Source organism: Pipistrellus hanaki, assembly GCF_964339955.1.
Source record: "Pipistrellus hanaki genome assembly, chromosome: 6".
Lineage (NCBI taxonomy): Eukaryota > Metazoa > Chordata > Mammalia > Chiroptera > Vespertilionidae > Pipistrellus > Pipistrellus hanaki.
The window spans coordinates 71,684,077-71,803,229 of record NC_140508.1 but is presented as its reverse complement, the minus strand read 5'-3'; the positions used below and the strand labels follow the sequence as shown (position 1 = coordinate 71,803,229).

At 41.2% G+C, this 119,153-nt stretch overlaps 3 protein-coding genes across 5 annotated transcripts; 2 read left to right on the top strand and 1 right to left on the bottom strand.

The window, feature by feature from the left end:
* The first annotated feature begins 6,395 nt into the window (after positions 1–6,395).
* On the top strand, positions 6,396–101,921 carry ELAC1 (elaC ribonuclease Z 1). 2 transcript variants are annotated; one of them, XR_014795424.1, is made up of 5 exons: positions 6,396–6,488; positions 12,801–12,965; positions 18,309–18,776; positions 20,410–21,386; positions 101,643–101,921. XR_014795424.1 is itself a non-coding variant. In XM_084888945.1 (4 exons), the coding sequence occupies exons 2-4, from the start codon at positions 12,809–12,811 to the stop codon at positions 20,874–20,876; spliced, it is 1,092 nt and encodes a 363-aa protein (XP_084745071.1). In that variant the 5' UTR covers positions 6,396–6,488; positions 12,801–12,808; the 3' UTR covers positions 20,877–29,493. The 2 variants fall into 2 exon arrangements, 1 of the variants encoding a protein (XP_084745071.1); XM_084888945.1 differs by lacking the exon at positions 101,643–101,921 and having other exon boundaries at positions 20,410–29,493.
* On the bottom strand, positions 42,511–43,855 carry LOC311625050 (ubiquitin-fold modifier 1). The gene is made up of 2 exons (XM_084888946.1): positions 43,698–43,855; positions 42,511–43,134 (listed from the first exon to the last, which is right to left on the bottom strand). Exon 2 carries the CDS (start codon positions 42,985–42,987, stop codon positions 42,730–42,732), a length of 258 nt encoding a protein of 85 aa, XP_084745072.1. The 5' UTR covers positions 42,988–43,134; positions 43,698–43,855; the 3' UTR covers positions 42,511–42,729.
* On the top strand, positions 43,988–86,804 carry SMAD4 (SMAD family member 4). Of its 2 annotated transcripts, XR_014795423.1 has the most exons (13): positions 43,988–44,371; positions 60,079–60,458; positions 61,317–61,491; positions 61,901–61,930; positions 63,855–64,067; positions 67,757–67,876; positions 67,971–68,087; positions 69,485–69,535; positions 76,083–76,266; positions 79,168–79,336; positions 83,646–83,784; positions 84,320–84,432; positions 85,273–86,804. XR_014795423.1 is itself a non-coding variant. In XM_084888936.1 (12 exons), the coding sequence occupies exons 2-12, from the start codon at positions 60,210–60,212 to the stop codon at positions 85,482–85,484; spliced, it is 1,659 nt and encodes a 552-aa protein (XP_084745062.1). In that variant the 5' UTR covers positions 43,990–44,371; positions 60,079–60,209; the 3' UTR covers positions 85,485–86,804. The 2 variants fall into 2 exon arrangements, 1 of the variants encoding a protein (XP_084745062.1); XM_084888936.1 differs by lacking the exon at positions 84,320–84,432 and having other exon boundaries at positions 43,990–44,371.
* Positions 101,922–119,153: the final 17,232 nt, after the last annotated feature.

The window sequence follows — 119,153 nt, the reverse complement described above, 5'->3', positions numbered from 1 at the left end:
TTTAGTTTAACATTATAAATATTATTACAAACCTGACTTGTGCTTGCCGAAGGTAAGAACATATGCTGAATTTTACTTAGTAATTTGACTAAGTTGTTCACTTATAATGCCTAGTACAGGCCTCATGGGAATTATCAGTATTTCAAGGAAGAAAAACAAGTCCAAATAGTATGTTGCTTTTTTAAATAAGAGAAATCTTACATGTATAAATTTTTAAAGCTACTTAATTCTCATTATGTATTATTTACCAACCAGTATTTTTTAGTAAGTATCAGCTATAAAGTAATGAAACCATTTTTAATATTAAAGCTAAGAAAATAGAGGCAAGAATTATGGTGGGAGGGGGTGGCATAATGGCATCAAATTAGAAAATAAGGCTGAAACATTTGATTTTTGCGGAAACATTTACTTAGGAAGGGAGTCATTGTTTTTGAAAAACAGAACCAGAGAGTCATTTAAATGCTTTTGAGTAAAGAAGAAATTCTGTAGATTAGTCTGTCAGAAATGATTAAATAGGAAAAAGTGGTGATGCATTTTCTAATCTGTGGTGTGAAACAAATTGGGTAAATAGTGCAGGTAAGGTTTGACTATAATGGGGAAAGTATTAAAGATCTTGGTAAAACCTTTCTAAAGTATGGATTCTTACCCAGAAAGTTGCCCCAGAATCTCTGGGAAGCTTCTTAAAGAAGCTTCTTTAAAATGCAGAAGCCTCTGTCCCCTCCTCCAGGTCTCTGTCCCCTACTCCAGACCCCTGGACTCCCTGGGCAGAGTCGTGGCAGATGTATTCTCAACACACACTTCCCCTGTCCTCCCTGTCACTGCCTTAAAGCAGGTGTCTGAGTCTCCTGGAGAGCTGACCCCTTCCTCCTGGGGATGCCCTGGGCCTAGGGTGGGGCCCAAGATTCTGCACTTCTGACAAGCTCCCTGGTGATGACCGTGCTGCTGGTACAGAGAAAGCCTGAATGGCATTGCTCCAGAGTCCTGGGTGGTGTGCATTTTGAGTTCAGTGCTCATAGAGTATTACTGCACATGAAAAAGATAACAAATTGCATTCTTACAAATAATTGGTTCCATCCATTTCTGTTATGTATAGTTTTTACAGGATGTTTATAAGATCAAAAATTAATATAGAACTTTTAAACAGATTTTTCTAAAAATGCGTAATTGAATACTGTTTAATTTCAAATTATTGATTTTAAATGTACTTATTAAAACCTAGCAACCAGTTTTCATTTATAAAAGATTAGCTATTAAATGAATCTTTGTTTCTCCTCTATTTTTGGTTGTCTCATGCTATGACTTAACCCTATCCTTTTCTTTCTCTGTCAGCATCTGGAGAAATAAGATTCTGTATTCTCCTTTGCAAAGGAATTACTAGCAAATTAATACCAATGCGTAATCATTATTAAGGGGTGAATAATAATAATCATTATTATTTACTGCTCAGAAAACTAAGAAAGTCCAAAGGGAGTATGAAAAGCCTTGCTTTTGGGGGGAAAAATCCTTCATCCAAATGCTTTTCTAGCTTTTTTCCTAAACCCATTCAGTATCCCTCAAAGATAAGTTCTTCATACAGTTAAACAGCTCTAGTGCTCTGTTGAATTCACGAAAATGGAATCATCTTTGTGGAGCATACTTAATATAATACTTGAGAACATAAATATAAATCTCAAGGCTCTCTACGAGGGTTCCATTTAAAGGGATTCTCCTTTTACTTTCATATGGTTATTTAATCTTGCTTTTTTCAAATAAATACTTGCCACTTAGCTGTTTGGGAAGTTATCCCCATATTCAGCATACTTTTTAAAGTTTTAAGACTAAGGAAAAATCTATTCCCCAGTTTTCAGTATGTTGTAGAAAATTGTTTTTCCTTTCCTAATTTTTAGTGTTTATTCTAGCAAATCATTGACTCCTATGTAACCATTGAAATATCACCAACATGTTAGGTATGCAGTTAGTGGGTAATGATAAAATACATTTTATGAATAACACCTACTCTGTGCCAGCCATTGTTCTAAGTATCCTACATGCATCATTCTATTTAATCTTCACAGTCACCTTCTGTCACCCCACCTGTTCTAGAGAGAAGGCCTCCAGGCCGGGCTCTGAGGGGGGGAGTGGCAGAGCACAGGCTCTTAGCCTTAGCCCCTCTCAGGGAAGAAGGGCCCCTGTGCTAGAGGACATTATCTGAATCTAAATTCCTTTTTTTCAAGACTTATTTCAGATAACAATCCTCACCGATTTTATTGTTAATCCTCACCCAAGGATATTTTTCCCACTGATTTTCAAAGAGGGTGAAAGGGAGGGGGAGAGACAGAGAGAGAAACATTGATGTGTCTAGTTGCCTCCCACACACATCCTGCCCACAATCCTTCAATCTGAGGGCCAACACTAACGACTGAACAGCCAGGCTATTATTATAACATTAGTCTTAGGTCCTTTTAATGCGCTTTGCCAGTTCATTTGATTTTTACTTTGTTCCCATTTATAACTCAAATACAATATAAACATTAGTCCTCAGCACTTTAGGTATTGGATGGTAACATAAAAGATGTGGCTTTGAATATAATAAATTGCAACAGATTCTCAGTAGCCAGTTCATCACATATTTTGATTTGGTCATCTTCATAGAACCACTAACTGCTATCATTTTGGGGCAAATTGGTTTCAAGAATCTGCCAATGTCAATGTGAATTTGAATTGTAAGGTTTATTTTAAAATATATATATATATATATATATATATATATATATATATATATATATACCTTTATTAAAAGGCGAGAACAATTAGAAAGTAGTAGTATGTATGTGTGGAATTGAGTTTCTGAAGAGACTAATTTTAGCTGTATATTTGACCAAGTAAAATTTTTGCCTAAGGATTTATTATCTAATGACCTTTAAAATTAACAGAAATTAAAACCACATTTTTGCACTTGATATTGTGTTACTTTTGATAACATACCCAGCATTAATTATTGACTTCAAGGAAACCACAAGTTGCAAAAGTCACTGCTTAGCCTTTCTCACCTTTATGTTTAAGATAAAGAGCCCAGCCGGGGTTGCTCAGTGGTTGAGTGGTTCGATTCCTGATCAGGGCACATGCCTGGGTTTCAGCTCAATCCCCAGTTGGGGTTGTGCAGGAGGCAGCTAATCAATGATTCTCTCTCATCATTGATGTTTCTATCTCTCTCTCCATCACTCTTTCTCTCTGAAATCAATAAAAATATATCTTTTTTTAAAAAGATAAAGAGATGGGATAGTCTTGCTGTAATTGCCTATGGGAATGCTAGTTAAGGGAAATGCCTTGTGTAGAGTATATTATACCAGATCAACTGGTTACCTGTGGTTCCAGGAATCAGTCTTTACACTTCATAATCATGTGAATTGTTTTTTCCCTTTCCTGACATATTGTAATGAGATGTGTGTATTTTCTTAATAAAATTTTCCTATACATAAAAAAATACATTATGTCTTCTTTTTATTGTTTTCAACTGTTTAAAATGACTGGATGTTGTTTTTTTGCTTGTTTGTTTTTGCTTTTTATTGAATTTATTGGGGTGACTGGTTAATAAAATGATATAGATTTCAGGTGTACAATTCTATAATACATCATCTGTATGTTGTATTATGTATTCACCACCCCATGACCTTGTTTCTGAAGGCTCCTTGTTTTGAAGGCACTTTTAAAACTTTGTATTATTAAACCTTAAAACACACACACACACACACACACACACACACACACACACACATATACACACCTCCCAGACTATTTGACCCTATGGGAATATATTGTTAGACTTCAATTCTTAAGTGGAGCACTAGTCGAATTCCTCATCTTTTTATTTCCTTTTGTTCAGCTTCCTTCTCTATTTCTCTCCTTATTTAATCATAGATAGCCGTAAGGAAATTATTTCTCACTTCTCCCCGTGCCCAGCATATATATATTCCGAGACCCTAATTATTAGGAGACTAAATCAGAAAGTACTCAGCATCACCTATGAAGCCGACCTGCCAAAAAAGAGACCCTGAATCAGAACAGGCCTCTAGATCTAAGTCCCATGTGGTAGAAACACAGAGGACAGAGAAACGTGTTAAATGATATTGTGGAGTGCCATCAGCCAGTTTGGGAAATTCTACAGAACAAATGAATGACCCAGTTTCTTCCGCAAATAAATGGCAAGAAAAAAGAGGAAGAAAAAAGCTGTTAAGCTTAAAAAGAGACTTGAGACTTCAGCCAAATGCAATGTATAATCCTTTGAATGCTGATTCAAACAAACCAACTACATATGAAATATTTGGGGATAATTAGGAAAATTTGAACATGGTATTAATAAGGATGTCATAATAAATTAGATAGCAAAGAATTATTGTTAACTTTCAGGTGAGATAACTGAAATTAAGTTTTTTAAAAGGGCTTTTTCATTTTTTAAATTTTATACCGTATTTTAGTTTTCTGACTTGAATAAATAGGATTCAAAAGTTATGAGTTGAGAGCCCTGGCCGGTGTGGGTCAGTAGAAAGCAACCGATAGACATTTCTCTTTCTCTCCCTCTCCCTTTGTCTCTCTCTAAAACCAATAAAGTTATGATGAGTTGATCAGGTAAATTTGAACAGTGACTGGATTTGATGCTATTAAATTATTGTATTTTTATGATAATATTATAGTGGTATTTTTTAAGTCTTATCTTTTCTACTTATGTACTGGACTGCCTACCATCATTGTGTAGTGAAAGGATCCTTAAATAGCTACAGAATTATTTATGGATAAAATGATATTGTATCTGGAATTTTCTTTAAAATAATCCAGGTTTTGTTGCTTTTGGAGGTGCATGGGTTATAGGTAAGAGAAGACGGACCAGATGTTACTGTTAAAGGTGAGTGATGGTTAAACCTAACGGTTCACGCAACATTTTCTCAACTTTTGTGTATGTATAAAATTTCCCATAATGGAAAATTTTAAAAGTGAACAAAATGTTCTACCCACTATTCTCTAAAAATGCAATAACCTCTGAGGAGGAGTAGGAAGCTTTGTTGGGTGGACAGGAACAAGCCATGACCCTCTGGAATGGACAGGTTTATGGAAGGCACTGCTGTGGGGACCCCAACTGAGCTGCGATCAAAGAGCTAGCTGGAGAGTGATCTAGTCCTTTTGAGCATTTCTTAGCTAAGCAAAGATCAGGATAACTACAGTTCAAGTTTTTTGCTATGTCTCATGTTTAACACTATGCTAAATCAGCCTCAGTGTGACCAATCCATCTTATTTTTCCATTATTACATTAAGTCTCAACCATTCTACAAGCGTATTTTTAAAATACTCTATCAAAATAATACTATCCACAAAGTCGGAGCTCAATTAATACTCGAAGAAACAAAGGCTTTGTAGAGGCCAAAAGTGGATTACTTAACGGTTTACTGAGCAAAGCAGTAGGGCAGGGTGAGGTGATGTGAGAGAGAGGGGGCCAGTGGGTTTTTTTTTGTTTGTTTGTTTGTTTTTATTGTTGTTTGTTTTTCCAGAGATGGAGGGAGAGGGAGATAGAAACATCAATGAAGAGAGAGAATCATTGATTGGCTGCCTCCCACACGCCCCCCACTGGGGCTCAAGCCCGCATCCAGGCACGTGCCCCTGACCAATCAAACTGGGGACCCTTCAGTCCGCAGGCCAATGCTCTATCCCCTGAGCCAAATCAGCCAGGCAGGCGGGAGGGTCAGTGTTCTTGATGCCGCTCCCAGATAGTTTCAAAACACCCCACACACATAGCTCCTCTATTGCTTCTTTTTGGCTACCGCATACTTTGACCACCTCGCCTATTGTGGAGCAAAAACCAGCGCACCTGGCACTGCATGGGAGCTTGAAATGCTTTTTCTCCCCAAATACTGGAATTTAAGCAGAATGAGGTTTGACCCCTAGTGGTTTGCACCCCCCTGGGCTTTCGCAGGCTGCACGCCTGCAAGGCCGGGGCGAGGGCGGCACGCGCGCTGCGGGCTGGAGCAGGCACGCCCAGGGGCTTGGGGTGGGCAAGCGGAGAGAACCCGGACTCAAAGCACTTTGCTTTTTCCTCCTCAGGCGCCTCCCGCTGAAGCTTCTAGGTTTGGTGGCTGAAAGATCCGTCCCAACGAAAGAAGAGAAATTACACAAACCAGTGCAAGAGCAAAGAAAGCATTGGGGACGCTCTTGTTTGAAAAGATGGCACAGAAAAAAGAAAAAAGAAAAGAAAGAACAGAAAAGAAAAGAAAAAACAGGAGACGTTTTCACCCGTGGCGCCCTGATCCTCACGGGTTCCTGCCACCATCCTGCCCAGCGCCCTGGTGCAGGACCCCCGGGGGCAGGGGAGGCGTCTCGAGCCACCGAGCGCGGACCTCCGGCGCGTCCTAGAGCGGCCGCGCGGACCAGCCGCGGCGCACTTCCGGCCGCGCCGCCGCCGCCCGCGGACCGCCGGCCTCGCAGCCCGCCTGCGCCTCCCGCGGCTCCCGGGCCGGGCGTGGGTGAGTGCGGCCGGCCGCGCCGGAGGGGGGCGGGCAGGGTCTGCGCCGCCGCGGCCTCCCGCGCGTTTCCTTCCGCCTCGTGGCCCGGGCCTCGCGCCCTGGCCCAGGCCCGGGGGCAAGCGAGCCGGGGACGGGAGCCGCCTCGGCCCGCGCTCCTGCCGCCGCCCACCCGCCCTTGGGGTCCCTGACACCGACACCCACTCGGAAGGGGCCCTGGCCCGCGCTCGGGGAGACTTGGCCTCCGGCCCGGCTCCGCCTTGGCCACGCCCTTGCCTCCCGGCCCGGCTCCTGCTCCTTCTCCCCGAAAGCGGAGGCTGGCGCGTCTGTTCCGCCTGCGCCGCGGGGTCGCCGGGGGGCGCCGCCGGCCCGGGACCGGCTCTCACTCCGCAGCCCGCGGCGTCGCCCCGGAAGCTCCCGCCGCTCAGGCTCCGGACGCGCCGGGGGCGGTGCGGGCGGCCGGGCCGGAGCGGGGCGCTGTCCTGGGTGCGCTTCGGCGGACGGACGTGCACTCGGTCCCGGGAGGGTCCTGTCTGGAGAAAGCAGGCGGCTGGGTTTTGTTTTGTTTTGTTTTTTGTTTTGTTTTGTTTTGTTTTTTGTCCCATGAAGATGGAGACCAAATCTGGTTTGGTTCCTTTTCATTCCTAGTGTCTAGAAGGAATGGTACATGACACAGAACCATGCACTATTTAGTCAATAAAAATCGGATGACTTCCCGACCTCGTAGAGGGGTTTTGATGAGTTGGTTTTGTTAGTTGGTTTGTGACTTTTTGTGATGGAAACTTTCAAACATACGAAAATAAGATAGTGTACTGAATGCCCAATTCATAATCAGCCTGATTTTATTTATTACCCTCACCCCAGTGGGTTATTTAAAGCAAATCGAAATGTGCCATTACATCCGTTAAATACTTATGTTTGTAAAACACAACTCCTTTTTTATTTTTTTTAATATGTTTTATTGATGTCAGAGAGGAAGGGAGAGAGAAAAACATCAATGATGAGAGAGTATCATTGATCCGCTGCCTCCTGCATGCCCCTACACTGGGAATGGAGCCCCGGCATGTGCCCTGACCTGAATCGAACTGTGGAGGCTCAACCACTGAGCCACGCTGGCTGGGTTCAACTCCTTTTTTAAAAAAAACAACCAAAAAACCAAACAAAACATAAAGCCATTATTAACGCAACAAGCATTTCATAGTATCATCCAGTTAGTATTCACATTTTCCCAATTCTTTTCTCCACCCATTATCCGTTTCTCCAAATCAAGATCCAAACATCTCTTCTTTTAATTTCTTTATCCCCTCCATTCTTATTACCCCCTCTATCCTTATTACCCCCTCCCCCTGGAATTTACTTGTTGAAGAAATCAAAATCATTTGTCCTGTAAAGTTTCCTACATTCTGGATTTGGCTTTTACCCTCCCTGTGGGGTCCTTTAGTAAACTGGTTATTTCTATTACAGACTCTGAAGATCCAGGTTCTGCTTTTTGGCAAGAAAACCTGGTAGGGTTTCTGTATGCTTCACATGGCATCACGTAGGGAGGTAGATAAGGTCTGTCTGTCTTTCCGTGTTAAGATCAATGGGCTCTTCTGTACAGATTGCACGATAGGGTGCCCTGGCTGGGTGGCTCGGTTGGAGCGTCCCATACCCCAAAAGGTTGTGGATTCGATCCTCTCTAAATCAATAAGCATATCTTTGGTGAGGATTTAAGAGAATAACAAACTGTACCACGGAGTAACTAAATAATTGACCAGGGAATTACAGAAGGATGCCAGCTAATAACTGCCAAAGGAATGAGAGAATACCACCTTTTGGCAACCCCTAATGAAATAATGGATTCTGGCAGTGATCATTAGTGCCTGTTAACATCAGGGAAAGAGGCTCATGGTCCACAGCAATGCCGACAGTGTGTATTTCCTGATGGAAGGGCCCAGTACACTTATCAGATATTCTTGGATGATGGGTAGAGGATACTGATGAAATAAGATTGACCATGAATTAGTTGATAATTATTGAAGTTCGGTGATGGTGTGGCAGTACAGTACACTAATCTCTACTTTTGTGTGTGTGTGACATTTTTTCATAAAAAGGTTTTAAAAAATTGACTAGTGAGTGAGTTCAAGTCAGCTGATCCATCTATTATAGTTCTTCATTATTCTCTCGTTAAGTGGTTCTCAAATCTGACTGCACATTAGAATCACAGGGGAAGCATTTTTTTTTTTTTTTTTAATACTAAAACACATATCTCACTTGCAGAATTTCCTGTTTAATTGTTCTGGGATGGAGCCCAATCATTGATGTTTTAAAAGCTGATTCTAATATGCTCCAGGGTTATATACCACTGGCCTAGATCCATCATTTTTAGGGATTGCAAAGTGATTATATTCTATTATTCCTCCTGTGTTTATTAGCTTTTAATGTTTTTTTTTAAACTTTCTTTTTGTTTATTCTTGTCTGTTTTGCAAACTGCAACCCAATAGGAAACCTCTGCAGATTAAACTATTTAATTATCCGTGGAAGGTTTCTTCTTGGAAGTGAAAGTGTGGAGTAGCATATGGAAGGGACACTAGCAGTAACCTAAAGGCTGTGTGTTCGGTAGAGAGAGGTACCATCTGTGTGTGTAAGGTGTGTGTGTGAAGGGGGTGGGGCAAGTCAAGGGAGCAAACTGTATCCCCAATGGAAAGGAAGATTAGGAGAATTATAGTTTGAAAAGCATGTTCAGCCATATGACACATTTTTTTAAAAAATCACTTTTAAAGAAATCTTATATATATAAAAGCCTAACATGCAGTGTCCCCTGGGGAGTTTTACTAATTGGGATTTCGATCACTTGCTATGATGTGCACTGACCATGAGGGGGCGTCGCAGAATAAAGGAAGGCCCAGTTGACAGCTGGGGAAGGGAGGCCCTGCCAACAGCTGCTAAGGATCCTACCCGTGCTCGAATTTTGTGCACTGGGCCTCTAGTTATATGTAAAATAAATGCTCTTTATTGCAACTAAAAATCAATTCAAAGATTTAAAAGAAAAAATAATCTCTTCCCCTCTCCATTTTAGTCACCCCTGGTAATAACAATATGGTGTGTATCCTCCACACCAGACTTTCTCTGTCTCATATTAATGTGGGAGTTTTGGACATTGTTATGAAAATGAGATCATACCATAGCCATCTGTAAGTTTTCTCACTGTCATCCCTTTAGGACAAGACTTAGCTGCAGAACAAATAGTTCATGGCATGACTGTATAATAAAATATTCAGTTGCTTCCCTATTGATTTTTTTTTTTCAGATTGCTTCCAAATTTTAGCCATTTTAAAAGTACCACAGTAAACATCATTATACATAAATCCTTCTGTAGGGTAGAGTCTCAAAAATAGGAGTGTGGGTTAATGTGTTGTTATTAACAGGATCATTATTATTGGTAATATATATTGCCAGATTACTCTCCCAAAACATAATAGCAGTTCACACCCACCACTCTTAACATATGAATGCCAACCTTGTTCTGGTTAGCACTGGCTAGCATTAATATTTGCCATGGATGTGGGGAAAATGGTGTTTGTTTCTTTAATTTGCATTTCCTCTACCTGAAGATTGAACACTTTTCATGCTTATTGGTTGTTTAGATTTCTTATGTGAATTTCCTGTGTATATCCATTTATCTGTTGTATCAGTTTTTTGGTTTGGGTTTTTTGTCTGTGTATTTTGTCTACTAGATGTTTGGTATTTTGAATTTGTTTCAAGGGGCATTAACTCTTTATCATACAGTGTAATAGTTTTCTCCAGGTGCCTTTTTTGGGGGGGGAGGAGGTCTTTGATTCTGAGTCTTAATATAGGTAAACGTCTATTTTTTTAAAAATTTCTGAATTTGCTGTCTTGCTAAAAAGGGCTTTCCCAATCCCCAAATTATATATATGTTCTTCTAGTATTTAAAAACACATTTTATTGGACCTCTTACATTTAAATTTCTAAACTTCGTGGAATATATTTTTATATGCAATGCAAGTGAATGTCTTGCTTTACCTTTTTTCTGCATTATATCAGTGCTGCTTATTAAATGTCACCCTTTTTACACTTTTGTTACATATTGATTCCCATAAGTTCCTAGATTTATTTTAGACTATTTTTTTCTCTTTCACCTTTATTTTTTTGTGTGTGTCAATATTATTCTTAATTATAGTATACCCACTTACCTAGTATAGTAAGTATAATATCTAGAAAGGTAATTCTCTACTTACTGTTTAATGTAATTTTCTTGTCCATTCTCGGACATTATTTTCTTCCATCTTTTGATTGTTTTTTTTGTTCCAAGATTACTGTCACTTGGAAGTCTAACTGAATTTGCATTAACTATATCTATACTAATTATGAAAAAGTGAACATTTCTGTGATACTGTCTCTTTTTTAAAATATTTTTATTGATTTTCCACAGAGAGGAAGGGATAGGGATAGAGAGCTAGAAACATCGATGAGAGAGAAACATCGACCAGCTGCCTCCTGCACATCCCCTACTGGGGATGTGCCTGCAAACAATGTACATGCCCTTGACCGGAATCGAACCTGGGACCTTTCAGTCCACAGACCGACCCTCTATCCACTGAGTCAAACCGGTTTCGGCGATACTAAGTCTTATTAAAGGACCTAATATGCACCTGGGACTTCTAGAGCCTGTTTATTTCCTGTTAATAGTGATTTTATAAGTTTTTCTCTCTCTTGTGAATGAGATCTTTCCCATTCCTATTTTTTATCTGGTTATTGCTAAGACTGAGAGAAGTTATATTTATCCAGCTCTCTATCAGATGTCCTTACCTTAGTATTTTTTTCTTAAAATTATGTTGTTGTTTTATTGTTTTGTTTTGTTTTTTTGCTCCCAGCCCTCAGTATGGATGACCTATGATTGTTTATGCACAAGTTTGAGTTTATTCTCATTTATTCTATTTGGTGCACATCTCATCACGGAAGTATAGCAGTGATGGCAGATGTGCCCAGAAATAGTGAAAAGAAAAAGAGATGCCAGGAGTTGGCAGGAATCTACACACTCAGCAGGTTATTGCTGATCGCCTATCGCAGCACCCCAGATCCTGGCCAGTGATGGACCCTGTTACTTAGAGGAGGCCTTCACTCGGCGTTACTGTAGTCTGCGGAGCAGCGATGAGCAACCTTTTTCATCTCATGGAGTACAAACTAATTACTGAAATTCTGCGGCACACCAAAAATATGCTTTTTGCTGGTTTAATTTTAAAAATAGGAATAGCCATAACCGGTTTGGCTCAGTGGATAGAGCGTCAGCTATCCACTATTCTGGTCAAGGGCATGTACCTTGGTTGCAGGGACACCCCCAGCAGGGATTGTGAAGGAGGCAGCTGATTGATGTTTCTCTCTCATTGATGTTTCTAACTCTCTATCCCTCTCCCTTCTCTGTAAAAATCAATAAAATATGTTTTATAAAAATAGGTATAATTTTGATTCATTCACACTGGATGGCTATTGTTGTGTTGGCTGTTGTCATTTTTTTTTAATTTGACAATCTAAGGGGAAAGAAGTCAGTACCCCTGATTAAATAGGCATTGCATGTTTTAAAAATTATTGCGGCACACCAGTGTGCCACGGTGCACTGGTTGAAAATGCTGTAGAGCATTGCTGTATTTATGCTCATTCAGAGAAAGGGCTCATCACGATGGGCACCATGCATACCACCTAGTAAATGTAATTAAATCCCATGTCAGCTACAGTGGTGATTGTTGTTTAGTGTTTATTAGAAGGACTTTTTTTTTTTTTCAATTGATTTTACAGAGAGGAAGGGATAGGGATAGAGAGCTAGAAACATCGATGAGAGAGAAACATCGGATCAGCTGCCTCCTGCACACTCCTTACCGGGGATGTGCCCGCAACCAAGGTACATGCCCCTGACCGGAATCGAACCTGGGACCTTTCAGTCCGCAGACCAACGCTCTACCACTGAGTCAAACCAGTTTCGGCATAGAAGGACTTTTAAAAAAAGTAAAGAGTTCCTATATATTCCCTACTCCTCTCCCTGTTGTGAACACCTTGCAGTAATGTGGTAGGTTTGTTACCGTTGATGAGCCAACATAGATACATTATTATTAACTAAAGTTTACATTGGGGTTCATTCACTCCGAGTGTGCATTCTGTGGGTTTTGACCAACGTATAACAATGACGATGACGTCTGTCTTGTCTGCATCACGCAGTAGGATAGTTCCCCTGCCCTAAATAACACCTAGTCTCTCGGAGCCCGTGTTTGGTGGTTTTGAGCAGTGATGTGAAATCACGCCCAGGTGATCTTTCCGTTGCAGGGTGGAAGATGGCTATGGATGTGACGTTTCTGGGGACGGGCGCAGCGTACCCATCTCCGACCCGGGGCGCCTCTGCTCTGGTCCTCCGGTGCGAGGGCGAGTGCTGGCTCTTTGACTGCGGGGAGGGGACCCAGACGCAGCTTATGAAGAGCCAGCTTAAAGCAGGTCAGTGCATTCCGCTGTCTCATTAAGAGCATCTGTCGTTCTGCCTCGTCTTCCTGGCTTCCCTCGGGCCTCTGCCTGGAAAGCCCTCCGGCATCTGGTGCACCCACCGAACTTCCTTCGTTTGTTCATTTACCTGTCACTCTTCCTGTGAGTTTTGAGAGCAAAGATTCATAGAGGCTCGGAGTAGGGGATGCAGTGAGAGACATGAGGCCTATTTAGATGGACACTGCCCAAGCGAAAGAACCGTGTGTGTGCTCACTTCCTCCGCCAGGAGACGTGGGGCTCCTGAGAGGACGCAAAGGGCAGTACGAGGAGGGAGGCGCTCTTCCTGCTCGGTCACCGGGGCAGGCATCTTGAGGGTGGTCGTGAGCTGTGGAAGGAAGAGGAGGGACTCCCTGGGCTGGAGAGGAGAAGGGCATTTCAGCCAGAGGGAGTGGCGTGAGCAAAGGCCCAGCAGCAGGGAAACGCGGGCACACCGATGAAAAGCCCAGACCTGGGTTCCGGTCCCAGCTGTGACTCAGCTTGTGATCTTAGCAGATCAACATCCCGAAAATGGGGATAAAAATTGGTACTTAAGAAGGCATGTTATGAGGATTATCTGTAATAATGTAAGTATAATATGCTTATTAGACCAGATGTCCTTCCGTATGATCTTCCGGATGAAACCAGAGCTGTGAGGGAAGCCCGGGTCCCAGGTGCCTGCCGGCAGCCGGCAGCCAGAGAGAATCCCGGTCCGGGTGCCAGAGGGAAGTCAGTGCTGGCACTGGGGAAGGGAGGCCTATTCTTGCACCATTTTCATGCATCTGGCCCCTCATATTAATACGGTAATTCCTTTTCTGTGTGGTTATCTTCTCACCAGTTAACTGTTAGCTCAAATGCCATTTCCTCAGAGGCTTTTCCTGGATTTCTATAGTTAATTAGCTCTTCTCGCCCCAGGCATTCTACAGGCTTGTCCTATTTTTATTAACTTCTTAACATCATCAGTATCTAAAATGATGTTATTTAAATCGTTGTTTTATGTGCACTATTGCCCTGTACTAAGCTTAGTGGTCACTTGTGTACTTTGTAGACGCCTAGTAAATATTTGTTCAATAAAAGCATGATTAACACATTCAGTACTTCATGCAGTGCCTCTCTCTTATTAGATCTTGACAGATGGTGATTATTGAGGTTACTTTTCCTTGTGACTCAACAGAGTGCATGGTATTGGATGCCTAAAAGCAAGAAAGTTCTAGCATCCAAGGATCATCCATAAAGGAAACTGACATGTAAGCAGTCATAATGGAATGTGATAAGGAGAATAATGGAGGTGTTTTCTAAGTCCTTTTGGTGTACAGAGGAGGGGTACACTAACGATCTGTATGTTTAGAGATCATTCCAGAGATGGTAACCGTTGAGCTAGGATCTAAGAAGTTTCTCTGGGGAGACAAGTAGGGCTAGACATTCAAGGAACAAACAACAAAGTGAGCAACTAGTAAGGACGTTTCCAGACACATTTGGGGAATATTGAGCCGTCCAGAACACTGAGTCCATGGCTAAGATAGAAGAGAGATAAGGATGCTAAAAGTAAGTGCGGGCAGACTGTGAAGTCTTCTGTGGTATGCTGAGGTATTTGGACCTTGCCATTTTCTTGGCAAAAAGGAACAACTAAAGGTTTTTAGGCAGGGGTGACATGGTCTGATTTGTGTTTTAGGACAGAGTTTTCCTATGGCAGAAAGTGAATAGCATCAGAGAGATCAGTTTCAAGGCAATTGCATTCATCTGAGAGAATATGAGGATGTTGAAGCAGGAAGTAGGAATAGGGATGAAGAGACACTTAATCTAGGGGGTACTTGTAGAGCCAACAGGAAGTAATGACTGGTTAAATATCTAGCGTGTGAAGAAGTGAGGAATTATTACAAGTTACAGATGGCTATGTCCTGGACCTGGGTGTCATGTAAAGAGCAGTTGGAGGAATGAGCTAATGAATATAACTTGGGACATGTTCAACCCCAATTATACATTGCCTTGTACTGAAGCCCCGAGGTGATGGCAGGTACTGTGCTTTATGTCCCTGGGGTCTCCCAGGCGTTCTTCTGTGAAAACTCTCAGGGCAGGCACAGACCAGAGTGGAGGCTGTCATGTGTAACCGTTCAGAGAGCAGGGTTTGATGTGGCAAGGTGATTAAAATAGAGAGAAGAAACTGTTAAGTGTGGGTATTAGAGGTTTGGGTATGGGGGGGGGGGGCGGATAAGTCTTTCCTTTTTACTTAATGCTGCATCATTTAATGCTGCAAAACAGATTACATGTTTAGTGTCCTGTTTGCATTTACTATCTTATAGTTTCTGTGGGTTAGAGAGTTAGGGCCTGGTTTATCTGGGTTTTCTGCTTCAGGGTCTCACTAAGCTGCATTCTTATAATTGGCTGAGGCTGAGGTCTCATCAGAGGCTCACGTGGGGAAGAATCCGCTTTAGAACTCCTCAGGCTGTTGGCAGAATCCTTACAGTTGTAGGACAAAGACTTTCCACAGCCCCTAGAGGCCTCCTGGTCACATGGATTTGTACTTCATGTAGCTTAGAGAAGTACCAGCAAAGGAGAAAGAAACTCAAGAGGAAATCTAAAAGCAATATGGAGTCTTAAAACATAATGAAATCACATTATATCTCTGGGTCATATTTTACTGGTTAGAAGCCTATCAAAGGTCCCATCCACACTCAAGGAGAGGGACTTACAGAACTAGGAGGTTATTAGTTTCTCTCAGTAACACAATATGGGCCTATTGTTATTTGATTCATTGAAACACTTTAAACTTATACTACCTCCTGGGATAATAATATTTTATGAGTTTCATAAAGTAGTACTTGGTATTTATCTAAATGTACATCTTTCAAGCTTCCATGGTCCTAATATGCAAGCATCTGATTAACAAGTATAGGCTTGCCATATCCATTTCTGTCATAATATTAAAGACTGAGCTTAGCCTTTTTTTTTCCCCCCCTTAAAAATAATTTTTAAAAGTATATAGGCTCATTGTAAAAATTCAAACAAAGCAGAAAAGTGTACATAAGAAGAGCCTAGCCCTGGCCAGTATGGCTCAGTTGGTTATCTGTCATCCAGTGCAGCAGCAGGAAGTTGCTGGTTTGATTCCCGGTGAAGGGCACATGCCCAGGTTATCAGCTCGATCCCTAGTAGCGGGTATATATTATAGGAGGCAGCCAATTGATGTTGTATCTCTCTGTCCCTTTCCCTTCCTCTCTCTAAAAATCAATAAACTATTCCTTTAAAAATACAAAAAAAAAAGGAAGCAAACAAAAAAGAAAAGCCTAAGACTGCATCTCATAAGTAAAATTTCTGTCCATGTAGATAAGGTAACAGTGTAGGTATAGTATATGTGTATAATTTTGCAAAAATGGAATCACTATACTCCCTGTAATCTACTTTTTTTTTTCAATTGAACAACATATACAAGGACTGTATTGCAGATATTTCCAAGGGCAGTAGGTATAACTGCATCATCACTGATGCTTAGTATTCCACTCCTATATGGATGACATATTCCCTTGTACTTTCTTACTCTTAGGTAAAAGGGAACTCATGCATTTTTCTTTCTTCATTTGATAGCCTCCTCTTACCTTTGATAATGGTGGCTGTCATTCCTTATCCCTTTAAAATCAAGTTTCTTGAAAAATGAAATGTTTGTCTTCCCTGAAACTGATAACGGTGGGAAGCAGTTTTTTTACTTAACTTCTTTGACTCAATTACTTTGGGTTCGCAAGTTGTTTCGGTGCTCAGTTTCTCTGTTTGGTAGTAGACAGAGAGAGGCCAGAGCGTCTAAGGTGGCTTCTGAGGTCAGCGTGGGTCAGGGCTCGGCACCATAGTAGTTCTCTTGTCTGCAGAGGCCTCGGCTCCACTTGTGAGCGCCCTGGCATCCTAGACAGCGGAAAGGGGAAATGCTAGGGTTCTAAAAGACAGCAAAACAGGACTGAGAGAAAAAAGAAAAAGGAGCAATTGGAGGGGTTCTGGAGGCTCAAAATCTACCTCTGCCCAACCTGCTGCTCTTAGCCACAGGCCTGGGCTCGGTGCAGTGACTGGAAGACTCACCCGGGAAACACTTCTGCCTTGGTATCACAGGACAAATCACACGAGAGTAAACTGTCCCTGTTCTTGTATGGCATCAGTAAATGCCTGTTCTTTTATGGCAGCACATGTTTGAAAGAGGTGGGCCATGACTCAGACCAGAGCCTCTGTTACACTGAACATGCGTTATTGTGATTGTTACTTTTAAAATATTTGGTGCATCTAAAAAAAAAGGCTAATGTGGCATCCTGCCACATACCAGCAATAAATTCAGTTTACCTTTAGGTAAATCGAGTTATAACCTAAGCCGGTATGCACTGAAAAAGCTGTTGTGTTAGTTCAGAGTGAAGAGAAGAGATGGGCCCATGCACCTTGGCATAAATAACACCGGCTCTGCCCGCTGGCTGCATTCTAGTGTCTGTTGCCCACCTCCCCTCTCATTCTTTACCCCCTTGCTCTCCCACCTCTCTCATCATCTTCCTTTTCCTCCTTCCCCATCAGCCTCACTCAGACAAGCAGGCTCTGACCTGGTTAGTTAATCTCTGTCTACTGTAGAGAGTCCTTAAAAGGCAGTTTGGGTTCAGGCACTGGTCCAGTTGATCAAGCCCGAGAACTTGTTTTGGGAAAATACACATTTGCTATTCTCAGAGTGAGCAGTAGGGGGCAGTGTAACTATCAGATGCTTTTGGCACTTGAAGGCTATCTAGTTACTTAAGTGAATTATTTTGGTACACTTCCTTATTGCAACTTTTTTTTTTTTAAGGATATATAAGAAAATACTCTGAAAACTGTAGCGCTAGGTAATTTGAAGCTGTTTTATGAAAAAGTCTTACTAAAAACCATCTAATAAAAGGAAGCCTAGCCGAAACCAGTTTGGCTCAGTGGATAGAGCGTCAGCCTGCGGACTGAAAGGTCCTGGGTTCGATTCCGATCAAGGGCATGTACCTTTGTTGCGGGCACATCCCCAGAAGGGGGTGTGCAAGAGGCAGCTGATAGATGAATTATCTCTCATCGATGTTTCTAACTCTCTATCCCTCTCTGTTCTTCTCTGTAAAAAAATCAATAAAATATATTAAAAAAAAAAAAAAAAGAAAAAAAGGAAGCCCATCTTTCTTGCTTCTGGAATCATGTAGAAAAAAACATTTAAAAATAAATTTATAGTGATAAGTAAAACTCTAAATTCATTTTACTGCTTTCTGTGTAAGTTGTTATGTGTCTTTCAAGTCCTTTGTATGGATCTTTACTTCTGAAAAATTCCCAATTTTATTTTTCCCCCTCAATCAAAAGGGAGAATTACCAAGATCTTCATCACACATCTTCATGGAGACCATTTCTTTGGCCTTCCTGGCCTCCTCTGCACCATCAGCCTGCAGAGTGGCTCCACGGTCACCAAACAGCCCATTGAAATCTATGGTCCCACAGGCCTTCGGGACTTCATCTGGCGAACCATGGAACTCTCTCACACCGAGCTGGTCTTCCCGTACGTGGTCCATGAGCTGGTGCCTACAGCAGATCAGTGTCCTGTGGAAGAACTGAAGGAATCTGCACATGTGGGTAGAGCAGACAGCTCTCCCAAAGAGGGACAAGGAAGGACTATCCTGTTAGACTCGGAAGAAAACTCATACCTTCTGGTCGATGACGAACAGTTTGTTGTGAAAGCATTTCGCCTCTTTCACCGAATCCCCTCCTTCGGCTTCTCCGTGGTGGAGAAGAAGCGCCCCGGCAAACTCAATGCACAGAAGCTGAAAGACCTCGGTAAGTGTTTTTCTTCTCTTCCCGTCAGTCAGGCTGGTGTTAACTAAAGCTCTGGGAAGTGTTATCGCAACCTTTCTTTCCTGTCTCCCAGGCCTACAACTGACATTTTCTCCGTTTATTCCCTTTGCCCAAAGTTTGCTTATTAAGGGAGATAGATTCCTGGCACCAAAAGATGCTATACAGAGCAAAAAAACCCAGGTACATATGTTAATCCTTCTCTCTGCTGTTCCCCTGATGCACATTCTTTTCTTCATCTTACACTGTCTTGTTTGGCAGGGCAGTGGTTGTTGTCTTAGGTCCAGGCTTCTGTTTTTTCTCTCTGTTTTCAATGACACCTTTGCCTTGAGAACTTTTGCCATACCTTAATCTTCGACTGCAACCACTTAGTTTCAGGGTTTTCCTTTTCTGCCTTGATTAGGTTAATGTGGTGTTCAGTATCCTTTGCCTCACCATTTTATGTACCTGGGTTCATCACGGTAGAATACACGTGCACAAAGCTAGGCCTGGGGCCATCCGAGGCTTCCTGCCTCCTGCCTGCAAGGCCTTCCTGCCTGGGGGTCTGCAGTGTCTCTGGAAGCAGTGTCCAGGCGTGTCGTACCTCCAGCATCTCCACCTTCCTCGGCATGGCCAGCGCAGAGCCTCTGAAAAGCATGATGGTGTCTTCTGTATGTTTGTTCTTTATTTACTCAACCTCTTCTTTCAGTTCCAACTAAAACAGAATGCAAAATAATGAGGAAAGATAACTTAGGCCAAAGGTATTTTTATTATCTAAAAACTTGAGGGAATCCTATATAATAAAAGGCTAATATGCAAAGCGACCGAATGGTGGAACAACCAGTGACTAACATGCACTGACCACCATGGTGCAGACACTCAATGCAGGGGGCGCCCCCTGGTGGTGAGTGCACTCCCATAGGGGGAGCACCGCTCAGCCAGGGGGAGCGAGCCTAAGCCAGCAATCGGACATCCAGCGAGGGTTCCCAAACTGCCAGAGGGCTCAGGCTGGGCTGAGGGCCTGTCCCCCCACCCCCCAGTGCATGAATTTCATGCACAGGGCCTCTAGTATTCTTATATTGGGAAACTTTAAATATAATCTACATTGGAATTAGTAAGCACTTTCTATTGGTTTGTAGGTGTTATCCAGAGTGCTAATTAGATACTATTCTAGATTAATATGAGACTTCAGCCCTGGTTGGTTAAGGTGGAACCATCGCTACACATGAAGATTATTTTATTAAGCTAATCAATATATAGATAGCGTGTCATTATTTAAATGGGCTCTTAAATTTTGCCTAAAGATGAGCTTATTAAATAAAGCACTCTTCAAAACTGGTACTCCTATGCACAGCAGAGCATCGGGGCTGTTATCCTGACCAATAATGTTGCAGTGGGACTTAGCTTAAAACTTATCGGACACATGTGCTTGGGAAATGTTTTAAGTGCTATGGCATTGCCAACACGGAACTTTTAACAAAGTGTAAATATTCCAGTTTTCCACAAATAGTAAAATATACAAATTATGGGGGAAAAAGATGCCTTTTCCATCTGCTATTTGCTTTGCTGGTAAAACAGACTCTCATAACATGTCATAAATTCCATTCCCCTGATGTGATGTTATCTGCTCCATCACTAGGTGTTCCGCCAGGTCCTGCCTATGGGAAGCTGAAAAACGGAATTTCTGTTGTTCTGGAAAATGGAGTTACAATTTCTCCCCAAGATGTCTTAAAAAAGCCTATTGTTGGGAGAAAAATCTGCATTTTGGGTGACTGTTCCGGGGTTGTGGGTGATGGAGGCGTGAAGCTGTGCTTTGAAGCAGACCTGTTGATCCATGAAGCGACCCTGGATGACGCCCAGATGGACAAAGCGAAGGAGCACGGCCACAGCACGCCACAGATGGCAGCAGCGTTTGCCAAGCTGTGCCAAGCAAGGAGGCTCGTTCTGACTCACTTCAGTCAGAGGTACAAACCAGTTGCTTTGGCCAGAGAAGGAGAAACAGATGGGATTGTAGAACTGAAAAAGCAGGCTGAATCAGTGTTCGATTTCCAAGAAGTGACTCTAGCAGAAGATTTTATGGTGATTGGCATTCCCATCAAGAAGTGAGGCCAGCGTTCCTGAATGCATACTGACATGTCCCGAATATGATACCGAACCAACAAAGTTTGTTGTTGTTGTGTTGGCCTAAAATTATTTGGGTCCCAATAATCCTAAAAATGATGGAGTGTCGTTGCTGAACTGATTCCACAGTGAGAGGGAGCAAGTGTTTTTATAATAAATCACTTTAAAAATAAAACAAAAGTTAGCATCCTTTTTAAAGCGCAACTTGACAAAATGATAGCCCTTTCAGGTGTACTTTGTGTTTTGGGCTGCTGCCTCAGATGCACCCCATGCAGTCCTGGGCTTAGCTTCTGCCCAGCTTTATTGCTGTTATTGGCAAAGTACACAGGGCCTGGCCCTCTTGGCTAAAAATGGCATTTTGGCAGTTTGTGTTGAATCTGTTCATGTTATTATTAACAGGATAGAAGTATAATGAGACATTGGACATGCAGGATTGAAGCCGGCATGTTGAATCTTGAACTCTTGGCTAGAGTACTGACTGCAGGGTCAGGCTAGGTGTTTATCCTTTAATTAATGTGTTATTGAACTTTCCTGTTTGCTCTAAACATGTGGCCCTCAGCTCAGGTGATACCACTTCCCTAGATTTGAAATTGTGGGGATGTTTCTTGTGTTTTTCAGTGGTTAAGATTGTTGGCCTGCAAACAGAAGGTTCTCGGGTTCGATTCTTGGCCCCAGTTAGGGTGCGTGCAGGAGGCAACCTGTCGATGTGTCTGTCTCAATCAATGTTTCTCTCTCTCCCTCCCTTTCTTCCACTCTCTCAATGGAAAAAAATATCCTCAAGTGAGGATTAACAACAACAAAAAAGAAATGACCTGGAGGTGTGGGGAGAGCACTACTGATATTTAGCAAAAGGAGCCAGGGATGCTAGATTCTGTAAAGTTTGGGTCAGCTCTATACGATGAAGAATTATCTCACCCCAAAATACAAATTGCAGGCCTGTTGAGATACATAGCAAATTAAAACTTAGGCTCCCGATGTGAATATACTTTATCAAAATTCATGACATAATGAATTGAACTACTAGGTAAATCATATTCTACAACAAATTCTAAAGAACTAGCTAAGTGAATTGGGATGTTATATCAAATATTATTTAACAGAAATGAGCCATGAGCTGGAACTTATGAATGTGGAGGTAAAGAAATGATACCTATTCAACTGCGTTTAATTTATATATTTCTATTAATAATTCTTTGAGCATGTTTTTTAATAAATGTCCTTTCTAAAATAGCTTTTCCTTCTCACCTGCCTTCTACATCCTTTCTGTCTTAGGGTATCTGACTCATTAGACCCCAATATTTCTCAAAATGTGTTATGTGGAAATCTAGTCTCAAGTACTGGTTCATTCAAAAGGGTTCCCTAATCAAATCAGTTTGGGAAACCCTTTATGCTCTGTGTTCCGGTGGGAATGTCCTAATGTCCTTTGCTATATTAAAAACAATACTGTTCCAGTGGTCATAAGTCAGTTTTTGGTGTCAAAAAGACCTGATTTCAGGGTCCCATTTTGTACCTTACGGTGGAACCTGTGTGATCTGGAGCAGATTACTTACTTTCTCTGAGCTTCTGCTTGCTCATCTCTAAAATAGGATCCTGCACCACAGGATCATTGCAAAGATTAAATGAGACAGTGCATAAAAGGAGCACAGCACCTTGCTTCACAGTGTTGAGACATCTTGCAGTACCAGGCTGTCAACTCTATTGAACCCCCTTCTCAGTCCTATTTCATCACATACTATCTATTTCCATCTCAAGAACCCAGAGAGTTTTATAGTACACTAGGGGCCCAGTACATGAAAATTTATGCACTGGGAGGGTGGGGCAGATCAGTCCCTCAGCCTGGCCTGTGCCCTCTCACAGTCTGGGAGCCTAAGCCGCAGTCTGGCCTCCCTCTGCATGAGGCCACTGGGTGGGCCAATCGGGACAGCACTGGCCAGTGAGCAGCCCTGCCCCTCCCATCGCCCTTCTGCTGCCGGTTGCCACTGCCCCCCCATTGCTGTCCCCTCCCTCTGCCTTCTGGCATGCGCCTTGGGTGGCCTAGTGCCTGCTCATCAGCCCCAACCTCCCTACCACAAACACCACCACCAGTAGTTCTGCGGTTCGGTCAATTTGCATATTATTTTATTATATAGGATATTTTGAAGTATTGTGATGTTGAATACTATTAAATTCCTTTGAGTTCTGGGGCTTCTCTAGTAAAAATTTTTGATTCCTGGATGATTCTGGAGTCCTTAGTGTAGTGATAAGATGGTCTAGCAACTCAGGATCTCAGTCATTCTGAAGCCGTCTTCACAACAGCTTGATTCTGCCCCACTTTAGGCAAAGTACGAGTTTGACCAGGCTTAAAGGGAAACTTGGTTCCTGAACTCTTTTCAATCAAGCATTTATCAGGCACTGTGCAATCAAACCTGTACAACAGGGAATAGCTAATACTAGTACCTCTGCTGCATGGAGCTCTTGAGGGTTAAGACTGTATCTTAGTCACTACATTTTCAGAAACACCCACCCATAGCAAGCACCAGAAATGTTTGTTGAAAGAAATTAGGTCTTGATATCATGAATGTGCAAACTTAAAGTTAAGGTCTGTGCCTAGTTCATTTCATTACTGTACTTGTTCAAAAAATTTTAAATACCTGGTTTGGCGATGCCCTGTTCACTGAGTACCAACTAAATGCCAGGCTTTCCTGAGTCAGGACAGGGACACTCCAGGTGACATGTGGACACAGGATGATGAACATATTCTCCGTATTAAAAAGCTGTTATAGCCAGGATAACAAGTTGAGAAGGGTGCCCAAGTTTACCCAAAGAGAAAAAATATTTTGACTCCTAAATAAAGCTAGCAGAAAAACACTTGCTCAGATGTCAGCGTGCTAATTATATACGCAGCAGACTTGGCAGGTACAAAGATTAAATTCGCCCACAAAAAAGTAAAAGGGGAAAGGCAAGGGATCAAGTTTCCAGCTATATAAATCCCCTGCCACTTCCAGAAACTGTGCAGGCAGCCTCAGGTGGAGCTGAGCCACGTTTAGTCCTTCAGTGTCACCAACATGAGACCAAAGTTATTTTGTCTTGGTGGTTCTCTATATTGTCGTGCCTTCCAGAGGTCATAGGTTTGTCCACATGAGGCCATGTCTCTCTGTCAAACATCCTGGACTGGGGGGTCGACCTGGTCAAAATACCCTCGTCTGGTTAAGCAGCCCGCATGCTGATCCTCACTGGCTCACCCGGAGCCTTGCCATGGGACATGTCTTCATACTGCTAATACATCCTGGAGCATGATGGGTTTCCACCCCATATGCCTCTACTAAGAGGCAGTATGATCTACGGCAGTGGTCTGCAAACTAGGGTATCTGTACCCCTGAGGGTATGCAAAGACTTTTCTGAAGATACATAGGCATTCTTTCCTAAGAAATATTTCCTAACGTCAATCTTCCGGGGAACTCGCATAGACAGTGTCCTCTGGTTCCACTGCACAGTGCTCCAGTCCAGATGACAAACAGCTGGGATACCAAAGAAAGGGATGACTGGAATACTGGTATTGGGGTTGAAACATAAATGATTAGATAAACTCCTTTGCAAGTTGGGTAGTTTCCAGTTTGTTGCTTTGAACAAAAATGAAGGAGGATCTAATCAAATCCAGATCAAGGAGTATATCTCATCTGTCTAAAGATAGATTTTTAAAAACATCTGTATTGAGCTATAATTCACATACTATACAATTCAATGGGTTTCATCTTTTCACAGAACTGGGCAATCATCACAGCTATCAATTTTAGGGCATTTTCATTATCCCCCAAAGGAACCCCATACCCTTTGGCAGTCACTCCCATTTTCCTCCCAAGCTCCCAGCCCTAAGCTATTTTCTACCACTAATCTACTTTCTAACCACTAATTTACTTTCTGTCTCTATAGATTTGCCTATTCTGGATATTTCATATCAATTGAATCATACAATATGTGGTCCTTTGTGACTGGCTTCTTTCATTTAGCATAATGTTTTCAAGATGTATCCAAGTTGTAGCTTATATCGGTACTTCATTCCTTTTTATGGCCAAATATTCCATAGTATGAATATACCACATGTTTTTATCCATTCATCAGTCAATCCAATAATATTAGATTATTTACAATATACTTATATTAGGAATGAAAAAGGAGAGATTGCTACAGATCTTGTAAATATTAAGTTAAAAGAGGATACTATAAGTAACTTGAATTTCAGGTAAAATTACTAAAACAACTTTCTTAAAAACACAATTTTCCAGAAGTGACACAAGAAAAAAATGGTGACTATTCAGATTTTCTATTTATTAAAGAAAGTGAATTTGTGATTAAAACTCTTCTAAAAACAAAAACAAACCACCTCCAGGCCCAGATGGTTTTGCTAGTGACTCACTCTAAACAATTAAGGAAGAAATATACCTTTATTCCACTAGCACTTCCAGAAAATAGAAAAAGAGGAACATTTCCCAACTCATTTTATGAGGTCAGTATAACCTTGATGCCAAAACTTAAGGAAAATTACAGACTAATTTCTCTTATAAAAACCCTAAAGAAAGTAATTAGCTAATTGAATCCAGGAATGTGTAAAGAATAAGATATCTTGGAAAAGGGAATTTATTCCAGGAATGGAAGGTTTGTTTAACATTTGAAAATCAGTATTATATGCCACATTAATACAATTAATGGGGGAAAACTGGTAAAATGATCTTGATAGGTACATTATTGATAAAAACTTATTACTCGTTATAAGAACTTTTGCATATTAAGAACTGGGAATGCCCTTAATCTGATAAATATCTGCAAAAAATACAATAAATGTTATATATATTTAATAATAAAATATTGAAAGCTTTCCTCCTGATATCAGAAACAGACAGGATGCCCACTGAGTATCACTTCTATACAACTTTGTTTTGAAGGTCTTAGTGTAATAAGACAAGAAAAATTAATGAAAGGTATAAGGATTTAAAAACAAGTAAGACCCTGCCCTGTCCAGATAGCTCAGTTGGTTAGAGTGTTGTCCCAAAATATCAAGGTTGTGGGTCCCATTGCCTGGTCCAGGCACATACCAGAATCAACCAATGAATGCATAAATAAGTGGAACAACAAATTGATTTTCCTCTCTTTCTCTCCCTCTCTCTCAAGTCATTCAATCAATAAAAAAGTAAAAGGAAGAAATAAAACTATCATTGTTAGCAGATGATATGATTATGCACATAGAAAATCCAAAAGAATAAAGCAGATAACCTAGTTAGGATTAACTAGTGAATTTGATATTCAATTAGAATAAAAAAAACAATTTTGTTTCTATATTCCAACAACAAACGAATTGAAAAAAATTTAAATGATACCACTTACAGGAGCATTGAAGCCATCAAAAATTTAAGAATAAATCTGAAGAAAAATATATAAGACTTCTCTATTGAAAATTACAAAATATTCAGGTATATTAAAGAAGACTCTAATATACAGGACAAAATAAATTTGGACAATTTAGTACTGGGAAAATGTCATTTTTCCCTAAGTTTATCTGTAGTTTCAATGTCAATCAAAAACTCTGCAAGTTTTTATGTGTATATAGATGAGGAAATTGATAAGCTGTTTCTGAAGTTTATATGGACATGCAAAGGGCCAAGAATAGCCAGGAAAATCTTGAAAGAACAGCATGAAGAGACGTCACTGCCAGATACAATGTGGCATTATTGTAAGGAAGACACAATGGAGTGAAATATCGTCCTGAGAAAAAGCCCACACTTATACAGTATTTTAATTATGACAAATATGAAATTCCTATGCAATAGGGAAAGGATTGTCTTTTCAATAAATGGAGGGTCAATTGGATGTCCATAGTGAAACATAATTGCCTGGATTCCTACTGTAATACACAAAAATCAATTTCAGATGGACTTCATATGTCAAGGTAAAGATAAGATGGAATCACTCCTGTACTTGGGGTAGGAGAAGATTTCTTACAAGCGCTAACAATAGAGAAAACAGATTGTTAAATCGGACATTAAAATTAGGAACTTCTGTTCATAGAAGATGCTATCAAAAGAGTGAATAGGCAAGCCGCAGAGTGGTGGAACATATTTGCAATACCTAGAACTGATAAAGGATTTGGATCTAGAATTCAGCAGTAGTACCACTGCTGTTGCCTCATCACAAACTACCACAAAATATTAAGATTTATTGCCTCACCACTTTGGCAGGTCAGGACTCTGGGCACTGCTTCGCTGGGTGCTGCTGGCGCTAGTTCTCTCATGGGGCTGTAGTCAGGCTGCCGGCTGGAGCTGTGATTACTTCTGAGAGCTCACCTGAGGGGATCCCCTTTCAAGCCTTTTCCTGTGATTGTCGGCAGGCCTTGGTCCCTGGCCACGTGGACCTCTCCATGGGGCTGCCTCTTGGCATGGCAGTAGGTTTCCCACAGGACCAGCAAGAGAAAGGGAGCACTCACCACGGAAGCACAGTCTTTTTATAACTTCACCTTGAACGTGACATTCCATTGTTTCTTCCATATTTTATTCATTACAAGTGAGTCAGTCAGTCCAGCTCTCACTCAAGGGAAAGGGATTATACAACGGCATACATACCCGGAGGCAGGGGGGATGGGGGGCCATCTTGGAGGCTGCCTACCATAGGAATACAGGCAGAGCCAGGAATAGATGGCAAGAAAGGCAGCCCAGCAGCATAGAGCCCTGGCTTCAGTCTCTGGACCTCCTCTGCTTTAACCCACTCGCTCCCCCGGCACCTTCTCACACATCTCTTCCTGCTTTAACAAATGCCAGCTGGGTTCCTGTCACTCACAGTTAAACGTCCTCACAGCCCCTGGCCTGGTCGCTGAGGATGCAAAGATGACTTGGACACGATGCCTAACCTCAAGTTGCTTATAGCCTCCAGAGAGAGACACGAGGGAAAAGAGGTGACTCCCAGTGTAGTGTGGGTATTGGTCAGCTTCCTTAAGTTATATATATATATATATATATATATATATATATATATATATATATATATATATATATATATAATTTATTGGTTTTTTACAGAGAGGAAGGGAGAGGGATAGAGAGTTAGAAATATCGATGAGAGAGGAACATGGATCAGCTGCCTCTTGCACACCTCCAACTGGGGATATGCCCACAACCAAAGCACATGCCCCTAACCGGAATCAAACCTGAGACCTTTCGGTCCGCAGGCCAACACTCTATCCACTGAGCCAAATCGGTTTTGGCCAGCTTCCTTAAGTTCTTATGACCATTATATTCAAAATAATATTGCCCACAATCAAACCAATAAATACCAATTGAGCACCTATTAAACACAAGGCTCAGCATAAGACCTGTGATACAGACCTATGGGATATTCTAAAAGGGGTAGGCAAGTTCTAGAAAAGAACACCTGGTAAAATGGAGTCATAGGGACCACCTGTTCCTGTCTGTATCTTTCTAGGAGAGCACTTCAGCAGGGAGACTAAGAGCATGGGCTTTAGAACCCCGGCTCTGTCACTGGCCACATGATCACTGGCAAAGACACTTAATCTCTGTGAGGCTGTGTCCTCTGTAAACTGGATAGTATAACAGCATGTATTTCACAGGGTGGTTAGGAAGATTAAATGAGTTGATATGAATAAAGCACTTAGAATAGTGCTTGGCACATAGTAAGTTCTCAATAAATGTTAGCAAACAATATTATGTCTAAGCTAGAGGCCCAATGCACAAAATTGCAGGGTCCCTAGGCCTGGCTGGTGATCAGGGCTGATCTGTGGGGCCACCTGCAGGGTGATTAGGGGGCCCCCACTGGCATCTGCCTTGGCCAGCCCAGCGCTGCCTGCTCCAGTGGGGCAATCTGGGACTGGCACCAGTCCCATCCCCCAATTGCCCTGCTATCGGTCACGTCCCTCTTCGGGGTGAACTGCAGGGCGATTTGACTCTCCCCTTTCTCCTCCCTCCCCCCGCTCCCCACTGGCACCCGCCTTGGCTGGCCTGCGGCCTATGGCTTGCGGGCAGCTCCTGCATTGAGCATCTGCTCACTGGTGGCCAGTGCATGGCATAGCAACTGATCGTTCCACCAGTCGTTTGCTGTTTGGTTGATTTGCATTTTAGGCTTTTATTATATAGAATTGTATAGATTATAAACTCTTTAAAAGCAGGAGGCCTCACCTTCTTTGTAGCTCAGCTAACATGTAGAGACCACTCTAGATTTCCCTACTTGCGTGGCTCAGCAGTATTAATTTATTAGCAGATGCAGGCATTGTCTTGCTTGCTGGTTTCTCCATCTGCTCTAAATTTAGTACTAAATAAAGACAGCTGTGGGGGTGGAGGAGGTTTTAGAGATCTCCTGTCCAAATACATTGGGATTTTGTTTTGTTCAAAAGCTATAATCCAAAGAGAGTTTAGCAGCATCTGCTGAAGACCATTTTTAGGCACGATTTGCAGAAATTTGTAGCATCTATTTCCATTGTTATGTGCATCCATACTTTGAATCTTCAGCCATTTCCATCTAGTAATATCCTAACTGATGTTCCAAATTTGATGCTATTCTGTATATAAGCCTGCATAATTCCTGACTGATTATAATGTATGGATACTAAATAAATTTACTTATGAAAAGCAATTCACCTTTTCAATCTTGAATAGTCACAATGCCACAATCCCAGATTTAAATAAAGGTCCTGCTCAAATGTTACTTCCTCAGACAACCCTCCTTATTACCCTATCCTAAATAGTATTTCACCCCATCTTCACACCTAATCCCTCTCTATGGTCCTTTTTAAAATAGCACTTATTACTTTTTTATATATATATTTTATTGATTTTTTTTTTTAGAGAGAGGAATTTATAGAGAGTTAGAAACATCGATGAGAGAGAATCATTGATCAGCTGCCTCTTGCACACTCCCTACTGGGGATGTGCCCACAATCAAAATACATGCCCTTGACCGGAATCGAACCTGGGACCTTTCAGTCCACAGGCCGATGCTCTATCCACTGAGCCAAACCGGTTTCGGCACACTTGTTACTTTTGAATGCTTTATTATTTGTTTGGGTCCATGTTCATTGTCTATATCACCTACTAAGAATGTAAACTCCTCAAGGACAAGGAATTTGACTCCTACACCACTTTACCCCTATCTAGAACAGTGCCTGACAAAGGAGCAGATATTGAGAATTTTGTTGGATAATAGAATTTTCACTTAACTCTCAGGGGAAAAATGTTGAACAAGTGCGATGGTACCACCTTTTATAGATGAACCACCAAAGCTGAGGAAGGCCCCGTCTCTTCTTTCCCAGAAGCACACTTGTCCCTCTGACTCGGAAGCCCGCCCATCTTCTCCCGCTCTACGCCACTTTCCTCTAATGAACTAGGATGCAAACACACAAGACAGTAGGAAAGCAAGGATGGGATCAGCTGGGATGGAGTCATTGGCAGGAGGAGGGTTGGGCCCCATGGGTGGGATGAGAGAGATTTGGAATGGTGGAGGAAGGAAGGAGGGAGGGCCAGCCTCGGACCTGAGCCTGCTTGTGCACTGTGGCCTTGTCCTTGGTGAAGAATCAGTTCCAGTTTGCCCCTGGGAGAGCAGCGGTGATGGAGGGCAGGGCCTTTGGGTCAAGCTCTCCAATGAAGGACACTTTCCAAGGAATCTCTGTGGACTGTCAGGACGCCAGTCAGGACCAGAATTCTACCTACCTGTGTAGCCTCAGTTATCTGTGTGCTGGGGAGGGCAGATGGGCATCCAGGCTGGAGAGAGGCTTCTGAACCAGGGCATCTTTCTTAGCGACAGTCAGTGTCATTGGTAAACCAGGTAGGAGCTGACCCCCAAACCAGCTTCCCTAGAAGGGAGAAGGGAGGGGATCAGCCACCACCACCAGCCGCCTCAGGGGCCTGTGGCCCAGGATTCTCATGTCCTTGCTGATGAAATGTGCTTGCACAGATGCCCAGGTGCCCAAGTGTTGGAGGAGGCTCACTTGGTGCCAGCAAGGGTTGTGGTCCCAGCATGTTTTAGGAGCAGATCCTGCAGGTCTGCCAGGGGCCAGCTCTGCTAGGCATAAGCTGTTGGTACAGGCGAGGGAGCACCCAGGGCAGGAAGCGCTGAAAATGTTGGGGAATTGAAAGGCAGCAGTTGGGTGCAGCTTGTGGGAAATGCTGGGGAAGTGAGAGTCAGCCAGGGGAAGGGAAGGGGAAGAAGCAGAAGCAGAGAGGTGGCTGCCGCCCCTGGGAGAAAGGGACAGGAGAATCTCAGAGCTGCAATGTCCTGGGAGCCCCAGGGAAGCCAGGGCTCCGCTCCCACCTTTTCCTGGAGGAGGGGCCGGAAGAAGCTGAGTCCTGGAACCAGCGAGGCTTTTCCATGGCACAGCCCTGCAGAGACGTGAGTGATGAGCTGCTCAAATGCTCACAGCATCCCTCTCCTTCAAATGCCTCCTTCCTACCTCCAAAGGGTGGCACTTGATTATCCTTGAATCTTTTGTTTAAATATATTTTTATTGACTTCAGAGAGGAAGGGAGAGAGAGAGAAACATTCCTGATGAGAGAGAACCATTAATCAGCTGCCTCCTACACATCCCCTACCGGGGACCGAGCCCACACCCTGGGCACGTGCCCCTGACCTTCAGTCCGTAGACCGACACTCTGTCCTCTGAGCCAAATGGGCTAGGGCTCTTTGAATCTTGCAAACAAACAAACAAAAACTGCTAGTGACTCATTTTGGTTTGAAATAAAGTGAGCTATTTTCCTCAAGGTTTCCCAAGAAAAATGCTTTAAAATTAAGAAAATGTTAAGGGAAGATATTTTCCCACTAAGAATTGAAAACAAAGAACATTTCACACAAATGTTCATTATAAAGCTTTTTTGTCACTAAAATTATGTCATGACACAAATGCCAACCCTGTCTTTTTAAAAATGTTTTGTGTTGTTTGCTTTTGACGAAATCCTCATTTCCAGCAAGCCCAGCCTGCAATGTTCTATCTGTCCCTGTGACACCGAGTGAGACTGTTGGATGCCAAGTTCCCTTGTTGGACTAAAAAGTGTCTAGATTTGGAGTCTCCCGGGGGAAGGGAAAGACTGAGTGAATTATAACTGTTTCAGTTAATGTTCCTTGCCTTTCAGTTCCTCACCTGTCCCTCTGGTAGGGCACTCAGTAGGCTCACTCTGCAGTTTATTCAATGAAAAGGATGTTTGGAAAAGGAAGCGGAACATCTCATTGAAAAGCATTTGAGGTACATAGAATCACAACTGTGGACTGTCTCCTGAGTCACTTAGTGTTCCTTTCCATTATTCCTTTTCCCCCAGATTTTGAATTTTAGGTCCCGGAGTCTGGGCCCTAAAGGCTAGGGCCTTGTCTCTGGAACTCCAGTCAAGGGGCCGGCAGTATCCGCCTCACCTGGGAGCTCATGTGAAATGTGGACCCTCCGGTCCCAACTCAGATCCACAGAATCAGAATCTGCATTTTAACAAGATCCCTTGTAGCTGTTAAATGGAGAAACACCAGTTTGGATCAGTGGATAGAGCGTCGGCCTGTGGACTCAAGGGTCTCAGGTTCGATTCTGGTCAAAGGCATGTACCTTGGTTACAGGCACATCCTCAGTGGCAGGTGTGCAGGAGGCAGCTGATCGATATTTCTCATCGATGTTTCTAACTTGTACCCTCTCCCTTCCCTTCTGTAAAAAAAAAAAAAAAAAAAAAAAAAGGTCAATAAAATATATATATATATTTTAAAATGGAGAAACACTGTTCTAATGTGCCTGGGCCACAGCCTTCCTGAGGCACCTGGGCAGGGCGCCCTCCTCCACCCTGGCCTCAGGGTGTAGCTATAATATTTGGGTGGCTGGGCAGCTCCACACCAAATACGGGGTCGATGGTGTAGACAGCTGGAGACGTCAGAGGGTCCAGATCCAGCTCTGCTGCTGAAGGAACCTCTTCACATTGACAAGGACTTAAAATTTTTATATTCAATGTTACAGAAAACTTGCAAGAATAGTACAAGGAACTTCTATATACCCTTTGTATACCCCAGATTCACCCATTGTTAACATTTTGGCACAAATGCTTTAGCATCCATTCCCTCTTTACCAATATATTCCCATTTCAGTACTATTGGAGGGTTAGTTGCATACATGGGTTTGCTTTTCCTTTAACACTTTGGTGTGGACTTCCAAAGAACAAGGACCACCACTCCAAGGCCAGATCCAGGGGAGGCAAGCAAGGCCTGAGGGTGAAAAACGGCCTTGCTTGACGAACCCTAGTCCTGGCCCTGTACACTACAGTGATCAGACCAGGAAATCAAACATTGTTTCAATACTATTATCAAATCTACTGTCCCTATTTCAATTTTGTCAGTTGTCCCAATAATGCCCTTTCGAGCAAGTTTTTCCATACCCAGTTTGGGATCATGTATACCATTTACTGTCATGGCCTCTGAAGCCGCTTCAATCTCCCTTTATCTTTCAGGACATGGACATTTTTGAAAAATACAGACCAATTTTTTTAAAAATATATTTTATTGATTTTGCACAGAGAGGAAGAGAGAGAGATAGAGAGCTAGAAACATCGATGAGAGAGAGTCATCGATCAGCCGCCTCCTGCACACCCCCCACGGGGGACATGCCCGCAACCAAGGCACATGTCCTTGACCGGAATCGAACCCGGGTCCCTTCAGTCCCCAAGCCAACGCTCCATCCATTGAGCCAAACCGGTCTCGGCCAGACCAATTTTTTATAGAAAATTCCTCAGTATGGGGACAACTTATTCTTAATCTCTTGGTGGCTCCGTTTCATCACTTATAGAATGAGAATAATTCCTGCTTCATGTTGAGTCAAATAAGACATGTAATAGACTTGACATATGGCAGGTGTAGGATAATTAGAAAGTAGCTAACTAATTAGATGCTTGTTGGCACCATGCCAAGTGCTTTCCATGCATTATCTCACCGAGTCCTCCCTACAGCTCTGTGACACAGGCTCTGTTTTACACCCATTTCACAGATGAAGAAACGGAGACTCTGAGTACTTGGTCCAAGGTCTCATAGCTAGTAAGGAGGGAAATAGAGACCTGAAACAAGTTAGTCTGCCTCCAAGAACTATTTGCTTAGTAGCCATGCTAGTGATGCTTATCTGACATGTAAATTTTTAACATAAAATTTACATAACGCGAAACTCACCATTCTAATCATTTTATTTCACCCAGCTTTATTGAGATATAATTGACATATAACATTGTGTAAGTTTAAGGTGTGCAACATGAGGATTCTATACATGCACATAATATAAAATGATCACCATCATAAGGCTAGTTAACACATCCACCACCTCACATCATTACAGTTTCTTTTATTATGATGAGAACATTTAATACGTATTCTCTTAGCAACTTTAAAAAAATGTATTTTATTGTTGAAAGTATTATAGATGCCCTAACTGGTTTGGCTCAGTGGATACAGCGTCGGCCTGTGGACTGAAAGGTCCCAGGTTCGATTCCAATTAAGGGCATGTACCTTGGTTGCGGGCACATCCCCAGTGGGAGGTGTGTAAAAGACAGCGGATTGATGTTTCTCTCCCATCGATGTTTCTAACTCTCTATCCCTCTCCCTCTCTGTAAAAAAATCAATAAAAAAAAAATATTTTTTTTAAAAAAAAGAAAGTATTACAGATGTCCTTTCCCCTCCTCCCACATCGTCTCCCTCCACTCCACACCCAGCCCTCTCAGGCCTTCACCATAGTATTGTTGGTGTGCAAGGGCTATGCATATATACAAATAAGTTCCGTGGTTAATCACTCCCCACCTACCCTACCCCTGCTTTCCCTCTGAGCCTCATGGGTCAGCAACTTTCAAATCACCACGCTATATATTGCTCCCCAGAACTTATTCATTTTATAACTTTTATAACTGGAAATATGTACCCTTTCCAACATCTCCCCATCCTCTGGCAACTATCACTTTGTTTCTATGAGTGATAACCATTTTAAAGTAGACAGTTCAATGGTACACTGACAATGTTGTACAACCGTCAGCACCGTCTAATTCCAGAACATTTGCATTACCCAGAAGAGAAACTCTGTCTCCCAATTCCCCTTTCTCCTACGCCCTGGCAGCCACTAATCTGCTTTCTGTTTCTATGGATTTGCATACACACCCAATGGAATACTACTGACCAGTAATAAAAAAGGAACCAACTACGGATACACACAATAACATTTTGGATTTCAAAAATATCATGCTGAGTGAACGAACCTAGATGCCAAAAAAGCTCCATACTGTAAGATTCCATTGTGGTTTCCCATGAAATTCTAGAAAAAACAAAACCTTAGCAACAGGAAGCATGTCAGTGGTTCCTGGAGCCAGGAGTATGGGGGTGGGGATGGACTGCAAAGGTGCTCAGGGAACATTCAGGAGTGATAGAAATGTTTTAAAATTTGATTGTGGCACCCATTTTGCTGTGGGTGGTTAGACAGACATGAGCAGAGCAAGGACGATGGGCCAGGTATGGAAGGTCAGCAGGTCCAAGCCCCACATGCCTAGCATGTTGTAGGGTGGGACCTCATCCCCCGGGTGACTCCCCACCCTGCCCCTAGCCGTTTGGATCCCCTGACCTTTCCTCCCTAGAGATAACATCTGGGCCTCAGTTGCATGTCAGCTCCAGGTCCAGAGCTGACATCAGGACCAGCTGTAGTGAATAATGTCCCCAAAGGCCAATTCATCAGTGAAGGCCACAACCCTGAAAGGACACACTTGCAAAACTGCTGAATATTCTATTAAGATCTTCTCCTGGGACCTCCTCTAAAATCTCCACCCTTGAAACCCTTAGGATGGAAGACCTTGTGGGCTGTCCCTCCCAGGAGCATGCCCATGCCTTTCCCTCCTCTCTCCCCCCTCCCCCCAAGCATGTTACCATCAGCTTCCTTACTCCCAAGCTCCAAGGGCCCTTCCTTTGCCTCCACAACTTGTTTGCTAAGCCCATTTCTTCTAGGAATGACTTTTTCTACCTCTGTAACTTACCCCCCAAAAATGTTCTCTTACAGTTTGGGTCTTGGTTCTGAATTCTTTCCTAGCCAGAACCCAAATACCGAGGTTGCTGAACCCAGGTTTGGTCTGACCCCATGGGTCACATACCTAGTGCCTTTCCTGCCGCCTATGACAGTTGCATGACATATACATTTACACGAACTACTTTAAAAAGTTTATAAATGTAAATTATTCCTAAATAACACTGTTTAAAAACAAACACATCTGTCCCTCAATGGAGTTCAAGTCATCAGTATGTTTTCCTTCACAGTATGGCCCCAAATCTATCTTCCCCACCTCATCTCCCTCCTCTTGCTTCCATGTGTTCATTCAACAAACATTCTCACACCTGCTGTGTGTGAGGCCCAGTGTCAGGCACCCAGAGAAAGTGAGGAAAGAGAATCTCTGTCCTCAGGGGACTCACTGCCTAGTCTGGGAGCAGCAAGGACACCGACCCCAACAAACAGCAGGGATCCTAGGGGATCACTGAGTCTTGAAAAAGAGGAATATGAGTATATATTCTAGTCAATTTAAATGTCAAGTCTGAGTCAAGTTTCAATTTAATTTTTGAATAGGTAATACATTTACATAATTTGAAAAGAAAAGAAGTTATACATTGAAAAATTTCCTCTCGCCCATCCCATATCTGCCCAGTTCCCACCAATCCCCATATAAAAAAAATACAACATATACATTCTGGACCTTGCATCTTAAATATAGCATAACATACACATTGTTCTGCAGTAAACCTTGGAGATTTGGACATATGGTTACAGCAAAAAGCTTCACTCTATTTTATAATTACACTAGAGGCCTGATGCACTAAGCACCCCGCCCTGTCCCACCCCCAGCTGCTCAGCACCTGTGTATGCAAATTAACCTTCAATCTTTGTTGGGTAAATTTGCATACTCCTGATTGGCTGGTGGGCGTTGCAAAGGTACGGTCAATTAGCATGTTACTCTTTTATTAGGTAAATTATTAGGTAAATAATGTTCCATTGTATGGATGTGCCATCATTTATTTATCCAATCTCCTTTTGGTAAACATGAGTTGTTTCTGATAGTCTGTTATGGTAAACAAGGCTGCCATGTGTAATCTCATATAGGTGGTATTTTATGTTTTATTTTGTTTATGGAAAATTTCATTATTATTTCTTTATAATAATTTGTTATTATTTCTTTATATTTTACATAGCCCACAAATATGCCACCCCCTCTCATATCTTTAGGCTGTTTTCTGTGCCTTAAAAGTCCCCACTGAGTCCTTTTCTACTGGCAAACTCCTGCTCTACCTCAGGATCCAGCTCAATGGCTTCTTTCTTACGAAGCCTCCTGAATTCCCTCAGGCAAGATGGGGCTGCTCCTTCTCTGACCTCTTCCGGTACCCCATCCCCACATCCTCAGAATTGTTGGCTAACCCTTCCCCTTCCCTCCTCAGACTGGGAGCTACTCCAGAGCACGTGCTGCCGTAGGTTTGTTCCAGAGACCCTTCGTGCTTGGCATGTGTCAGTAGGAAGGGAAACGCTCAGTGCGTGGTGAGAGCTGACCAAGGGGTGCTGCACGGCCCCCGCCCCTCACGTTCAGCTGCCTCCCGGCCTTTGCCAACAGAGGCCTGACCTCAGACAAAGGTGGGCTGCGATTTCCCTTCCACCCACCGAATTCCTTCCTGCCCGACGCCACCCCTTTCCCGCCGTGGGATTCTGGCCACAGCTGCCCTTGCGGCCTGTGCTGGATCTGGCACGAATAGCAGCTATTACAGCGTTTTAGAAAATAAATAACGAAATGAAATGAAATGGAATACCTCCACCCACCTTCTCTCTTCCTCATCAAGTCCTTGGCCTCCTCCGAAACGGAGAGAACAAATCCCTGGGCAGTCGAATGCACATCAGTCACCCTCAAACATAACTTCGGACGCTGTGAGCTCAAGGAGGTGACAGTCCACTCTAGTACGTTCGGGAGCGTGGGAAACGCATGTACTATTCAGGCGGATCGATGCTCAGTGATTTTTAGGGGCAACTTGAATTGTTTTTAAACATTGGGTGAATTCTAAAATGTCAGGATGCTTACACATGCCTGGAGCGTTGACATTTTACTGTCAGGATATACTGTAACAGGATAGTACATGACATGAAAACAACCAATAGCCAGGTTGTTTTCATGTCATGTATTATCCTGTTACAGTACTTGGGGGCGGGAGCATGCTGGAGGTGAGTACTTGCCCCACCTCTGGGATGAAGAGGTGAAAGCTCTGTATGCTCCTCACTGGGGGCCGGGGGAGGAGGAGGGGGTTTCTTTTTGCAGGAGGTGGAGCCATCAATAAAAACAAAAGAGAAAGAGGCTTTCAAGGCTCTGCCTGCCCAGATAGAGGCGGATATAGGAGTTGAGATGTTTCTCTTGAAGTCTCAGGAAAGGGGAGCTTAGCTCCGATGGAGTGCTCAGGACCGGCTTTCCTAAATCCTAGCTTGTTTACCTCAAAGAAATGCGAGAAACTATGTTTCTTCATGTACTTTCAAAGGTCAGATCGAAAATGGTCCATCATCGTTTTAAATATTGGCAAAGCTTGTTATTTCTGGCACATTACAAGTATTGGCATTTTAAAATAAGATTCTTACATCATTTTCTAAGTGTATCCAAGGGAATCTAAATATCATAATACTTCTATTATCTATTTTAAAAATACATGAACAAGCTCTTCTTTAAAATAAATTTTACCTCATTCTTTTTTCCCTTTCCTTGCCCCTGGACATTTTAATATAAGACTTTAGGCTGGAAAGTTTTATTGATCAGCCTATCATATTTCCCTACAGAAAAATGAAAAATCTTAACTCATCCTTATTTTATTATTGATACAATTTTGAATATCTAATTGCTTTAAACAACATAAAATATTTCAAATTTTGATCAACTATTAACATTAAAGCACATATATTTTTAAAATCCTCACCAGAGGATATGTTTATTGACTTTTAGAGAGAGAGAGAGAAAAAGAGTGAGAGAGAGAGAGAGAGAGAGAGAGAGAGAGAAAGAAAGAAAGAGAGTAACAGAGAAATATCAATGTGAGAAACATCAATTGCCTCCCAGATGCACCCATATTGGAGATTGAATCCACAACCTAGGTATCTATCCTGACCAGGACTTGAACCCCATATGGCATGATGCTCCCAATAACTGACCCCACCTCCCCGACTCCCTGGCCAGGGAAAATCTATGCTGGAATGGGTTTAAGAGAGGATGGGAGAACCTCTCACTCAAAAGCCTAAAATATGCCACATGTAACCTCGTGTGTTGTTATGAGTTGATTATATGTGTATGTAGTCTTACTGTATTTGGCATGTCTATAAACTTTATATAAATGTATCATATGGCATGTATTCTGCTGCTACAGAATGGGAGAAGCAGAGAAAGGGGGCAGTAGCTGACAGTAGAAGTGAAGATTTAGTAAGATTGGAGAAATAACAGCTACTGTAAGCTTATGGGAGTGACCCCAGCAGAGAGGGGAACATTGATATCATAGAAGATAAGGTATAATTGCCGGAGTGAAGTGATGATCTTGATTAGGTAAGGCAAGATTGGGATATATTGCCTTAGCCAAGGGACTGGCTTTAGCGAGAAGCTTAGAAAACTCACCATGTATTGGAGGGAAAGGTTAAGAAGAGGTTCTAGTTGCTGGTTTGTAACTAGGGTAGATGAGGTGGTGGGAAAACTGTGGAAGTTTTCATCTCATTGCTTCAATTTTCTCCATGAAATAGAAAGCAAGGCCATTAACTGAGAAGGAAGATTGAGAGGAGGAGGTGTAGATTAGAGTACAGAAAAGGTATGAAATCCAGAAGGATGGTGGAGGGGCGTAAGATTCATGGCTCTAAGGACCCACTTGAAGTTCCCACTGATGAACTGAAAGTAAAACTAGTCCGTGTGATTGTGTTTTTCTGTAGCCACATTCGGGTGCATGGGTGCTGGCAAGGAGGAGGTGGAGAGCTGGCCTGAATTCAGGACTGTGGTTTTAAAAGCCCAGCAAGCAGGACAAAGTGGGAGGCGAGTCTGGGGGTTGAAAGTGTGTGCCCTGAAATTATGATAATAATTGGCTCTGGTAAGAATGGGAGAAACAGATATGTGGACTGAAGAACTGTTGGAGTTAGAGTGCTACAGGGAAATGAGGAACTGCGGTGGTGTTGGGAGTGTGATATGTTTGAAATTGTGAGTATGAAGAAATTGCAGAGCTTGATAAGGTTCCTGTGATTATGCCCATGGGAGCAGGTGGCTGAGTTAGAGTAGGACAAGATTCTTGGAGGAGAAGGCAAGGAACTGAGAGGCCGGGGTAATGAGAAAACCATCTTAGTACATATTCTAACCACCTAGGATTAAGACAGAAGTGGCATTGGAGTGACTGACAGGAGCACATGATGAAAAAATGAAGGGGCATGAGAATAAGATGAGGAGTACTGGGTAACATGATTTAAAGCTGCAGGTTAATAGAGAGGAGAGAGGGGGTGATCTGGAAGCAATGTTAGGACACCTACCTCAGCTCCAGGCGCAGGCTCAGGTGCTTATGGTTGAAAATACAGTTGCTACTACTTGAGAGGGAGAAGGGGAAGCAGTGTCCCAGAGGCAAGTCAGGTTTTCTTTAGCGAGAAGGTGAAGGGAACCTGAAGAGACATTCTGAGGTTGAGTTCACAGGGGTTTCCATTTGCATAAATAAAGAGGTGTGATGGAGAGCTGGAAGGTGGCCCCTGTGATCCTCACCTCCTGGTGTTCATGCCTTTGTGTAGTTTTCCTTGAGTGGGGATGGGACTTGGGATTTGCTTCTGGCCAATCAAGTCATGGCAAAGGTGTCAGGATATATGTGATTACGTGTATGTGATTATGTTACATCAGGTTGTAACCAATGTCCTACACCCAGACTGTCGCCCTTGCCAGCTGCCATATTGTAAGCTTCCTATGGAGAGGTTCACATGGCCCAGAACTGGGGGAGCCAGCAGCCAGCTGGAGACGAAGGCCCTTGGGTCCTGCGGCCTGCAGGGAACTGAATGCCGCCAACAGCCCGGTGAACTTGGAAGCGGATCCTTTCCCAGGCGATCATTCGCTGTGATCTTGCAGAGGAAAGCCATGTGCGGACTCCGGAACCACAGAAACTGTGAGCCAAAACATTGGTGTTGTGTTTAAGCTGCTGTGCTATATCCAGCAAGGTTAACTAACACAACAAGGTTAACTAGTACAGATGGGAATGAAGTTTAGTTATAGCAACACTATTCCATTATTTTAACCCCAACTGAGGTGTATTGTCTAAGAATCCCGTGTTGATCTATTATTAATTATGTTGATAACAAAGAAGTGAGACTTAAAAAGCAGATTTATGACCCTTTTATTCGGGTAGCTTCCTATCTCAGCACAGACACCAACTCCTGGATTGCCCTGGGGGTCTTTTCTTGTTGGGTCAATGCACCTTCGTAATGCGTGAGGCTTTTGACTTCTAAGGTGGGAGAAAGACAGTTTTAAAAAGGGCTGCAGTCTTCAGGTGCTTTCTGAAGCGGAGAAATTTCAGAAAATAGTACAGATTGCAGAGGAAGATCTGGACATGGATTCCCTTAAAACTAGTCTTGGAAAGTCTTCACAGACCCAGGGGTAAGGAAACACCAACAAAGAGGACAGTTTTAGAGGCTTTCTGGTAAGAGAGGGCGGAGCTCAGGCTATGATGGAGAACTGCATGGAATTAAGGGGTGGGCACTGTGTGAAAGGCAGGAGGGGAATAGAGTTTCAGGGCCATGTAAGTTAATAGATGACTATTTTTCAGCAATGGATGCTTCCACTTTTTCCAATTACAAGTATTGGATTCTGCAAGAACATAGTTAAAACTATTTGGTGAGGGATATAAATCTTACACATGGAAACTAGATAAGAAAATTCAATCTTTGGCCCTCTGATATTAAAATTTATATGACACATGAAGCTTGAAACTTAAAAAAAATATATCTAACTAGAAAATTAGACAGTTAAGTGTTCATGGATATGTCTATATCTTTTATATAAGCACTATATAATTAAGATTTCAACTACTTTTGAGTCTGCAAGTCAGATCCTGTCAGGTAACCTGCCATGTATGATCCAATCCTTATAAAATTTTAAAGATTTAATAAATTTAATCTTCCAAATGTTCTCAGAAGGAATTCTTAGAAGCACCCTTCAGTAATAAAACACAGTTGGATAATTCATTTATCCAAAATGAACTAGCTGTCTGTGCATACTGTGAGGGTAGCAATGAAAGACTAAGATCTTCTGTAAAAATGGTACCCTCAATGCATAAGCATTCTCTCTTCTCAGGAAGAGTGGGAGTAACAAAGGAAATGGAGTCATCTTTCATTATTTCATCAACTGTTGGCATTTTCATAGCATTTTATTTATTTTATTTATTAGGTAAGGCAAGATTGGAAATTTATTTTGTGCTGGGCTTTTTTTAAAATTAAATCTTTATTGTTAAAAATATTACATATGTCCCCCTCCCTCCTCATTAGCTCCTTCTAACCCCCTCTCCTCTCAGGCCCTCACCACCCTATTGTCTGTGTCCATGGATTATGCATATAAGTTCTTTGGTTGATTAAATGCTTGGTTTCAGTTCTACAACAGCAATATCAATATTTATTTATTGAAATATGCTTTTATTTTAGAGATAGAGGAAGAGAGAAGGAGAGAAACATCGATGAGGGAGGAACATCCATTGGGGATCACCCCGGCAACCGGGGCATGTGCCCTGATTAGGATTCAAACTGGCGACCACTTGGTGCATGGTCCCCATACTCAACCAAGTGAGCCACACCGGCTGGGCCATACCGATATTTATCTTTAGGTAGAGGGCATTAACAGCTTCCAACACGATCTCTAGGAATAATTCGCAGTTCTGCACCGTGCTTTAGGAAAACATTTCCCGCAGTCTGTGCAGGATTTATTCCTATCCCATCATTGGTAATAATGGCACTTGTGGCTGCAGGAACTTTAAACTCTTCTGCTGCAAACTTTAAGACTGCCGTGAACGGTGTGCTTTCAGGAACACTGAGTACTTTGTACGGCAGCCGCGGATCGGACGTCAGGGTGATCTTAAAGGAAACCTTGGACATGGTGGAGCCGGCTTGGGCAGAGACACCGAAGCCCGGAGCCCGAAGCAGTCCCACTTCCGGCGAGGTGAGGCTTCCTGCACACTCAGCAACAGATGGCTTTAGAGCTTTCTAACTGGTCTCGGTGGAACTCCCAACAGAAGTTATTTCCTGGTGGGTGAAAAAGAAAAATTGCATTTTCTGAAACTTTGTAAATGTAAAAGAAATGCGCACTTCTTGTAAACAATTTCAAATAAAACAACTATGAAGTCAAACAAGCAGAGTGCAGGCCTGCCCCTACCCCACGGCCGCCTCCTTAACGGGTGTCGTAGGTCCTCTAAGGTTCCTTCCAGCTCTGCCGTTCCGCCTCAATCCCTCCCAACAAGGACCACGAACTTTTAGAAACCCGGCCAGCTCTCACGGGAGCGATTTCTGGACCGTCTTGTGCGTTTCTTTCGCCCAGTGTATGGCATGCGGCCCCATATGGGAGCGTCCCGCGAAGGTGAGCGCCTCTGAATCTAGTGATCCAGGGCCGGAGGGTGGAGGGGGTGGGGGATGGAGGGGTGGAAGGTGCCGTCCTTATCGATCGGCTTCTTCCCAAAGCAAACTGCTAGCAGCTGAAGTTTAATTTTTGTGCCCCCGGAGGTCCCTCCAGAGAAGGCCCGACTGGTCGCTATTTATGAACACTCACTGGACGCCCCTACACGCCGACCTCTCCCGCGCTTCCCGGGTACCTTTTGGCGAAGAGATGCCAGTTTCTCTCGCGATCATTCCCTCCTCCGCGCAGCCTTTCTCGCCCACCGCACGCGGAGGGGCAGCGCCTGCCTGCGGGGCCGGGTCCCAGGCCGCCACTCGGTCCTCCGCGGGCGCCTGCGCAGAGCGACCTCCCGTCACTGCGGGCGGGAGGCGGGGGCCGCCGGGAGAAAGGAAAGCTGCGGGGGGAGAAGCGGGGGAGGGCCAAACCCTGAAACTACCCGGATGTGGTCTCCGCGCGCGCATGCTCAGTGTCCTCCGACAAGTTGGCAGCGGCACCTCGGCCCTGGTCGTCGTCGCCGCTGCGGTAACGGAGCGGCTCGGGTGGCGGAGCCCGCGCTCGCGCCCGCCCGCTCTGGTGCGGAGGCCCTTCCCGCCCTGGCCTCGGCTCCGCGGCCGCTCAGGGGACGGGAGCGGGTGAGGGGAGCCGGGCGCCCCCGCGAGAGAGGCCCCCGCGGCGGGGCGGCCCGGGAGCTCGAGGCGGCCCGGCTCGCGCGGGCAGCGGCGCGGCGCCGAGGAGGGGCGGCCTGGCCCGGACGCCTCGGGGCGGGGGCCGAGGAGGGCTCCGGGCCGCCGGGGGGAGCGACGGGCCCGGCGCCCTCGCGGACTAGCCCCGGCGGGAGAGCCGACCGTCCTCGCCATCGCCGGAGTCCAGGTAACGCGCCATGTCCCCTCCCCTTTCCCCCGGCCCAGCCCGCGCACCCCTCCCGCGGCCTCCCCGCCCGGGGCGGGCTCCCGGCGGCGGCGGCGGCGGGGAGCGCGCGGGAGGCGGAGGTCCGCGCGGGGAGCGGGCGCGGGCTCTGGGCCGGCCGGGCCAGGGGCCCTTCGGCGGGGCGGGCCGGGCCGGCTTGGCCGCGGGGCCTCGCGTCCCTCGGGCCGGGCGTGGGTCCCCCGGTCCCCGGCTCCCCTCGCAGTCGGGCGCAGAACCGGGTTAAACTCGGGGACCGAGTCCCGGCCGCGGCCAATCCTCTTTGTTGTGTCGCGGAGTTTCCCTGCCCGCCCGGGCCGAGCGCGTCGGGGCGGCCGGAGTGCAGTCAGTGCTGCCTTCGCTGTCTACATGCAAGTTAGACGTGTATTCATTTCTTTTCTCAAGCAGTTTGTTTCCTCTTTGTCCCTTCGTTTCTCCTCCTGGTTGTGCCATTCTAGCTTGTAGGTCCTGGCTCTGATTTATTTACTTTTTTAGTGTTGTGGGTGATGGCTTGCAGGAAACGATCTTAGCACCTCACCCAACCACCCCCACTCCCGCCCAGCCCCTAATTAAGGGGAAAGAAAGAGAGAAAGAGAGAAAGAGAGAAAGAGAGAAAGAGAGAAAGAAAGAAAGAAAGAAAGAAAGAAAGAAAGAAAGAAAGTCGTTTACCCTGTTGCTAGGGCTACACGTACTGGGTGTGAAATTGGTGGAGGGTGGAGGTCAGTGGCTCCATCACTTACCCCAAACTTAGATTTTCAGAGAAATGGGCGTATTTCGTTAACTTAAAAGGTTTCTTGGCGCGTATGGAAAGGTTTTGAAAGGCTCCTTCAAGATTGATGGCTGTTTTCACCCCCCGAGCATCCTAGTGATTTTTAAAAGTGAATATGTTTGTTTCTTACTCACTTATTTTGAATTTAATTTCTTTTAAAGAATATATTTTTATTGATTCCAGAGATGAAGGGAGAGGGAGAGAGAGATAGTAATGTCAGTGATAAGAGAGAATCATCATCCATCGGCTGCCTCTGCAGGACTTCCCTGGGGGACGGAGCCCACAGCCCAGGCATGGCCCTGGCCGGGAATCGAACTGTGTAACCTCCTGGTTCTAGGCTGCTGCTCAGCCTCTGAGCCGTGCTGGCCGGGCTGAATTTAGTTCCGAATGCCTAGTTTTTGCATTATACTTTAAGGTGAAACTGCAGGTTGTTTTAGGAGTAATAAGTATACGGGTAAGGTATTGTGGAATCATTTACATCTTAATTGACTTTCTAAAGGCCTGTAATCTTGACTAATTTTTATTTAGCAATCTTTGACTTTTGACAGAATTAGCATCCTTTTAGGCTCTGTAACAGTTTGATTATTCGGGTACCTTAGTAAAAAATGCACACTTTCAAAAGTATGTATTTCCCTACAGTAATGTGATTTGGAACATGGTATTTGAATAATTTTTATTGTAGATTTTATAAATTGCCTTTGCAATGCTGAACCGAGTCTAAATATATTTCAGTTGAAAATACAGCATATGAATTCTAGTGTGTAACTTTTCTGCTAAGGATTTAATTTTCCCTTTTGGAAAGCTAGTACATGACATTTCAAGTTCTAAATGATTGATATAATTAACATTTAGAAATATGATTCCTTATTAATGTTTCTTTGATAATGTCATGATTTTTGTGTGTGTGTGTTTTGTTTTTTTTTTAATTGGGTTTATTACAGAACAAATGTAATGCAGGCTGGCCAAGCATTTACTACCAAGATTTGGAATATCTTTAGGTCTAACAGTGGTGATGAGTTAAGTAGATTTAAGTTGTTGGAGTTAAAACTAAAAGCTTTCTAGACAAAATTGATATACCATTTTGTGAGTCTATTAATAGAAGTGGCATTTTCTTTGCTTTCCAGGTTTTTGGGAAAGGTTGCATCTTCTTTAATGTTTGAAGTGGGAGTGCCTAAGTAGAAACTTCCCTGTTCAGCCAAATGCCTTCATTTTAAATCTTGAGCTTAGGAAAAAATACTTTAAATCAGTTTCAGGTTTAATGAAAATTTCTGCTGAGAAAGTCACTTTGAAATTTTTCAGAATAAGTTTTATATGGATCATTCCTCTACTGCTTGAAGGAATTCTGCTTATACTGGGAGGCAGCAAATCTTTGCAAAAACCTATACTTCACTTTCTTAAACTATGTTTTAGTTTAGTCATATCTCCATTTGTGTGTGAATTCTTTATTCTGCATTTCCTTTTAGATTCCATGCCCTCTCTCCCCCACCCCCCAATTAAAGAGCAAGTATAAAACTTAATTTATGCTGTGCAGTCACACTCCAGCTTTCCAGTTTGGAAGCTGTTTTTTTCTGAGTAAGCTGGTGTTATAGTAACATCATTAGACACTATGCTAATTGAGCTGTGAATTGCTGAGGCTTCTACTAGGGCAGTTAACCCTATAGAATCTGCTCTGTTCATTATATTTAAAATGTATATTTAAATTTTTTATTTATTTCTTTTAGAGATAGACAGAGAAAGGGATAGGGAGGGAGCGAGAGTGAGAGATAGAAACATCAATGATGAGACTCATCATGGGCTGCCTCCTGCACACACCCCCTGCTGGGGATCCAGCTGGCAACTCCTGACATGAGCCCAGACCGGGAATCAAAAAGTGACCTGGTTCATAGAGCGGTGCTCAACCATTGGGCCACACTGGCTGAACTTATGACGTGATTTTAAAGTGAATGTTTTTTTTAAACATCTTATATAGCCATTTCAGTGCTCATTGTACATGTTGGATTTTCTTTCTTTTTTTTTTTTTCTAGAAGATTGTGTAGTTAGGCAGAGTTACGTTTTCTGGTTTTTTTGTTTTTTGTTTTTGCTTAAATGGTGATTAATGCTGACTCAGATAATGGTTAATCATGTATAAAACTAATTAGTTTCAGTGATTTTATTATTTCCTACACTAAATGAAAGGAGCTAGGTTAGCATTCAATTTTGTTAAATTATTAAATTTGGGGCTTTTTGCTCAACAGTTGATAAGGATTCAATTGTTTTAAAAAGAAATTCAAACAGTTGAAAATTTTGTCTAGATATTCATTTGAGTGACTTTCAGTTTGATACTGTCTACATCATAATATGCCAAAACATATGCTTGACAATGGGTCAGCTTTAGAATTTTTGGATTTATTTCGTGTTCTAAAATGTGTAATTTTTGGTGATGAGAAATGTGGCAGAATTTCTGTTTCTCGGGAACAAGGTATTTTGGGTTTCACTTTGACACTATTACATGGTGTGATTGGCATCCAGGAAAATTTATTTTAACCATGAGAGTGGATAAAAACGAGGGTAGTGCTTACTAGTAGATCACTTATTAGGATAATAAGTGATCAGAATCTTAAAATTTTAAGTCTTTTTTTTTTTTTTTTTTTTAAATGTTTTTATTGATTTTTAGAGAGGGATAGAAAGATTAGAGAGGAACATTATGGTCGGCTGCCTTCTGTTTGCTCCTTACTGGGGATCCAAGCCCGCAACCTGGGCATGCTCCCTGCCCCAAAATTGAACTGCTGACCTCTTGGTTCCTGGCTGGACATTCAGCCGCTGAGCCACACTGGCTGGGCTACTTTAAGTCCTGGCTGGACATTCAGCCGCTGAGCCACACTGGCTGGGCTACTTTAAGTCTTGATTATTTGCTACTGCAAATCACATCATAGATAAGATACAGTAGACCATAGGCTGATTGTAATGAGTATTTATTATTGCATCTTAATTACAATTTAATAATTGTAAATGCCTTTAAACTCAAGAACTATACTTTATTGTTTGTTTTAAATGAGAATTCTTTGCAGTCTGGAAAATTTATAACTGTAGGGTTCATCTTTTCTTTTCTTTTTTTTAAATTCTCACCAGAAGATATTTTTTTCCATTAATTTCTAGAGGTAGTAGAAGGGAGAAGGGGGTGGGAGGAGAGAAACATTGACATGAGAGAGACAAATCGATTGGTTGCCTCCCACATATGCTTCTATAGGGGCTGGGGACCCAGCAACTGAAAATTGAACCCGAGACCTTTCAGTCTGTGGGCCAACATTCTAACCACTGGGCAAACTGGACGAGGCTGGGGTTCATTTTTTTAATGTTTTTCTTCAGCTCCCAGTGTTTAGGACAGTGGTTCTCAATCTTGGCTGCTCTTTGAAATCCCTTTAAAAATCTTGATGGCTAGATTCCACCCCCAGAAATTGTGATTCAGTTGGCTTGGGTTGTAGCCAGGTCAGAGTTCTGAAGTGGTTGAGCTAGTGGGGTTCTCTAACTTTTAAAACATTTTTGTTTATTGATTGCTTAGAGAGAGAGAGAGGAGAGAGAGAGAGAGAGAGAGAGAGAGAGAGAGAGAGAGAGAGAGAGAGAGAGAGAGAGGAGAGACAGCAGTTTGTTGTTCCACTGATGCATTCATTGGTTGCTTCTTGTATATAACACCAACCAGAGAACAAACCCGAAACTTTGGCAGATAGGGGGTGACATTCTAAACAGCTGAGCTACCTGGCCAGGGTAGGATCCTCGATAGCTTCATTTTTTTAACTTTCACTTGTGTCAGCTTTACACTCTAATACCTTGATATACATACGCACAATGTAATCATCTCACATCTAACTTAATGGGTCCCTTGAAAATATTGCCTCATATATTTTGCTTCCAAGTCTGTCCCCTTCATCTCCTTGTCTCCCCTATTTTCTACTTTTCATTGTTCAATTCGTTTGAACTGTCTGGTAGCAAGTTTTAGGATGCTGCATTTCCCGCGATGAGAGGTTGGTATATCATCACTATTCTAACTAGGAGGTTTATCTTTTAAAGCATTCTAAAATGCTTACCTGGCTCCTTTTTGAGACTGTTTAGCATTTAAACTACCAAAGGAACTTGTTTTTTATATAGGGGTAGTCTATTTGGAAACCATAAAATTTTCTAGACACCAAATAATCACTTGAATGGTTCCTGAGATGCATGTTGCATTGATTTAACTTTTGCTGTCAGGGTTTAACTTGAATACTGTGAGAAAGTTGCCCAACAAGCCCAACTAGTTGGTAGTTCTTCAGAGATCATTTGTGCAGGTAGCTTCAGTTCTCCATCTGTATCACCTGAAGCACCTGTCTAAGATCAGTTACATCTCTGTCTCTGGAAGAGCTACTTTAAAAAATTAAAAAGTATATTACTTTCTTCCCTTACCATACCTCATTTCAACACACAGGGAGTCAGAATTGGGAATAGAGTAGAGGGGGCATGGGAATCTGTACCTTCAAAGAAAGTACCTCTTGATTTTAAAGGCTTTGGATATTTTAGTATGCTTATCCTATTGCTTCATTTGTTTCAATACAGTGCAAACTTTACAATCATTAGTGCACTAGAACACTTTACTTAAAATTCATCACCCCCAATTTGCATGTTTAGAATGCAAATCTTATTTATGATTTGAATAAAATGACTGTTACTGAATATTTGTCTTTGTAGTAAGGTATGACTTCTGTATCTTAATGTGGATGAATGTATATGAACTTCAGGTCTTTTCCAAGTCAAAATATATTTCTAAATGGCTCTCTTCTGTCTTGCACTTCTCTGTCTCTCACCCCAATCTTGAAACTAGGCATGGCTCAGGGCTTCTCAACGTTGGCAAAATTGACATTTTGGGCTGGATAAATTTTTGTTGTAGGGGGCTGTCCTTGTTTGGCAGCAGCCCTGGCTTTTACCTGCTAGATGCCAATAATCTTCTGCCTCTCACTTCCCCATTCCAGTTGTGAAAATTAAAATGTCTCTAAATATTGCCAAATGACCCTGAGGGACAAAGTTGCTCTCCTTGAGAACCATTGACATGGCCATATGACTTTGGCCAGTCAAATGTGAGTACAAGGGATGTTCAGCCTTTGAAAGACAGTGCATGATTATCTTATCTCTTCCCCTGCCATTTAAGGACATATGTAGAGAGGGAGTCTTTGTTAGCTTAATCCCTGAGAGATAACAATGAGCAATGCTCTCAGTTTATGCAAAAATATACCTGTGATTTAAGCTACTGATATTTTGGGGTTGGTTGTCATTGCAGCTTAGGGTAGTCTAGCCTGACTGATACATCATGTAGCCTGACTGATACATCATGCTCAGATCTAGTTTACTTGTGGACTTTCCAATTTATAGTTCCAATTTACTTTAACACATACCTCTATTAGCATCTATTACTTAAGAGTAATATATTTGAATCTTCTGTATCTGTGGTTATCAGTGTAGTAAATACTGCTCCTTAAGTGATGTGGATATTAGTGGGAGGAGCTTTGGTGGGTGGGGGCTAGTGATGCCATCTTGCATTGTGAAGGATTTTGAAGAATTGTGTTGCATCCCACAACACTTTCAGATGCCCCAGAAATTCATATAAGAGGAAATATATAATTAACCTAGAATGCAGCTCCATCTTAATATGTACTCAATTTTTCAGAAATGAAGTTTGTATTAATTTGGTTTCTTTCTTTAATAAAAGAAAAAAAAATCCTATCTAATAAAGTTGTAATATGCAAATGGCTGTTACACTGTGAAGCATAACAATTGACCGAGTAAAGATCAGATCACAGATCAGCAGGAGGGTGGGGCAGCGAGCTATAACTAGGCGGTAGAGAGCTACTGGAGCGGGCAGGGCAGTAAGCTATGGGGTGTGGGGGGGTCGTGCTCGGCCTATAGGAAGCTACAGGAGGGCGGCAGTGAGCTACTGGTTACGAGCGGGCGGTGGAGAGCTACAGGAGGGGGCATGGCAGCAAGCTATGGGGGAGGGCAGGAGGGACGGGGAGCTACAGGAGAATGGGGAGCAGGTGGAGAGTTATTGGAGGGCGGCAGCGAGCTACTGGTGCATGGATTCGTGTGCAGGGCTACTAGTGTATGTATGTTTTAGAGAGGAAGGGAGAAAGAGAGAGAGAGGGAAGCATCAATGATAAGAGAGAATCGTTTACTGGCTGCCTCCTGCATACCCCTTGCTGGGGATCAAGCCTGCATCCTGGGCATGTGCCTTGACTAGGAATCGAACCATGACCTCCTGCCTCCTAGGTTGATGCTCAACCAATGAATCACGCTGGCCAAGTTCTTAATTTGGTTTCTTAATTGAAGTTGTTTTGTTTGGGACTTTATCAGGAGTTCACCATTTTGGAAAATACATGTCACCAACTTTATCACTGTGCTATTTAAGTTACCAAAATAAAACACCTGTAGTTGTCATATTTATGATAATTCTACATATAAGTGCAAGCATCTATCATTTTTATTGTATTATCTAAATTTATTGATATGCTGGAACATTTTTGTTAAAATACATACTTTATTATATATTAACTGGCGGCCCAGTGTGCACGAAATCGGGCGCGGTTAGGGTCCCTAGGCCTAGTCTGGCCTCCATTGCATGGCTTCTGTTGCCCTCCGACGCTACGTGAAGCTCTCCGCCCTGGGAAGCTCTGCGATGCTTGCAGTCCCTCGACTGCTCCAAGAGGCTCCCCCTTCCCCCCCACGACTGCCCTTCGAAGCTTGCCCCTGGACAGCTCCGCAAGACTCCCCCACCCCACGACTGCTTCCCAAAAATCGCTGCCACTGCCTGGGTGACTGCTCCGCTAAGCTCATGACCAGCCTGCCACCTCCACTCATCAGTCCCCAGTCCCGCCCCGCCGCCAGCCCCCCCTCATGGTGAGCAGCTTAGTGGCTGGGGGAGAGGGGGGACCGAGGTGCTCAATGAACTTCATGGTGACCGGTCGCCCGTTAAGTCATGATGACGTCCAGCTCTTTATATATATTAGGATCTTTTTCTCCTTTAACAATTATGGCATTGTTAAAATTTTTTAAATATGCCAAATAGGTTAGAATTGTTTCAAGAATGCTAATGGTGATATAAATTATTAGTTACAAAATGAGATGTTGGTCTGATAGAGTTGAGAACTTTTTCATTATGTGATGCTTATTTTGTATCTGAAGTGATTTGCACATAGTAGGTAGATACAGTGTTGGATTGGTCAATTTGTGGTTTCAGATTGTTTTTATGTACATTGTTGCATTTGGTTACCATAACAAGTCTGTAAAGTTAGCAAGGCATGTATTTTTTCCATTTTATAGATGAGAGACTTGAAGGAGGTGTTAACTTGCTTCAGTCATGCTGCTAGAGCTTCAATTAGAACATATAATTTTATTTATACCAACTAGTGCCCTTGTCTACGTCATTACATATCACTCTTTAAAAAATTATAATGTACGATAGAACTATTTAAATTACGAAAACATCTGTACGCCTGTGCTGTTATTTCTTGTACAAGGAAATTACGATGTTTTAGGCACTTGTCATAGGAATACAACAAAGACAAACACATGAAAAAACTGTTTAAGGAAGCAAAGAGATTTTCATTAGTTTTCAAAGATATGTGCAATTAAAACAGCTTTTGAGATACCATTAGGCCCAAAGATAACTTAGGTTTTAGAAATGATAACATCTAATGGTGAGGTTATATTGAAATAGTTATACTTAAACACTTTCAAATTGGTACAGATCTTTTGAAATGTAATATCAGAAAATGAGTTTAACCGCAAAGTATTTGCACTATTCAAAATTATTGCAAGGAAATCGACAGTCAACCCACAAACTTTTACCTGGTATATGTTAGGAACTGCATGGTGCTGGGAATTTTTAAGATGAGAAAGCATTGCTGCTTTCTTGAACTTCTAACAGAGTGTGAGACAAATACATAATCAACTAACTATAATACTGTGCGTTTTAATTGGGTATGTTTCAAATTTACGGTAGGGATCAAGTACTATACAGGGAACATACAGTAAACAGGCCAGGGAAGTGATTCTTCTAGGATTGGCAGGAGAAGAGATAGTGCGTTAGGGTGTGGTCCGGGAAAAACTGAGATATTTAAATGGCACCATAGGCTGACACCTGATTTCTGACCAGAAACTCTGCGGGCCAGAAGGGAAAGGCATGAAGTAATCTAGGTAAAGGATCTGAGACCAAGATTACTATATCCAGCAAGGCTATCATTCAAAATAAACGGTCATATAAAGAGCTTACCAGACCAAAAAAAAAAAAAAAAAAAAGGCTGAAGGAGTTCATCACTACCAAGCCAGCATTACAAGAAATGCTAAAAGGATTATTGAGAAGAAGAAACAGAACGAAACCTAGTCATACAGAATTAAAATGGCTATAAGTACCTCTCAATAATAACCCTAAATGTAAATGGATTAAATGCTCCAATGAAAAGCTGTAGGGTAGATTAATGGCTATAAAAACATGACCCAAGTACTAGTATATGCTGTCCACAAGAGACCCACCCCAAAACAAAAGACACACCCAGGATGAAAGTGAAGAGTTGGAAAAAAATTTCCCAAGCAAATGGGAAAGAAAAAACCCCCCACAAAAAACTGGAGTAGCAATACCCGTATCCGGTAAAATAGACTTTAAAGGCACCATGCTAAGCTAAATAGCCCAGTCAATGAAAGATAAATATCCTAGGACCTCTTTTGTGGAATATAATGAACAACAAACTGATGAACAAAAATAGAGCCAGAGGGGGAAATATACTAGAATATAAAAAAAAGTAATCCTATTATTTGCAGGTTTTTAACATTTCCTACAACTTTTGTGATATCATACTATGTTAGTACCGTTTTGGTAATATTATTATACTTAAAATTTGTTTATTCTTGAAATATTAGTGTATATTGCATGTAATATATATAAGATCATTTTCTTGAATAATTAGTGTTTATTACATGTAATATACTTAAAATCATTTTTATTGAGATATTAATGTTTATTGCATGTAACATAAAATCATTTTGCTTGAAGTGTTAAGGTTTATTTTGTGTAACATATTTAAAGCCTTTTTAAAATAAAAAAAGAAAGGAGATTGATAGAAATGACTAAGGTAAAGAATTATGTAACTTTATGAGAGAACGTAGGGGTAGTGAAAGAGAGAGGGAAGTCAAAGATGATTTACCAAGCTTTTCCAGTGTTGGTAATTGAATGGAATTAATGCTTTAGAAATAAAGGTCATCAAAAAAGGAACAGATTTTGGTATAGATTGTTGAGTTAGTTTATTTATTTGGTGTTGGGGGTGGATTTTTTAAATTATATTTTATTGATTTTTTACAGAGAGGAAGAAAGAGGGATAGAGAGTTAGAAACATCGATCAGCTGCCTCTTGCACACCCTCTACTGGGGATGTGCCCAGAACCAAGGTACATGCTCTTGACTGGAATCGAACCCGGGACTTCTCAGTCAGCAGGCTGATGCTCTATCCACTGAGCCAAACTGTTTTCAGCAGGGGGTGGATTTTTAAAGATTCAAGTAAAGAGTAAAGGAAAATAAAAGTGAAATAAGCATGGAATGCGACTACATCTATACTAGTAAAAGCCTAGGTGGTCCTCCAGTGTGACGTCACAAGATGGCTGTGTGCACAGCAGAGGCAGAGCCTGGTGGCTGCTCCATGCAGTGAGGCCTGGAGTTCCGGTGTGGAGGAGGCTGGTGCTGGCATTTCCACTGCCAAGCACAGAGGAGGCAGGTCCTGGCAGTGAAGGCAGGTTGTGGCAGGGAGGGCAGTTGTGGGCAATCAGGCTGGTAGGGGAGTGGTCAGGGTGTGATCAGGCTGGCAGGCAGAAGCGGTTAGGGGCAATCAGACAGGCAGGCAGACAGGTGAGCAGTTAGGAACCAGTGGTCCCAGATTGTGAGAGGGATGTCCAACCCAACTGCTGATTTAGGCCCGATGCCATGCAATTTGGACCTAAATCGGCAGTCAGACATTACCCAAGGGATACCAGATTGGAGAGGGTGCAGGCCGGGCTGAGCAACACCCCCCCTCCCCCAGTGCACGAATTTCGTGTACCGGGCCTCTAGTCTACCAATAAAGAAAAACAACTCAAAGTGTAGCCTACACTCCAGCTTTATGTAATTTATTCTTAGACCGATGGCCTTTTCATATTCCATATTGGAACTTGAACTCAGATAAATTACTTTAGTTTCATACATATAAGTATAGATTCTTCATTAATATTTATTTATTTATTTAAGCCTTTATTTTGGAATACTTTTAGATTTACAGAAAAATTTCAAAGATTAAACAGTTTCCATATACCCAATTTCCATTTCCCTTAATTTCACTTTCCTTTAATGCTATTATTTGTTGATATTAAGAAACCAACATTGCCACATCATTAACTAAACTTCAGATTTTATTCAGATCTCACTAGTTATTCCATTAAATGTTTTTTTTCTGCTTCAGAATCCAATCTACAATACCACATTGCATTTAATTGTTCTGTCTCCTTATAATCCTCTGATTTGTGCCATTTTTCTCAGTCTTTGACTTTGAAGCAGAATTTGTCAGGTACTTTGTAGAATGTCCTTCAATTTGAATTTATTTGTTGTTTTTCTCATGATTAGATTGGGTTATTGGGTTTTGGTCATTAATATTTATTTTCTACTAGAGGCCTGATGCACAAAAATTGTCCGCAGGTAGGTTCCCTAGGCCTGGCTGCCGATTGGGGCCTTCTGGCTGCTGACTGGGGCCTTCCTTTGTTCCATGCCACCCCCTGGTGGTCAGCACAAGTCATTGTGAGCGATCAAACTCCCAAACTCCCGAGGGGACACTTTGCATATTAGCTGTGTGTGTGTGTGTGTGTGTGTGTGTGTGTGTGTGTGTGTGTGTGCGCGTGCGCACATTTTCGTTTTTTTGTTGTTTTGTTTTTAAATAATCGCCCTGGCCTATGTGGGTAAGTTGGTTGAGCATTGTCCCATGCACATCCCATGATCGTGTTATGGGTTTGATCTCCAGTAGGGGGTGTGCAGGAGGCAGCTGATCATGTTTCTCTCTCATTGATGTTTCTCCCTCTCTCTAAAAACTAATTTAAAAAACAATTGAAAAAGGAGAAAATAATTTACCCTGTTGCTTTCACAGATAAAAACTACTGAGGAATTCAGTGTCATTTAAAAAAAAAAATATTTTTTAATTCTTAGTGTGTGTGTTGATTGACTTCAGGGAGTGGAAGTGAGATGGAGGTAGAAACATCAGTGAGAGAGAAACATTGATCAGCTGCCCCCTGCACACCCCCTGCTAAGGATTGAGCCCACAACTTGGGCATGTACTCTGACTGGGAATTGAACCAGTGACCTCTTGGTGCATGGGATGATGCTTAACCAACTGAGCCACACTAGCTGGGCCAAGAATATGTTTTTATTAATTTTTAGAGAGAGGGGAATGAACAGTGGAAGGAGGGAGGGAGGAGGGGGGGGGGAGAGAGCGAGAGGGAGAAAGAGAAAAAGAAAATCAGTGTGAGAAGGAAAACATTGGTGGGTGCCTCCCTTATGCTTCCCAACCAGGATTGAACTTGTGACCTAGATATGTGCCCTGGCTGGGAATTGAACCCACAACCTTTTGGTTTACTGGCCAGGGCTCAGTGGTCTTTTCTTCTTTTTTAATAACTTTATTGAGATATAATTTACAAACTATAAAATTCACCCTTTTAAAGTATACATGTTAATGGTTTTCACTAGAATGATAGAGTTGTGCATCACCTCTCTCGATCTTAGAACATTATCATTACCCCAGAAAGATACTTCATACCCATTAGCAGTCACTCCTCAGTCCTCTTCCCATAGCCTCTGGCAACCACTGTTCTGCTTTTTGTTTTTATGGATTTGCCTATTCGGGATAGTTCATATAAATTGGGTTATATAATATGTGACCATTTGTGACTGCCTTCTTTCATTTAGCAGGTTTTACAGGTTCATCCATGTTGTAGTATGTACCAACCCTTAATTCCTTTTTATGACTGAACAAGAGGCCTGGTGCACAAAATTCGTGCAAGGGTATGGTCCCTAGGCCTGGCCTGCAATTAGGGCCATCTTCCCTGGCTAACTGCAGCCAGAAACCCCCCCTCCCCCTCCCCCGCCACCTACCTGCCCCGGTTCCCTGTTCATCATTGGGTGATCGGAGCCTGATGGCCAGGGAAAGGGACCAAGAGGTTGGCCGTTCCTGCCCGCTTGCCGGCCCTGCCCCCGCTGCGGGTTGCCCTCTGTGTGTGGGGCGACTGGTAGGGTGGGGGCCTTGGTCTGGTGCCACCCGTGTCCCCCACCAGCCACTTCAAGTTTCCTGTTCACCATTGGGCAACCAGAGCCTGCCAGCCAGAGAAAGGGACTGAGAGGTGGTCAGTGAGCCTCATAGTGACTGGTTGAACAGTTGTTCTGATTCTTCCATTAGGGTCAATTTGCGTATTACCCTTTTTATTATATAGGATAGAGGCCCGGTGCATGGATGGGGCCTGGCTGTCCTGTCCTGATGGTGGTCCCGGGTTGGGGTGGGGTTCCCACTGGGGGGGGGGCGAGGCACCAGGGATGGTTTGCAGGCTGGCCATGCCCCCTATCTGGGTCCTGGGTGGGGGCAGGGCTGGCCGTGGTGAGGGGCTCGGGGTGGTTTGCAGGTCAGCCATACCCCCTATCAGGGTGGGGTTCCTCCTGGGGGCGGGGACGGTCAGGGCAAGGCCATGGTTGTTCTGGTCTCTGGTAGTTGTGGTTGTTCTGCGGTTTGGGTCATTGGGCTTTTATTATATAGGATAATATTACATTGTATGGATGTACTCATTTATACATTTTCAGTTGATGGACATTTGGGTTGTATTTACTTTTTGGACATTATTAATGCTGTTGCTATGAACATTTTTTACAGGTTTTTATGTGGACATAGGTTTTCAGTAATCTTGGGTGGAATTGCTGGGTCATAGGGTAATTCTTTGTTTAACATTTTGTGGAATTGGCAGATAACTTTCCAAAAGTGGTTGCACCATTTAGCAATCTTACTAGCAATGTATGAGAGTTTGATTTTCTCCACACCCTTGCCAGTACTTATTGTATATCCTTTTCGGAAAAAAATCTTTTCTAGCTCGTTATTTTTTTTTTTTAATTGTTCTTTTTAAATCTTTATTTTTGAAAGATTTATGTCCCCCTTTCCTCCCCATTGATCCCTTCTGGCCCACCCTTGTTGCTTGCTCTAGGCCAGGGGTCTTCAAACTACGGCCCGCGGGCCACATGCGGCCCGCAGAGGAGTCTGATCCGGCCCGCCAGGTTTTTTGGGCAGTGAGCGCAGCCGAGGTGTTACAGTAGGAATTAGTAGTTCATATAGTCCGGCCCTCCAGCTCTCTGAGGGACCGTGATCTGGCCCCCACTTTAAAAAGTTTGAGGACCCCTGCAGGCCTTCATTATCCTATTGTTTGTATCTATCATTTAAAAAAATGTCTTGTGAATTTATTGGGTAAGATTGGTTAATAAAATTATAGGATTCAAGTGTTCAGTTTTATAATACAGTATCTGTATATTGTATTATGTGTTCATCACCCAAAGTCAGGTGTCCTTTCATTACTATTTATCCCTCCTTTACCCTCTTTTATGTCCCCTCATTTCACTTTCCCTCTGGTAATCATAGTTGTCTGTGCCTATGAAATTTTTTTAAATCATCACCTTTTTTACTTAGTCCTCTTTCCTCTGATAGCTTGTTGGTCTGTTTTCCATATCTGTTAGTCTGTTTCTATTTTGTTTATTTTGTTCATTAGATTCTTTTTTTTTTTTTTTAATATATTTTATTGATTTTTTACAGAGAGGAAGGGAGAGAGAGAGCGCTAGAAACGTTGATGAGAGAGAAACATTGACCAGCTGCCTCTTGCACACCCCCTACTGGGGATGTGCCCGCAACCAAGGTACATGCCCTTGACCGGAATTGAACCCGGGACCTTTGAGTCCGTAGACCGACGCTCTACCACTGAGTGAAACCGGTTTCGGCTTGTTCATTAGATTCTTAGTAAAAGACAAATCATATGGTATTTGTCTTTCTTTGTATATCCTTTTGATTTATCCAATCTAGTGGGTATGAAGTGGTGTCTCCTTGTGGTTTGATTTGCATTTCCCTTAATGATTAATAATTGAGCATTTTTCATGTGCGTATGGCCATGCTTTGTAGAAATTAATTTTAAAATCCTTTGTAGGATTTTGTAAAAGTTTTTTCTTTTCATTGTTGTCAGTAGTCTCTTTGTTACAAAGATGGGTGTTACACATTAGGTGACAGTGAATTTTTCATGTGTGTTAGTGATAGACTATTAGGTTTAACTAGTTTATCTATCAAGAATATTTTTAAGTGCTGGCCTTCCTAAGTATTTCTTTTTTAAAAGTCCTAAGATTTTACTTTATGGTGACTAGTACATGCTCAATAAGGCTTGATTGAGCATGCCTCTATAATAATGAGATGGATTAATTTTAATATTTTTGGAATGTCAAAAACAGCAACATTTTAATTAAGTCATTTAAAAATCTAAACATCAATTTAAAAAATAATCTTTATTGATTTCAGAGAAGAAGGGAGTGGGAGAGAAAAATAGAAACATCAATGAGGAGAGAGAATCATTGATTGGCTGCCTCCTGCATGCCCCTCCTGGGGATTGAGCCTGTAACCTAGGCATGTGCCCTTGGCCGGAATCGAATCCGGGACCCTTCAGTACACAGGCCGACCCTCTATCCACTGAGCCAAACCAGCTAGGGCTAAGCACCAAATTTTAATTATGTGCATTGAATCTTTGACTTAACTGGAGCAATTCCAACTTTCCCAAGTAATTGAATTTACTTTATAAACTGTGTTCTAATGTCTGTCTTTTTTTTTTTTTTTAAGGTTATCCTGAATACCACATGTTTTAACAATTTTCCTTGTGACATTAGCCCGTGTTTTCCACTGCCTCCAAAATATCAAAATTGCTCTGGAAATTGGGGACATACTTGACTTAAAAGAAATAACTTTAACAAATGGACAATATGTCTATTACAAATACACCAACAAGCAATGATGCCTGTCTGAGCATTGTACATAGTTTGATGTGCCATAGACAAGGTGGAGAGAGTGAAACATTTGCAAAAAGAGCAATTGAAAGTTTGGTAAAGAAGCTGAAGGAGAAAAAAGATGAATTGGATTCGTTAATAACAGCCATTACTACAAATGGAGCTCATCCTAGTAAATGTGTTACCATACAGAGAACATTGGATGGAAGGCTTCAGGTTAGTCTTGTGCTTGAGTTTTCATATATCTTCTGTAGTGGCAGATTAAAAAAGAAATTGTCATTCCCTTTTAGTTTCTTTGGGATATTTTAATTCTTGCCCCATCTCTTTAGATATTATACATCCTGTACCAATACCCACTATGGGAATATATGGAAGAATATGTATTCCATATAATAAAGACATTTTTTAAGTTGTTTAACATTCTGACTAAAAAGTTAAATGTAGAAAATTTGGAACATAAAAATAAAAGGCAGAAGAAAACCCATACCTTTAGCATTTTGGTATTCATTCTTGTTGCATTTTATGTTTTTTTCTTTTTGGTATTATTTGCACATTTTGGAAACCTGAGTTATACTTGTGGTTTTTTTTTTTTTTTTTTTTAATAGAAATCTGATAATGTATGTTTGGTACTTTTATATAAAAAATCAAGAAGAATTCAAGGATATCTTTAAAACTTAAGTTAAAAAGCTTATATTTGACAAATTTTCTTTACCTTTTATTTTAACTGGTCACTTTTTTTTCATGTAGAACTACATAATATTTCTCTTGTCTTTAATATTTTTAAAGGAACATGTCATTAGATTTAACATTTTTATTTCTAGATTTTATGCATAATTTCCACAACAAAGCCATACTTTTTTTTTGCATTTTAAAACCTGAGCACAGGACTTGAAATCATACCTAAGCTACCTGCTTTGTGACCATGGCCAAGTAAGTTATTTTGAGCTTTAGTTTTCTCATTTATGAAATGGAGATTAAAAAACTGACTTTATAGGATTGTAAGGATTAACTGAAGACTTGTATAATGCATGGTGCATAACTGATGTTCAATAAATGGTTGTTTCTTTTTCCTAGGTGGCAGGCCGGAAAGGATTTCCTCATGTGATCTATGCCCGTCTCTGGAGGTGGCCTGATCTTCACAAAAATGAACTAAAACATGTTAAATATTGTCAGTATGCATTTGACTTAAAATGTGATAGTGTCTGTGTGAATCCATATCACTATGAACGAGTTGTATCACCTGGAATAGGTAAGTAAACTTTGCTTTTTTCCTTAGAAGCACAAGGGGAAAACATCTCAATAGTGTTTTAATTTTTTTTAAGTTAAATTATAAATGTAGAGGTGGACTTCAATTAAAGAGACAGACATTCTTAATGAAATATAAATATTGAAATTTCAACTTTGGAACACACTTGTATTTTGGTTGCTAAAACTAAATAATTGGTATTTTGCCCATTTAGAATATTGTTTTGGAAAATAAGATGAAAAGCATGATAGAGTTGAATATTTCATGTATTATGATAGCATTTATTCTTGAAATGGTTCATGAAGTTTTGACTTTGGTTTATTATTTACATTTAATAATTTAAAATATAATGGAAAATATTTGCATGGTAATGATTAATGTTTCATTTTCTTTTCCCCTTTTAAAAATGAAGATCTCTCAGGATTAACATTGCAGAGTAATGGTAAGTAACCTGTTTCTTGTAACTTTCTCTGTGTTTTTTTAAAATTTTTTATTTTTTATTCAGTCTCCTCTATTTTTCATTTACTTAGAAATTGTAGATTCTGATAACATTTACCACAAAACATCTTGCCCCTTTGGAAATGTAGGTTATGGGGGTTGCATGCATCAGCATTTAAAACTGGATTTAAATAAGCTGTTGGTGCTTTTATTTGAACTGCTGTTTATGAACTAAAGTAGTATAAAAATATAATAGGGAATCATAAAACATACAAAGGAAGAATTTTTTTTTTAATAATTTACAATTGATTATAAATTGTTAAAACATGTGGTATTCAGGATAACCTTTTGGAAGAAAATCTAACAGAGCTGGTTTAAATGGGTATAAATGCCTGGTAATGTTTGGTAATTTGGAATCTTATATTAACATGAAAAATTCTAGTATTCTCATTTTTCTTCATTTCAGCCTAACTTATTTTTATGAATGATAGGTAATTTTAGAATGATTTTAAACTATATATATAAATATTTTTTCAGTCTTGTTACATTTTGAGTAAATTAAGCAAAGGCACTTTAAAGTATATGCTGATCACAGATGATCTATTGTAGTCCAGTGGTTGGCAAACTCATTAGTCAACAGAGCGGCAAGCTGCTGTTTGCCAACCACTGATTTAGTCCTACTTTAAAAAGGAAAAGTGTTTTGAGGTGGGGAAATGCAACAGGGATCTGTTAAAACTTTAGCTCTGTTATTTAGAACATGTTAATAAACTCAAAATTCTAAGAACTAATTAATTTGCAGAGAAACTCTGGTGAAGAAGAGCCACTGTCACCTTAAAAAGGTGTGCCATTGTTCTGGGGGAAGTTAGTGGCTCAGTACCTCTTCTGTTGCAGAATCTTTGAGGTGGTTCAGAAATATCTTCTGACCTTAAACAAAACTTAGGAAGACCATGAAAGTCCACTTGTTTTTATTCTCCACTTTTCTTTTGTGCCATTAGTAACAGAAGAATACTCTAGTGCCTTTTGGTACTTATTAATGGTTATTAGGTTTCTTCAAACAATTGATTGGTAATAGAAGCTGTTGTGATGGTCTGGGAAGCGACCCAGAGTGGTTAAAGCCCTGTCGCCATAGATATTGATACTATGTCACTTCCCATCATCACCGTTCTCCATCCATATTTTTTGGAGAATTAAAGCATTTAGCTTAAGGAGTGTTAGGGGTTGGGAAACTGTAGTGATAGCTATATTAGAATCTCCTTTGGAGGTGCTTTTGAGGGGTTCTAGTTCTGTAGACCCTTTATACTCTTTCCCTATCTTAAAATACTGCTGTTACTGAGTACCATTATTTGGGTTAGGTTTCTAGAAGGGAATTTCAGTTTGACTTAGCATTTAGGATTTTTCTGTCTGGTCCTAAACCTTAAGGGATATTCAGTATATTTTAACTTTCAAAGACTATGTTACTTAATAATTCTAGATCCTGGAATTGGATAGCTATCAGATCTGACTCATAATTTTACCATGTGTGAAATTAGCAAAAAGATATAGCTCAGTGCTCAATCTCATTTTGTCTCATCTGGATAAATAGTTTCTCCAGATATTTGATTTTTGTCTGCCTCATGTTATATATTTAAGGTAATTGTTATTTCTAAGTTAAGTAAGGACTATCTCTTCAGAACCATTGCTAGAAGTTGTTGGAATATAGACTATCTTCACATTTCAAGGGGTCAGTCAAAATGATTGATAAAGTATATCTGATGCCACTACCTCTAAATATATAGCTTTTGCTGATAAAGTAGTATGCTTTTTAAATATTATTAAAAAAAACCCTCTGAATTATTTACACTCTATTAATTTTAGGTATTATTATAAGATTTTTTTCCCTAGGAATAGAAGCTTATGAGATTTTAAGATATGCTTAATTTTCTATATAGCTCCACCAAGTATGTTGGTGAAGGATGAATATGTACATGACTTTGAGGGACAGCCATCATTATCCACTGAAGGGCATTCAATTCAAACCATCCAGCATCCCCCAAGTAATCGTGCATCAACGGAGACATACAGCACCCCAGCTCTGCTAGCTCCATCCGAGTCTAATGCTGCCAGCACCACCAACTTTCCCAACATTCCTGTGGCTTCCACAAGTGAGTTGTAGAATCAGATGTAGTCAGCAGTTGAATTTCCTTAACCATTGAATATTTACATTTAGTCACTTGGAGGAAAACTCCAAATAAGTAATAATTAAAAAGTACTATGGTATCTTTTCTAAAAATGTGTTTTTATTAATTTTAGAGAGAGGAAGGAAGAAGGAGAGAGAGAGAAACATCAGTGATGAGAGAGAATGATTGATGGGCTGCTTCCTGCATACCCACTACTAAGGATCAAGCCCACAATGGGCATGTACCTTGACCAGGAATCAAACCATGACTTTCTGGTTTATAGGTCATTGCTCAACCACTGAGCAATACCGGCTGGACTGTACAATGGTATCTTTCATTGGTAAATAGGTATTAAATAGGTTGTTGGATTGATCCTGGGAAATACGGTTTGCAGTTTATTTAAATATTTTTATGTTGATGTATAGTCACTTGGAAGTTAAGTAGTGGCTTTAATTATTAGATTTAAATTAGTGCTCTAATTTGTACTTATCTACTATTACATGCAGAAGTAAGAAGCCTCTTGAGCTTTCAGATACTTTTTGAGAAATAGTTAAGTAGTTAATAAGTTGTTTTAAACCAACATGTTTATAAAAATCTGTGGTAATGGAATTGCGAGCTTTTCTTTAATCAGTGTTCTTCTTTTGATTTATCTGGCAGACTATTGCTTTATAATAGTCATCTCAGTCTCCCAATGTCTAAACTTAGAAGAAGGTATCTTGACAAACTAATATTTCTCAAGATAAATGTTAAGTATTTTAGTTGATTTTAAAATAAAGCTAAATTCTGTGTTTTTCAAGTAAGAAGTCTATTTCAAAAAGGTTTTTCCCATAATAGAGGTGCCAGCTTCTCTGGCACAGGGCTATTAGATTCAATTTTTCTCGGGCCTGATGAAGGAAATCATGACTACTGTTATTTATTTTTACAGTTACAGATGTCTGGACAATTCGCTGCTTGGAATAGCTTTGTAAAATTAATCACAGAGCAGGTTGTTGGCATGTATATGTTATTTGCACCTGGTTGCTAAGGAGATTGTATCTAAGCCCACATCAGCACTAGATGTTAATAGATTTGGACTGATACTTTGTTGGCCCGTATCAAAGGGAGCATTATTCTATTTTCTTTAATATCAGATCAGATCTAATATATAAATTTGACCTTTGGAATACAGAGAACTGATTTATATAATTGAGTTTTTGAGAAAAGCATACCAACTTTCCCCCTCTTTAATTCATTTTATCTCTTCAGAGCAGTATTTTTTGGATTTGCTACATGAGATGAATACTTACAGTGTTTATATGAAAGCATGTGAGGATATAACCACTTGGTGTTTCTGTTCTCTCTCATACATATATCTATCTACCTATCTGTATATATGTATTACATATACATATACATATATAGATATATGTATAAAAGAGGTCTGATCCATGGATTCGTGCACATCCAAAGGAAATTAATTAGAAGGTGGCTAGTGGGGCAGGACTGGGCGAGATGTGCTGGAGCCAACCTCCCGCAGTCTCTCCCCAGCCAGCCACATTTGGGACAGCGCCAGAGCTTGAAGGGCATCTGCAGAGTGAGCCAGGCCCCTCCAGCAGGTGGGGTCCCTCATCCTGACCTGCGGATTGGGCTGAAACCAGCAGTCCGACATCCCCGAGGGGGCCTGGAGTGCAAGAGGGCACTCTGCAAAGTTGTTGCTTAGTAGCTCCTGCGTTTAGTGTCTGCCCCCTAGTGGTCAGTGTGCATCATACCTACTGGCTGGTCAGCCAGTTGGCCGGTCACTTAGCCTTTTATATATAGAAATTTAAAAAAAAATTTTTAAAAATGATTTCAGAGAGAAAGGGAGAGGGAGAGGTAGAAACATCAGTGATGAGAGAACCATTGATTGGCTGCTGCTGCAATCTTTTCCCGCAAGGTTTCAGGAATCTGGAGAAGGGCTATACATAAATTAATAGAGACTAGACAAAAATATAAATTTGGAAAGCATTTGGGGAGCCAGGTGGAGGCCTCACCCTCTAGTGAAGTGGGCTCCCCAAATCTCCAGGCACAGGGCTTTTTATTTACTTGAAAACACATGGGCCCTTTAGGAATGCAAAAGGCATATCAAAGGTAAAGTTTAGTAAACAGGAAAAGATTATCAGGTTAGGGGAAATACCTACAGCTATTTGCAGCAGGTAATAATATGCAGATTTTCAGCCCTGCTGAAAATGTCCATCAGCCTTCTCACATTTATTATGCTAACTCAGGGGTCTTCAAACTACGGCCTGCGGGCCACATGCGGCCCGCAGAGGAGTGTGATCCGGCCCGCCAGGTTTTTTGGGCAGTGAGCGCAGCCGAGGTGTTACAGTATGGATTAGTAGTTCATATAGTCCGGCCCTCCAGCTCTCTGAGGGACCGTGATCTGGCCCCCACTTTAAAAAGTTTGAAGACCCCTGTAAGTGCTCTTAGCCTCCAGCAGGCTGCCTCTTGTACACCCAACACTGGGATCGAGCCTGCTACCTAGGCATATGCCCTGACTGGGAATCGAATCATGACCTCCTGGTTCATAGGTCGATATTCAATCACTGAGCCACACCAGCCAGGTTGCCTACTCTTTATTTACCAGTTTGGGAACATAGTTGACAAAGAGAATGGGTAGTGATGGAGAATTAAAGAATACTTTACAGTATAGATTAGTGCTAGAGCACAGATACTAACCTCTGTTGATAGTATCTAGAGGTTGAAATTGCGTGCCTTTGTTGATGCCTGCTAAAATGACTTCATTTTAAACTGGGGCTGAGTCCTATGAAGATTAGACAATAATTATGACATTTCAGTGCTTTAGAAATGAGACAAACAGTTGACTTAATGCTTGTTTGAAGAAATCAAGTTTTTTTCCCCACTTAAAAAAAAAAAGACCTTAAAAATGTAGGCCAGTAAGGAATGGTTTTTAATTGAATAGAAGCCAAAGGAAGCTTAGTCTTCTTTGTTACATACAGAGAGGGCAATTAGTTTCCTGTAATTTCAGGAGTGTGATAATGTTCTTGGGAAGAGATGATTCTTGGTTTTTAAAAGTACATGACAAAATTTCAAAGAAGACCGATAGTGTGATAGTTTTTTTTTTTTTTTTAAACTAGCAATCATACTATAATAATTAAACAGTGGAGCTTGAAATTTATTTTAATTTTCTCACCTTATCCATCACATTTCATTTAAAATATTTGCCTGATCTGCTTTTCTCTTATCAAACCCTAGCATTCTATTATTACCAGTACCAGAGCTGATAATAATGAACTTTCCAGTCATCAACATTCACTTAAGCCTGAAATTTTGGAGTCCTAATCAGAAAGGTCCAGAACTGAATGGAGTGGCCGGTGAACTGATACGCTTTTGAAGAAGTTAGTGTGATAGGCTAGACATATAGTGGGATTTTTCTGAAATTTGAAGAATATTGTGAAGAAATAGGCCACTAAAATTAGCTAGCCATTACTTAAGATACGGTGATTTTGAACTTCTTCAGGTTAAGGTTTGCCCTTATAGAGGACTTTAGGATTTTTTATTTGCTAGGTCATGAATGAGTTCATTTTTGCTCATTTTTATAGTTGTGACTGTCATGTAATTTGGTCCTTCAGTTACTGTATAAAACCATAGGATTTCATCTATAAATGTGCCATCTTAATGTCTTCTTGTTCCTCTAGGTCAGCCTCCCAGTATACTGGCAGGCAGCCATAGTGAAGGATTGTTGCAGATAGCTTCAGGGCCTCAGCCAGGACAGCAGCAGAATGGATTTACTGGTCAGCCAGCTACTTACCATCATAGTATGTACATGCTTTTTAAAATATTTTAAGTAGTTGAGAAGAACTAGGCAGACTTTTTAAGAGCAAATTAATCCATATGGGCCTTAATTTTTAGACAGCACTACCACCTGGACTGGAAGTAGGACCGCACCATACACACCTAATTTGCCTCACCACCAAAACGGCCATCTTCAGCACCACCCGCCTATGCCGCCCCATCCCGGACATTACTGTAAGCTCTTGTTTTTGTTGTAAGGGCCTTTTCTTTTTGAGGACTTTTTTTTTTTCTTCCCATATAAAAACTTTTTCATCTTTTATTCACTTTACAACTTAGTTTTATTAAATGATTAGAGTTTTTCAGTATTTTTTGTAAACATTTTTTTAACTGTTATCATACCTTTGTTTTAGAGGAGTAATGTTTACCAAATATATTTATTTTCCGTTGCTAATGTTTCATTAACACCACATTGATTTCCATTCATTTGTTTGTTTGCTTTGTGCATGTTCTTAGATCTCATGTGTATTTGTATATTCACCCCCAAGTTGATTGAAACCCTTTTAGTGTCAAGATCTTAAGGTTTCCCTCACTGTAGTATTTAGCATACCATAGACACTCTGATGTGGAACCCATCATTGCTATGCAGGCTTGATTGGGAGGGATACCCTACTGATTAACCATAGCTTGTAGTTTCAGGCAGAAGAGGAACTTTGTTCTTTTGACTTAGTAAAATCAATAGTATAAATCTTTATATGTATTAAATCTTTTTCCCACTAATATAAGGTTAATAGTCCCAAAGAACACTTAAAAAATATAGAAGTGTTTAAATAAGAATCCTACTATCCAGAGATAACCACTTGTAATACTTCGTCATGTTTTCCTTCCAGTCATATAAATGGGTATATATAAATCTGGGGGGAGAAGAAGATCATATTGTGTATATTGTTTTATCCTATTTTTTTTTCAGTTACGTTATTGTTTTTTGATGTCTTTAGAGAATATAATTTTTAATGGCTGCTAGGCCAGCATAGTGGTTAAGGGTGCTGAATTTGGACCCTTAACTGGCTGTGTGACCTTGGCAAATTATTTAATCTCCTTGAGCCTTAAGTGTAACAGTAGTAATTAATAGTATCTTACCCAGCGTTGTAAGAAATAAATGTAATAATGCATATGAGATGTCTAGCACAATGTCTTAACACATAATAATCTGTCAATTATGTTAGCTACTCTTCCATTTTGGAAATAGCCTTAATAAGTCATAAACACTTGATTTTAGAATGGACCTAACAATTTAAATTATTACAAATTACATTATAAATTATATTATATGTTACATGAATAATTTATAATTTACATTAAGTTTTGCATGTACAGCTATTATGAATTGCTTAACAGCACTTGGCATATAGCACTAAATATTAGCTATTAAATATAAAAGTAATTCAAGAGTATTTGCTTATTATAATTATGAAGTAATGTAAATTAAACTTTTAAGTTCTTAGACATTGCAGAAACTTGATCCAAACAGCTCCTAAGGTATGATAGTTATATTTAAATAAGGTATATTAAAATTTTTAATATTAGTGAACTTTTAATAAATAAAATTGGGATTTCTATTATCTTTTCTTTAGGGCCAGTTCACAATGAGCTTGCATTCCAGCCTCCCATTTCAAATCATCCTGGTAAGTGTATTTTAAAATTGATTCCCTATAATTAGATTTTCTTTATCGTAATAGAAACACACAAACACACAAAAAAGGTTTTAATGTAATAGCACAGTAATTAAGGTTTAGATAAATACAATTCTCATTATAGCATTAGTTAATAGTTTATGAGTAACCGTTATAGTCACACAAATTGTTTCTCTATTTTTTTAACTGTCTCTGAGAAAAGATAAGAGCTGTTTTCAACTAAAATATAAAATACCAAAGTGCTGGTTTTAGCACTGAATATATAAATATTCAGCAGAAGAAACTGGGTTTCAAATAGAACACAATGTAAAATTGTCACTTAAAATGCTAGGGAAGCCTTAGCCGGTTTGGCTTAGTGGATAGAACATCAGCCTGTGGACTGAAAGGTCCCAGGTTCTATTTTGGTCCAGGGCACTTGCCCCGATTGCAGGCTCGATCTCCAGTGAGGGGCATGCAGGAGGAAACCGATCAATAATTTTCTCATCATTGATGTTTCTATCTCTCCCTCCCCCTTCCTCTCTAATTAAAAATAATAATAAAAATAAAATTTTAAAAAAGCTAGGGAAGGATCTGAAGTAGATGCTGCAAAGAAAAATAAGTCACTGTATCTGTCTTGGAAGATTCGGGAATCTCTGGCTAATTGAAATGTAAAAACGGATTAAATTATACTCAAAAGAGAGCATACCTAAGTAGATTTTCTCAGTTCATAGTTTGAATATAACTTTTTAAGTTATAGAAATGATAAAACAGAAGTTTAGAAGTAAAATAATGAAGGCTTCTTAACATATAAACATAGGATTTTGATTTTTCTTCTCTCTATCCCATCATAACTGTTTTTCTTATAAAAAGATGCAAAATATATCATTTTAACTCATCTCCTTAATTTTCACCCTAATTTAAAAATGTTTTATTATAAAGGATTTCCAACATACAACAAATACCAGAATAATATGGGAGATCCCGCCCTCACTGTATTCATCCCTCAGTTTTAGCTATTAACAACTAATGGCCAGCCTTGCTTCATTCATATCCCCCTATTCTCATTCATACCCTCATCTATTACTCTGAAGAAAATCCTATATAGTCATCTTATTTATTTATTTTAATATATTTTTATTGATTTCAGAGAAGGAAAAGGAAGAGAGAAGTAGAAATGTCAATGATAAGAGAGAATCATCCATCGGCTGCCTCCTACACATCTCCCACTAGGGATCGGTCCCGCAACCCGGGCGTGTGCCCCAGCCTGGAATTGAACCATGACCCCCTAGTTCATAGGTCATTGCTCAGCCACTGAGCCACGCTGGTGGGGCTATGGTCATTTTATATGTAAATACTGTAAGATATATTTCTAAAAAAGATTTTTTTTAAAAGATGACTATAGTAACCATAATGATTAATTTAAAGGATAACATAGTTTCTAAAATAGATCTGTATCATTTTCTTAAACAATGTTTTATTATTTATTATTTATGTTGGTTCCATTTATTCTTCTGGCTATTAAACAAAACATTAAGGTTAAGATTTTGATGCTTAACTCTTCAGTTTAAGACATTTGAAGAATTTCTGGATCAGAAGTCCAAATTGATTTACACATTAGAGTATGAAGAGCACTTTTACCATGCTCACCAGGAGTAAGTGTGATAGTTTAGTAAATGCTGATTTAGGATGCAAATAATATTTATTTTGATTTGGAGAAATATTATGATTCAAAAAATTTTCAGACTTTTTTTAACATATGTATTAGTTATTAATGTAGTGGATTTTTTATATGTTTGTTCTAAACATTTTTATGGGTCAAGGGGTCTTATCTTTATATACACTTTATATATAGAAGCAAGGGACTTGGCCCCTGCCATGGTGGCAGCTGTCTCTGCCTTGACCCCCACCAACCACGACTCGTCTGGTTTAATTAGCATATTATGCTTTTATTATTATAGGTTTTTTAAAATATGCATATTTTATTGATTTTTTTACAGAGAAGAAGGGAGAGGGATAGAGAGTTAGAAACATCGATGAGAGAGAAACATCAATCAGCTGCCTCCTGCACACCTTCTATTGGGGATGTGCATCCAGCCAAGGTACATGCTCTTGACTGGAATCGAACCTGGGACCCTTCAGGCTGCAGGCCGATGCTCTAGTCACTGAGCCAAACCAGTTAGGGCTATTATTATAGAGTTTTATTGGGACATGTAATTAATAGAAAAGTATATAAAACATGAATACATATAATCTAATGAATAACATTAAAGCCAATACCTGTATAAGCACCACCCAGATTTAAAATAAAACATTGCAGCATCCCCAGAAACTTTCCTACCTAAGGCATTTTCTTTGTCAAAAACGTTTCCTCCCCTACCCCAGCGGTAACCACAATCCTACTTTTTCTAATATTACTAGAGGCCCAGTGCATGAAATTCATGCACTTGGGGAGGGAGAGTAGTCCCTCAGCCTGGATTGTGAGAGGACGCAGGCCAGGCCGAGAGACCCCCACCAGTGCATGATCAGGGCCAGGGAAGGATGCAGGATGTTGGCCAGCTGGGGAAGGACTGTGGGAGGGCTCCAGGGTGTATCTGGCCCATCTCGCTCAGTCCTGATCTGCTGGACCCCAGCAGCAAACTAATTTACAGGTTGGAGCATCTGCCCTCTGGTGGTCAGTGTACAACATAGCAAGTGGTTGAGCAGCCTTAGTATGTCCTATCTAATTGAATAGTAATATGCAAATTGACCACAGCTCCGCCACACAAGGCACGCCCACCAGCCATTCAGAAGCGAGTATGCAAATTAACCCAACCAAGATGGCTGTGGCTGGTTTTTTTCTTATCGGCCTGGAGCTGAAATACAAGGAGTGATGGCGTCTTCCCAGGCCGAGTCGAGTGGGCATATGCCTTGGAATCTGGGAGCAGGCAAGTCACCTGGCACCAAATGTGCTGTAGGCTGTGGGAACAGCATGGTGTCTGACCCCTGAGGTCAGACCAAACCTGGGTTCAGCAACCTGGGTGCTTGGATTCTGGCTGGGTTGGGGGTGAGGCAGAGAGAGAGGGCAGGGAAAGGCCTGGGCCTGCACCAAGGGGGGAGAGCACCTGACTTCCCTATTGAGTAGGCTTCCAGTCATATTGCCCTTCTCCTCACCATTTAATATCTACTACACTCAGCCTCATGCAAGGGTATATTTATTGGTTGTAAAGAGGGAAGGAGGGAGAGAGAGAGAGAAACATCAATATGGGAGAAAAACTTACATCAGTTGCATCTTTTACACGCCTAGAGAGACTAAGGATTGAACCCCAAACCTAGGCATGTGCCCTGACCCCCAGACCTGTCAGTGTATGACACACCAACTGAGCCACACTGGCTAGGGTGATAGGACCTTTATCCTACATAATAAAAGGCTGATATGCAAACCAACCGAATGGCAGAATGATCAGTTGCTATGACGCACACTGACCACAAAGGGGGAGACACTCAATGCAGGAGCTGCCCCCTGGTGGTCATTTTGCTCCCACAGGGGGAACGCCAGTCAGTCAGAATCCTTGAGCCTGCCTCAAGGCTGATGAGTGCAGTGGTGATGGTGGGAATCTCTCCCCCTTTTGACAGCACTAAGGATATACCACTGTCGAGCCCAGCTGTTGGTTGGCATTCCCTGAGGGCTCCTGGACTGCAGGAGGGTGCAGGCAAGGCTGAGGGGACCCCCTCTAAATGCACAAATTTTGTGCATCGGACCTCTAGTGTGTTCATAAAAGATTCTCACAGAACATCTCATTCAAAGCTAAATAATATAAAGAATAATTCATAATGAATCTTTCAGGTTCTTTATCCAAGTTTCTAACTTTAAAAAAAGTTAACCAAATTTAAAAATATTTTCTTGAATGACGTGATTTCAGAAATTAAAGATAATACCTTGAAGATGTACATTTTCCATTGAACAGCATTTATTTGATAAAGCTGTGCTTTATGCTTCTCATTACAACACATAATTTAGCTAAGTTCTTACATTGTGAGAAAAGTTTCATGTTGTTAACTCAGCCTTTTACAATCTTTTCTCTGGCCAACTTCACTCATTTGGGAACAAGACACAGAGTATCCATGGTTGGTACATTGAGCAGAGAACAGCCCACTTCCTTTGAAACGAGTTGGGGCATTCAGCAAGTGCTCTCCGACTGAGTGATCTCAGCCTGCGGTGATGGGAATGATGGGAAGCTGCAGGTTTGGCACTGACATGGCCTTTGGTTCTTGGAGCAAAATGAGCAAAGAGAGGTTCAGAAAGGCCTCATGAACTTAATGAACTCATAGGCCCTGCTCCTGGTTTAAACGTGAGAATGTTCCCTCTGGTCTGGTTAGCACCTTGGGAGTGGAACAGACAAGTTCTCACACTGCCAAGGTCCCTGGAATCCATTTAGATGACCTCTGGCCCTCTGTGCTCACTGCCAGTGACCCCTTCCTCCTGCTTTCTTAGGCCTCATGCCCTCTTCATAACAGATGCTCAGTTTTATTTCCTGGTCTGTGGTCCCTCTCTCCTTCCCAGCCGAGCGGATCAGCTATTCAGAGAGTAGCTTCACGTAACATCCTTGCTGTATGGTGTCTGGAATATTAGGGAAACAGACAAAACACCCTTGGTGAATGGAAGAGAATTAAATAAGGTGTAAGTGCAAGTACAGACATTGCAGTTCATGATAACAGTATGTTTTTTAATGTAAACAAGAAGATTTTACAACTCCTTTTCCCCAGCCTGAATCGACTCATGAAAAACATTGCTCGCTGTGGAACTTTCCTTCTAGATAGTGTTCTTCAGTGTGAACTAGGAGAGGCATGCATTTGCACCTCATTTTTTTACTCCCATTGTAAACACTCAAGACTTCAGGGCATTGTTTGTACTGTTTGGACTCATTGTGTGAAGACCTCTGTTCAGTGCTATCGGTGGTTTCAGCTGCCAGGGCACACGGGCGCTTGGCATGTTGGCTTCGATATGGCCAGGTGTTTGTGAAGTTTCTTGTTCAAAGCAGAACGTGGTGTCTTGGCTGAAGAACTTTACTCTAAGGAATAACTTCATAAATATTTCAGAATGGGATTTTTAGTAAGGCATTTGATGTCACTAGTTTTCCTGTTGTAATGAGAATAAAAAATATTTAAAGGAATGTTTATATTCATGATTAGTTGATTTGATTTGTTTGAGAAAACATGAATTTTAATTTTTGTATCTTCACGGTCCATTTTATTCTTTATTAGAAAGTATTTTCTTTCTTAGTAACATTTAGAAGATCAATTAAATGCATAAAATACAGGGTTTTTTTTTTGGTTTTTTTTTTTTTAAATATATTTTATTGATTTTTTACAGAAAGGAAGAGAGAGAGATAGAGAGCTAGAAACGTCGATGAGAGAGAAACATCGACCAGCTGCCTCTTGCACACCCCCTACTGGGGATGTGCCCGCAACCAATGTACATGCCCTTGACCGGAATCGAACCCGGGACCTTTCAGTCTGCAGACTGATGCTCTACCACTGAGCCAAACCGGTTTCGGCTAAAATACAGGTTTTTAAAAAATGTATTTTAAGCATCAATTATACTTCATTTTAAGGTTTTTTTGAGACGGGGTTGAAAAGATCTATTTTTCTATTCTTTCAGATTGTTAAGAGTTTTGTTGCTTCTCGTCCTAGTCCAGTCAGAGTTCATAAGTGGCATGTTGACGTGCAGATAAGTAATTGGTTTGTCAGCAGAAACTTGACAAACCCAACCTTTCCCCCAAATCATTCAGTTATTTTAAACCATTTGTTGTTGTTCAAATGAACACACTAAATGCATCTTCAGCGTTAAAATCATAGTGGCAAACATGACTTGACTTCACTAAGTGATACAACAAATGACCTTTCAGCCAAGAGAGGATTGAGCATTGCCGCTCACAGCAGCTATCTAGTTAGAGTGCAATTAACCTTGACTGGTCTGAATGAATGGCTGACTAGCTTGGGTCCTTACACTCAATTAGGGAACTAGAAAAATATGCTATGGGTTGATGTTTTCGATAATATTCCTCAGATTATGTCTTAAAGTCAGTGTGTTTAGAAAAAGAAAAGTTTAGTCTGCCTTAGTGGTTAGATCATTGTCCAGATACACCATGGCTACAGGTTTGGTCCCCTGTCAGGACACATGCAAGAATCAACCAATGAATGCATAAATATAAGAGGAGCAACAAATTAGTCTTTTTCTCTCTCTCTCAAAATCAATTTTAAAAATTAAAAAAATATGTGAAATGAAATGCCATAGTAAAATAATTTATTTTCTGTCCTGATTACTTTTGTTCTTTGAATTCTCAGTTGACTGGGTCTTTTGAGGTAAAAACCAAATTCCAGATTTAAAACATGACTAGAGTTTTAAGAATGCTAGGCCCTGAGCTGAAAAATAGAAGACAGGAAAATGCCTAGATATTTCAAGCATCATTTTATCCAATTCTTTTGGGTGCTTTCAGATTCCTCTTCTGTCCCTTCAGCCTGTATTTGAGGAACAGCTTTGCCTTATGGAGTGATGTTTGCTCCCATTTGTCTCCTGTAGCTCCTGAGTATTGGTGTTCCATCGCTTACTTTGAAATGGATGTTCAAGTAGGAGAGACATTTAAGGTTCCTTCCAGCTGCCCTATTGTTACTGTTGATGGATATGTGGACCCTTCTGGAGGAGATCGCTTTTGCTTGGGTCAACTCTCCAATGTCCACAGGACAGAAGCCATTGAGAGAGCAAGGTATTGATTGTATAGGTATTTTACAAGTTGAATACATTACGTTGTCTTTTTAGTCAGTTATATTTCTCAGTGTAGATAATGTGTATTCATTCCACTAGGAAAAAAGAAGTAAAGGTCATTTTGAAAATTCAGAATCAGTAAGCATTCCACTTGTATTGTAGATATTTGTTATTTAAAATATTAAAAAAGGTATTTTTAAAAACTTATTTTTTAAATTTATATACAATTGGTATACAATCTAATCTTGGTTATATCAGTTTCAGGTGTACAATGTAGTGACCCGACATTTTTATACCTTACAATGTGATCACCCCACTAATTCTAGTAATCAATTATGTCAAATATCACAATATTAACTAAATTCCCATACCTCTTTTCACCCATCCTTCTATTCCTTCCTTCCTTTCTGGTAACCATCCTATTGATCTCTATTTCTACGAATCTGTTTTTATTTTATTTTTCAATTCCTCATATAAGTCAAATCATAACAATCTTTGTCTTTTCTGCTTGACTTATTTTACTTAGCATAATACCCATGTTGTCAAAAATGACAAAGTTTTATTCCTTTTTGTTGCTACATAATATTCTATTGTGCCAAAACATGGAATCTTTAAGATTCTGTTTGTAAGTAATGTTCCTATTTTGAATAGTAACAAGACCATATATTCTACACATCTATTTGAAGGAAATAATATAAAATGAGGGCTCTGCATCTGTTATTTATAATGTTGGGAAATAATGAAAAGGAAGTGGTTGAGTAAATTTTGATAAACTTTTATTTTTATGTAGTTATTAAAATGTTAATAAAATTTTACCTAATAATAGACAAACATGTAAATTGACCATATTTCCACTACGCCTATATCCAATCAGAGTGACTATGCAAATTAACACCAAAAAGATAGCGGTTAATTTGCATACAGAGGAGCTCAGGGCCTGTGTCCCAGGAACATCCTGGCACCCAGGTCACTGTGAGGTAAGGCGGAGCGGACCCCCTGCCATCGGTCGCAGAGAGCTGGGGATCGCTTCAGCCTGGTGCAGAAGCAGACCCCTTGGATCGATCGCAGTGAGCTTGGGGTTCATTCCTGCCCAAGAGGCTTTCGGCCTGGGCAGACCTGGGCAGGGGCTGAGCCGGTGATCAGAGGGAGCTGGAGGGGCCCTGCCAGGCCTAAAGCTTTGGCCAGAGGCTTTATGCCTGAGCAGGGCCCAGCCCTCGATTGACATGAACTACAAGGAAACACCTTTTCTGACTGCTCATTGGCTAAGCTTCCTGTATGCCACTGGTAATATTCTTAGTAACTTGGGTAATAAGAATCCAAAAAAGGTTATGTAGGGTTTTGCCACCACACTTCTGGAGAAAAAAATAAAGGTCCACTGCTGGAGGGCTAAGAAATGTCATATCCTGCCCTAGGCGGTTTGGCTCAGACAGCAGGGTTTGAGTTCAGTTCTTATCTAGGGCATGTACCTAGGTTGCAGGCTCCTTCCTGCCCAGGGCCCAGATCAGGGCTCATGCAGGAAGCAACCAATCAAAGTGTTCCTCTCATTTTGAAGTTTCTCTCTGTCTTTCCCTTTCTCTTCCACATTCTCTAAAAGTCAATGGAAACATATCCTCAGGTGAGGATTAAAAAACTAATAATAAAGAAATGCATATCCTATGAAAGACACATCTTGAAAATGCCTAAAGAAAGTTGTCATTTTTTTCTTGGTGATGGGACTGGAGTCCGTGTTGATGAAAACACCTTGGTGACTGTGGTGACTGGCAGTGGCTGCAGCAGCAGGGTGATGGGGCTGGTGCCTCCCCTGATCAGCAGGTTGCCTCCCACAAAGGGAGGCCAGACTACAGCTTAGGCCTGCTCCCTGTGGGGCGGGGGCCTAAGCCATCAGTAGGGCATCCCCTGAGGGCTCCCAGTATATGAGAGGGGCAGGTCGGGCTGAGGGACCCCCCCACTCCAAGTACACGAATTTCGTGCACCAGGCCCCTAGTGTTTATATTGTATAATCAAATGTAAATGCTTAAGATGAAATATTATAGGAAAACATACACAGTGTTAGGTACTTTGTAATCTCAACTCTAAGAAAATGTGTATGTGTGTAAATACAGAATCTTGGCTCTATTGCTAACTGTGTGTCTTTGGCAAATCACCTGGTCTCTAAGCCAGTGCAGTCTAAGAAATGTCTGTGATGAAGGGAATGGTTTGTATCTGTGTTGTCCAGCACTGCACCACTAGCCATGTGTAACCGTTGAGCACTTAAGATATAGTCATGTGATTAACTGAATTTTTAAATTATTTTAAAAATATATATTTTATTGATTTTAACAGAGAGGAAGGGAGAGGGAGAGAGAGTTAGAAACATCGATGAGAGAGAAACATCAATCAGTTGCCTCCTGCACACTCCCTAGTGGAGATGTACCTGCAACCAAGTACATGCCCTTGACCAGAATTGAACCTGGGACCCTTCAGTCCGCAGGCTATCCACTGAGCCAAACTAGTTAGGGCTAAATTAATTTTAATTAAATTAAATAGCCACTTATAGTAGCTAGTGGCTATCAGTTTGGACAGTAGCTATAAGCCTTAATTTAGTCATTTATAAAATACTAATATTTAGGTCATGGAATTGTGAGAGTTCAGTGAGAATTTATGTTAAATATTTCTAAGCATTTCATATATATATATATATATATATATATATATATATATATTTATATACACATCATTTTTATATATGAATAAGACGTTTAAAAAGGAAGGAAATATACAAAAAATTAACAATGGCGACCTTTTGGTGTGGTGTTACATAAAGTCCTTTTAAAGTTTTTTTTAATTTTTCAGTATTGGGTATTCTAATATGTATTTTTTAATACTTATCAAAGTAAAATATAATTTCTTTTTTCTCCCAAAGGTTGCACATAGGCAAAGGTGTACAATTGGAATGTAAAGGTGAAGGTGACGTTTGGGTCAGGTGCCTCAGTGACCATGCAGTCTTTGTACAGAGTTACTACTTAGACAGAGAAGCTGGGCGTGCACCTGGAGATGCTGTTCATAAAATCTACCCAAGTGCGTATATAAAGGTGAGTGGAAGTTCTCCTTAGATATAAGAATTGGGTTGGAGGAGGGAAGAGGAAAAAAATGTCTTTTTATGTATTAAGTCTCAGAAATTATGTTGTTTTAAAACACATTTTTGGGGGGCATTTATTGACATAGCTGGTTATCTTGTTTTGTGATTACACTTATGCCCTATTATTTTAATAGCAAATTTGTTAAACATTTTAGAGTAATACACAGACTCTAAAAACATTTGAGTGAAAACCAACAACCATATTCTTTAGTTGAAAACTTGTAAGATTTTGGAGTTCCATCTTAGCCAATCTTTAGGATTTTATGACAGGAAATTCTAATGTTAATTGTTTTTTGAATTAAAAACCTGAGAAATGAAAAATTCAGTAGTAGGTTTCTTAAAGTTAGTTATTTTGGAATTAAACCAGTTATTTACTTTGTCATTTTTCAAATTAGCCTAAGGTATTTTTTATTAATTATTACATATTCAACTCATTTTACTTTGATAACAGCCACTGCTTGAAAGAGAAATATTATTATAATGAGATAGCCTAAATATATATGCATATATATATTTTAAATATTTTAATGTTAGAGAGGAAGGGAGAGAAAAAGAAGCATTGATGTGAGAGAGAAACAGATGGCTGCCTTCCGCAGGTGTCCTACCCAGGAATTGAACCCATGCCCCTCCAGGACACAGGATGATACTCATCCAGCTGAGCCACGCTGGCCAGGGCTTAGTTTTTGTTTTTACTCCCTGTCATGGTTTCTCCCTTTGAAGCCATTCTGCCTGAGGTTGGCACCCAGGGATCCACATCTCAGAGCCAGCTTTTCCATTTAGAAGGTAGAGGAGTTGCATCCTTTGAGGAAGCTGAGTTCCAATCCCCTGGGTCCAATCCTCAGGGCCTGAGTCCTGTGGCAGAGGTTCTTCTGATGCTCACCTCTGCCCTGGGCGAGAATCTGCCTGGGTGCCTTTCTGGGTTAGCTGTAAAGGCATTTCACCAGCCTTTGACTCATGATAGACCCCAGAGAGCCTGGCTATTGTCTCTTTCCATTTTATTCTAAGAAGCAGACTTCTGTCCTCTGCACCTACCGTTTGTGGTCCTGGGACCCCAAGGTCTTTAGCCCTGCTGTCCACTGTGGATTTGTCCATCATCATTGGATGGACTATGGGTTGTTTCCACTTGTTGGCTACTAGGAATAATGCTGCTAAGAGCATTCATATTGGAGTTTTTTAGGCAGATGTGTGTTTTCATTTTGTTGGATATATAAGTAGGAGTGGAATTGCAGGATCATAGGCAACTCTATGCTTAACTTTTTGAGGGACGACAGACTGTTTTCAAAAGTGGCCATGCCCTTTTACATTTCCACCAGTGATGTACTAGGTGTACCGGTTAATAATGGCAAATTTTATAATCAAAGAAAACACGATAATTTCAAGAAAAACATCAAAAGTGCTTTATTCAAAGTAATGTCCATCGCTAGCTACACATTTCCCCATCTTTCAGGTAATTTGTGGATACCGTCCCAATAGAACTTTTCTTGTTTTGAGACAAACCATTCAGAGACCCAATTTTCCACTTCTTCGTATGTTTTGAAGTGCTGCTCAGAAAGTGCGTGTGCCATCGATTGGAACAAGTGGTAATCTGAAGGAGCAAGGTCTGGTGAATACAGCGGGTGGGTTAATACTTCCCAGGCAAGATCTTTTAATGTGTCTTTAACTGGTTTTGAAGTGTGTGATGGTGCATCATCATGAAGCAAAATTATTTTGCCGTGTCACATCCTGGTCGTTTCAAAGCATGGTTCAAATTGATTATTTGTTTTTGGTAGCAATCAGTGTTAATGGTTTCACCTGGTTTTAGAAGCTCACCATACATCCCACCAAACGCAGAGCATTGCCTTCTTTCTGAAGCGATTTGACCTTGCAGTCAATGTTGATGTTTGACCTGGATCAACCCATGATTTTGTGCATTTGGAATTCTCAAACTAAATCCACTTTTCATTGCCAGTCATAATTTGATGCAAAAAAGACTTTTGTGCTGTTGAAGCAACATTTTACTGATGACTTTTCGGTTTTCCATTTGTCTTTTGTTCAATTGATGTGGCACCCATTTTCCTTCCTTCAAAATCTTTCCCATTGCTTGTAAACAATCAAATTGTTTGCTGAGCAACATTTAACTTTCTCAAGTTGTTTTTGAGTTTGACACGCATCTTCATCCAATAATGCTTGTAATTTTTTTTCTTCTGGTTGACCTGGATGTCCTTTGTCTTTCACATCGAAATCATCACTTTTAAAGCATTAGAACCAGCATTCACAAGTATCTTGAGATGGAGCATGTTCACCATAAGCTTCCCGAAGTATACGATAACTTTTTTCTTCAAAATAATGAATTAAAACTTCCCACAAATCCTTTTTTGGGGGCACGAGATTCGACATTTTTAAGTGTAAAAATATCTATTATGTTAACACCTTCAGCAAATTTGACACAAGAAGTATGAAACTTGCTGTCAATGCAACAAAATGGCATACATATCAAATCGCATATGTATCAACATATGTGTAACTCCATCTATTGAAAAAAATCCGCATTATTAACCGGTACAACTAATATATATGAAGGTTTCAGTTCTCTATATGCTCATTGACACTGGTTATCCTTCTTATTTAGCCTTCCTAGTGGATGTGAAGTGGTATCTCATGGTGATTTTGATTTGCATTTCCCTAATAGCTAATAATGTTGAATATCTCTTCAGGTGCTTATTGCTCATTCGTATATCTTCTTTGGAGAAATGTCTGTTTAGATCTTTTGTCCATTTTTTAAAAATTGGATTTTCTTTTTATTATTGAGTTGTAAGAGTTCTTTATATATTCTGGTATCCCTTGTCTGATATATAATCTGAAAATCTTTTCTTCTTTTGTTTGGCTTGTCTTTCATTTTCTTGATATGATTTGCAACCCACACAAAAGTTGTTCAATTTGGTATCTTTGAGTTTATCTGTTCTTTGAATGGGTGTGTTTTTGGTGTCATATCTAAGAAACCATTGCCTACTCCAAGGTCCTGAAAATATATTACTCCTGTGTTTTGTCCTAAGGGTTTTATAGTTCTGGCTGTAAACTTAGGCCTGTTAGACATTTTTAGTGAATTTCTGTGCATAGTTTAAGGAGGTTAATCCAGCTTCGTTCTTCTGCATGAGACTATTCAGTTGTTCCAGCAACCATTTGTCAAAAAGACCGTTTCCCTTATCAAATTATGTTGATACCCCTTAAATATAAAGGCTTATTCCTATGCTATCAGTTGTATTTCATTGATCTGTGTGTCTATTCTTATGAGAGCACTTCTCTGCTTCAATTACTGTAGCTTTGCAGCAAGATTTGAAATTGGGAAGTGTGAATTCTCTGGATTTGTTCTTTTTCAGGATTATTTTGGCTATTGCCACCCGTTGATATATCCACAGGAATTATATGACTGGCTTCGAGGATATCAATTTTTAAAAATATATTATTTGTTTCAGAGAGGGAGAGAGAGAAATATCCATGATGAGAGAGTGTCATTCATTGATTAGCTGCCTCTTTCACTCCCCTCCGCCCCACCCAGAACCCGGGCATGTCAAATCGTGACCTCCAGGTTCATAGTCAACAACCACTGGCTAAACCAGCCAGGCGAGCTTTTCAATTTTTAATAGTTTTTCTGTCTTTTGCATGTAAATGGAGCAGAGAGAGAAGGTGGTTATGCATACCTTACTCCACCATCCTGACAGGAAGTCCTTGGGTTATTTGTCCTTTTAAGTGAATGAATACAGAACAGGACAGTATTGAATATATACTATGTACCAGACAGAAGTTATTTTGCTCTTATGTAATAAAGTATGCATTTCTTAAAAATGCAGATTTAAAGAAATAAGGTGACAATGCTGTCTATCACTCCAAATAGCTGGAATGGTAAAGAAAAGAAGTTGGCTATATTACTCACCAAGGTCATCAATTCATTCGAAAGAAAACTTTTAGCAATTTGCTGTGAAAGGGAGGGGGTGATTTCTTAACTTTATTTTACACAAAGGGGTTGTTTTTCACAGGGACAATAACGCTGACCCATACTGAATTAGATCAAAGATTCAGAAACATGTAGCAACCACCACTGTCCTGATGGTGAAATGTGTCACTTGGCCAGCTTTCCTATATATTACAGTACACATAAAAATTTAGTTTTTTCAGTTTAAGAGAGCTAAATAAAGCTGTACGTTTTAAATTAGTTGTGCATGGATTTTTGATGTACAGAATCTTTTCTGGTGGACTCATAACATTAAACCTGTCCTTTTTTAAAGGTCTTTGACTTGCGGCAGTGTCATCGTCAGATGCAGCAGCAGGCGGCCACTGCACAAGCTGCAGCAGCTGCCCAGGCGGCAGCGGTGGCAGGAAACATCCCTGGCCCTGGGTCAGTAGGTGGAATAGCTCCAGCTATCAGTAAGTATGCTTTTGGTTTGTGTTGTTTTTTCACGTGTAGTATCTGGCTTTTTATATTGATTCGCTTATTTGATTAGTTACTTTAAACAATAATAGAAATGAAAGTTTTTATTACTGGGATAATAACAATTTTGAATTTATAGAAAGCTGTTCTTGTAATGTTTGTCCTTTGTCTAGGAACCCATTTTTATCCTTTTTGTGTCAAAAGGGAGCATGGGATAAAGAAGAAAAGAGTTTCTTATTATATTATTGGTCACCTCCCCCTTTTCTGTTGATGCTTTTAATTCCTGCCTCACCAGCCAGGGTGGGTTGCTATCACTGACATGCTTGGCTTCATTCTAGAAGGAAAGCATTTTCCATTTCAGAATTAGGCACCTCCTGTTTTTGTATGTGTGTTATTTTTTTAACTATGCTAAGCATGGAGAGAAAACTAAGTGAGGGTGGTATTTTGATAACTTGTAGACTTTTTTTTAATTTTAGGGTAAAATTGAACTGTGTGCCAGGTTTCACACTGATGGGGAATTTTTTACTGCAGAGTTAAACTCCTGACTATAGACTTTTATGATGGAAACACGTGGCACCCATCTTCCACGTCTGAAGGCATAACTAGTGATTCATTCAACCCCTGTTCTTAACCTCTTCAGTGTGGTAAGCAAATCACACTGGCCAAGAAAGCTGCAGTGTCCCTGCAGGTTTCTCTACAGTACATGCAGATTTCTCCCACTAGTTTCATGTAATATTGATGAATGCAGACTGACTATATGACTGTATGTTCTGACTGGAAAATTAGATGCAGAGTCTCTATTATGACTGATATTCAGGAGTTTACAATTTAGAGATAGATAAGGCATATTCATTTTCAGAATTTGATTTTTTTTTTTAAAAATTCAGGCATCTAAACCATTCATTTGCTAGTTCTGATGCTATAAACATTCTTTTAGTGAAGAATCCAGAAATATTAAAGTTCTCATTCTCATCTAATGCCCTATTTGAGTAGCTGCATATTCTCTGTTACATTGTGAAATGGAGAGACATCGTCGGGGTCTTCCAAGAAGCTTTAATGGAACCAGGACTCTTAACTGTTTCATTATTAGTCATGTCTTACTCTGAACCAGGCTGTTTAGATAGACAGGAGGTTTGCATGACCCATTCTGTGGACATGCACTACCCTTAAAGTCAAGTTGCTTCTTATCTCCTCTATTCACCTCCATTTCTAAAGAGAAAGATTGGTGGGGTGTGGGTAGATTGCAGTAATTTACTTTCTAATTGCTGGTTAGGCAGATGACTCAGGTGGGATGCAAATTGTCTGAACCAAAAGTTTTCGGCCCCTGTTGATAAAGTTTAGATTTGTATTTCTTGGCACTTGGACAGAGAATTATATGCTGGGGAGAGTGAATTACAGAGATCTGTCACTTTATTAATGTAAGATGGGGGAGAATGGGAAGAGGTCAGCCTGTCCCCTGATGTCTTTCCAATCTTTCCTGTCAGGTTTGTCAGCTGCTGCTGGAATCGGGGTGGATGACCTGCGTCGCTTATGCATCCTCAGGATGAGCTTTGTGAAAGGCTGGGGACCGGATTACCCAAGACAGAGCATCAAAGAAACGCCCTGCTGGATTGAGATTCACTTACACCGGGCCCTCCAGCTCCTAGATGAAGTACTTCACACCATGCCTATTGCCGACCCACAACCTTTAGACTGAAATCCTTACTGTTGGAGCCCTTAACATTCATTGTCAGGATGGTGGACTAGAACATACAATCCTGTTTATAATCTGAAGATATATATCACTTTTGTTCTGCTTTATCTTTTCATAAAGGGTTGAAAACGTATTTGCTGCCTTGCTCCTAGCAGACAGAAACTGGATTAAGACTTTTAAAAACAATTTTTTTTTTCCTATTTAGAACTTTTCAGGCATAGCTCAGAACTTGAAGGTCAGGAAAAACACATTCTTATTAAATTTACTTCACCAGTTATGTATGAAGGAATCATTGCAATCCTGGAAAATTTAGCCCTTTAAAATGTCTTTCACCTTTTTCTATGCAGAACATTGGTATATGTGTTATTCTAAGGAGTAAACTCAATATTGCTAATTTTAAAGGCAGAGACATTCTCAAAGTTAATTCACCTACGTTAGTTTGTGTGCACGTTGTTATTGTTGAGCAGATTTTACTTCAAAATATTGTGCCACGTGGGTGAGTTAATGTTACCAAGAGCAACTTCACTCTGTGTTTAAAAAATAAGACAGTAATGTATTATAATCTTTTATCCAAAATATATTTTCTGCAAGTTATACTAGTGAAGATGATTTCAATTCAGATTGTCTTGCGACTTCTATTTTATTTTCACCAAGGCAAAACAGTAATCTCTGTGAATACTGAGAATTCCTTCAAATTATCAAAGAAACACCATTGACAAGTTCAATAGTTATCCCAGTTGGATAACGATTTCTCGAGTAGTATAACTTTCCCCTGTTAAACAGTAGATGTAGTCTATAATTCCAGGCACAGGGTTGGCTACCAAGAAGCCTAGAAGAGCCATTTCTTTCCTTCATTAATTCATGGGGAAAGGTTTTGTATTTTTAAAAACACTAACAGCAGTGTCACTCCTCCAGCTCCCCATTCTGCAGAGGTGGCAGTGCTTAAAGTAAAGGATGCGTATTTGGAAACTGCTAAGTTCTATGTCAGATCCTGTGTGGACTAATGGGAACATTACAGCTCATAATAGGCAGTTTGGCTATTTTTATACTTGATTTGATGTGACTTCTTTTTCATATACTCTTTAAATCATGTATGTTATGACATTGTTTGAAATTCAGTTTTTGTATCTTGGGGCAAGACTGCAAACTTTTTATACCTTTTGGTTTTTCTAAGCCCTGTGCCATCAGTGATCATATCAATTGGCAGTGACTTTGTATAGAGAAGTTAAGTAGAAAAGTCGCAAATGTATTGACTGTACCACAGACACAACATGTATGCTTTTTACTTAGCTAGTAGCATAAATAAAACCAAATCTCAACATACACAGTTGAATTCTAGGTTTGATTTTTAAGTTTTTCCTTTTGCACTTTTGAGTCCAACCTCAGAGGCGAGACACCTTCTAGGAAATGGCAGGCAGCAGCCGGTACTGCAGCTTTGGTTTTCCCCTCCCTCTACCGGGACTTCCCGGGGACATGATGTATCAAGCGTAGAGCTGGTTGTATTTTGAAGTTTTATTTTACTGTAGCAAAAATAGGCCTGGTTGTCTACAAGATACATAGGTTGTCTACAGAATAAATAAATAGTGTGGCATAAAATTCGGATTATCTTTCTGATGCCCTTACTGCTTGCTTGGAAGATCTTTCTAAACATAATAAGATTCTAAGGTAGGTGTGTTCCAGGTTTGAGGAACACTTATTATGCATGCCAGTTATCCTTATTGGTTTAGAAGAACTAGTCTTCAGCTTCCTTGCTCAGAAGGTATTCTTAAGACCACTCTAGAAACCAATGGTTAGCCTTTTTAAACATAGATTTAGATCCAAGCTACATGGCTTTTGTTTTCAAAGTGTTTCTCTACGAACATATTTGTACTCTTGAGTACTAACAACTACTTTTGTTACAGACCTCATTACAACTTGTAAACTTTTGGTGATTTGAGTAGTATTGGCAGATTTTAAAAAAGATATTTTATAGAAATTATTGACTTTAGGCCCATTTTACTGTGAATGAGTAGGAGTGAGAGGAGTTTTAGAATGACATATGTAAAATAATCCAGGTTATTTGGCTAGAGCCGTAAGCATGCTATGATATAATCTATTGCCTCCTTTTCTATTTTAAGAAAGGTTTTCATGCTTAATGAAGCATGAAATCTGAGTAATCATTTGTGGAAATGTTTGCAAAGAAGTCTGTCTTCAAGGCCTAGCCACCTGTCTTGGTTGCTTTCTGCTAAGCAAGTACAAGTACATAAAAGTATTTGTAGTTATTAATTGCTTTATAGTTGTAGCCAGGTGCAATCACATGCTTTTGAGAAAACATCTAGTATGTTATGATCAGTTATTCCTGAGAGCTTAGTTGTTAAATGATATTTCCATTTCTTAAATGTAGTCATCTTTAATGAGTAAGATAAAGGAATCACTAGGTTTAAAATTTAGGAGTACAAAAGTTTCTGCAGTTGTAAGAATCTGTTATAAGGATATGGTTCTGAATGAGTGTTTTACGCTGGTTCCTATGTCAAAGACTTTCAAAATGTTGAATTTCAGTGGAAGCTGAATGAGAGGTGAACTAAGTGCATACCTTTATCATCCAGTGTGAGGCCCGTTCCACATTTGTCAGTGCCTTTCATACTCAAAGGGAATCCTGTATGGTGTTGCCTTTATTTTCCAGGGAGTACATTCTTTGGTGAGGTACGGTCTATCTCCTCTGTAAAAGTATGCTGCACCTGGTATACAAAGATAATGACAAGAAATCACTGCCATATCACCTTGTTTTTCCAGAAGCATGGCTCCTTTTTATTGACCTAACCACTAAATAGATCACCCATCCCATTCCTCCTGGAACATTGTAGGTTTACAGGTTGGATGGTCTCATTTAAGGACAACCATACTTGAAACATCCGAGTAAACTGAATACATAGTAGCTTTTAAAATCCGTTTTTGTGGGGAAGGGTGTGGTGTAAAGGGAGGTATTTGTAATAGAAATTTTGAAGACAAAATATAATGTCCTGTCTTCCAGATGATAAGTATTGTAAAAGTGTATTGCAGTTACCTTTTCTATTGTGCCCATCTGGAGAAGGGAAGTGGTCCATTTCCCCAAGCTGCTCCTTCACTATCTGTGAAAGTTAAAGAATGGAAGGTGAAGTATTTCTGTTCCTGGTTTGGTGGTGACTGGCTAATAGTCGTTACTCATTAGCTATTATGAAAAATCAGATTAGTTCACATCCTTTTTTTAAGAGTCTTTTGGAAGAAGCAATTTTATTTTGAGTAGAGGCAGAATCTTTCTTGTTCCTAGTTTTTATAGTTTGTTCCCTTTATCATTGAGTCATTTACTGGCATTTTATTTAAGGACAGCAAGTTGGGGAAATGGTAAATTTAGGTCACGGAGGTGAATGAGTATATGAAAGCCATTGCCTGTAAAGTCAGTTAACAACTCTTTTGTAGATGGGGCTTGACAAAGACCAGCAGATAATCGAATGAAGAAATGCATTCTTTTTCCTTCTAGAGTCGGAACACATCTTCTTGCAGATGGCTCTCTGAAAGGATCGCCTAAATCCTCCTTTGCAAGATTATAGAAATAGGCTCTGAGAATCTTCAGTGCAAGCCTCTCTCTCCCTCTCTCCCTCTCTCCCTCTCTCCCTCTCTCCCTCCCTCCCTCTCTCTCTCTCTCTCTCTCTCTCTCTCTCTCTCTCTCTCTCTCTCTCTGTCTCTCTCTCTCTTTCTCTCTCTCTCTCTCTCTTCTGACAGCTAGGTAATTTCTCTTCAGATATGTCAGGAAGGATGTAAAATGTTAGTGGCCTTATTCAGAGTAGTATCCTCAGGCCCAACCTTGTCTCTAGCACTTGTGCCAGCGTCACTAGGTGGTTTATCTTGAATGGTTGTGAAATGGAATTTTTTGCATAATCCAGACTTGCCTTATTTAAGCAGTAAAATGTTTTTATCCATTTAAAAAAATATATCTTTATTGGTTTCAGAGAGGACAGGAGAGGGAAAGAGAGATAGAAACATCAATGATGAGAATCATTGATCAGCTGCCTTCTGCACATCCCCCACTGGGGATAAAGCCCACAACCCGGGCATGTACCCTTGGCTGGAATCGAACCTGGGACTCTTCAGTCTTCAGGCTGACGCTCTATCCACTGAGCCAAACCAGCGAGGGCTATTTCAGCCATTTTTTAATGGGGTTATTTAATATGTATGTCAGAACATACTGGATATGTTTCTTTTTGTGCCTCGCTCTCTTCCTCAACTTCACGGGCGCTTAAAAGCGTTGTTGGCCTTTACTAAATGGTTGCAGACTTGCTGTGGGTTTGAATGTTTAGTTTTTACCCCTCCCCCCTCCCACCCCCATCTTCTCCCTTTCTGACAGCGACACTTTCTGTGCGTTGTTAGTGTACCTCCCCTTAGTATCTCTTCTTCCCTTTCTGATTCATTTTTTCCCCAGCTGCTTGGGCAAGGAAGCCAGAAAACCAAACTTACTAGCACTTTCTTTGAGTACAAGGGCAAACTGGGACAGGACCCAAGAAACTTCCTGTATGCCATTGAAAGGCCTCAGTGCTTTGGCATTTGGCTGCTTAGAGTGCTTCTTGATTCTTGCTCAGTTTCAGTAGTTGAGGCAGAGAGAAGTGAGTCATATTCCTGTTTTCCCCCTTACAAGATTTTTTAAAGGTTTCATTGCTTCCACTTGAATGCTGCTCACATAACAATTGGGGATACAAGGATTACGAAATTAGGTTATCGATAGCCAGAGGCCATGCCCTTGCCTAGAGGACCTCAACAAAGCAAAACAAAAACAAAGCTTGGAAAATGGGAGGATAATTTTTGTGTTGTTCTGGTGTCTCCTTTTGAGCCCTGTGTTCTGGCCTGCCTCCTCCACAGGTAGTTTTGGTCTATGGGTGCCTTCATGAGGTTTGAGGGTTTGATGTCCTGCCCCAAGGAGTAGCTGAAGTAATTGCTGATGTTGTCAGGGATTTTACCATCAGACTTAGTGAGTGAATGAACTTCTTCTTCTTTTTTTTTTTTTTTAAACTAGGAAGGCCTTGAGATCACTCTGGTGAAGACAATCATTTCTCTTATGGATGGGCATAGTGTTCAGTTTAAGATGCTTTCTCGGTAGGTCTCTTGTTCAGCCTGAAACGAATGACCCCTGGCTGGACCAGACAGTTGTCCTCTCTAGTTGTGCTCTGCCACTAATTTGCTGTATGACCTTGGGCAAGTCATTTACCTTCTTTGGGCCTCAGTTGCCTCATCTGTAAAATGAGGGAGTTGGACTGGATGCGTTCTTCCAGCTCTGAAGTGTCAGTGGCCTTGCCTGCCTTGCAGCAGTTTTTGATTTCTTCCTCACCTTTGCTCTGCTGTTCGAGGGGGCTTTTTTTACTTGTTTCTACATTATTTGAATGAGACTAGGCTTGAGATTTTATTACTATTCTCCTATGGACACCAAGTTACATAATATGTCCCTGAGACTTAAATTCAACCAAAGGCCTAGCACTACCTTGGGGGCTGCAATAAGTACTTTAAAAAAAGGGGGGGGGGGGCTTCATTTTATTTTCCCATCCTCTCTATTGAAGGCTTAGTAAGGCTTTTTTTGTCATGACATTCTAACTTCTGGGTTGGTATGTGTGTGACACCATCCCCTTAAGGGCTGTGTGCTGGTAATTTTTTTATTTAACTAAAATGGATTGAAAACTTACTGTAAATGCCTAATAACTGTAGAGGTCATTACTTGGGGTCTTTGGTTTTTTTAACTCTCCTATGCTTAGAACAGGGACATTCCTTTGAACTGCATCAATTAAAATGGTTTGTACAACTCAATGAAACGTATAGTGGATAATTATTCACTTTATTCTTGGCTCTTTTTAGTCCATTTTGATGAGAAGACTTTTGGTTGGAGCATTTCTTTCAGAGTTCTCTTCCAGCCCATCATGGATGGTGTACTGAATGAACTGGGCTTTTACAAGACCCTTCATTAGGGCTGGGTCAGAGCTGGGGCTTGGGGAGTCCTGGTAGAGGCCAGCTCGGAGGTAGCTGGTCAGGAAGGGGTATAACCAGCTGCTGTTGCTATGGCTGCTTGTCACTGATGGAAGGACTCATGGGTTTGCATTGGTTGAAAGGCTAAACGTGGGTCGGCAAACTTCCTCCAGGTGTTGGTTCTGGCCAGTGCCTCAGACATGTGATTTAGGGGAAACATGGACTGCTTGCTGATGAGAAGGTGGTGGGCTGCAGAACCATTGGGAGGAAGCAGCTGGGGTTTGGAACAGATCTGGTGGTGGCTTTCCCAGCTCTGCCTCCTCCCCTGAACTCAGAGGAGTGCGGCGACACTGACGCTCAGAGGACCTGAGCTGCGTGGGGACAGCTGGCCAGCTGCAGTGCCAGGCGCTCTCTGTATACCTTTTCCCTGGGTGACGTCTGTGGCTAACGAATAGTTGAACCTTTCCTGAGAACTCTGTAACAAAGTATGTTTTTGATTAAAAGAGAAAGCCAATTAAACCATATGTGCTCATTCTTTTTCTTAAGTTTGTGGATGTCTTGGATCTGGAAAGAGTGCCTCATCACTTCGAGAATTCTCAAATTTGAGGGCATGATTTCCTTCATCGCTCTGTGACCACTGAAATGGGAAATGGGGTGTTTTCAATCTATGACCGTGGAGAACAGTCCACATCTTCTCTCATCTGAAAGGAGAGTGGAGTGCTGGTGGTGGGAGGAGACGTGGGTGCCGAGGCTTGAATGAAAGACAGGTTTCTTACCTCATGCCTCCCCAGTCCCATTCCTGTGTCTTAGCTCCCTTTTTTCTGGGTTTTCCTTCATTTTTCTAAATAGCATAATCATGTTGGCATTTCTTGATTTTTTTTTGGGGGAAAGGTAGAGAGCCATTGATTTGCTACTCTAAAAAAATGAGGGTTTAGCTGTCTCACACCATCACTACCCCACCAATTCTTATTCACCATTAGGATGAGATCATAACTTTTGATTAATTCACTATTCACAGCTGAGCCACTTGGTGTACTTTTTTTGTTTAACTTCTTTCATGTTTTTTGCTTTTCTCCTGAAATTCATTGACTTAATATTTTAATTTGCTCATTTTTCTTTAAAAAATTTAAAAATATATTATTATTGATTTCAAAGAAGGGTGAGCAAGAGAGCGTGAGATAAAAACATCAATGATCAGAGAGAATCATTTATTGGTTGCCTCCTGCACTGGGGACCGAGCTGCAACCCAGGCATGTGCCCTTGACTAGAATCGAACCTGAGACCCTTCAGTCCACAGGCCAACGCTCTATCCACTGAGCCAAACTGGCTAGGGCTAATTTGCTTTTCTATGTAGCTCTTGTGTTAGCCCCAGCTTTGCCACAGAACGCTGAATTTCCTGTCATCGTGGTCAGGCACATCAGCCAGCCTTTCTGCCCCGCTATTTCATGACTCTCCTGAGGTGGCCTCGGCGGTGCAGCTCCTGTGGACCAGGCTCAGCTCAGAGTTGTCCCCCCACAGACATCTCTTCCCCGGGAAGGACAGGACTCATGGGACCAGAAGGTGAAGGGGTGCAGAGGGATAGGACACCTTAGTGAGTTGCCAGTAACAACTTGGAGAAGTGAGCCAGGCAAAGGCATGCCTCAGAGAGAAACACCGCAGATGGAACAGAGGGGATTTGAACACGCCTCTCCCAGCCGCCAGCAGGTGGCACCGCACTCAGGGCTTTGAGTAGAGACAGGGACAGCTGGCATCAGCTGGAATCCCATAGCCTGGCGGGCCAGCCCCAGGAACCGTGGGAGCGCCCCTGAACCGGGGCGTCCAGCTCTCCTCTTGCTTCCCAAGGTTCTTATCATGTTGTAAAAATCCCATTTGCTAGAGTTCTTAGCAGTCACACTTTATTTTTTATTTTATTTATTTATTTTTTTATTTTTAATATATTTTATTGATTTTGTACAGAGAGGAAGGGGGAGGGATAGAGAGTTAGAAACATTGATGAGAGAGAGTCACCGATCAGCTGCCTCTTGCACACCCCCCACTGGGCATATGCCCGCAACCAAGGTACATGCCCTTGACCGGAATCGAACCCGGGACCCCTCAGTCCCCAAGCCGACGCTCTATCCACTGAGCCAAACCGGTCTCGGCAGCAGTCACACTTTAAATAAAGCTAAACAGTACCAGGTAATATTTGATGAATAAAAATGAACTAACCTAATCTATAAGCTGCAGAGAGTAATAAACACACACACTCAGTCCCCAGTCTTCAGAACTAGAATGGGGACTGGTTCTGTGAAGATGGAGACAATCTCAGGTGACCTCCTGCCCAAGCTGGTAGCTGACGGCACCCGGAGGCGCCCTCAGACCTGCCCTTCCTCCTTTTGGCCCGTTTGACAACCTCTATCCACCGCGTCTTTAAGTTTCAGCTGCTTTATCTGCGAAACGCGGACAGGCTCACACAGCATCTCAGGGTTGGTGTGAGGATAAGTTGAGGAAAACGTCTGTGAAGCGGTAACTATGTGCCCGCTGTATAAGAAGAGGCTAATGCAGGCTCACAGTGAGCCAGGTGCCCGGGTATAGGAAGGGGCTGATGCAGCTCAGCTGTCACCACCCATCACCCTCAGGCCCTTAATGGGAACCCGGTGTTTGGGGGCCGCCCTGACCTTTGACATGCACGGGCCTGGCTATCCCTCCAGCCCAGGGAGGGGGCTTTTTGCGTCCTCATTGGGGCGCTGGTGACCTCCGCCCTCACCCCTGCACTACCCCCCTGCACGCCTAACCCCAGCGCGGCTGTGCACCCAGCCTGTGCCCGGGGCGCAGCCTGGCTGCCTTGGAGCTCGGGGGCCGGCGGGAGCTCAGGTGCGGGGCGGGGAAGCCCTTTGCCTGGACGCTCGCCCTCCCCAGGGAACCTGACCCGCAGAGCCGCCCCCGGAGCCCGGGAGGGGCTGGGGAGGGGGTTTCCGGGGAACGGCGGGCAGCCGGGCGTTAGCTGGCCGGGCCGGGTTTGTCCCCAGAGGAGCCGGGCGTTGGGGCGGGCTGGGCGGGGACAGGTCTCAGCAGGTCCAGCCGAGGGCCGGGAGGGTCCGGGAAGGAAAGGAGGGACGGAAGGAAGGGGTCCAGGGAAGGAGGGAGGGAGGGAGGGAGGGGGTGGCCAGGGAACCGGGAGAGAAGCGGGAAGCGCCTCTGCGGGCGGACCACTTCCTGCGATGACCACCAGGGGTCGCCATGGTCGCGCCAAGGCGTTGGCGGGCGCGTCTGCCCCGGAGGCCCCCCTCCGCCCTCCTCCCAGCTGCCCCGGTGAGGTCGTCCTGGGAGGGGACACCCGGGTCCCAGCCTCCTGGAGCCGCTCGCCGGGACCAGAGCCCGGTGGGGAGGTCTGCGCAGAGGGTGCTGGCCGCCGCCCACAGGCCCGCGGCTGGCCCTCCTGCTGCCACCCGAGGCCCAGAGCCAGACTGACGCCCCTGCTCCTGACCCCGAGGGTGTGACACGTGAAGCATCTTTAATTCCGCGCTGCGAGGACGCCTGGGAGGTAGCCTCCGAGCCCCGCCCCTCCTGGGGCCCAGGTGGGCTCCGAGGGGCCAGGAGCCATTCCGAGCATCCGAGGGAGGTGTTACCCCCACCGCCACCGCCTGGGCTCTCAGCCCCGCCTCACTGACAGCTGCGGGCTCCCGCCCAGCGGGGCGAGCTCCGGAGCCAGGCCAGGAGGCAGGGCGAGTTCAACCGGCATCAGGGGGCGCCCGTGTCCCCTCCCAGCCACGCCCTGAGCCTCTCAAGAGCTTTAAAAGCAGATGTCACCTCTTGTTTAAGACAGGACAGTGAGGCGCAGAGGTTGAAATCTCCCTGGGACTCAGGTGCCTGAAGGGAAGCCTCATGTGGAGGGACATAAAGGATCGGGAGGGGAAATGGGCGGCGCCACCACCCCAATCCGTCGCTAGGCTATACCCATAGATTACTTCTGCAAAACAGCAGGGAATTCCGTGGTGGATAAGTGGCCACGTGTAGGGGTGACACCAGGAACATGTATTTATTTGCATCTGCTGCAATGGGACCGGAGCGTTAGAAAAATGCTGTAGAAACTAGAGGGCGCTCTCAGCGCCCCCTGGTGGGGAGGGAGGGCGCTGCCCCGCCCTGGAGGGAAGGCATCCCTGGAAATGGGAAGATCTGAAGTAGATGCTGGAAAGAAAAATAAATCTTAGAAGATAGATTCAGGAATCTCTGGCTAATTGGAATTTTTAGTATATGTGCTGCCGAAGCGAGCACTAATTGGAATTTAAAGACAGATTAAACTATGCTGAAAGGAGTAAATAGCTAAGTAGATTTTCTCAGTTCATAGTTTGAATATTAACTTTTAACCGAGAAAGTTTAGCCCTAACTGGTTTGGCTCAATGGATGGAGCGTTGGCCTGCAGACTGAGGGATCCCAGGTTCGACTCTGGTCAAGGGCATGTACCTTGGTTGCGGGCACATCCCCAGTGGGGGGTGTGCAGGAGGCAGCTGATTGATGTTTCTCTCTCATTGATGTTTCTAATCCCTTTCCCTTTCTCTTTGTAAAAAAATCAATAAAATATTTTTTTTAAAAAAAAAAGAAAGTTTAGGTATAACATACCGATGGCTTCTTAACATGAACATAGGATTTTAATTTTTTTTCTTTCCTCCATAACTGTCTTTCTTATCATAAAAAGATGCAAAATATATCATTTCAACTCACCCCTTTAATTTTCACCCTAATTTTAAAAAATGTTTTATTATAAAGGATTTCAAATGTGCAACAAATACCAGAATAATATGGGAGATCCCGCCCTCAATGTACTCATCCCTCAGTTTTAGTTATTAACGACTAATGGCCAGCCTTGCTTCATTCATATCCCCCTACTTCATTCATACCCTCACCTTCTGTTTGGAAGGAAATCCTATGTAGTCATTGTATATGTAGGTACTTTAGCATTTATTTCCAATAAAGATTTTCTAAAAGTATAACTATAGTAACCATAATGATTGATTTAAATGATAACATAGTTTCTCAAATAGATCTGTATAATTTTCTTAAACCGTGTTCTGTTATTATTTATGATGGTTCCATTTTTTTTCTTCTGGCCGTTAACACAGTGAGGGTGAGATCTTGATGCTTATAACTCTTCCGTTTAATAGAGTTGAAGAATTTCTGGATCAGAAGGCCAAATTGATTTGCACATTAGAGTATGAAAAGCACTTCTACTATGCTCACCTGTGAGAGTTTATTAAACTTGGTGCTGATTTAGGATGCAAATAATATTTGTTTTGATTTAGAGCACATGTGTCAAACACAAGGCCCGCGGGCCAAATCCAGCCCACCAGGCCTTGCAATGTGGCCCGCACCGCGCTGTCATCACTGCACTCCGCTGTCAGTTTATGACATTGTCAGTTTATGACTGTTCAGTAAACCATTCGGCCCGCGATTTAGGCTGGATTTTAGATTTTGGCCCCTTCTCTGATTGAGTTCGACACCCCTAATTTAGAGAGACAAGAGTAATTCCTAGAAGAAATGGGGTTAGGCAACACGTTACAGAGGTCGAGGAAGGGCCCTTGGGACTTGGAGTGCGGAAGCTGATGGTACTGTGCCTGGGTGGGGAGGGAGAGAGGGATGGGAAAGGCACAGGTGTGCTCCAGGGAGGGAGAGTCACTGGGTGCTCCATCTGAGGTGTGTTAAGGCAGGGATTTAGGGGAGGTCCCAGGGGAAGATCTTAATAGGATGCACAGCAGTTCTTCAGGTGTATCCTTTCAGGGTTGTGGTCTCCAATGATTGATAGGCGGGCACCAGGGCAGGGGTCATCATTCAGTGCAGCTGGTCCTGAGGTCAGCACTGGCTGGTTTTTTCCTTATCTGGGCCTGGAGCTGAAATACACGGAGTGATGGCGTCTTCCCAGGCCGAGTCGAGTGGGCATATGCCTTGGGACCTGGGAGCAGGCAAGTCACCCGGCACCAAATGTGCTGTAGGCTATGGGAACAGCACGGTGTCTGACCCCTGAGGTCAGACCAAACCTGGGTTCAGCAACCTGGGTGCTTGGATTCTGGCTGGGGTGGGGGTGAGGCAGAGAGAGAGGGCAGGGAAAGGCCTGGGCCTGCACCAAGCGGGGAGAGCACCTGACTTCCCTATTGAGTAGGCTTCCAGTCATATTGCCCTTCTCCTCACCATTTAATATCTACTACACTCAGCCTCATGCAAGGGTATATTTATTGGTTGTAAAGAGGGAAGGAGGGAGAGAGAGAGAGAAACATCAATATGGGAGAAAAACTTACATCAGTTGCATCTTGTACATGCCTAGAGAGACTAAGGATTGAACCCCAAACCTAGGCATGTGCCCTGACCCCCAGACCTGTCAGTGTATGACACACCAACTGAGCCACACTGGCCAGGGCAAGAGGACCTTTATGTGTCATAAAAGATTCTCACAGGGCATCTCATTCAGAGCTAAATAATATAAAGAATAATTTATAATGAATTTCTTAGGTGCTCTATCCAAATTCTAACTTTAAGAAAAGTTAACCAAATTTAAAAATATTTTCTTGAATGACGTGATTTCAGAAATTAAAGATAATACCTTGGAGATGTACATTTTCCATTGAACAGCATTTATTTGATAAAGCTGTGCTTTATGCTTCTCATTACAACATATAATTTAGCTAAGTTTTTACATTGTGAGAAAAGTTTCATGTTGTTAACTCAGCCTTTTACATTCACAGTTATTTTAACCATTTGTTGTTGTTCAAATGAACACACTAAATGCATCTTCAGCGTTAAAATCATAGTGGCAAACATGACTTGACTTCACTAAGTGATACAACAAATGACCTTTCAGCCAAGAGAGGATTGAGCATTGCCGCTCACAGCAGCTATCTAGTTAGAGTGCAATTAACCTTGACTGGTCTGAATGAATGGCTGACTAGCTTGGGTTCTTACACTCAATTAGGGAACTAGAAAAATATGCTACGGGTTGATGTTTTCGATAATATTCCTCAGATTATGTCTTAAAGTCAGTGTGTTTAGAAAAAGAAAAGTTTAGTCTGCCTTAGTGGTTAGATCATTGTCCAGATATACCATGGCTACAGGTTTGGTCCCCTGTCAGGACACATGCAAGAATCAACCAATGAATGCATAAATATAAGAGGAGCAACAAATTAGTCTCTTTCTCTCTCTTTCTCTCTCTCTCAAAATCAATTTTAAAAATTAAAAAAATATGTGAAATGAAATGCCATGGTAAAATAATTTATTTTCTGTCCTGATTACCTTTGTTCTTTGAATTTCCAGATTTAAAACATGACTAGAGTTTTAAGAATGCTAGGCCCTGAGCTGAAAAATAGAAGACAGGAAAATGCCTAGATATTTCAAGCATCATTTTATCCAATTCTTTTGGGTGCTTTCAGATTCCTCTTCTGTCCCTTCAGCCTGTATTTGAGGAACAGCTTTGCCTTATGGAGTGATGTTTGCTCCCATTTGTCTCCTGCAGCTCCTGAGTATTGGTGTTCCATCGCTTACTTTGAAATGGATGTTCAAGTAGGAGAGACATTTAAGGTTCCTTCCAGCTGCCCTGTTGTTACTGTTGATGGATATGTGGACCCTTCTGGAGGAGATCGCTTTTGCTTGGGTCAACTCTCCAATGTCCACAGGACAGAAGCCATTGAGAGAGCAAGGTATTGATTGTATAGGTATTTTATAAGTTGAATACATTACATTGTCTTTTTAGTCAGTTATATTTCTCAGTGTAGATAATGTGTATTCATTCCACTAGGAAAAAAGAAGTAAAGGTCATCTTGAAAATTCAGAATCAGTAAGCATTCCACTTGTATTGCAGATGTTTGTTATTTAAAATATTTAAAAAATGGTTCTTTTGTTTATAAGTGAGGTTCCTGTTTTGAATAGTAACAACACCTTTTGGAATCCAATTTAAAAACTAGTTTTTGTATCCTCCAATCATGTATTCTACACATCTATTGAAAGGCAATAATTTAAAATGAAGACATGGCTCTGCATGTGTTATTTATAATGTTGGTAAACAATGAAAGGGAAAATGGTTGAGTAAATTTTGATAAACTTTTATTTTTTATGTAGCCATTAAAATGTTAATAAAATGTTTATATAATCAAATGTAAATGCTTAAGATGAAATATTATAGGAAAACATACACAGTGTTAGGTACTTTGTAATCTCAACTCTAAGAAAATGTGTGAGTGTGTGTAAATACATAATCTTGGCTCTATTGCTAGCTGTGTGTCTTTGGCAAATCACCTGGTCCCCAAGCCAGTGTGTCCAAGAAATGTCTGTGATGAAGGGAATGGTTTGTATCTGCTTTGTCCAGCACTGCAGCCATTAGCCATGTGTAACCATTGAGCACTTAAGATATAGTCATGTGGTTAACTGAATTTTTCAATTATTTTAAATTAAATTAAATATCCACTTGTAGTAGCTAGTGGCTATCATTTTGAACAGTGTAGCTATAAGCCTTAGTTTAGTCATTTATGAAGTGGGAATAATAATATTTAGCTCATTGAATTGAGGGTTCAGTGAGAGTTTATATTACATGTTTCTGAGACACAGTAACTATGCATTATGTTATGTATACTAGTGGCCTGGTGCATGGATTCGTGCACATTGAGAGAAATTAATTAGAAAGTGGCGGCTGGACATGCTCTGGAACCAACTTTCTGCAGTCCTTCCCCGGCCAGCCACACCTGGGGTGGTATCTCAACTCAAAGGGTGTCTGAGGTCACTGAGCTCAGCAGTAAATAAATTTGGGGCCAGCAGTGCCCCAGCAACAACATAACCCACGGCCTAAGGTGGAATTGTGTGGGTCCCTCCTCTCTGGTTCCAGGGTGCATCACCCGAAAACCACCACTGCCAAGTCACCACAGCTCAGCAGCTCTTTCGTTGAGCGTGTGCCCCCTGGTGGTCAGTGTGCGTCACACCAGCTGGCTGTTCAGCCAGTGGGATGATCTCTTAGCCTTTTATTTATATACTAGAGGCCTGGTGCACGAAATTCGTACACAGGAGGCGGGGGTGTCCCTCAGCCCAGCCTGCACCCTCTCCAATCTGGGATCCCTCTCACAATCCAGGACTGCTGGCTCCCAACTGCTCAGCTGCCTGCCTTCCTGATTGCCCCTAACCCCTTCTGGCTGCCAGCCTGATCACCCCCTAACCACTTCCATGCTAGCCTGATAGATGTTTAACTGCTCCCCTGTCAGCCTGTTTGCCTTCAACTTACCTCCTCTGCTGGCCTGGTCACCCCTAACTGCCCTCCCTTGCAGGTCTGGTCCCTCTCGACTGCCCTCCCCTGTTGGCCATCTTGTGTCTACATAGGGGCAGGATCTTTGACCACATGGGGGCAGCCATCTTGTGTGTTGGAGTGATGGTCAATTCTGCATATTACTTTTATTAGATAGGATAGAGGCCTGGTGCACAGGTGGGGGCCAGCTGGTTTGCCCTGAAGGGTGTCCCAGATCAGGGTGGGGGTTCCTTAGGGCATGGGTGGCCTGAGCAAGGGGCCTGTGGTGGTTTGCAGGCCAGCAATGCCCCCAGCAATCGAAGCGGAGGCCCTGGAATCTGGAATTTATCTTCTACCATTGAAACCTTGTAGCCTGGAGTGAAGCCAAGCCTCCTGCTCACTTGTGGTGGCAGGGGATTTATTTACCTCTATAATTAAAACTTGGTAGCCTTAAGTGGAGGCCTGGGCCTGGCAGGGTATGTAGAAAGCTTGGCTTCCTCTATCGCCTGGGAAACCCAAGCCTCCCTGTGGCCCAACCATCTTGGCTGGATTAATTTGCATAATTGCTCTGATAGGCTGGTGGGCATGGCTTGTGGGTGTAGCGGAGTGGTGGTTAATTTGCATATCACTTTTATTATATAGGATAGATGCCCATCATTATTATATATGAACTAGAGGCCCGGTGCATGAATTTGTGCACAAGTGGGGTCCCTTGGCCTGGCTGGTGATCGGGGCCGATTAAGGCCATCTCACCCAGTTATGATTAGGGCTGATGTGGGCCGGCTGGCCGGGGAAGGACTGCAGAATATTGGCTGTCTGGGGAAAGACCGTGGGAGGGCTTCAGGGCTTGTCCAGCCCATCTCGCCCAGTCCTGATAGGCCGGACCCCAGCAGCAAGCTAACCTAACAGAATGTCAACCCCCTGGTGGTCAGTGCGCATCCTAGCAACTGGTGGAACGGTCGGACACTTAGCATATTACACTTTAATTACCGTATTTTTCGGACCATAAGACGCACTTTTTCCCCCCCAGAAGTGGGGGGGAAAAGTCCCTGCGTCTTATGGTCCAAATATAGCCTACACATATACTGTAAAAAAAAAGTTTTTTTACTTGCCCGGCTCTGTGTGGTCTCTGTGTGCTTGCCCGGCTCTAAAATGGTTCTAAATGCTGCTGTTTACTTTACAGGGTTGATTACATGTGTTTATGACTGTGATGTTGGGTTTTAATGCACATAAAATATTTTAGGACACTATTTGTTTCAGAATCTTTTTTTCTTCATTTCCCTTCTCTAAAAACTGGTGCGTCTTATGGTCCGAAAAATACGGTATATAGTATAAGATATTTTAAAAAGAAGGAAATATACAAAATATGCAATGGCAATATTTTGATTATGGTGTTATATGAAGTTCTTTCTTCTTTTTTAATTTTTAAGTATTGAGTATGGTATGTCATTTGAACTAATGTGTTTTTTAATACTTATCAACATAAAATGTAATTCCCTTTTCCTCCCTAAGGTTGTGCATAGGCAAAGGTGTGCAATTGGAATATAATGGTACAGAGGTTTGGGTCAGGTGCCTCAGTGACCATGCAGTCTTCATACAGAGTGACTACTTGGACACAAAATGTAAGGCTGTGTATGGGATAGGTGTTCACAAGATCTGCCCAACAACGAGTCAAAAGGTTAGTGGACATTCTGCTGAAATATCTCAGACTTGGGGGGCTTTATTTGCTTAGAGAATTGAGATGGAGGAAGGAGAAAAAGAAAAATGTCTTTTTATGTATTAAATCCCAGAAATTATGCTGTTTTTAAAACACATTTCCTTGAGGGGTATTTATTGACATGGCTGGTTATCTCGTTTTGTGATTTACACTCATGCCCTGTTATTTTAGTAGCAAATGTGTTCAATGGTTTAGACTAACACACAGGTTCTTGAAAATATTGAATGACCCTATAAGCATATTCCTTTGTTATAAAAAAAATGTAAGATGTTCATAGCCAATCTTTAGAATTTTATGAAAGGAAATTCTAATTACTCAATCAAATTAAGCCTAAGGTATTTTTTTCTATTATTACATATTCAACTCATTTTACTTTGAAAAAAACACTGTTTGAAAGAAAAATATTATAATTTGATAGCCCCCTCTCTCTACACACACACACACACACACACACACACACACACACACATTATATATATATATATATAATGTTTTAATTGACTTAGAGAGGAAGGGAGAGAGAAAGAAGCATTGATGTGAGAGAGAAACAGATGGCTGCCTTCCACAGGTGCCCTACCCAGGAATTGAACCCATGCCCCTCCAGGACACAGGATGATGCTCATCCAGCTGAGCCACGCTGTCCAGGGCTTGGTTTTTGTTTTTACTCCCTGTCATGGTTTCTCCCTTTGAAGCCATTCTGCCTGAGGTTGGCACCCAGGGATCCACATCGCAGAGCCAGCTTTTCCATTTAGAAGGTAGAGGAGTTGCATCCTTTGAGGAAGCTGAGTTCCAATCCCCTGGGTCCAATCCTCAGGGCCTGAGTCCTGTGGCAGAGGTTCTTCTGATGCTCACCTCTGCCCTGGGCGAGAATCTGCCTGGGTGCCTTTCTGGGTTAGCTGTAAAGGCATTTCACCAGCCTTTGACTCATGGGCAGGTGCCCACTGATAGACCCCAGAGAGCCTTGCTATTGTCTCTTTCCATTTTATTCTAAGAAGCAGACTTCTGTCCTCTGCACCTACCATTTGTGGTCCTGGGACCCCAAGGTCTTTAGCCCTGCTGTCCACTGTGGATTTGTCCATCATCATTGGATGGACTATGGGTTGTTTCCACTTGTTGGCTACTAGGAATAATGCTGCTATGAGCATTCATATTGGAGTTTTTTAGGCAAATGTTTTTTTATTATATATCCAACAAAATGTTTTCATTTTGTTGGATATATAAGTAGGAGTGGAATTGCAGGATCATAGGCAACTCTATGCTTAACTTTTTGAGGGACGACAGACTGTTTTCAAAAGTGGCCATGCCCTTTTACATTTCCACCAGTGATGTATATGTGAGGGTTTCAGTTCTCTATATGCTCATCGGCACTGGTTATCCTTCTTATTTAGCCTTCCTAGTGGATGTGAAGTGGTATTTCATGGTGATTTTGATTTGCATTTCCCTAATAGCTAATAATGTTGAATATCTCTTCAGGTGCTTATTGCTCATTCATATATCTTCTTTGGAGAAATGTCTGTTTAGATCTTTTGTCCATTTTTTTAAAATTGGGTTTTCTTTTTATTATTGAGTTGAAAGAGTTCTTTATATATTCTGGTATCACTCCCTTGTCTGATATATAATTTGAAAATCTTTTCTTCTTTGGCTTGTCTTTCATTTTCTTGATATGATTTGCATCCTACACAAAAGTTGTTCAATTTGGTATCTTTGAGTTTATCTGTTCTTTGAATGGGTGTGTTTTTGGTGTCATATCTAAGAAAACCATTGCCTACTCCAAGGTCCTGAAAATGTATGACTCCTGTGTTTTGTCCTAAGGGTTTTATAGTTCTGGCTGTAAACTTAGGCCTGTTAGACATTTTTAGTGAATTTCTGTGCATAGTTTAAGGAGGTTGATCCAGCTTCGTTCTTCTGCATGAGACTATTCAGTTGTTCCAGCAACCATTTGTCAAAAAGACCGTTTCCCTTATCAAATTATGTTGATACCCCTGTTGAAATTAAATTGACCTTAAATATAAGGCTTGTTTCTATGCTATCAGTTGTATTTCATTGATGTGTGTATCTATTCTTATGAGTGCACTTCTCAGCTTCAATTACTGTAGCTTTGCAGCAAGTTTTGAAATTGGGAAGTGTGAATTCTCTAAATTTGTTCTTTTTCAGGATTTTTGGGCTATTGCTATCCCCTGGTTTTCCGTAGGAATTATCTGCCTGGATTGGAGAATATCAATTTAAAAAATTATAGGAAAGGAGAGAGAGATATAGAAAACATCCATGATGAGAGAGAATCTTTGATCGGCTGCCTCCTTCACGCCCCCCACCGGGATCAAGCCTGCAATCCGGGCACGTGCCTGAATGGGAATCACACGGTGACTCCCTGGTTCATAGGTTGACGTTTAACCACTGAGCAACACTGGCTGGGCAAGGATATCAATTTTTTAATAATGTTTGCATGTAAATGGAGCAGAGAAAGAAGGCTGTCATACATACCTCACCTTCATCCTGACTGGAAATCTTTGGATTATTTGTCATTTGAAATGAATGAACAGAACGTGACCGTGTTGAATATATACCATGTACCAGACAGAAGTTATTTTGCTCTTAGGTAGTAACGTATGCATTTCTTAAAAATGCAGATTTTTTTTTTTTTTTTTTAATGTAGTGTCAATGCCTCTTATCACACTCCTGGAATAGTGAAGAAAAGAAGTTGGCTATATAACTAACAACCAAGGTCATCAATCCAGCCTTCAGGATACTTGTAGCAGTTGGTCTTGAAAGGGTGGGGGCGATTTGTTAATGTTTTTTTTTTTTTTTTTTTTTTTTGTGTGTGTGTGTGTGTGTTTTTACACGAAGAGGTCATTTTTCACAGGGACCATAACACTGACCCACACGGACTTAGATCAAGGGCTCAGGGGCATGTCGCCACCACTGCTGTCCTGCTGGCCAGCTTTCTTAACCACCAGTTCCAGTATACATGAAAACTGAACATTTTAAATCGTTTCCTTCTGAGAGCTAAATGAAGCTACGGGATTTAAGTAAATGGCGCGTGGATTGTTATCTGGAATCTTTTCTGGTGGACTCGTAACATTAAACTGATCCCCCCCCCTGCCCCCCCCCCTTTTTTTTTAAGGTCTTTGATTTGACTGAGTATCATAATCTAATCCTGAGGCACCTGCTCTACATAGATATGATAGGGGATACCCTGGAAATACCCGGGTCCGAGGTCTTCCCTCTCCCTGGAGCACAAGGGGGAATACTTGTAAGCCGTAAGTATGCATTTGTGTTGTTGTTGTTTTTTTAATTTAATTTTTAAAATCTTACTGTTTAAAATATTATATATATCCTCTTTTCCCCCTTATTGAAAATATTATATATGTCCCCTTTCCCCTTTCTAGGCCTTCCCCCCACCCCCACCCCCCGCCCCCGGTCCTCACCTCCCTATGGTCTGTGCCCATGGGTTATGCATACATGCATACAAGTTCTTTGGTTGTTCTCTTCCCACCAAATACCCTCCCTCGCTTTCCCTCTGAGATTCCACAATCCATGCTTCCGTGTCTCTGGACCTATTCTGTTCATCAGTTCATTTTGTTCATTAGATTCCACCTATGAGTGAGATCATGTGATGCTTGTCTTTCTCTGACTGGCTTCTTTCACTCAGCATACTACTCTCCAGGTACCTCCATGCTGTCTCAAAGGGTAAGAGATCCTTCCTTTTGGCTGCTGCATAGTATTCCATGGTGTAAGCGTACCACAGCTCTTTTATACACTCATCTGCTAATGGGCACTTGGCTTGTTTCCAGATCTTAACTATTGAGAATTGCATTGCTATGAACAAAGGGGTGCATACATTCTTTCTGACTGGTGTTTCAGGATTCTTATGACATATTCCTAGAAGTGGGATCACTGAGTCAAATAACAGAGTCACATTTAACTTTTTGAGGAAACTCCATACTGTTTTCCAGAATGGCTGCACCAGTCTGCATTCCCACCAGCAGTGTATTAGGGTTCCTTTTTCTCCACATCCTCGTCAGCACTTGTTATTTGTTGGTTTGTTGATGGTGGCCATTCTGATAGGTGTGAGGTGGTACCTCACTGTTTTAATTTGCATCTCTCTGATGATCAGTGACTTGGAGCATTTTTTCATATGTCTTTTGAAGAAGTGTCTATGTAGGTCCTTTGTCCATTTTTTAAACTTTATTGTCTTCCTTTTGTTAATTTGTATGAGTTCCTTATATATGTTGAATATTAAACCTTTATCAGATGTATCATTGCCAAATATATTCTTCCATACAGTGTCCTCCCTTTTCATTTTGTTGATTGTTTCTTTTGCTATGCAGAAGCTTTTTATTTTGATGTAGTCCCATTTGATTATTTTCTCCTTAGTTTTCTTTGCCCTAGGAGATGTATCCACAAACATACTGCTACAAGAGATGTCTGAGATTTTGATGCCTGTGGTTTCTTCTAGGATTTTTTATGGTTTCACCACTTACAGTTAGGTCTTTTATCCATTTTGAGTTTATTCTCGTGTATGGTGTAAGTTGGTGGACCAGTTTCATTTTTTTGCACGTATCTGTTCAATTTTCCCAACTTTATTTATTTATATTTTACTTTTTATTTTCACACAACATCATTTATTGAAGAGACTGTCTTGACTCCAATGTATACTCTGGCCTCCTTCATTAAGTATTATTTTATTTTAGTTTTTTTTTTAAATTTAATAAATCTTTATTGTTCAGATTATTACACTTGTTTCTCTTTTTCCGCCCATAGCTCCCCTCCACATGGTTCCGACCTCCCCGACACTGTCCTCATCCATAGATATACAATTTTTGCCCAGTCTCTTACCACACCCCCAACACCCCTTCACCACTGAGAATTATCAGTCCACTCCCTTTCTATACCCCTGATTCTATTATATTCACCAGTTTATTCTGTTCCTCAGATTTTTAAATCATTTAATTTTTAGATTCATTTGTTGATAGATATGTATTTGTTGTTCATACTTTTTATCTTTACCTTTTTCTTCTTCTTCCTCTTCTTAAAGAATACCCTTCAGCATTTCATATAATACTGGTTTGGTGGTAATGAACTCCTTTAGCTTTTTCTTTTCTGTGAAGCTCTTTGTCTGACCTTTAATTCTGAATGATAGCTTTGCTAGGTAGAGTAATGTTGGTTGTAGGTTCTTGCTATTCATCACTTTAAATATTTCTTGCCACTTTCATCTGGCTTGCATAATTTCTGTTGAGAAAACAGCTGACAGTCGTATGGGTGCTCCCTTGTAGGTAACTGTTTTAGCTTGTTTTAATATTCTCTTTGTCTTTTGCTCTAGGCATTTTAATTATGATGTGTCTTGGTGTGGTCCTCTTTAAATTCCTTTTGTTTGGGGTTCTGTGCACTTCCTAGACTTATAAGTCTATTTCTTTCACCAGGTAGGAGAAGTTTTGTCATTATTTCTTCAAATAGGTTTTCAGTATCTTGCTCTCTCTCTTCTTCTGGTACCCCCATAATTCTGATGTTGGTATGCTTGAAGTTGTCCCAGAGGCTCCTTACATTGTCTTCATATTTTTGGATTGTTTTTTCTTTTTGCTTTTCCAGTTGAGTGTTTTTTTGCTTCTTAGTATTTCAAATTTTTGACTTGATTCTTGCATTCCTCTAGTCTGCCGTTGGATCTCTGTATTATATTTTTTATTTCAGTCAGTGTATGTTTAATTTCTAGTTGGTTCTTTTTCATATCCTCAGAGGTCTCACTAAATTTATCGGCCTTTTCTTTTTTTAAAATATATATTTATTGATTTTTTTACTGAGAGGAAGAGAAGGGATAGAGAGCTCGAAACATGGATGAGAGAGAAACATCTATCAGCTTCCTCCTGGACACTCTCTACTGGGTATGTGCCTGCAACGAAGGTACATGCCCTTGACTGGAATTGAACCTGGAACCCTTGAATCCGCAGGCCGATGCTCTATCCACTGAGCCAAACCAGTTAGGGCTATCAGCATTTTCTGAAAAATTTTTGAAAAACCTTATAACTGTGGTTTTGCACTCTATATCCAGTCATTTGCTTTCCTCCATTTCTTTCATTTGTGATCTGTTTCTTTGTCTCCATATTTTCGCTGCTTCCCTGAGTTGATAGAGTAGCTTTGTGTGCTAGGTGTCCTATAGGGCCCAGTGGCTCAGCCTCCCCAGTTACCTGAAGTGGACACTCTTGGTGCACCCCTTTGTGGGCTGTGTACACAGTCCTGTTGTAGTTAAGCCTTGATTGTTGTTGGTATTACTGGGGGGAATTGACGTCCAGGCCAATTGGCTGTGAGGATCAGCTGTGTCTATGCTGGGAGAACTGTGCTGGGGACACTCTTATGAGACAAGACTTGCAAAAGCCTGAGTGCTCAGCTTGGATGGGGCAGAGTCTCAGGACAGAGTAGACAGCATTGGTTTTCCTGTCATCCCTGGCATAAGAGGCCCCTGGGTGAGATTCATTATTGGTGTATAAAAATTGAGATCGATTTCTGGGTGTTAACTTTGTATCCTGCAAATTGCCTAATTCCTTCATTAAATCTAGTAATTTTTTTTAGTGGAATATTTAGGGTTTTCTATGTATAATAATCAAGTTTTGTTCCTCTTTTTGAATTTGGATGTCTTTTATGTTTCTTCTTATCTGATCTTGCTGTGGCAAGCACTTCCAGGAGTATATTAAATAAGAGTGGGGATAGCAGATATCCCTGTCTTGTTCCTATTCTTAGGAGAAATGCATTTAGTTTTTGCCTATTGAATATGATGTTGACTGTATGTTTGTTATATATGGCCTTTCCAACTATAGGGAAAGTTTTTATAAAAAATGGGTATTGAATTTTGTTGAATGCTTTTTCTATGTCTATTGATATAATCATGTGATTTTTGTCTTTCAATTTGTTTATGTGATGTATACTGTGTATTGATTTGAACATATTGTACCAGCCTTGCATTCCTGGAATAAATTTCACTTGTTCATGGTGTATGATCTTTTTAATATATTGCTGGATCTAGTTTGCTAATAGTTTGTTGAGGATTTCAGCATCTATGTTCATCAGGGATATTGGCCTGTAATTCTCTTACTTGTGGTGTCTTTATCTGGTGTTGGGACTAGGATAATGCTGGTCTTATAAAAAGAGCATGAAAGTGTTCCTTCCTCTTGATTTTATGGAATCATTTGAGGAACATAGTTGGTAGCTCTTCTTTGAATGTTTGGTAGAACTCCCCTGTGAAGTCATCTGGACTTGGGCTTTTGTTTGCTGGGTGTCTTTTGATTATTGCTTCTATTTAATCAGTTGTTAATTGGCCTGTTGAGGTTTTCTGATTCTTCTTGATTCAGTTTTGGAAGAATGTATTTTTTTATGAATTTATCTATTTCATCCACATTGTCCAGCTTGTTGGCATATAGTTGCTCATAGTATTTTCTTATAATACTTTGTATTTTTGTGTTGTTACTTTTCCACTTTTGTTTCTGATTTTATTTATTTGGGTTTCTCATTTTTTGATGAGTCTTACTAAATGTTTATTGGTCTTGTTTATCTTTTCAAAGAACCAGCTCTTGGTTTTATTGATTTTTGTATTGCTTTTTTAGTTTCAGTGTCATCTATTTCTGCTCTAATCTTCATTATTTTCTTCCTTCTGCTTACTCTGGGCTTTCCTCATTGTTCCCTTCCTAGTTCTCTGTTGTAGAGTTAAACAGTTTTTGTTGTTTTTTTTTAAATTTTTTTAAATTATTTTTTTAAATAAATTTTTATTGTTCATATTATTACAAGTGTTCCTTTCCCCCCCCTTCCCACCCCACCTTCTGCCCTTTCCCCACTCCCCATTGTCCTCATCCATAGGTGCACAGTTTATGTTCAGTCTCTTCCCACATTCCCCACTCCCCTTTCCCTGAGAATCATCAGTTCACTCCCCTTCCATACCTCTGATTCTATTATATTCAACAGTTAATATTGTTCATCAGATTTTTTTTTTAATTTCCTTGGTTTTTAGATTCACTTGTTGATAGTTACGTATTTGTTGTTCATAATTTTTATCTTTATTTACTTTCTCTTCTGAAAGAACCCCCTTCAGCAATTCATATAATTCTGGTTTGGTGGTGATGAACTCCTTTAGCTTTTTTTTATTAGTGAAGCTCTTTATCTGACCTTCGATTCTGAGTGATAGCTTTGCTGGGTAGAGTATTTTTGGCTGTAGGTTCTTGCTATTCATCACCTTGAATATTTCTTGCCATTCCCGTCTGGCCTGCATGGTTTCTGTTGAGAAATCAGCTGACAATCATATAGGTGCTCCTTTATAGGTAACCACCTGCTTAGCTCTTGCTGCTTTTAATATTCTCTTTGTCCTTTGCTCTTGGAATCTTAATTATGATTTATCTTGGTGTGGTCTTCTTTGGATTCCTCTTATTTGGAGTTCTGTGTGCTTCCTGGACTTGTAAGTCCAATTCTTTCCCCAGGTGGGGGAAGTTTTCTGTCACTATTTCTTTCAGTATGTTTTCGATATCTTGCTCTCTCTCATCTTCTGGGACCCCCATGATTCTGATGTTGGATCGTTTGAAGTTGTCCCAGAGGTTTCTTACATTATCTTCAGTTTTCTGGATTCTCTTGCGTTCTAGCTTCTGCAGAGGAGTATCTTCTGGCTCTTTATGTTCCAAATCTTTGACTTGATTCTTGCAATCTTCTATTCTGTTTTTAGGACTCTGTATAATATTTTTTATTTCAGACAATGTATTCTTTATTTCTTGTTGATCCCTTTTCATATCCCCATAGGTCTCATTTATTTTATTGGCCTTTTCTAGGAAACTCTTGAAAAACCTTATAAGTGTGGTTTTGAACTCTATATCCAGTCGCTTTTTGTCCTCCATTTCTTTCGTTTGTGATCTATTTGGTTTAGGCATTTTCGCAGGCAGCTTTTCTGATGGGGCGGAGTTTCAGGGTGGAGCCTACAGCCTTGGCTTCTGTGAGCCCCGCCCTATGCGACTCCTGAGACTCAGGGTCCTTCAGTACTTGTTGCAAGCACCTCTGAGAGAAAGGTGCCCTCGATTTTCGCCTGCTACCAAACAGTGTAGGCTTTCCCGCAATGGGCCTGAAACTGGGGTTCAGTTCAGTTGGAAGTGGAGTTGGAGGTGGCGTTCAGAGCAGTCTGGAGCCCAGTCTCCTTCCCACCAGGGCAGTCCTACGGCACAGCCCGCCGTCCCTTCTCTGCGCGCAGTGTGCGCGCCTCTGGGACCTCCTTTCACCGCTTCCCCGGGTCCCGCCTTACAGCCCAGCTCCCTCTGGATGAGCCTGGGTCCCCGGGGTCTGGCCTAGAACTGGGGTTCAGAGCAGTTGGGGGCCCAGCACAGTCGGAGTTTTCTCTCCTTCCCGCTTGGGAACGCCCGCCAGGCACTCGGCCTCCCTCCTCTCCGGCTCCGTCCTCTCCGCGCGCGCCGCGTGTCTCCGTACCTTAGGCTTTTACAGCTCCTCCGTGCTTCCTTCTGGTTTTCTCCTTGCTTCTTGTTGTAGAATTTCCAGTCAGTCGACTTTCCTGTAGTTCTGGGTAAAGTCCATTTTATATTTTAGTTGTATTTTATTGAAATTGTTGCGTGCGGCTGCGGCTAGGTGCCTACCCGAGCAGCCATCTTGGATTCTCGAGTTAAACAGTTTTTTTGTTAAAAATTTTTTTTTTAAGGTATGCCTATAATAGTGCTATGAACTTCCCTCTTGGGACTGCTTTTGTTGTGTCCCAGAGATTTTGCATTGTTGTGTGCTCATTTTCATTTGTTTCCAGAAAATTTTTTATTTCCTTTTTGTCCTCACTGGTAAATCATTCATGGTTTAATAACATACTATTTAGCCTCCATGTGTTTGAATGCTTTTTTAATGTTTTTACTGAAATTGATTTCTAATTTCATTTCATTGTATCTGAGAAGACACTTGCTATGTGTCTTCTTCAACTTGTAGAGACTTGTTTTGTGTCTTAACATGTGGTTTACCTTTGAGAATGAGCCAGGTGAATTTGAGAAGGATGCATATTCTGCAGCTTTGGGGTGAAATGTTCAATAAATATCAATTAAATCCACCTGACCCAATGTGTCATTTAGATTTACTGTTTCCTTGTTATTTTTTGGTCTGGAAGATCTACCAGTGAAGTCAGCAGGGTGTTAAATTTCCCAATTCTGACTGTATTGTTGTTGATCTCTCCCTTAAAAGACCTCTAGAGGGTTTTTTTTTTTGTTTTTTTTTTTTAAATATATTTAGGTGCTCCTATATTGGGTATACACATATGTTTACCAGGGTTATATCCTCTTGTTGGATTGATCCCTTTAGTATTATGTAGTGACCTGTATTGTCTCTTATGATGGCCTTCATTTTGAAATCTATTTTTTCATATCTAAGTATTGCTACCCAGCTTTTTTATTTTTCATTTTCATTTGCATGGGAAAATTTTTCCATTCCTTCACTCTAATCCTGTGTGAGTCTTTGTTCTGAGGTGAATCTCTTGTTGCAGCACATAATTGGATCATGATTTTGTATCTATTAAGTTATCCTATGTCTATTGATTGGAGTATTTAATCTATTTACATTTAAGGTTATTATTGATAGGTACTTACTTATTGCCATTTTAATTCTTTATGCACATGTTTCTCTAATCCTATTTATCTCTTCTCATTACAGCAGTCCCTTTTGCATTCCTTGCAGTGCTGGTTTGGTTGTGAAGAACTCCTTTAGACTTTTTTTTTTTTTTTTTTTTTTTTGTCTGGGAAGCTCTTTATTTCAGCACCTATTTTGAATGATAACCTTGTTTGATAAGGTAATCTTGGCTTTAGATCCTTGCATTTCATTATCTTCAGTATTTCATGCCATTCCTTTCTGACCTGTAGAGTTTCTGATGAAAAATCAGCTGACAGCCGCCTGGAAACTCCTGTGTAGGCAACAGTTTGCTTTTCTCTTATTGCCTTTAACATTTTCTCTTTGTCTTTAATTTTTGGCATTTTAGCCGAGACCGGTTTGGCTCAATGGATAGAGCGTCGGCTTGGGGACTGAAGGGTCCCGGGTTCGATTCCGGTCAGGGGCATGTACCTTGGTTGCGGGCATATCCCCAGTAGGGGGTGTGCAAGAGGCAGCTGATTGATGACTCTCTCTCATCGATGTTTCTAACTCTCTATCTCTCTCCCTTCTTCTCTGTACAAAATCAATAAAAAATATATATATATATATTTAATTTTTGGCATTTTAATTATGATGTGTCTGAGCATAGGCCTGTTTGAGTTCTTCTTGGTTGGGACTTGTCTGTGCCTCCTGAATTTTTTCATTTACAGAATTTGATTTTTTTTTTTTTTTAATTCAGGCATCTAAACCATTCATTTGCTAGTTCTGATGCTATAAACATTCTTTTAGTGAAGAATCCAGAAATATTAAAGTTCTCATTCTCATCTAATGCCCTATTTGAGTAGCTGCATATTCTCTGTTACATTGTGAAATGGAGAGACATCGTCGGGGTCTTCCAAGAAGCTTTAATGGAACCAGGACTCTTAACTGTTTCATTATTAGTCATGTCTTACTCTGAACCAGGCTGTTTAGATAGACAGGAGGTTTGCATGACCCATTCTGTGGACATGCACTACCCTTAAAGTCAAGTTGCTTCTTATCTCCTCTATTCACCTCCATTTCTAAAGAGAAAGATTGGTGGGGTGTGGGTAGATTGCAGTAATTTACTTTCTAATTGCTGGTTAGGCAGATGACTCAGGTGGGATGCAAATTGTCTGAACCAAGTTTTTTTTGTTTGTTTTTTTTGTCTTGTTCCCTCCCCCCCATTTTTTAATTGAGGTATTATATGTGTACATATCTTACCATTGCCTCCCCCACATGCCCTCACTCCCCAGTGATTTGCAATCATTGGTTATACTTTATATGCATGCATAAAAGTTTTTTGGTTGATCTCTTATCCCTCCCACCTCTCCCTAATCTTCCCGCTGTAATTTGACAGTCTGTTTGATGCTTTATTCGCCTCTGTACCTATCTTTTTGTTCATCAGTTTTTGTGCATCAGTTTATAATGTTCTTTATTATCCACAAATGCAAACCAAAAGTTATCAGTCTCCGTTGATGACATTTAGGTCTGTACTTCTTGTCACTTGGACGGATAATTATATGCTGGGGAGAGTGACCTAAGGGGAGCTGTCACTTTATTAATGTAAGATGGAGAGAGAACGGGAAGAGATCAGCCTGTCCTCCTGATGTCTTTTCAATTTTTTCTGCTACATTTGACAGATCCTTCACTGATGGGGGTGAAAGACCTACAGGACTTATGCATCCTCAGGATGAGTTTTGTGCAAGGCTGGGGATCGAAGTACCCAAGTCTGAGCATCAAGGAAACTCCTTGCTGGATTGAAATTCACTTGCACCCGGCCCGCCAGGTCCTAGATGAAGCTCTCCAGGCCATCTCTGCCACCCGTTCACAACATGTGCACTGAAATCCTTACTGTTGGAGCCCTTAACATTCATTGTCAGGATGGTGGACTAGAACATACAATCCTGTTTATAATCTGAAGATATATATCACTTTTGTTCTGCTTTATCTTTTCATAAAGGGTTTGAAAACATATTTGCTGCCTTGCTCCTAGCAGACAGAAACTGGATTAAGACTTTTAAAAACAATTTTTTTTTTTTTTTTTTTCCTATTTAGAACTTTTCAGGCATAGCTCAGAACTTGAAGGTCAGGAAAAACACATTCTTATTAAATTTACTTCACCAGTTATATATGAAGGAATCATTGCAATCCTGGAAAATTTAGCCCTTTAAAATGTCTTTCACCTTTTTCTATGCAGAACATTGGTATATGTGCTATTCTAAGGAGTGAACTCAATATTGCTAATTTTAAAGGCAGAGACGTTCTCAAAGTTAATTCACCTACGATAGTTTGTGTGCACGTTGTTATTGTTGAGCAGATTTTACTTCAAAATATTGTGCCATGTGGTTGAGAGCAACTTTACACTGTGTTTAAAAATACAAAACCTTTTATAATACATTGTAATGTATTATAATCTTTTATCCAAAATATATTTTCTGCAAGTTAAACTAGTGAAGATGATTTTAATTCAGATTGTCTTGCGACTTCTATTTTATTTATACCAAGGCAAAACAGTAATCTCTGTGAATACTGAGAATTCTTTCAAATTATCAAAGAAACACCATTGACAAGTTCAATAGTTATCCCAGTTGGATAACGATTTCTCGAGTAGTATAACTTTCCCCTGTTAAACAGTAGATGTAGTCTATAATTCCAGGCACAGGGTTGGCTACCAAGAAGCCTAGAAGAGCCATTTCTTTCCTTCATTAATTCACCGGGAAAGGTTTTGTATTTTTAAAAACACTAACAGCAGTGTCACTCCTCCAGCTCCCCATTCTGCAGAGGTGGCAGTGCTTAAAGTAAATGATGCATATTTGGAAACTGCTAAGTTCTATGTCAGATCCTGTATGGACTAATGGAAACATTACAGCTCATAATAGGCAGTTTGGCTATTTTTATACTTGATTTGATGTGACTTCTTTTTCATATACTCTTTAAATCATGTATTTTATGACATTGTTTTAAATTTAGTTTTTATATCTTGGGGCAAGACTGAAAACTTTTTATACCTTTTTGTTTTTCTAAGCCCTGTGCCATCAGTGATCATATCAATTGGCAGTGACTTTGTATAGAGAAGTTAAGTAGAAAAGTCGCAAATGTATTGACTGTACCACAGACACATGTATGCTTTTTACTTAGCTAGTAGCATAAATAAAACCGAATCTCAACATACACAGTTGAATTCTAGGTGTTTTTGTTTGTTTGTTTGTTTTTTTGTTTTTCAATTTGACATTGCTGTAGCACTTTTTTTAAATTAATATATTTTATTGATTTTTTACAGAGAGGAAGGGAGAGAGATAGCTACTGTAGAAAGTCAATGAGAGAGAAACATCGACCAGCTGCCTCTTGCACACCTCCTACCAGGGATGTGCCTGCAACCAAAGTACATGCCCCTGACCGGAATCGAACCTGGGACCTTTCAGTCCGCAGACCGACACTCTACCACTGAGCCAAACCGGTTTCGGCGAATTCTAGGTTTGATTTTTAAGTTTTTCCTTTTGCACTTTTGAGTCCAACCTCAGAGGCGAGACACCTTCTAGGAAATGGCAGGCAGCAGCCGGTACTGCAGCTTTGGTTTTCCCCTCCCTCTACCGGGACTTCCCGGGGACATGATGTATCAAGCGTAGAGCTGGTTGTATTTTGAAGTTTTATTTTACTGTAGCAAAAATAGGCCTGGTTGTCTACAAGATACATAGTTTGTCTACAGAATAAATAAATAGTGTGGCATAAAATCCAGCATTATCTTTCTGATGCCCTTACCGTTTGCTTGGAAGATCTTTCTAAACATAATAAGATTCTAAGGTAGGTGTGTTCCAGGTTTGAGGAACACTTATTATGCATGCCAGTTATCCTTATTGGTTTAGAAGAACTAGTCTTCAGCTTCCTTGCTCAGAAGGTATTCTTAAGACCACCCTAGAAACCAATGGGTTAGCTTATTTAAACATAGATTCTGATCCAAGCTACATGGCTTTTGTTTTCAAAGTATTTCTCTACGAACATATTTGTACTCTTGAGTACTAACAACTACTTTTGTTATAGACCTCATTACAACTTGTAAACGTTTGCTTATTTAAATATTATTGGCCGGTTTTAACAAGATATTACTTTATAGAAATGATTGACTGCCACAACCTTTTGCAACAAGAATTCAGGATCTGAAGAAGGGGCTGCACATAAACGGATGCACTAGACAAATATAAATTTAGAAGGCATGGGGAAGCCAGGCAGAGGCTTTACTCTAGTGGCGAAGCTCTCCCATTCTCCAGACCCAATAGCTTTTATTTACTGGAATACACATTTTCCCTTTAGAAAAGCAAACAAGCATATCAAAGGTGAAGTTTGTTAAACAGTAAAAGATTATCAGGTTAGAGGGTTGCCTTGTGCTACCATTGTCTTGACAGAACAACCAGTGCATAGCTTTTAGCCCTTGTTAAAGCTCAAGGTCCATCAGCCTTTTGTATTCCCTGCTGCACTTTCATGATAGAGTCTACACTATCACAGGGGTCCTCAAACTTTTTAAAGTGGGGGCCAGATCACGGTCCCTCAGAGAGCTGGAGGGCCGGACTATATGAACTACTAATCCCTACTGTAACACCTTGGCTGAGCTCACTGCCCAAAAAACCTGGCGGGCAGGATCAGACTCCCCTGGGGGCTGCATGTGGCCCGCGGGCCGTAGTTTGAAGACCCCTGGGTCACTGTAGACAATGGGTCCCAGCTTCTAGCATCTCCCCCTTTTTTGTTTTCATAATAAATTTAACCAGAATTAGATTTTTTTCATTTTCTTTTTAAATTGCTGCCAGAGAGAGGACGGGCAGCTGAGTGCCTGGCTGTCTTTCTCTGGTGGGAGACAGAAGGAAGCTCCTGACTGCACTGAACCTCAGTTCCGGGCAAGACCCTGTGAACCAGGCTCATACAGGGGGAGTCTGGACTATTGGGTAGAGAGAAAGGCACACAGATAAAGCTTTACACTGATTTTAAGAGAGAATAAATCCTTGAATCATTCCAGGGCCCTTGGAATGTCCCAAGGCTATCTCAGTTAAAGTCTTAAAATTTAACTTGGAAAGACTATCAAATATACATAACCCAAAGATTATATTATATACTTCTTTGTAATTATTCTAAAATATATCAATTAAATTGAAATTGATTTTTATATTAAAAATTTGGTTCAGACCATAGAATTAATCCTTCTTTTTAAATCAGACCATATAAAATATTATATCCTAGGTTGAAATTTTAGCACACATAGTACACATAAGGACTATAATATATTTTGAACTACTAATTTCTCCAGAGAAACTGAAGAATCATTCTTCTCAAAAATGAATTTGTATACTTTACGCATTTTATTATCACAACTATTTAATTCCTCCCAACTTAATTTGGACTTTAAACCCTTTGAAGCCTCAAATTTTAGGTGGCAAGGTAAATACTTAGCATTTCTTAGATTAGTAATATATTTATATTTTTAAAGATATATTTCAAATAAAATACAAGACATATTTAATTAATAGATTCAACTCTCTCCTTTAGATTTTTCATATGAAGCAAACTCCGATTAATATTTCAGTATTCTGCCCTGACCAGTTTGGCTCAGTGGATAGAGCATTGGACTGCAGACTAAAGGGTCCTGGGTTCAATTTCGGTCAAGGGTATGTGCCTTGGTTGTGGGCACATCCTCAGTAGGGGGTGTACAGGAGTCAGCTGATCCATGATTCTCTCTCATCAGTGTTTCTCTCTATCCCTCTCTCTTCCTCTCTGTAAAAAAAATCAAAACATATTTAAAATATTTCAGTATTCTGTTATTTCAAAATACCTAGCTATTTAATAATTTTTATTAATTCAGCAAACTCCAAATTTACCAAAGACTTTGTAAAACTATATGAGGCTGGCGAAAAGGTAAGGGGAGGAGGAAAGTAGACCTGAATTTTAAAAGCACCACTTTTTCCCTTAGAGAAAGTGAGACCAGTCCCCTCCTCCAACAGAGAGCTTTAGCCAGTCTCCCCCCTGAGTGACTGGACCCCCACCATCAATATATTTATAATTATTCATGAAAAGCTTCACCGCAAATTCTTCATTTCAGTTACATCTATTTATCCATATTTCAACAATTTTGATATTTTAAAGCCAATTGCTATTATTTAAGGCATTTACTTTG

Coding starts and splice junctions, on each gene's coding strand:
- ELAC1 (XM_084888945.1), top strand. CDS start 12,809: ATGGCTATGGATGTGACGTTTCTGGGGACGGGCGCAGCGTACCCATCT. Junction 12,966..18,308: donor GAAGAGCCAGCTTAAAGCAG/GTCAGTGCATTC, acceptor CTCAATCAAAAG/GGAGAATTACCAAGATCTTC. Junction 18,777..20,409: donor ACAGAAGCTGAAAGACCTCG/GTAAGTGTTTTT, acceptor CTCCATCACTAG/GTGTTCCGCCAGGTCCTGCC.
- SMAD4 (XM_084888936.1), top strand. CDS start 60,210: ATGGACAATATGTCTATTACAAATACACCAACAAGCAATGATGCCTGT. Junction 60,459..61,316: donor CATTGGATGGAAGGCTTCAG/GTTAGTCTTGTG, acceptor TCTTTTTCCTAG/GTGGCAGGCCGGAAAGGATT. Junction 83,785..85,272: donor TGGAATAGCTCCAGCTATCA/GTAAGTATGCTT, acceptor CTTTCCTGTCAG/GTTTGTCAGCTGCTGCTGGA.
- LOC311625050 (XM_084888946.1), bottom strand. CDS start 42,987: ATGTCCAAGGTTTCCTTTAAGATCACCCTGACGTCCGATCCGCGGCTG.